This window comes from Neoarius graeffei, chromosome 18 (genome assembly GCF_027579695.1).
Source record: "Neoarius graeffei isolate fNeoGra1 chromosome 18, fNeoGra1.pri, whole genome shotgun sequence".
NCBI lineage: Eukaryota > Metazoa > Chordata > Actinopteri > Siluriformes > Ariidae > Neoarius > Neoarius graeffei.
This window is the reverse complement of record NC_083586.1, coordinates 67,669,450-67,791,345: the sequence shown is the minus strand read 5'-3', so window position 1 is coordinate 67,791,345 and position 121,896 is coordinate 67,669,450. Positions and strand designations below refer to the sequence as shown.

The 121,896-nt window shown below is 43.0% G+C and overlaps 5 protein-coding genes across 11 annotated transcripts; 4 read left to right on the top strand and 1 right to left on the bottom strand.

Moving 5' to 3' along the window:
- The first annotated feature begins 219 nt into the window (after positions 1 to 219).
- Positions 220 to 16,630, top strand: mvb12a (multivesicular body subunit 12A). Of its 2 annotated transcripts, none has more exons than XM_060899322.1 (10): positions 220 to 315; positions 1,308 to 1,391; positions 1,534 to 1,617; positions 9,445 to 9,544; positions 9,635 to 9,764; positions 11,624 to 11,761; positions 13,472 to 13,572; positions 13,898 to 13,956; positions 14,061 to 14,120; positions 14,313 to 16,630. In XM_060899322.1, the coding sequence occupies exons 2-10, from the start codon at positions 1,308 to 1,310 to the stop codon at positions 14,364 to 14,366; spliced, it is 810 nt and encodes a 269-aa protein (XP_060755305.1). In that variant the 5' UTR covers positions 220 to 315; the 3' UTR covers positions 14,367 to 16,630. The 2 variants fall into 2 exon arrangements, with proteins under 2 accessions (XP_060755305.1, XP_060755304.1); XM_060899321.1 differs by having other exon boundaries at positions 13,472 to 13,581.
- Positions 16,631 to 17,566: 936 nt separating this feature from the next.
- On the top strand, positions 17,567 to 29,652 carry akap8l (A kinase (PRKA) anchor protein 8-like). 2 transcript variants are annotated; one of them, XM_060899320.1, is made up of 13 exons: positions 17,567 to 17,713; positions 18,901 to 18,936; positions 21,981 to 22,179; positions 23,844 to 24,357; positions 25,057 to 25,183; positions 26,849 to 26,898; positions 27,341 to 27,374; positions 27,462 to 27,567; positions 27,650 to 27,806; positions 28,042 to 28,147; positions 28,223 to 28,353; positions 28,471 to 28,566; positions 28,701 to 29,652. In XM_060899320.1, exons 1-13 carry the CDS (start codon positions 17,689 to 17,691, stop codon positions 29,139 to 29,141), a joined length of 2,022 nt encoding a protein of 673 aa, XP_060755303.1. In that variant the 5' UTR covers positions 17,567 to 17,688; the 3' UTR covers positions 29,142 to 29,652. The 2 variants fall into 2 exon arrangements, with proteins under 2 accessions (XP_060755303.1, XP_060755302.1); XM_060899319.1 differs by having other exon boundaries at positions 27,338 to 27,374.
- Positions 29,653 to 41,267: 11,615 nt separating this feature from the next.
- lpar2b (lysophosphatidic acid receptor 2b) lies at positions 41,268 to 71,979 on the top strand. Of its 3 annotated transcripts, none has more exons than XM_060899317.1 (5): positions 41,268 to 41,475; positions 51,163 to 51,710; positions 52,242 to 52,677; positions 64,907 to 65,163; positions 66,188 to 68,359. In XM_060899317.1, the coding sequence occupies exons 2-5, from the start codon at positions 51,369 to 51,371 to the stop codon at positions 66,275 to 66,277; spliced, it is 1,125 nt and encodes a 374-aa protein (XP_060755300.1). In that variant the 5' UTR covers positions 41,268 to 41,475; positions 51,163 to 51,368; the 3' UTR covers positions 66,278 to 68,359. The 3 variants fall into 3 exon arrangements, with proteins under 3 accessions (XP_060755300.1, XP_060755301.1, XP_060755299.1); XM_060899318.1 differs by lacking the exons at positions 41,268 to 41,475; positions 66,188 to 68,359 and adding exons at positions 41,482 to 41,594; positions 71,577 to 71,979; XM_060899316.1 differs by lacking the exon at positions 41,268 to 41,475 and adding an exon at positions 41,482 to 41,594.
- A 10,314-nt stretch (positions 71,980 to 82,293) lies between these two features.
- LOC132866505 (calmodulin-regulated spectrin-associated protein 3) lies at positions 82,294 to 112,721 on the top strand. 3 transcript variants are annotated; one of them, XM_060899315.1, is made up of 19 exons: positions 82,294 to 82,490; positions 86,432 to 86,700; positions 86,790 to 86,930; positions 87,196 to 87,282; positions 90,501 to 90,533; positions 97,510 to 97,648; positions 103,645 to 103,784; positions 103,884 to 103,977; positions 104,406 to 104,448; positions 104,547 to 104,614; positions 104,726 to 104,756; positions 104,902 to 106,508; positions 106,608 to 106,810; positions 107,155 to 107,273; positions 107,381 to 107,670; positions 108,083 to 108,140; positions 108,229 to 108,344; positions 109,854 to 109,972; positions 110,966 to 112,721. In XM_060899315.1, the coding sequence occupies exons 1-19, from the start codon at positions 82,382 to 82,384 to the stop codon at positions 111,266 to 111,268; spliced, it is 3,969 nt and encodes a 1,322-aa protein (XP_060755298.1). In that variant the 5' UTR covers positions 82,294 to 82,381; the 3' UTR covers positions 111,269 to 112,721. The 3 variants fall into 3 exon arrangements, with proteins under 3 accessions (XP_060755298.1, XP_060755297.1, XP_060755296.1); XM_060899314.1 differs by having other exon boundaries at positions 104,544 to 104,614; positions 108,086 to 108,140; XM_060899313.1 differs by having other exon boundaries at positions 104,544 to 104,614.
- A 2,188-nt stretch (positions 112,722 to 114,909) lies between these two features.
- soul5l (heme-binding protein soul5, like) lies at positions 114,910 to 121,226 on the bottom strand. The gene is made up of 8 exons (XM_060898336.1): positions 121,174 to 121,226; positions 121,004 to 121,063; positions 120,810 to 120,894; positions 118,486 to 118,606; positions 118,204 to 118,346; positions 117,788 to 117,951; positions 117,355 to 117,524; positions 114,910 to 115,451 (listed from the first exon to the last, which is right to left on the bottom strand). Exons 1-7 carry the CDS (start codon positions 121,224 to 121,226, stop codon positions 117,359 to 117,361), a joined length of 792 nt encoding a protein of 263 aa, XP_060754319.1. The 3' UTR covers positions 114,910 to 115,451; positions 117,355 to 117,358.
- Positions 121,227 to 121,896: the final 670 nt, after the last annotated feature.

The following is a 121,896-nucleotide window of genomic DNA, read 5'->3' as shown; positions in this document are numbered from 1 at the left end:
TGTGAACATATTAAAAAATAAAAGGTTATAAATTATTATTATTATTATTATTATTGATACTACACTACAGTACTCTCACAGTATTTATTTATTTATTGTACTCCAGTTGGTTGTGGGTTCTTGTCTCACTCCATCTGAATGTTAATTATAACACTCTGGCAACCCGGCCTGCCCCTCCCTGTGCCGCGGTGCATGCTGGGATGTGCAGTACAGGGCGGACTTCACTTCCTCTTTATTGAGCAGGAAGGAAAGTTAGTGTGGAGGAGAAGAGAAGTTCTGGTGTCGGTTCTGAGTCTCTCAGGCGGTGAAGCTGCAGTAAGTAAAGAGAGGGGCTGCGACCACACACCCTCCTGGGGGAGCTGGGGGGAAGGGGTGTTGTTGTTGTTGTGGTGAGAGGTGTTTTGTTTTGTGTTGTGTTTAAAGTGGTCAGTTGTGAATAAATATGGACTAATGTGTGTATTATTGTATTTTTCTTATTAACTGGCAGCTGATTATTAATTGAGTAATGAACAGGTATACTGGAGACGTTCTTTCACACCTGAATGACGTCACTGACTTAATTAATTGCAGTAAAAACAGCAGGGTTTTCCCTTTCCCAGGGCAGTGCACTGTTACAGCACTTTATTAAGGCTGAAGGGTTTAAGAGGGTTATAAAGGTGATGATGGTGTATGACGGAGTGTAACTGAGGACGAGGTGTTCCTGCTGACCTGCTCCAGGGAAACAGTGCAGGATGAAGAACATCCATCACAGGCCCAGGAAACATTTCTCTAATAGATGTTCACATCACTGCGCTCTTCTGCTGGAGATCATTGGGGTTCGAGTCTCGTTTCCTCTCAGCATCTCTTTTTATTAGAAAAGCAGGACTTGGGTGGTTAACATGACCTGAAGGTGATTTATTTTTCTTTAACAGCATGTCCCTAAGTGTTTTTTTCCTTTTATACCACGGCAATTTGCTAATTACTATTTTAATTAGTAAAGAACAAGGTATAGTTTTTATCTATTTAAAGATACATCTTTATCTCGGACCGTTCCAACGTACCAACTCGGGAGATTCCTCCAGAAACGTTACAGAAACCTGCAACGTGCAGCTGCCCTACTGTCAGAGCTGCTGTTCTATAAAATTAATCACCACCATCTGACCAATCAGAGTCCAGAACTCAGCAGCGCTGTGGTGTAAACAGTGTAGTCTGAGGTTTGATATACGGCACCACAAAAAAAAAAAAGGATGATAAATCCAGATATTTCTTCAGCTCAAGATGTACAGCATCCCTAACTGTCTGTCTGTCTGTCTGTCTGTCTGTGATAGATGTCTTCCTCTATCGTTGGTAAGCCGATCTCAGCAATAGCCTGGGCCTCCAACAACTCCACATGTCCTGCCCATTTTACCATGGTAACCATAGCAACACCATCCATTAGAGTTCCTAGAGCTAAAATATAGTAGAGCAGCTTTAATGTATTATGATCACGATGACTTATTGTTAATGTATTAAATTATTAATATAATAATGGTGTGTGTGTGTGTGTGTGTTCAGATTGCTATGACTGAAGATGGAGCCATTGCCAACTTCACCCGAGGCTTCGGTCTGAAATCTGGATACTTTCTGTGTTACAGCAAGGTGTTTTACCACACACACACACACACACACACACGCGCGTGTTCTGCTTTCCTGATTGTGCTTCACAGCTGATCTAAAACACATGAAGCTTGAGTTTGGCCAGTCATTGGCTTCACACACTGCAAACTCCACCCACGATACTTCCTGCTCTGGAATTCTTCGTGTGCAACCACGTGACAAAACAGTGTGACATACACACACACACCCGCCGCCATGTTGGATGATCTACAAATCTAAAATGCCGTCTCGTACAAACAATAACTGTGATGCATCTCCGACTTTCTCAAAACATTCTGATCCTCTGGAGTCCTCTGACACGTCGAGATTCAGAGAAAATGTTGAAATGTGTGGTTTTGAGCCGTATATGTTAAAGCTGTCCGATTATACGGAGGACTGAGCCTCATTACCACCGATTTGATTATTCTGATCTGTGTGAATTATCTCCTTCTACAAAAAAAAAGTGCATAAGTAAACCAAAGTTACTGGAACAGCGTCGTTAATCTCTCACCTGGCAAAGTTGACCCACACTGTTCTCGTTGTGTATCCAAACTCCCTCAGGTTTCTCGCGCTGCTTCTAATCTGGATTTCTTGGCAGCTCTTTTATTTATCCTGGTGCTTCTCGATCCTGCGAGATGAGTTTTCGTCTTGATCTTATCGTGTCCTAATGTGAGCGTTGAAGCCCAATCTGGATTTGTTTTATCGCGTCGATTTGCCGGAGCTCCTGCGAGGTGAGAAACAGTGTTCACGCTAAAGCTCAATTTAATCAGCAGAAAACGGCTTTAATTAGCAACGAACTCTTACCAGATATAAAGTGGTCACCACACACGTGCAGGTGTAATTGGCTTTTTCCTCAGTTAAGTCCTTATGGTGTAGGTTTTTGAACCACAGTGTACACACAGCATTCTCTGGACAGCTCTTCATCTGTTTTGTTGCCGTTTTTAATTATTTTGGGAATTCTTTCTGAGGAACCGTTTCTCTTTTGTTACGAGTAGCGTTTATTACTGCAAGTCTATCCTGCACACACAAAGTAGGCACTGTCTTTCTTCAAAGCCAAAGAAATCAAAAGAAAATCACAAAGCATTGCAGCAGCTCACACGTGAAGCGCCACTATCTTGGTTGATGTTTATCATCCAACATGGCCGACTTCCGGGTTGGAAAATAAGTGTGACGTCACTTGCGCATGATGGATTGCTGACCACCTTATCAGACACACAGCGTAACCTGCCAGTCAGGTAACTGACAATCCAGGACACGAGGGAGGCCTCCACATTCTTCACCATCAGCTTCTCACTCAGACACACTGGCTGTATGGTGGTGAAAGCACTGGAGAAGTCAAAGAACATTACTCTCACAGTGCTCACCGATTTGTCCAGGTGGGAGTTGGTGTGGTCTAGCAGGTAGATTATGTCCTCAACTCCGAGTCCGGTCTAATGCCGCTTTTCCACTACCAACGCGGCTGAGTCGGGCTGAGCCGTGCCATGCTGAGTTGGGCTGAGTCAAGCTGAGTGGGGCTGTCGGAGTTGCATTTCGACTACAACCGTGCTGGCTGGAAGTGGGTGGACACATTGGGTGGAGTTAGCGAAAGTGGGTGGACGTCACGTGATGTCGTTAGGCGGCGCAAACAGTGACATCAGTGAGCTTTTAAGCGGTAGTCTCACGACCCGGATAGGAAACAATAAACATGAAGGACATGGAGTCGTTAGTGTTGCTGGTCTTGGTGCTGTGGTTTGTTGTCACCGACAACGCCAACAGATACTGGCAAGAGCGTATAGATGAGGCGAGGCGCATAAGGCTTCAGAAATTCTCATAATTCGTAATTATTCTTCCGGGTTTACAGTGTTGACAGATCCCAGCGTGCTCGCGGGGCGTGTGTGGGCATGTGAGGACACTCCTCCTTACCAATCAGTGCGCAGGGGAGTGTCTCCTCATGCCCCTAGCCCCACTCGGCTCGGTTTGGCTCGCTTCAGCCCCACTCCAAAACCGTGCGAGTTTTGGGTGCTGAGTAGGGCTGAAGCGAGCTGAGTCGTGCTGTTCTGAGGTAGTCGAAACACGAGCCGTGTCGGGCTGAAGTGAGCTGAAAAAGGGTAGTGGAAAAGGGCCATTTAAGAATGAGCCGGCCATGGGCTGGAGCTGCTCCAGAAAGTCTCTCCACGGTCTTCATAAAGTGAGACGTCAAAGCCATCAGCCTGTAGTCTGTGGCGTCTTCAGCACTGGGATGAGGCATGATGTCTTCCACATCATGGGGATTTTCTGAAGTCTCATGTTGAAGACATGATGCAGTGCTCCACATAGCTGGGGGTCACAGGCTTTGAGCACCCTGGGGCTGACAGCCTTGTGTGAGTGGAGACACTTCAACTGTCTTCTCTTCATGGAGGTTTCAGGTGGGGGAGGAGTGGTGGTGTCAGTTTGTCGAGGACAGATGCTCCAGGAGATGTGGGTGGGTGGATGGATAATGCAATCACTTGACAATGGTGAGTCATTAGGAAGTTGAAGGAGGGGTGGAGGTGTTGATGGTGGACTTGATGGTGCTCCTGAGCAGATAACAGATGGATTGGGGGGGATGGGCAGTGGACATCAAATCTATTGAAAAACATATTTAATTCATTGGCTTGAGCCACTCTGTTACCCATCGGTCTGAAGCCTGCGATAGTCTACCTGCCATTCCACACTTCTCATGTTATTCTACTGGAGTTTCTGCTCTAGTTTCCTCCTGTACTTCAACTTAGTCTCCTGATCTTCACTTTCAACTCCACCTGGATGGTCCTCCACTCCTCCCTACTGCCAGCTCTAAAAGCCCTCCTCTTGACATTGAGAAGGACCTTCGTGTCCGTTATTACCAATGGCTTGTTATTTGAATAACAAATTAGTCTTTTCTTGGACAATGCAATCCACACAGAAGGTGATGTGATCTGTAATGTACTCTTTGAGCCCATCAGTGTCCTGTCCGTGTGGGTCACATGGTGCCTGCTTGTCTGTAGCCTCAAACCAACCCTGAAGTGTCTCAGAGGCCTCCTGTGAACACCTCCTCACTGTCCTTGTGGTTGCAGGTTGTCTCTTCACTAGGGGCACATAGCAGGGGTTAAAGATCATAGGCAACAATTTTCAATTTATGCACATTTGAAACTTTATGTTAAAAACCCTCTGTAATTTTCTTCTGGTCCCAAGAAGTATTGTTAATAATGAAAATAAGTTAGCGCGGATCGCGGCGAATTTCTCTTCGGCTATTTTGGTGACCACTTGGCGCGTGACGTCATTTCAAGGCAAGGCAAGTTTATTTCTATAGCGCATTTCATACCCAGTGGCAGTTCAATGTGCTTTACAGAGGTAAAAGCAAAACAGTAAACAATAGAAAATAAAATTACATAAAATAAAGGGGGAAGAAGAGAGAAAAAAAAAGAATCAAACAATAGTAGAAATAAAATAATAAAATGAAGTAAAAGTTCAGTAAAAAACAGCAGAATAGAATAAAAGTTAAGTAAAGTTTAAAACATGTAAAGATGATGATACTTATCGGTTAGCAGAAAGCATCTGAGAACAGCTTGGTCTTTAGTCTAGATTTGAAGCTGCCAACAGCAGGAGCATTTTTGATGTCCTCTGGCAGTTGGTTCCATAGCTGTACTGCATAGTAGCTAAAAGCTGCTTCACCACACTTTGTTTTAACAACAGGTTTTAACAGTAAATTTTGCTGCTGCGATCTGGTAGATCTGATTGGGTTAGGCCGCTGCAACATATCAGAGAGGGAATTGGGCCCTGTACCATTTAGAGATTTGTACACCAACAGCAATTCTGTAGCTTACTGGAAGCCAGTGAAGGGACCTTAGAATTGGAGTAATGTGCTCTGTTCTTTTTGTTCGTGTGAGAACCCTCGCCGCTGCATTTTGAACCAGCTGAAGATTTGATTTCAAGACAAACAAACCGCTTGAGTTGAGTCCACTTCCGTTTACTTACATTGCCGTTCAGCTTGAGTGCAGACGTGCGTTCGGGAATTTCCAAAGAAAACCCCCATGCCTTATTGTTGTGCAGTGAACTGTAACAACGGGACCGGTTCAGGAAGAAGCTTTTACCTTTTACCGAGAGAGGAGAAGAGGCGGAGAGAGTGGATTGTGCACGTGAAGCGAGAGGGTTGGCTTTTTGGGTCGTTCTTCTAGAAAATCAAGTTGATATTCTATGTTCCACCTCTGACCCTTGCCTATGACCTTTAAAGTCATCTAGATTATGGCCCGACCTACCCGGAGGGGGGAGGGGGAGGACCTGTATGCATCCTTAAAGGAGATGCGCAGAACCTTTTATTTTTAAATAAATTTGAGTGGATAGTATCTCCATCCTTGACTCTTGTATGCTGCATAATTGGGAATAAAATGTATATTTTTGAGAGTTAAAATCGACTGCAAAGTTGGCATTCGAGCTGGCTGGCTCAGCTGGGCAGCCAGCTTTGAGTGTGTAACGTCACAACGGGAACCGGTGCTATAGACCAAAGCCAGACTCGGCAGGCGAGAGCGGTTGCAATGGCCTCTTCGTTCGGATTTATTGGAGATCCTTCGGATTCCTCAGATAGCAATACATCTGACTGTGATAGTCCTGAAATTGGAGTGTGTATAGATGCTACTGCTATACACGTAGAACCGTATCAGTTCAAACCATCAGAAAGTGAATCTGATGGTAACACGCCGGCCACGGAGGCCCCCGCCTTACGAAATAAAGCCAGAGAACAAAGTTGTCTAGAGAATTAGATGGAATTGAACTGACATGACTTTTTTTAAGTATACAGTATTTATACATATTGTACCACTGGACAGTTATTTATCTTCATACTGCCACCTTGCACACTGTCAATTTTTATGTTTAATGTTTATTATTGATAATAATAATAATAATAATAATGTGTTTAATTGTACTTCTCTGCGTGCCTTTAAATTGCCCCTAGGGAACAAATAGTGTTTTGAATTTGAATTAAAACAGGATGGGCATTATAACTTATGCAACATGCATGCATTCAAGGCCGGATTAACTATATGGGCCTGCAGCACAGTGCCCAGGGGCACTAACCACTCACAGCCAGTGGGGGGGCACCACATGACAGAAACTTTTAAAAATATTTTTCCGTGAATGTTTGTACACTTAAAAACACTTGACATTGTTAAATAGTCATATATAATTCATTATGAACACTAATTTCATAAGAACAACAACAATAATCATAATTCTGAGCAAGAGTGCCCTATGTGACCATTAACCCCCCTTTCCTCAACCTGTCAGTTGAGCCAGTCCACCTACGGTGAAATGCATCAATTTTTTAAAAACCGCGGTAGAAATGAAAAATGGACAGACATCAATTGAGTGGTTGTGCGAAGAGAAAATTAAAAAAGAGACTCCAGGCGTGTAGCTGCAATTAAAAATGTTCCAGTGTTAGATCTTTTTTTTTTTATAAAAACATCAACTGCTGTCACTACCAGCGCTGAAGCCGAAGCTAGTGAAATCAGCGATGCTAGTGAGGGAGATGGCCCTGCTAGCACTAGCCGGGGAGATGCTACAACCACAGCCAGCGTTAGCCGAGGGGTCGGCGACGACGAGGATCCCCTTGAGGAAGATGGGAGTGAGGGAGACCCCGGGGAGGAGGATATGTGCGAAGCCACTTTAAGCCAGGTAGAGATCAGTTCACACCATGGTGATGAGAAGGAAGACGAGGGTGTTATGGATGTCAACCCAGCGCAGCCGACGCCAGTAGAACACTTCTCTATTTCAACTGATCCTGCGCTATGGGGAGATCTAACGGAGTTGAAAAAAGAACTGGCTGTTGCTAATGGTCCCGCCACCTACCACAACCGGGCGGCTAAATATGCAGTATCCGCACGGCACGACGGTAAGAAATATCCATTTTAATATGGATAGAATAGAGTATGGATGCTTTGAAGGTTTTTGAGACATACAAATATATGCTGCTCATTTTTGAATAAGACATTTCAATATGCCTACATGGATATCGTTGGTTGTTTTCAGTGAATTTGATGGGCTGATGTAGCCTACTGTACTGAATACATTTTCAATGAGGAAGAATGACCTTGTTTATGTGTACTATTGTTTATGTATATGCTACTATTTTTGACAGCAAAGGGCAAGGTTTGAGAGTGTGTGCAGGAGGTTACTGAACGTGTGCACGCGGGGTGGGGGGGGGGGGCACTTGAGGTATAGTGCCCAGGGGCACTGCATTGAGATGAACTGAGACAATCACATTCTGAAGCAAATTAAATAATCTTATACCGCTAACTTAAACACACAATACGAGTTACATGGATTAATCTAAATGCAGGTAAACAACGAGTGGTGTTGTGATGTAGCCAAATGAGAGTCGGAGCTTACCCGTCTGTGTTCTCACTTCTTGAAGGCTGATGTTGTGGCTGATTGTTTTGAAACAATCTGACTTTCAGTTCTTCGTTCATTCACTTCTTACATGTAAGGGTGAGATATTGCTGCTGAGGCGAGCATATCCAGCTAAGAAATCAGACGGCTGCTCCACTCATTCTCCATTTTCTCCAGACTGAGTACTCCACCATTACTGCTTGGCTCACACTCCAGGAGAACTGGTGCAATTGAACTTACTTTCTTTTCCTTTAATTGTTGGTACTGCACCCTCTTTCAATATGGACTTGTAGCCAACGTTGCTCAACAGATCAGAGGTTTCGTTTGAGTCCTCAGTAAAATGTGCAGAGCAGAGGAGAGACCGCTTCGTAGGCGCCCAATGTGCCCGTGAACTTCTTGCAAAGCACACCTAAATCTTTGCAGTTTGAACATTCTTGGGCCATGAATGCAACGTAAATCCACCTTCTGTCATGTTGCTGCACCGGCCAGCAGCACATCTACATGGCATGGCGATAAATTAGCTCAAAATGGAGGCTCGGAGTTGCAGTCAGCTCTGTGTTTTAGTATAGCGGAAATGGCGATGAGACCGATAGACTTCCTGCTGTGATGTCATGGATGTCAAGGTCATTCACTCAGACCGCTACCTATATAAATCACTTTAATCATAAAAATTACTATTTTAGATTTCATAGCTCTCCTATGATCAACTAAAATTTTATTGTATATTTGTGCAGTGACGACAAAAGCATTCCATTCTATTTTATTCTTATTGTTAACGCTTAAAACTATTCCTGTGCCATTCTTGAGGTCTCAAGGCATTTATAAACAAAAAGTGAGGCCATGGTTCTGCGTATGTGCTTTAACTTTAGCATACAACAAGTCCAAGGTCTTCTCCTCTGTAGTGGGACAGTTTCCATACTGGGTGAAGTTGGACAATGTTTTTTGTCCATGTTGATGTGGGTAAAGTCCCCCAAAATGATGGCATTCTGGTATTTAATTTGGAGTCCACCCGTGGTGATATGAATGGCATGACGTTGGGTGGGGCATAAACAGCCACAACGATAGCATGAGACATTTCCACAGCATGTTTGATTCACTTCTATAAGTGAGTCGATTCAGTGTCAGATTGCTTTCTGACTAATTCCATTCCAACCCAATAAACACTGTGGATATGAAACCACTCGAGAGAAGCACGCCAGGGTTCCGGGGTTGTTAGATTTTGTGTTCTGTGGTCAGATTAGTCTGGTTGAGGGTAAAGTAAACCCTGTACTCAAATGCTGGTAGGATGAGGAGAACGTGTCCAGGTCCTCATAGCAGCACTTCATGGAAAATAAGTGTGTTGTAGTTGACTAACTTGAAGCTGTTGACCATGTTGAAACAATAAACGATGGCATTTCTGCTTCCAGAACTTTATATATAAATATCACACACACCACTGTGAAAATTCAGGTTTGTCTCTGTGTGTGTCAGGATCTGTCAGGTGGAATGGTGGTGTCTGATGTTCAGATGATCTCTGAGAAGGATGTGATTCCTCACGGTTACTGCTACATCCCTGAGTTCATGGAGTCCAGTAAGACCTTACACACACGCATGCGCGTGCACACACACGACAATCTCACTGCAAACTAAACTCACATTTTTTTTTTTGTGTGTGTGTTAGGGTCCTCTGTGTGGAAGAAGAAGCGAGTGTGTGTGCGTATCGTTCCTGTGGACAGTGTAACAACTGCCGTTCTGGACATCCGAGTGACAGCCAAGAGCAAGATGATGCTTCCGCAGTACACCTGCCTGGGGTGAGGGGTGTGTGTGTGTGTGTGTGTGTGTGTGTGTGTGTGTGTGTGTAAAAGTAAAGGCTTGGTGTGCATACGTACTCTGACGATCCTAGGGTTATTAGCTCATCCGGCCGATAGGTGATGAGTTTATGACGACGTCTGTCTGTTGTCCACGTTTCACAAAGTGTCACTACTTCTCTCAATTCTTCACTGATCTTTTTGGCAGGAAGGTAGGTCTGCGTATAGTTTCTACCCAAATTTGCATACTTGCAATTAATAATGAAGATATGTTGTAATTAATCAATCCCTAATGAGCAGTTTCCACACATCACTTATTCTCTCTCAATTCTTCACCGATTTTGGTTCTTTCTGGCAAATATGTCGGTATTCCTCGGGTGGATATAACTTCTATCGATCGATTGATTGTGAATACAGCTGATATATACACACACACCCCCAGAGCAGTGGGCAGCCATACTACAGCACCCGGGGAGCAGTTGGGGGTTCGGTACCCTACTCAAGGGCACTTCAGCCCAAGGCCGCCCCATGTTAATCTACTGCATGTCTTTGGACTGTGGGGGAAACCAGAGCACCCGGAGGAAACCCACACAGAGAACATGCAAACTCCACACAGAAAGGCCCTCGCCAGCTGCTGGGCTCGAACCCAGAACCTTCTTGCTGTGAGGCGACAGTGCTAACCACTACACCACCGTGCTGCCCTGGGTGTTTTAAATTGAAAGAGTGTATAGAGCTTGCAACATTCCTTACATAAGGTGGCCCACTGTAGATCATTCCTTCTGGACTAGACGGGGCCGGAGTGAGCTACGCCGTTCTGTTGTGATGCCATGTTAGCTTGTGGTGGAATCTCCCACCGTTCCAGGCTCATGGGTCTACAACCTTCTGAGGACCTGAAACCTCTCTTGAAGGATCACTGCTCACTTCCTGGATGGGATTCTATTCTGTTTCTTCAAAAACCACAACTTCACCTGAATGATGAATCCTTCTCATATTGGATGGTTAGAGATTCCGGAAAATTCTGAAATAACAAAAAGCTGATCTAAACATGTAAAGTAGGCGTGACCCTGTCAGGTTCTCAGTTTGATTTTGTTTCTGCAGCCAAATCGCACGCTGTAAAAGAATTCTTTGGTCATAACATGATTTATGACGGTGTGATTTTCTGATGAAAACCTTGGCGTGAGCGCTGCCACAGAGCTCCTCTAAAATCCATCAGTAGGAGGATGGTGAACTCACAGGACTGATAATGGAGAGGACAGAAAGTCTTCTTATGACTTCACGCCCACTGTTGATTTTCTTGAATCCCACACGTTCTCTCATGGTGTGTTGGAGAACTCGGCTCAGAGGTTACTGCAGTCCCGGTGAAGACCTCAGTGCTCTGCTGAGATCAGTGTGTAAAACAGTCAGACCTGAACGTGTTGGTGCTCTGGTTACTGCTCGTGATCTTCAGAAGAACCCGTTCGGATACTCCGGCCCTCTGTGGATACGGATACGATTAAAGAACCCGATCTGTCCAGGCGCCGCTGTAAAGCTTCAGGAGCATAATGTCACGCTGAATGTTTCTCTTCGCTCCTTCTGCTCCACTGCACTCGTTTTATGCGCAGGTTTTAACGTCCATCTTTCTTCACCTGTGTTAAAATGTGTTCATGAAATTTGATGTATAACTTAATATTTTGAAGTGAATATGTGATGATGGATAAACAGGAAAAAACCCAGACACTGTTTATTCACCGTCTCAGTCTCGGGTTTTTAGTTGACTTGTAATTAAAGCTTCATCACTTCCACTGTCTCCGCCCATCATGTTTATTCACATGGTGGTACATGAGGCTTTTAGCTTTCTTGAGTGTGTGTGTTTTTGTTTGCAGGGACATTTTGGGCTATGTGCTGTGGTGTCAGAAAGGCTTGTTCTCGTCTCCGGTTCCTCAGGCGAAGCCTCGCAGTCTAAGCATCGACATGCGGCATCTCTCTCTGGAAGCCACCGCACCGCTGCCCCTCAAACCCAAGTGTGTGTCTCGAAATTCACAAAAAGTTTCACTGAGTGACATTTCCTTTTTATCACCTGATCAGCAGGATGTTAATGGGACAAAAATCATTTTCTTGTGTGAAAGACAGAATTGTATTTCCTGCATATTGGACACCAAAGTTATTCAGCTTTTTAATCTCTTTATTTTTTTTAATGATTTTACTGTGGCTCGAGAGCTTAGTCAGTCAGTGTGATCAGATATCAGTGTTGTCATGGTTATATTACAGTGGTGGTTGAAAGTTTGTGAACCCTTTAGAATTTTCTATATTTCTGCATAAATATGACCTAAAACATCATCAGATTTTCACACAAGTCTGAAAAGTAGGTAAAGAGAACCCAGTTAAACAAATGAGACAAAAATATTGTACTTGGTCATTTATTTATTGAGGAAAATGATCCAATATTACATATCTGTGAGTGGCAAAAGTATGTGAACCTCTAGGATTAGCAGTTAATCTGAAGGTGAAATTAGAGTCAGGTGTTTTCAATCAATGGGATGACAATCAGGTGTGAGTGGGCACCCTGTTTTATTTAAAGAACAGGGATCTATCAAAGTCTGATCTTCACAACACATGTTTGTGGAAGTGTATCATGGCACGAACAAAGGAGATTTCTGAGGACCTCAGAAAAAGCGTTGTTGATGCTCATCAGGCTGGAAAAGGTTACAAAATCATCTCTAAAGAGTTTGGACTCCACCAATCCACAGTCAGACAGATTGTGTACAAATGGAGGAAATTCAAGACCATTGTTACCCTCCCCAGGAGTGGTCGACCAACAAAGATCACTCCAAGAGCAAGGAGTGTAATAGTCGGCGAGGTCACAAAGGACCCCAGGGTAACTTCTAAGCAACTGAAGGCCTCTCTCACATTGGCTAATGTTCATGAGTCCACCATCAGGAGAACACTGAACAACAAATGGTGTGCATGGCAGGGTTGCAAGGAGAAAGCCACTGCTCTCCAAAAAGAACATTGCTGCTTGTCTGCAGCTTGCTAAAGATCACGTGGACAAGCCAGAAGGCTCTTGGAAAAATGTTTCTAATTTCAAATTCTAAAGGAAAATGTCAGGACATCTGTCCATGAACTGAATCTCAAGAGAAGGTGGGTCATGCAGCAAGACAACGACCCTAAGCACACAAGTCGTTCTACCAAAGAATGGTTAAAGAGGGATAAAGTTCATGTTTTGGAATGGCCAAGTCAAAGTCCTGACCTTAATCCAATGGAAATGTTGTGGAAGGACCTGAAGCGAGCAGTTCATGTGAGGAAACCCACCAACATCCCAGAGTTGAAGCTGTTCTGTACGGAGGAACGGGCTAAAATTCCTCCAAGCCGGTGTGCAGGACTGATCAACAGTTACCACAAACGTTTAGTTGCAGTTATTGCTGCACAAGGGGGTCACACCAGATACTGAAAGCAAAGGTTCACATACTTTTGCCACTCACAGATATGTAAAATTGGATAATTTTCCTCAATAAATAAATGACCAAGTATAATATTTTTGTCTCATTTGTTTAACTGGGTTCTCTTTATCTACTTTTAGGGCTTGTGTGAAAATCTGATGATGTTTTAGGTCATATTTATGCAGAAACATAAATTCTAAAGGGTTCACAAACTTTCAAGCACCACTGTATATGTGGGTGTGGCCTTACTCTTTTCCCAAACGCTAAACTTTACCCTCTTTTCACTCTCCATAGCAACCAGCTGTCTCAACCCCCACCCAAGGTCAGCCGTCGCCGTAACACCCTGGGGAATCCGCAAACCACTGAGAAGGCGTCGGAGAGCAGCAACATTTATGGTATTACAGGTAACAAACACACACGAAAGTCCAAGTCCACACACAGACAAGGTTGAGATCCCTTTTTTTTTTTTTTTTTTTTTAAATTAACTTCCACCAAAACTAACTTGTTCCTAAATTAATTTTTATCCACGGGTAATTCTGAGGTTACAATGACAGTAAGTGTGTGAGTGAGACACGGTGCAGTGAAAGAATTCAGAGGAAAGAAGAAAAAAGGTCCCAGGTCTGAACCCTGAGGTGCACCAAGGGAGCTGTGATCCAGCTGCACACACTAAACTTTATTCAGTTTAACACTTTTTTTTTTTTTTTTCTTTTCACCACTCAGCGATGGATGGAGTTCCTTTTGCTCTTCACCCCAAATTTGAAACTCAAGCTGCCGAGAAGGTAAAACAAAAACTTGAAAAATCACAATAAATCTTTCATTCACTTTCAAAGAAACAAAACTTCTCATACTGGACTGTTATACATGCGCTCTCTCTCTTTCTCAGATGTCCATCTCTGCTCTGGATAATATTCGTATTAAATCACTCCAGGACATAGAGCACGAGGTGAGATGCTGTTAGATCCCCCCCCCCCCCCCCCCCCAGTTAATTTTTTGGCTTGTCATTTAAGAATCGCCTGATTTTTAATCAGTCTTTGCACTTTTAAAGACATTACCACATTTGCATGCTGGAAGCTGATTGGTTTTTGTATGTGATGATGTAAATTCAGTCCTCGGTTGGCTTGTTCTCTCTCCGCAGTATAAATACACGTTCGCAGTCGAGGAACAGGCTGCCACGAGACCCCGCTCCTAGGTGACCTCACTCCTGTAAACCCTGCCCACCAATTATACTCGACTCTGGCTTTTTATTTATATTTTTGTGACACAAACTTTCTCACAAACATTGCTAATGATGACCAAAGGATTTTTTTTTTTTTTTAAACGTGTCCTGTGCATGTCCTGTCTGATTGTTAGTCCTCGTTTACTCTCATTAACACAACACTGAATTTCTCCATTTAAAGGGGAAATTTCTCACCGAGTCCTGAGTGAACGTGAGCACGGCTCCTTCAGTGTTTATCAAAATCATTCCTCACAGAGCGATGGTTTGATTTTATTTGCCATGTTCATAAAGTGAAGTAAAGGATGAAAAAATACGGCCTTTTGAACGAGACAGACTTTATTAATGCTGCCTGTGTAGGTGCTGTTAAACTTAACGCTAAAGATTCCAATATTACAACATAACACATTTTATTATTATTATTATTAGTAGTAGTAGTAGTATTATACTGTTGCCAGATTGGGAATTTCCAATCCAAAAGGTTTATATTTATCCACACTATGGGAAAACTCTTTGGGAGGGGGGAAGCTTTATTGAAATGATCCAATCACGTGACCCCACAGGGTCGTGACCCCACTCAGCTCTGTGTTTTTCATAATTCTATCAACAATTAACAAATATTTCATTAGTGAAGCAGAAGTCTGTTTTTATGTGCTAAGCTGTAATTTGTTGTTATTGTCATGGGTACATTTACTTTATTACATTAGTCATTTCAGTGTGACAGTCATGCACAACCGCCAGCCAATCACAGATGAGTATTTTCAGGGCCTGTGGCGTGTTCCGGAATAAACTCCTCCACAGTACCGAGGGCACTGATGCTCTGTACTCTTTCACTTGTTTCGCACTGATTGACCCAACTGTTAATCTGACACTACATTTTAAATGAAAAACTGCGATATAAACACTAATAAATCAGTTTAGCTGTGTGACGTTTGCACCATCATTCACCTTTTCTCCAGAAAGAGGCGGAGTAGCTGCAGGACTTCATTCCAGCCAATCAGAAGCTTAAACAGCTGGAATGCGGTGTGGCTCCTGCTGGATTGGAACAAAAGCCTGCAGCCACTCCAGCCCTTCGTGGACGAGATCAGACACCCTTCCATATATGGTCAGGTGAGGTGAGGTTAATGACCATCTCTGCCTCAATTGGCCAATCAGAATCCAGGATTCCCCATACCTGTGTAATCCCTCCCCCATACCGTGATGCCTGCCCCGTTCTCCAGAATCGCACTCTGAAGTGTGTACTTGTTTGTACTATGTATGTCGTAAGTGAAGGAAAAAATAAATGCCCCCCATGGTCATGGTTTTTGCTGCCTGATGGAACATTCTAATATCATGATGCAAAGTTTCTGGTCGTTTTGTTATCTGTAATGTTGTGATATGTAAATATGTGTCTGTTTTAATTAACCAGATCTGTGGAATGGAGATGTAGTGAGTTACAGGTTTACTCTGAAATAATAACTAATAATTTCTACTGGTGTAGGAAACAAGCAATAAACTTAAACACACCCCATCTGGGTACCAGACTGCAGCCACACTTCCTTTAGGGTTTTTTTTTTTTTAAAGAAATGAGTGAAAGGACTTTTAATTTCCAAGTATTTAAAAACCTGTATCTTTTCATTTATTGTAATTTTTAATATGACACGATATATGAAGGTGAAATGTAGAGTAAATGCAGAAAACAAAAAGATCTCCTCCTCCTCCCCCCCAAAAAAAAAAAAGTTGGTGTAATTGAAAAGTAATTCACATCAAGCTGTCTATCAAAAAGCAAAAGTTTTACAAAGCTTATGATGTATTTCATGTGATTCTCAGCTATATATTTTTTTGTAAAGTTGTGGTTATCAGTTAAGACCATAAATTATTTTAATTGTGTTTTTTTTGTTGCCAAAATACAGAAACATCCTGTCAGTGTTTGTTTTCTAGAACACTCTGGTCTTGTTGTGGGCTCTGGAGGCTTCAGGTAGTTTAACACTATTGAAAGCTTCTTTATATTGCTTTTGGTTTATAATCACATTATTGATTTAAACATTTGTATTTATTTAACTTTTTTTTAAATGTTAGAAGCAAAGTTTAAAGGGTGAGTTTGTTCATGTCTGTAATAAATGTCTGTATTAAATGTACTTTTGTGCTTTGGAACAATTAGGGTTTTTTGGAGAACCTGGTTCAGTGCAGAGATGCACCTGGTTCTGTTACGAGTTGTAAAGTCAAATCATAAAGTATGAAATAAAGTGTGTTAATGATGATTTTAAAGAATTTATCTAATTTTTTACTTTAAACAGGGAATGTTCAACTGGGAGTATTATAACAGATGGATGCTTGGAAAGATGGATGGATGGATAGTTCAATGGATGGACAGAGGGCTGCATGGATGCTCATATTGATGAGTGGATGGCCAGATTGGATGGATGGTCCGATAGATGAATTGGTGGATAGATGCTCATAGATGGGATGGTCAGATGAACCAGTGGATGGATGGATGGATGCTCATAGATTGGATGGATGGATGGATGCATGCTCATAGATTGGATGGATGGATACTCATAGATTGATTGATTGGCTGGAATAGATGGATGGTCCAATAGATGAATTGGTGGATGGATGGTCAGATGGATGGATGCGCATAGATAAATTGGATGGAATAGATGGATGCTCATAGATAGGAAGGATGGATGGATGCTCATAGAGAGATTGGATGGAATGGATGCTCATAGATTGGATAGACTGGATGGAATGGGTGGGTGCTCAGATGAATTGGATGGATGGATGGATGTCTGAATGAAACCTTCATGATGTCAAATCAAAAGAATCTTCAGCAACAAATATGTCTGGACTAAGTAAAGCAACAAAATAAACACACGACTAAAAAAAAAAATCATCAATCGAAAATTATTTTAGTCCCAAGATACAAAATGGAGAGACAGTAAACCAGTAACTAAAGCTGAGGAAGTCAATGGCGCCCTTCCTCTCCAACCAAGAACCCCCTCCCCCACTAAAAGAGAGCGCGTTGCTGATTGGTTGACCACTCTCTTATGTAAATATATCCAGTGCTACAATTGGGCCATCGGTGGTCACTCAAAAATTCTATCCAATAGGATTCGTCTCCCTGAACGCGAGCGCTGCATACCAAATAGAGTCTTCCTTCCCTATATAAAGCCACTGTGTCACTTACAAACCGGAGTCTTATGCACCCTTTGTAGTGCACTAGATAATACAACAGCACGGTATTTGAGGGTTAACCGCTAAGCCTTGTGTCTGTCTGGTCGGGCATTTCGGAGTCGCAGCTGAATTTCTTTCTGTGAAAATGGACGGTCGCGGATATGGATCAGGTAACGGGTTTGTGATTTATTTCTAGAAGGTGTTTATAAGACGCGGTTTGAGATGGCTGTATTTGGAGCGAGTGTGTGTGTGAGAGAATGAGATGACGACTGGCTAGTAAGCCAACTAACTAGCGGAGTGTGTTCATGCTAGCTGGTGAAAATGTTCCAGCCGGCGCCATTTTGTTTCGCAGAGGTCTGCTTCTCTATTCAGGTCGCATTTAGTACCTTTTTTTTTTATATTGAATTTTTATTTTGTTATTTAATCGTTTCTAGTGAGGCTGAATTGCTGGGCTTGAATCAGACGAACAAAGAGCGGCTAGTCAGGATGGTCCAGTTTTACTAGCTAGCATTAGCATGACTAGCATCTTCCCTTGTGTCGACGTAGTGCACTAAATAATAATAAATAAAAAAAAAAAAACAGGATAGAGACTTGTATAATTGCACTACATGTTATATTTATAATATTTTATGACCTGTATAGTCCGCCACAGACCACTGCATTATTACTGCATTAACGCCTTGTACACTTCATCTAGTGCACTTGAACAGGAAGCAGACTTCCAGATGGTTCTCTGCTCTGTGTGTTCTCCCAGGCTGGGTTTGACCCGGTTCTCCCAGGCTGGGTTTGACCCGGTTCTCCCAGACATACAGGGTGTTCATTATGTTCTACGTAGTGCACTGCAGGCCTTAGGGAGCCGTTTGGATCTACTTCCTGGTTAAGTGCACTACATAGGGCGCTCTCCACTGCTCAGTGTGCCAGGTTAAATTCTCTACAATTCTAATACTGTTATCGAGTTAAGTTCTCTGTATGACCGGGTAATGTTAGTGAGTGATCAGAAGAACCTCATGGAAGCACAGTGAGACATTACTGGCCACCATAACCTTAATCAAACCGAGATGCCCGAGTGGAGAGAAGTTTCTGGTATTTAACTAGAACCAGCCACCATTTTCACGCATGCCAAATCTGTCTCGCTTTTGCGCCCTATTTAGTGCACTACGATGGCTTACCCCTCGTCCTGTATGCTTGCAGATGATCCTGTATTAGCCAGAGGACGAGCCACCCGTCAGCTGGGTGACGGTTAATCAGTCCACGTGTTTTAGAAACAAAGACTCCAACAGCACACGCTATGTTGTGGTCCAGCAGGACATTTGCTGTGTATCACTGAGAATCCTAACAGTATCTTCTCTTTGGACAGGTTTCTCCAGCTGGGGTGGAGGATCTTCTAGCAGAGGTCAGTCACTTTGGGTTTCTGAATGAACCAGTGTTCGGTTAATGCACGCACGCGCACACACTCCTCAGAGAAACGGCAGCATAATGGTTACTGTTCCGTTCACTATCGGTACCAGTGCTTCTGTAATATATGGGGAGGTGGAACACAGCAGGAGCAGAGACGAGAACATGGTCGAGCTCTTGAGTAATTACTGTGCATAGATGCTTGCTGTCATGTAATAAAGTCTTTTGATATCTAGTGTTTTAGCCCCCGGTGTTTGAATGAACTTGATCAAACATGTGTCTGATTTCTTCTTCTAGATTTAAAGAGAACAGCGGTGGGTTTCCCAAAAGCCTCTTAATGCTGAGAGCATCTTAACTAGGAGAGAGCATGTTCACTGTACTGCTCGCTCTACCATTTAACCCTGATTTTTGTGCTGCAATGCTTTTGGGAAACTCCATCCAGCTCTTTTTTTAAAAAGGAAGTTTTTGACTGGATTTTTCATTTGACTTCTGTAAACTAAAGTCAAGTAGATGAGGAAACTCTTGACTAGGGATGGCGAAAACTAAAAAAAAATCTTGACCGGCCACTGAGCCTCATAAGTCGGTTAACCTATGAGTTTAAACAGGGATGCAAACGGCACGCCATTTTCACGGCTCATGCAGATCTGAATTTTTTTTGGGGGGGGGGCGTTGGAGTGTCTGAATAATTTCATCAGAGTAAATTCTGTATTAAAATTACTACATGAGCAAATGCCGTTATGGTCCATGAAAAAGTCGGCATCTGCGCCTTTTAGTTTGTGGCGAGATATGATCTGCAATAACATGCATTGTTGGCTACAGACCGAAACATACTTTCAGAATGCGCTGGCCAAGGCAGGACTAAACTCCATGTGCCTTCTAATAATAATTTAAAAAAAAAAACAGTGGTAATTTGTAAGCTAAAAAGCCTGTCTCTACACTTTTTTTTTTTTTCTTTCGCCGAGTGGCAGCTGTGTTCAACTGGGGCGGGACATGACTGAATGGGTGTTTCTGATTTGTCAGCTGTCTTTAACTGGGGCGGGAGGGCGGGACATGACTGAATGGGTGTTTCTGATTTGTCAGCTGTCGTCCTTACACCCATGGCATGCCCCAAGCGTTTACAAACACAGAATTCCAGGTTCTCCGCTCCAAAATCGGCAGCTTCAAAATGATTTTTTTTTTTTTTCCACCGACAACCAAAAAAAATTAACCGGTTGACATTGATTCGGTCAACCACCAGTCAAACGGTCATCGGTTAACATCCCTACTCTTGACTAGCTCACTGAATCAAATCGAGGGTTTAAATCTATGCTTGCTCAACAGAACAGTTTCACAGGATATTCTTCAACTTAAATTCTAAGAATTTCTAAAGATCCGATTGTCGTTCTAAGACCATTCGGGTTCTTGCCAACGGTAATAATTCTGCGTGATGTCGAAGTCAGGGTAAACTTTATTATCCCACAGGGGGAAACTCGTGGTCAATATTGCACATCTCACAAAACATAGTATACAACAGATAAGACAGACAGTAAACATGCCACATAGCAGACATACAGAGACATCATAAAAAGTCAACGGAATAAATAGAGAAAAAATGGAAAAGACAAAGAGAACTTTTTTTTCTCATCTTTAGTACCGTTTGATGTGAATAATTACAGCAATTTTTGAATTCCTCTTGTCTTAAAGGGTAATTGAAGTCATTTTTAAACTTGCTTTATTTCTTAACATGTTATTCAATTATGTTTTCGGTTTTATCATGACTCGTATTGGCATATTATATTACGCTTATCGGCCTTTTCGGTTTTTAGCCATGTTGAATGTAGTTTGTTTGGTCCACGGCAGGCGTCACTTACCCGTGCGATCTTCACAAGACTTGTGAGACTTCAAACGTGAACTGTCAGCACCGCCATTTTGAAGACAGTTTACACGGCAGCCAGATTGCCATATCATTCCAGTTTAGATTAATTTCGAGATTTGCCAGCTTCATCAGTGATTGAGATCATTCCACACGACTTCGAACCAACTGAGAAGAGTTGGAAAGACGACAGGATAAGGACGAGTCCGTCGCGCTGGTATTTACATTACTGTCTCTCAATTAAAACGTGCCAGATCAGGCAGCTGGTGGGTTTTCAAAATAATAAATACATGTGTATTTTTGTGATTATTATACTGGGTGCATTTCCACATAATCCTCACTAAGGTATCTGACAGCGCTACAAAATGGCGTCCCCACTATACAGTGCCCTATATAGTGAGTAGGGCGCGATTTCGGGCACGGAAAACTTCAGGCTTGATTACATCAGCGTTTGAAAGAGGGCGCGCACGTCTTTTGACAATGTCGGTCACTTTGATTTGCGCTGTACGCTTTACTTCCGTCCTATGATGTCTCGCACAGGTCTCAGCGATGGCTGTAAACGAGATTCGCTTTGACATATGGACTGATTTATATTACATAGATTTCAAACACTCATAACTTGCTATAGTTGTGACAAAATAGCTCTTAGAAATGCATTCCTACATTTTATAAAATGAGAGAAATAGAATTTTGATGATAACTTTGTCTTCAGTTCCCCTTTAAGTGTGTTCAGTTGTCACACATCCGATGTTAAGCACGTGAGCAATAATCCTTCCTCCAACGGGCAATGAAAAGCTGAACTGAAGCGCTTCACATCAGGATTTTGTTGCTGACAGTGTTGATGTCTACGTGCATGTAAACAACAGAACTTGTATTTTGTAGCAAATTACAAAAACGGGTTTCCTTTCTTCTGCTTGGGATTATTTCAGCTTTTGCTGATCTTAGAAGGCAAAGTTACGATCAAACTTGGTTCAGTTCAATGATGGGGTTAAACCACTGTAACCTGTAGCTCTCGGTGTGTGTGTTTTGGATGGTGAGTATCACTGTGCCTCTTGGGCAGATGTTCGTCTGCTGCTCTGATTGGATACAAGGAAGCACAACTCTAATTACACTCCATTAACTGTGGGGGAGCTGTAGATTGACTGTGGAGTGAAGTGTTGGCCAACTTGCTTGCCATTTTTCCCTTTCAGGATCTGGCGGCTACGACTTGTACGGCTATAAAGACTCCATGTCTGGAGGATATGGTGGAGGACAGATGAAGAGAGGTCTGTCTGGGTCGCTCCTCTCCGGTGGGGGCAGTGCAGATGACGTGATTGCCAAGATCAACCAGCGACTCGACATGCTAACACAGTTAGAGGGAGGGATGAAAGGAGGGGGTCGGAATGAGCGGTAAGACGGATTTATTTCCCTCCTGAACCTGACAAACCGTGTATGAATATTTACTGAGTCTTAAATTATAAAGCCTGTAATGGACCGAACAGAACCAGAGCCTGTAACGAAGGTTCGTCTTCCAGCTCGACGCACTTGTGTACAATTAGAGAACCAGATCTTGGTGAGAACGGGTCGTTACTCAAACAGTGGCGTCTATTCGAGAGGGTTAACGTCGAGCTCTTTGGTGATTGTCCTGGAGTTAGTTTAAATCCTGAGCTCAACTTTCCAAATTACCATCATGGTGCTGTATTGGTTTTCCTTTTCACCTTTTGGACCTCATTTATCAATCTTTTGGTAAAGTTGTGTGGAAATGAGTTGCACCTTTTGCTGAGGTTCTTTGGACTTGCATGCCCGTGTTGTTGAATCATGATTACGGTATGAACCCGATGGCGTAATCCATCTCTAAAACTGCAGGAGCTACCAGCCAGTGACACGATTTGGACCTAATCCATCAAAGTTCTTATTAGTGACTCTCCTTGTACATAAACTTGCACACATTCCTAGGGTTTAAACATCATTTTCTGTGAACCCCCCATTCCTTGTGTAAATGCTCCTGCAGTTGAGTTTACGACTGAGTTTTTCATGCAGTTTGATAAATGAGGCCTGAAGTACGGATTTAAATGTACTTTAAAGTTCTTTAGCACGAGCATTTGCATGCAGTTTGACTAGACAGGAACACAAGGTCAGGAGATGAGTTGTTTTGATAGCAAAGGCACCAACATGGGGGGTGGGTGGGTTTTTTGTTTTCTTTCTTCCCCTCCTCTCCTCCTTAAATAGATAGGCTGAGGTCCTGAACAGTACGTTTTAAGCAACTTGCATGTCAAAACATGGCACCTGGCAAACAAGTGGTCAATTCAGAGTACACGTCTGTAGATGGGAAATTTGCCCCCAGTGCTCTTGGTCTGTGTCCCCATTCTTAACTTTTCTTCTTTGGCTGTGGATTGTGAAATACCATTAGTTGCCAAAGGATGTTCTGAAAATTACTTTCTGACCCCCTCTAGAGATTGTTTCTGAAAAACTGATCCACTGTCTCCTCAGATTCAGTTTCCTGAAGCTTGCCCAAGGGCAAAGGGAAGTCTGTTGCCTGATGATCCACTGTATTGACCTTTATACGCTAGTGCTGCTCATGCTTTAATGACTAAATCCCCATCACTGAAGCCATTCCTTCACCTATATACCTGTAGTATGAATACTTTTATCGAGTCAAACTTCACATTTAGTGCTTGATTCAGACAATAACTCAGTCACGTCATTTCACCAGTTTGTCTCGGCCATCATTTTGGAGGCTCTTCTTGATCAAAACTTGGCAACTTCCTCCTCATTCCAAATTGTAAAGGCTCCAGTGGGACTGCATGGGTTCACAGACCCTTCACGGCCCATCCAAAGCGCTGTCCAGTTGGATATCGGTGTAGGGAATGGCTTGGATGAATGACAACTTGCAGAATGCAACTTGTCATCCAAAGGACAGTGTGGGGTTCTTTGGGGTACTTCAAGCTGAGTTAAATAAATTTACTAGTAGTAAAACATTTTAAGGGAGAGTAAATGAATCAAAGGGAAAGTGAAAGTCTGAAATTAGAGGTGCCAATACTTCATCTCTACTTGCTCTGCACCTCCTTCTGCAGGTTTGACCAGTACGAGTCTTTCGACTCGCGCTCCTCTGCCCTCGGCCCCCGCGATCTCTACAGATCTGGTAACCTTGTATTTGGTGACTCCCGGGGCGACATGATGGCCCAGCGTGGAGGCATGGGCTTTGGGGCGATGGGTGGAGCTGGAGGGGGTGGTGGCTTTGGCGGCTCTGCCTCCCATGGAAACGCCAAAATGCGGCATGTTCGAGATGCTTTCTCAGTCTCCGGCTGGGGTGCGGGACAGAGGTCCCAGCACAGGGGCGGAGGGCCAGGCGGGCGCGGCTTTGGCCGTAGGCAGGATTCCTCAATGATGGTTGGAGGTGGGCGGAGTGGGGGGCAAGGCCACTCCCCTTCAGGGCGAGGCAAGCTGCCGTCGCTCCTGAGCCACCGCATGTACCCCGAAAGTGGGGGGTTCCAGCCTCATCATGGCTCCCAGGACTATCCTGTGCGGCACTTCGGAGGGGGCAAAAACCTCAACCGACAACGCACCCGCAAGAGACCCCTCAACCGAGTAAGTACCTCCAGCAAAGCACTGGACTTGAACCATCAACCCACCCAAAAAAAAACCAAACAAAATTACCCCTCCTAGTCCAGCCTGCCCAGCCTGTCGAGTGGAGATCCATGTGGAAATTACACTAGTTCACTCCACCTGCCACTCTAAACATGTCCAACAGGTCACGTGTGCTGTAGTGTCCCCATAACACCCCACAGACAGACAGACTCCAGTACATGTAACAGGCCAACTCCCCACATCCAGTCAGAGAGTATTGTTAATGGACAGCCCTGATTTCTTCACTCTGATTTGTTTGTCCTCTGAGAGATCTACACTTTGGTTCAGTTCTGTAATAGTGTTAGCTCAGGCAGAACTATTCTCAATCTGTCATCCCCATGTAGAAACACCCCTTAAACACATTAACTCCCTTCCTGAGACTAAATGTTAAAGATTCGGTTACCATGGCTGGGTCTCAACAGGTTAATGCAGTGTCTTAAGCTGTGTGTGAAGGTAAGTGCATGTGACATTTCACTTCATAATGTGTAATATTGTCCCGTTTGTCCTGTGTCCACTGTGTGTTAGCCGTCTGGTGTGGGATCTTCCCATGTGTTAAGATTGTGGTCATGTCATAAGGTGTGTGTGTGAGAGAGAGAGAGATTTCTATTAGCCTGATCGTCTGAGACATTACGGTAACGTCTTCTGTGGCTGTTACTGTAGCAGCCGGTAAAACCTCAGCGTGATGGACAGAAGAAGAGGAAGCAGACCCCAACTACAGCTGATGAGCCCGAGTCGAAAATGGGCAAGACCGAGTCTGAAGGAGACAAAGCCGACAAAGCTGATACGGGTACTCCTTTCCTTATTTCACTGCGACATGTCTGCAGCTAGTCTTAGACAATCCAGCATCAGAGTCGCAATGCTGAGCACGTTCCATCGGTCCTGACTGAAGTCTTGTAGCCAAACTTGTAATTTTATTATGAAGTTAAACTGAAGTCTCGTTCGGGCCAGCTCCAATTGGCTGACACTCGGGTAAGCTTTTCTAACGGATGCAGAAGTGTAAGTTTCGTACGAGCTGCCCGCTAACACGTTTAATCTTGCTGAAAGCGGTCGTATCGCTGACGCTCGCTTCACCAACCCCAGTCACAGGCAGTCGTCTAGTTTTAGCGTTGGGGTTTGTTAGCACTGAAATGAAATGTGCTTTATACAGGTAATACACTTTAGCAAGTACAGCCAAGTTAATAAATGTTCTGTTCAGACATCGAGGGGAACCTCTCGATCTGTCAGAACATGTTTGGATTTCAGTGTCCTGTAGAGCAGGCGTTTTCAAAGTCAGCCCCCCCCCGAGAGCAAATAAACAGCCCCCCCTTACAATTTTTGTTGTTGCTATACTTAATGTTCCACTTGTATTTAACAAAAGTGGTTGTTGTACACAATTTTTTTTTTTCTTTTACACATTTTAAATATCTGTGCTTTTTGAAAACATCTTTTTTTTACACATTTAAAACATCTTTTTTACACATTTTAAACATCTGCCTTTTTAAAACCTATTTTTTTTTTACACATTTTAAACTTTTTTTTAAAACATCTTGTTTTACACATTTTAAACCTCCCTGAAGAACTCTGGCGCCCCCTATGGGAGGCGCGCCCCACACTTTGAAAATTCCTGCTGTAGAGTATGACATCACACAGGAAAAATAAAAGCCAAGGTGCATAGTTTGTCCATCAGAGGGCGCTCTTCAACTCCACTGTGGGGAACATGGAATCAGATTCAATAATTTTATTTATTTTTTTTGTTTAAAGTTGACGAGTTTATTTTTAATCTGTATTGTCATATCTTGGTGATGCCTCTTAAATAATAATACAACAAAACAATGTGAGGGAAAATCTGTGTGTTTTGAGGAGGAGGAGGAATACCAGCTGACTTGTCTCAGATTTTTAAATCCCCACATATCTAACTCGCCAATTGTCTGTCTTAAGTTCTAGATCGGTCCAGCTCTTATAGCTGCCACATGGAAGAATGGAAAGTGTTTTTTTTTTTTTTTTTTTTTTTTCTTCCCCCCCACAGAAGTACCAGGGCAATTCTTCAGTACAGAGGCTGAAACTATGACGTTATTAAGAGTGCTTTAATGTGTCGGCTCAGTGATGTTGCTAAAGTGTGAAATCCAAGGCTGAAAACCATATTTGAAAATCACCCTGAGTATAGTAATTCCACTTCAGAGAAATCTTGGTTTGAATTTTAAGAACTGAAAGTTTTCAGTTTTTTCTGACGCATTTCCGTTACTGACTTCTTTCCTCATAAGACTTTGCGTTCAGAGTTAAACACCAGAAATTAAGGTCAAAAGACTCCCCATACAGTGTGAAATTATTGAATGCCATTATCTTGAGTACTGCAACTTAACAAAACCATTTTTCTTTGAATGTAATTCCATTATTGAACTGTCCAGGAATGGAGCTGTCTTTACTCAGTGTGTAATTAACAACTTCTTTATTTTTTGTTTGACTGGTCGTCTAGCTAAAGCAGCAGAGCCAAAAGAGAAGAGCGATGATGCAACTCCAGCCACTGTAAGTTTCAGTGTTTTTAAATGACCAGTCCCCCACCTCATCAAAAAACCCACTCTTGCAGCCATTAACTCATGTCTGCTTTGTTACTCATCCACGCTATTTCTAGACTGCAGGTGCCATTAATTGTGTCTGTGTAGACGTGAACATGGGGCTAAACCGAAACCGAGAGATTCATATGAAAGTGTCTGTGGTTGTGTGAACTTGTTATTTTGAGACCAAAGGAAACATTTACCTGAAAATAATCCTGCTGCCGTGTCTCTAAAGAGCTCTAAACTTCAGTCACTCTGAAGATATCTAAACATCTTATCGTTCTGAACAGGAACGAACACTTGGGATGGGGGTTTAAAGTGCTAGTGAGTGGGTTTGGGGTCTTTAGAACAGAAGAGAAAGCTAAAGAACCAGTTGGGTGGTTGTGTGAAATGGTGTCCTGTTTGTTCAGCAGGAGTCTGAAGCCGCGGCTGAAGGAGAGAGCGCGGGTGAGTCTCGGATGGCTTTAAATCATGAGGTCCGTACAGTCGGCTGGTCCACGCCTCGATTTTTATCTTTCCGTTTCCTTTCCATAGATCCAGCTGTTAAAGGAGAAACCTCTCAGTCAGTGGCAAAGCAGCAGGGGAAACAGACTCCTCCCTCTGCTTCGAAACTTAGAAAGAGGCGGGGCTTCTTTGAAAGGTCAGATGAAAGAAAATACCCAAACTTGAGCATTGGAATAATAATGGGCTGTGATGTACTGATGGGTCGTTTCTCCCTGCAGTCGTGCAATTTCCAGAGTGACGTTCGCGTGCTCCGTCTGCAAGTTCCGCTCGTTCTACAGCGAGGACTTGACCGCTCATCTGGAGAGCAAATTCCACAAAGATCACTTCAGGTTCCTCTCCAGCCAGCTCTCCAAACCAACCACCGAGTTCCTGCAGGTATGACGGCACAGCCCCACAGCTGCCTTTATTCGTCCACAGTGTAAATACGGACCAGGAACCAGATGGGTTTAATTACTCAGTGCTAAAGTTCCTCAGTGAGCTCTTCACTGTACTGCTTGGGTTCGAGACGTGGTATGCAAGATTATGGGCCAAGAGGGGGATCGAATACGTCTGCATTTATTTAATGGTTATAGACATTAATCTGTGTGTGTGTGTGTGTGTGTGTGTGTAGGAATATATCAATGATAAACATAAGAAGACGGATCAGAGAATCAGTCAGCTGGAGAACCACAGCGCCACCATCTGTCAGGTGTTGAGAGAGCAGGACCTGACCAGAGGTGAGTGACCTTCAGGGTCACACTTCTTTTAAATATGTGGATTGTTTGATGCTGAGTGTGTGTGTGTGTGATCAGAGATCGGTATGGAGCACTTCATGAAGAAGGTCGAGGCTGCGTACTGCTCAGCATGTGATCTCTACATCCCCATGCAGTTCATACTCATCCAGAAACACCTCAAATCTCCTGAGCACAACTATAACCGCAAGGTACGCGCTCTCTCTCTCTCTCTCTCTCTCTCTCTCTCTCTCTCTCTCTGCCACACACACTCCATCGATCCTCCACTTGCTGTTGTGACCTTTGACCCTCATCCCTCTTGGCTGTAGGGGATGATGGAGCAGTCAAAGAGGTCGAGTCTGTCTGTGGCCAGGAGCATCCTCAACCACAAGGTCATTGGCAAGAAGCTGGAGCGCTACCTGAAGGTGAGCTCATGTTTATGCAGATTTATATTCATTAACTAACTAAAAAAATTATGTGCACCTGGAAATTAAAAAAAAAACTTCACTTGTGAGCCCATTCCTACATTTGCTCACTGTGTGTGCGTGCGCTTTACCAGGGTGAAAACCCCTTCACTGACACCCAAGATGATCAGGACCCTGAGGACTCGATGATGGAGGTGGCCGATGGGGATGCAGAGCAAAAACGGGAAGAGAAACAGGAAGAGGCGGAGCTTACGGATGTAGTCGGGGAGCCTGACGTGTTAGGAAACGGTGATGGACACGAAGAGGAAATGAAGATGGAAGAAGGTGGGGGAGGGGAGGAGGAAAGAGGTGAGGAAGGTGAGGAAGAGGGAGGGGAAAAGGAAGGTGAAGGAAGACAGGAGGAAGGTGAGGGAGAGGAGGATGAGGAGGATGGCGTGGAAGTGAAGGAGGAGGAGGAAGAGGAAGATGGTGTGGAAGCAAAGGAGGAAGAGGAGGAGGAGGAGGTTGATGGTGTGGTGGAGAACCTCCTGCAGGAGGCAGATGATGACTGTGGGATACCTGTGATTGAGGATTAGACCTCTTCAGCGTGCTGATGCTCCTCCATGACTGATCCAGGATCAGCTGTTAGTGTTGTCGTTACACTGATCTGAGAACAGTTTTAGATGTGTAGTTGTTTGGGTAGATGAATCCACATGCTGATCCTGGAACAGCCCTGTTGAGAAATTTGTGTATCTGAAATGAATTTATTAAAAAAAAAAAAACTGCACCAATCCGGTCACACTGCTTTCTCTATCTGGACCAATTAAATCAAAGCGCGCTCTCCTTTAGCCAATCAGATATGATTCTTATTCTCTCTCTCTCTCGTCTGTAAATCCACTGGGCATGTTCTGTGTTCTGCAGGACCGCTTCCCCACACGTCACATTTACAATGATGAGTTTGTTTTATTTGTTGTGAAGACATTTAAGATGTCAAATTTTTCTTTTTTTTATTTAGTTTGTGTACATGTGATGCTGAAGAGGGAAACTCTCTCAAATATCTAAAACATTGTTTTGCCTTCAGTTGATGATAATAAATGTTTAAAATTATTGTGTCTCTTGAGTTATTTGTGCTGATGGATAGGGCTATGACCCAGTTCCATCAGGTGCTTCTGGACCAGATGGGTTCTTGGGACTTTATTGAGAGGAACCGGCCCCTGGGAGCTCTCCTGACAACTCCACAGCTCCCAGGGCTTTAGTTTCCGTTCACCCGGCCAGCAGGAACACTGATGCTCACCAGCTTGCGAGCGCGACGATCACAGGAGATGTCAATCTTGCGGTATTTCTTCTGTCGTGTCTCCATGCTCAATAAAGCCTGGACTTCACTGTTTGTCCATGGTGTGTGTACCTCATCCCCCTTTCTTGCATTAAAGATGAAAGCTGTTTTACAGATTTTTGGTCACTAGAAACTACTGCATTAACTCGTGTCACTCACAGTTCCTCTTGTGTGGGGAGGAACCTGAACTAGGCCCTAAACATCCCTCAAAATGGGGTCTTAAACTAAGCTCTTTCTCAGTTCCGAAAAAACAATTTTGTTCATTTAAGAATTAAGAAACTTTTAATTTTGCCACCCAGGGATGAATTTACATGTTCCAGCAGCTCTGATAGTTAGGAATGGACAGTAACAAAAAAGGGTGCAATAAATATTTTAAAAAAAAACCCCACGTGGCATGTATAATGTACTATACAACAAAATAAGAATGGAGCTTCAGTCAGTCGTACTTCACCTGCAGTTGAATTATGGGTAAAAGCCAATCCAGTCTGCTAAGTGCCTCTTGTTTCTCTTCTTGGCTCTCGAAGCGCTCTTTAGTTTTCTTACCAGCCACTTCTCTTTTCTTGGGTGTGGTGGTTGTGGGTTTTTTGTTTTGGCACTACTTTTAACTTCTTGTTCTTTATTTTCCCACAGTTGTCTTTTTTTTAGTAACTCTCATCTGCTGGTTCTCAGGGTTCCTCGTGGCTCCAGTTCTTTTAGTTTGCCCAGTCTTGGTTCCTCTGGTTTTCAAAGTTGCCCAGAGTTTCAATATTTCTCTACCATCAACACTCCTGCTGTAATAAAACACAGGCCGAGTGTGATCTCAACAGGACACGCCCCCTACATCCCTAACACTCTCTCACCACCTGCACTGCTGACATCTCGTCAAAGATGATCAGATACACACTCGAGCACAGTGAAATTCCTCCTCTGTGTTTAACCAATTTGAAGCAGTGAACACACACACACGCCCCAGGGCAGTGGGCAGCTGTGCTACAGCGCCCACGGAGCGGTTGGGGGTTCGGTGCGTCGCTCAAGCAGAGGGAGGGGAAAGTGCTGTTCATTCACTCACTCAACTCCCTCACGGTTTTCCTGCTGATCCTGGGAATTGAACTGGTGACCCTTTAGACCCGAGGCTGCTTCTCTAACCCGGGTAATCAAAAAGTATCCAGCAGCAGGCGATAATGTTCATCACTGGAAAATGGTAAAAGTAGCTCCTGAGGAAAACTAGCCAAGAAGTTAAATATATATAAATTATTTCTATTATTTTCCCCTCAGTTATTCTCTAAGGTGTTACAGGTTTTATCTGATCTCATTATCTGTAGCCGCTTTATCCTGTTCTACAGGGTCGCAGGCGAGCTGGATCCTATCCCAGCTGACTACGGGCGAAAGGCGGGGTACACCCTGGACAAGTCGCCAGGTCATCACAGGGCTGACACATAGACACAGACAACCATTCACACTCACATTCACACCTACGCTCAATTTAGAGTCACCAGTTAACCTAACCTGCATGTCTTTGGACTGTGGGGGAAACCGGAGCACCCGGAGGAAACCCACGCGGACACGGGGAGAACATGCAAACTCCACACAGAAAGGCCCTCGCTGGCCACGGGGCTCGAACCCGGACCTTCTTGCTGTGAGGCGACAGTACTAACGACTACACCACCGTGCCGCCGTTACAGGTTTTATTTATGACCAAAATGATTTCGGGCTAGTTTGTGATCTGCCAGAAAGATTGTTACAATAAATGCAAGCTGTGTCTTTTTGTGTAATCAGTTCCTGTTTCTATCATGATTGAGGACTGTTAGATGAGATTTATTTTAAACACTGTAATGACTTTTTATAATCGACGCTAATGCAAGCGGCAGTGACGCGGGCCTCAGACACGCTGGTCACAGAGCACCAGCTGCTCACACCCAGGCTAATGTTCGCTGATCTGCTGCCAAGAGCTGCATGTTTTAGGCCAAGTTTACATTAGACCGTATCTATCTCGTTTTCTTCGCGGATGCACTGTCCGTTTACATTAAACCGCCTGGAAACGCCGGGAAACAGGAATCCGCCAGCGTCCACGTATTCAATCCAGATCGTGTCTGGTCCGGTGCTGTGTAAACATTGAGAATACGCGGATACGCTGTGCTGAGCTCTAGCTGGCGTCTCATTGGACAACGTCACTGTGACATCCACCTTCCTGATTTGCTGGCGTTGGTCATGTGACGCGACTGCTGAAAAACGGCGCGGACTTCCGCCTTGTATCACCTTTCATTAAAGAGTATAAAAGTATGAAAATACTGCAAATACTGATGCAAATACTGCCCATTGTGTAGTTATGATTGTCTTTAGGCTTGCCATCCTTCCACTTGCAAGTGGTAAGTGATATGCGCTGGGATCACACACACAGCGGCTCAGTCCCGAATCACTGCTCGTGCGCTTCACTCGCGCGCTGTGTGAGCTGCGCAGGGCCGGAGTGCGCACCCTCCAGAGGGCACTCGCTGTTCAGGGCGGAGTGATTTGGAGCGCAGGATGCCTGCGGAGCCGAGCGTATCCGTGTATTGGTGTTGCTGTGTGCACGCGAATCGTTTTAAAAACGTTAATCTGATGATCCGCTGATACGGTCTAATGTAAACCCCACCTTAGTGAAAGAAAAACATCAAAACATCAGAGTGTGAAGTGAAGTGATGCGATGTTGGTCGATCTGTGGTGACGGCGAGGGACTGAACATGGAGATTTCTGTTCTATTCCCAATTCACTCCTCTGTAGCAGCTTGAGCTTCATCTCTCAGGCCATTTCTGGAAAAGCAGCATTGGATAAAATAGAATAGAAATTATTATAAAAGATATCATTTAATGTTATGTTAACGTTTAGAGAGATTACAGATGGCAGAAATAATTATTTGGACAACTTTCTTACCACAAACATCAGCTTTGTGTTTCCTCTGACGAGATCAAAACTCGGTCGCTGTGCATCATCGGATCTTTGTGTCGATGTTTTTCAGTGAACGTCAGAGCCGACTCGTCGTCAGAACAGTCATTTTTGTGATCAAACACTGCAGAAATAAGTTCATTATCAACATCAGGGAGAATTTGGCAGGATTTTAGGTAAAAAATGGACAGAAGTGAAATCTAAGTGCAGCGATTTACACTCGAATAGAACAGGAAGATTCTCGTTTATCTGTTAATGTAAACACGAGCCATCAACAAGTCTGTCCTGTATAGTTTAATGCTTGTAGGTGTGCACACTTTAATTCTGATGATGAAAGTCAGTAGCTAAATAAATCTAGCATAAATTAAATAATTAGCAATCCATATGGAAACTTTTTGTGACATCACCCGGGACGGAGTCCACCAGGGGGCGAGGTATTGTTTTCGGTGGGGTTTCTTTCTTTGTTTTTTTTGTTCATGATGTTACGGGAAAATGGCTGGAGCAATCTTCATGCAACTTTCAGGACAGATGGGCACTGGTCTCAAATAGAACCTGCAACATTTTGGGGGTCATCCGGTCAAGGTTTTTGTGGCTACTGCTTCATATAGAGGCGCTAGCTGCTACGTCATCGTGCTGTAAGAGGGTAACAATCGTGCAGTGTGTTCTGACTGGCTGAGAGCAGCAGAGAATCAGAATCTGAACCATGTTTATTGGCCAACTATATTCACACACAAGGTCAAAATCGTTTTTTCACGAGATCTTCCTTCATATTCATCATAAGTGCTACCGGACGAGGTTTATTTTGTCTGGCAACACTTTTTTAAATGTTATAGGTGGGCGGCACGGTGGTGTAGTGGTTAGCGCTGTCGCCTCACAGCAAGAAGGTCCGGGTTCGAGCCCCGGGGCCGGCGAGGGCCTTTCTGTGTGGAGTTTGCATGTTCTCCCCGTGTCCGCGTGGGTTTCCTCTGGGTGCTCCGGTTTCCCCCACAGTCCAAAGACATGCAGGTTAGGTTAACTGGTGACTCTAAATTGAGCGTAGGTGTGAATGTGAGTGTGAATGGTTGTCTGTGTCTATGTGTCAGCCCTGTGATGACCTGGCGACTTGTCCAGGGTGAACCCCGCCTTTCGCCCGTAGTCAGCTGGGATAGGCTCCAGCTCGCCTGCGACCCTGTAGAACAGGATAAAGCAGCTAGAGATGATGGATGGATGGATGGATGGATGGATGGATGGATGGATGTTATGGGCTCAGCTTTGCTCTCAGATTAGATTAGCTAAGAAGAGTGAGCTTGGTGTATGAGCTCTGTATAAGGTAAGATTGAAAAGTTCCAGAACTGTTCCTGTTGTGAAAGAACAGAGCGCACTGTGATCGTGTGAAATGGTGAGAGGAGAACTGAACAAACATTGGACCACACATCAGGCTTCACTGGCCCAAGGACTCATCTGAGCCAGTTGTTTGGTTGAGTAGCTTTACTGTTCCGTACTGTATTTATAAAGACTAGATTGAATTCCAGTTGAGTGCTGGGTGAAATCGCAGAGTTGTGAACGAGCTCGCGAGTGTGAATGCCGTGTTACATTTCTGTGAAATTACTCACTGCTTCTGACGTTCACTCCTGAGAAATGTCACTCTGCTCTTTCAAACATTTCCTGTGCTCTCATCACACACACACACACACACACACACACACACACACACACACACACACACACTCTAATCAGTGCCAGATGACAGTCAGCAAAATTTGCCACACTTCAAAAAATCCACATGGAGAAAATGAACTACAGTCTGTCTCTCGCTCGTCAGCGTCTTTATCAAACTGCACATTATTCAGATCAATGTGGCCATATTTCTGTAGAAATTCAGCTTTGTTAATGTTAAACCACACACACACACACACACTGCATCTCATAATAGTTTGAGTGACGGTGTGTGTGTGTGTGTGTGTGTGTGTGTGAGAGAGAGAGAGCGAGCGAGCAAGGACAAGATAAGATCAGCAACCCAAACTACGTCCATAAACTGTGTGTGTGTGTGTGCGCGCACAGAATATTTTCTGTGTATTTTCATCAGAAGTCCCACTGTATCTCATAAACCGGATGAGACACCCACCCACACACACACCCACACACAATAGTGCTCAGTCTGAAAACGGAAACACTGTCTGTTGATTCTCATCATCTTCTGTGTAGTGTGACACTGAACACGGCACCCACATACTCACTTTCTGTTCTATTCTCTCCAACCACATGCCACACACACACACACACACTACATTTTGTCTCAGACTGTTTCTGAAGGAGAAAGTTCCTTCACCGTCACTAATCCACCGTTAATCCTGGGTCTCCTCAGCTTTATCAGATTTATTTATGGATCTGAGGCTCATCTCTGAAAGTCACTGCCAGATTCATAACGCAGAGCCACAATGGAAATAAGCGCACATACTCTCTCGTGTCATCCATATATTATTGTGTTAAGACACTAACATTTTAATATCGAATAAACAAATCAGAAACGAAGCGTCAGCGTCAGAAGGCAGGGGCTCTCTGTAATTCTCTCAGGTTATGCTGCTCCTTTCTACAAGTTCACTTGTTAATGTGGTGATGAATAACGTCACAGTGTGCACTCAGAGTCTCGTCTCGATCCTTCACTACAAAAACCCACATTTAAATTTGCTGCATTGAAATTAAGAAAAAATATTGAACATGATTAAAACCTTGTGAAGAGAGCTGAATAGCATTTAAGATGGAAATCATGTTTTTGTTCTGCTGCAGCTGGGGTGTGTGTGTGTGTGTGTGTGTCCTTCAGTTCAGCACATTGTTTCACTGTTTGACTCCACCGAGTCCAGCTAGCTGTAAACTAAGATAAAAGATGGTCATGTGACCTCGAATTTCGCACAATAACACACCCCTTTATTTTGTTTTGTATTCTCTCCGAGACGCTGCTTCACTTGTGCGAAGCTCTCACACTAACCTGGACCGGTGTGTGTCCATCAAGCGAATATCATTTGTCCACATGTCTTTATTGGAAATGCGGTTGCAGTGCACCTTTAACATGATTGAATGTACATAATTACACTACCGTTCAAAAGTTTGGGGTCACTCTGAAATGTCCTTATTTTTGAAAGAAAAGCACTGTTCTTTTCAATGAAGATCACTTTAAACTAATCAGAAATCCACTCTATACATTGCTAATGTGCTAAATGACTATTCTAGCTGCAAATGTGTGGTTTTTGGTGCAATATCTCCATAGGTGTATAGAGGCCCATTTCCAGCAACTCTCACTCCAGTGTTCTAATGGTACAATGTGTTTGCTCATTGCCTCAGAAGGCTAATGGATGATTAGAAAACCCTTGTACAATCATGTTAGCACAGCTGAAAACAGTTGAGCTCTTTAGAGAAGCTATAAAACTGACCTTCCTTTGAGCAGATTGAGTTTCTGGAGCATCTCATTTGTGGGGTCGATTAAATGCTCAAAATGGCCAGAAAAATGTCTCGACTATATTTTCTATTCATTTTACAACTTATGGTGGGAAATAAAAGTGTGACTTTTCATGGGAAACACAAAATTGCCTGTCTGGGTGACCCCAAACTTTTGAACGGTAGTGTAGATGTGAATGATCTTGGTTGTTGCTCACTCTGTGAGGTGCTCGTGAGAAACAGACGTCGCTACAGAGAGCTTGTAAAGATAACGAGTTAAACCCAAATTAAATAACACGTCCCTGTTGAACGTCTCATTGGAGATTTATTCCCCTTTACTGTTCTAATCAGTTCCACTCTTCTCTTCTCTTCTGCAAAGGCTTTCCACTCGATTTTGGGGCGTGGTTGTGGGGATTAATGCTCATTCGTGAGATCAGACCCTGATGTTGGGATGTTGAGGCTCCAGTTCATCCAAGAGGTCTTCAGTGGGATTGACTTCAGGCAGGGTTTCACTTCATGTCTTCATGGAGCTCGGTGTGTGTACAGGGGCGTGGTCACGCTGGAACATCACCTGTTGCTCGTCAGTGTGAACGCAGGGTTAAAATAATGTTTTAGAGAGACACTACAGGAGCCATCATAAGTAAAAGGTACTCTTTTCACAGAGGTTTTTTTATTGTTCTTATTTTTCTGTGTAAAATAAAGTTTAATTATTTCATAAACAGAGTGATTGACGAGACTGGATTTTCAGAAGGTTAATAGCCAGTTTAGCTCACATTAATCTTACACTGGGCCTTCTATCTATCCAGGCTTGGTGCCGGCGCTGAGTACGTATTGCCTTGTATAACCCCAGTGGCTGGGTATTTTACCGAATCTGCATGTCTTTGAAAATTTTGTCTTTTCCTTCTTATTCTTACTAACGGGAGGATTACATGCTGTGCTACATTTCTGTGAAATTAGTCATTGTTTCTGAAGTTTCTGAGAAATGAGGTCAACATTTTCTGTGATCTCATCTCACACACACACACACACACAATGTGTGAGCGAAGGGGTTTTCACCTCTGGATGGTTTTAAGTACAGAGTAAATCTCTGGTGCCGTACTGTTAGAATAATTCACACGAGGTGCTGTGATGAAATGAACTTACTGTTATTACACAAAAGTTAATTATTTTCCCATAACAGCACGTCCCAAAGTGTTTCACTCCTCTGTCCTGAAGATGGTAGAAAACTAAAGTTCCAGCTTCACCTCTGACTGTTACACAGTGCTCACACTGGAGACTCCTTACAGAGATGACACATAAACACACATATTACATGCACACGAGTGTTTTAGTGTGAAATACACCACTGGTGTTTTTCATCTGAGCTCCATCCGGGACATGGAGAACCAAAACTGTGACATAAATCTCTATCTGTCACTCGTGAGGAAATCGATGAATTGTTTTGATAAATTTGGGGCCTTTTTGTTTGTGAATGTGTCGATATAATAAAAAGAAAATCACAAATTGGATTGAAGATATGAAGTTTACCGTCTCGTGTTGAAAAACTCATATTTTTCATATGAAACACATCACGGATCCGAGTGACACATTTCCCGCCAAAAACATCACCCTCAGCGTTCTCCTGCTCACTTGACGCGCCTTGTCAAAACGGTGAACCGGTTCAAAATTAAAATTATTTTGATTAACTTGTGTATTTTTTTGCGGATGTGTCCATATAATATAAAGAACATTACATGGTGGTGTGAAGATATGAAGTTTATCTTCTTGTGCTGAAAATATTTTTACTTGTGATGTATACATTCACCACTCAGAATCACTTTATTAATTCCTGGAGGGAAATTCAAATTTGCTACCAAGCTCCTGAATCACTCGAAGATAAACTTCATATCTTCATGCGATTGTGTAACATCCTATTTCTCCTTACTTTAAGAAAATGTCACCATATAAACAATTACACATTTTTAATCTATCTGATCTACAAGTCAGCAGCACGGTGGTGTAGTGGTTATCGCTGTCGCCTCACAGCAAGAAGGTCCGGGTTTGAGCCCCGTGGCCGGCGAGGGTCTTTCTGTGCGGAGTTTGCATGTTCTCCCCGTGTTCGCGTGGGTTTCCTCCGGGTGCTCCGGTTTCCCCCACAGTCCAAAGACATGCAGGTTAGGTTAACTGGTGATTAACTTGTCCAGGGTGTACCCCGCCTTTCGCCTGTAGTCAGCTGGGATAGGCTCCAGCCCGCCCGCAACCCTGCACAGGATAAGCAGCTACAGATAATGGATGGATGGATGATCTACAAGTCACTGTGAATGAACTGTTACTATAGAAATGGTATGTGTATTTGAGTTTGTAGTTATCCAACAGCTGTATGTAAGTCTTGGGGTGTTTTTCTGTCACTGAGTAAATCAATAACTGATTTTCTAAATAAATTGTGTAATTTAATCATATTTAAAGATGTTGGAATGTGCCGATTCAGCACAACTAACAGTTTCTGTCCTGTAGTATCACTGATTCTTGGGATTTTGGATAAAACAGGTTTTAATTTTGAAAATAAAAAGTTACTTAAATTACAAAATATAAAGGTATATCATTATAGGACAAGGCCTTGGCTGTTCAACAATGTACCGGTGCAAGCTCCTCATTTTGTATTTTTTTCCATAAAACAGACATTTTTTCAGCTATTACTTTGTTTTTGTCAACACCGTCAGACACAATAAAAAGCAAATTATTTTGTATATATTTGGTCTAATAGGTATTTAGAGTTTTTAAATTTATCTGGCATTCTTAGCACACATATACACTGTTAAAAGTTGAATATTCACTTTGTCAATTTTTATACAGTTTCATGTGTACTCCTTTAAAGATCTAATATTATACAATATTTACTTTCAGCCTAAGGAGACAAAGTAATGTTTTTTTATTTAACAAACTTATTTTTGCATTAAAAGAGACTATTACTTTCATAACTCAACAGCACTGAAGAAACATGTTGTAAGCATATTCATTTAAAACAAGTAAAACTCCCTGTGACGGTGGTGACTTTAGAACTGACGGTGGTGACAGTGGCCTTATTACAACATATAATTCCAAATTTCAATTCCAAAGTCAATGGCTTTTTGCTTAACAACTTTAACTATTTGGTCCAAAAAAATAATAATCCCGAGCAATGTAATACAATTTTTTCAAGGAATATAGGCCTAAGGTACAATTAAGCAATATTTTTAAAAGTACTCCATCCCCATATCATCAAATATCAAATCATCATAGTAAGAAATAATGTTATTACCAGTGGGAATAATGTACAATGCATCACTAACAACTTAAACTGTCATCTAGTGCCCCCTACTCATAAAACAATACATTAGATTCTTCTGTAAACTGGACTGTAAACTGTATTGGATGTGAACAGATAAAAACTATATCTGTTATTAACTAAAAACTAACTAAATTATTGTGAGCAAACATTCAATAAGAAATTCTGTGTAAATACCACAAAACACATCTGGCACAATAATAAAAATAATAATTCATATGTGAACTCCTTTGAGTATTCCCTGATAGCTGCTGCCTAGCCATAACTTCCTAAAATACATAAAGTCAAAGTTGAGTGTAATGACTGAAATTGAGGGAGATGTTATGAATGTTGGATTTGGTTAAAGGTCATTCCATTTCCTTTTGGCTTTAGTCATTGGAGAAGGGACACTGTATACTATGTGCTATACAGGTGGGTAGTAAGGACCCTATGTGCATCCCAAATGACAAAAGCCAAATGAACATGGCATAATAGTGAACTGAGAGAGAGAGAGAGAGAGAGAGAGAGAGAGGAAAGGCACTACATCCTCTAAGGGTTGATAGGGAAGAAATATAGGAGGAATTACATAAATATAAAAGAGGTTAATGAAACCTCACATGTCATACTGGTATTTATTGTGATCAACAATTATGTTCTAGCCTCTGTTGAGGGCCATTTGGAGGTTTTTGTCACCACCGTCAGACAGAAAAACCCGACGGTGGTGACAAAACCTACTTTTTCACATGATATGCAGGAGTTGTTCACATTAGCCATCTTGTTTTCCCTCTGTTGCGAGCTACTTCAGACCTCTTCTTAAAAAGTATATATTTATGTCATAATCTAATATTTTTTATACAAAAGTGACGGTGTTGACATGCTATGGTTGTGACTGTAGCAGTGTCCAAAAACATGAACAAGTTTAAGAGAAAATAGCAAATTTACAGGAGCTTGAGTAATCTAATCTGGAAGCTTGCAGTAGAGCTGAAGGGTTGAAAAGAGGGTCCTCAGGAATATAGTTGACCTTGTAGGTGCCTGATTTTATTGCTGTTTGTAAATATCTGACGGTGGTGACGAATATGTGGGACACATCTTGAGCAGCCACAAAGTAATAGTAAACATCATTCAAAACTCACTGTTTGCAGTTTTAAATACATATAACGGTGTATTATTTCATGTAGTAAAGGTATTATTCAATTAAATTATTACTTTTTGTTTTTTTAATCCAGTTGAAGTGATTAGCTCCTATCCGAGGACAACTGATTCTGTAGGCAGTGGCCAGCATATAACCATTAAATTAATAAAAAATAAAAACAATCCGATAAAAGAACCTTACATATGTGCAAAGGACCCCCTGATTATAAGTTTAATTTTTTTATTTATGAAAATGTTATTAATGTCCAAAGTTTCCAGAATCAGTGAGAATCTCCAACTCCATCACCCACAATTTACAACATTTAATCATAAACTTTACTTTGTGTGTGTGTGCGTGTTAATGTCTTTTTCTTTCAATCCAAAACCAGATAGTTTGCATCCTCCAACCTACTTTTTTTTTTAAAATGTCGAACACATTCAAATCCCTCACAACAACAACAACCTGCAAAATGGCGCCGGAGGAGCGACGAAGGAAGCTGCTGCGCATGCGTCACAGGCTACCTGCTGCACGCGAGAGCAGGGAACCCCCCCCACGCGCTGACTGATTGGCGCACGGAATTTCAATTTGTGTCCAATCAGATGACTGTGTGGGCGGGGCTTTGAGCGCGTTGCCAGGTCAGTGATTTAATTTAAACTGAATTAAAGTTTAAATCCCGCAGTGTAGAGTGTCGGGTCTGAGACACACACACACACAGCTGGAGAGGCTGGTTTACATAAACACACACTTCCGGAGTGAAATAGTGAATAGAGAAGCGGAAGTGGTGAAGAGTGCACGAGCGCCTGTTCTGAAGGTAATGAAGAAAGAGAAGAGCCCCACCCTGCACGCGCTCACTGCTCACTTCCGGGATCCCAGGTAATCTCACACACACTCTGTCTCTCTCTCACACACACTGAGCAGAGAGAGAAAGGTGAGAAAGGGAAGTTGGTTCTGTGGGTGATGATGAGTGTGAGCAGGACAGGTGAAGCACACAGGTGAGTGGCTCAGGGCTTCATTAATCCCTCTCTCACTGGACAGGTGTGTGTGTGAGTGAGAGTGTGAGTGTGTGAGAAAGTGTGAACCTTCAGACTCAGTTCAGTTGAAAAAAAGTGACTTATTTGCTGTAATTGTGACCTTCACATGAAACATGAAGAGCATTTATAATAATAATAATAATAATAATAATTTTTGCTGTTTGTAGTAGAGCACAGTGAAGTGAGATTTTATTTCAGTATAAAGTGAAAGTTGTGAGGTTCCTGTATAAAGAGTGTAAAAGGTGACTCTTACAGCAGGAGATTAAATCCAAACTCCAGCACACGTCTCAAACACCATGTTTTTGTCTGTTTTGTCCAAACTGTTTCTTCCTGATCTGACTTTTTAAAAGATGAACAGAACACACACACACACACCGTCCTCACACTAAAGACAAGGAAACCGTGCGACACTACATCCAATAAACTAGGACAAGAAGAAAAGAAAAAGAGCTGGGCTTTTAAAATAAAGAAATAAACAAGAACGTGCACTGTTCTGCACTGCAGGGTTTCTCCAGGCTGAGCGAGCCGGTGAGGTCTGGCAGCTCAACTCTCGGTGTTCGCCGTGTACTGGAGGTTTCAGTCCAAACTTTTTTTTTTTTATATAGATTTAAAAAAAAAAGTTTCTTACTTCTCCATTATCAAGTCAGTGCAGGGGGAAAAACCTGCACTGTTTTCCAGCAGGAAACTAAATTTCACTAAACATCATGAAGACTGCTGGGTTTTACTGCCTGAATAAGAAGCATGAGAGAGTGTCCAGAAGAACTGTATGGTTCTGATTCTGGTTCTGTCAGATTGTCAGTAAAACTTCCAGCTTGGTGCTTTTATAAAACTGCACGTTGTATTTCAGGTGAATTCTCTCTCTCTCTCTCTCTCTCTCTCTCTCTCTCTCACACACACACACACACACATCATCCTTGTTTAATTTATTAGTTTACGGCTCTTTATCTCTTCTTTTTAACATTGAAACCTTTTTAATTTCATTATTTTTAAACCTGTTTTTGCTCTCCAGCGTTTCTTGGCACGACTTTTCCGCAGTCCTGTGTGTGAATGAATTCGGATGGTGAGCGTCGTGCTGTTTCTGTTGAACACTAATTGCAGAGATCGGATCTGTGACCATCAGTCCGAGTTCTTCCTGAATTACAGCGCAGATAAAACACCGAGAGAGAGCCTGAGGAAAATCCCCTCAGCACTCGTTTTATTCTGCACCCCGTCTAATAAAAATAAGAGTTATTTACACATTATGAATAAATTGACGTTTGTGTGTAGGGCTGAAATGTGGCGCGTTCTCCTCGCTCGGCTGATGAACATCTGACTCTGAGGGGTTTAGTTAATGATCTGACTTCAGATCTCTCTCTCTTCTAATGAGGACTGGAAGTGTGTTCACTCGGTGTGAGCAACCAGGAGGGTTTAATTTACACCAGACTTTATTGCAGAAGAGCTATTGAGTTGGAGTGAAAAACAACTGGGTTTATTCCACAAAACGCACAGTGACTGTCCTCCTTCAGCTCTCTTTTTATATATTTTTTTAATTTGTTCTCCGTTTATCTGTTCTCTACTCCGTACTCGAGCTGCTGCAGCACCGGAGTTTCTTCTCATGGGGATCAGTAAAGGAATATCTGATTTATCTCGAGCCTTGGGTGTGGGACATGCGGGAGTGAGAACCCACCCAGAACTCACTCTGTCTCCCCCTGAAGCTCTTTGAAATGTAGAGTGACCGCGTGACCCAACAGAAGACCCCCTGCGCCTCCCTGATGGCTGAGCCCCCAGCAGGTTGTGAGGTCGTCTGTTAACGTTCTGTGTAACAATGAGGAGATGTCTCCAGCGTAGACTCTCTGTCTCTCCCTGGAGTGGAAATCCTGAAAATGTCCTGTCCTCGACTTTCTACAGGAGTGATGCCACCACTTTGTTCACCGTGAAGCGTGGATTAGCCCGCTATCAGATGCCCTGAGGAATATTTTACTGAAACGCAGTTTAGTTTAACTGTAAATAAAGGACTGCCATGTTTTATAAATCTGCTCCATGTTCTGTTTTTAATGAACTGCCTGATTTACCTGCGTAATGAAGACGGATTAATTGAGTACTTCCTGCGTCTGTGTGGTTCTTCCTGGAACCCCATGGTGAGGACCAGATGAGCTGATTACTTGGCTGATAATGTACTTAAGTATAGAAGGTGAGATACACACAGATGGATGGGTGGAAAGACAGATTGAGTGAGTGATAAAGGAATAAATGTGTACATGACGGGATGGAAAGTTCAGTGTGCGGAACACTAAACAGACTGTCAGGTTCCTAAAGAGAAGGAGGGATGGAGAGGTGAAGTGGTCGATGGACCTGGAGGACAGATGGAGAAACTCTTCAAACTCAAAGTATTTCAGTAATTTTTTTTTTTTTAGTGGAAATCCGTTCTCAAAAGAGAATTTTCTACTTGGAGCCTTTTCTCCTCACTGGTTTCAGAGGAACTCTGTGTGCGTGAGATTCTTCAGCATCAAAAGTGGAACCTCCTTTATCTCAGCATGCATCTCTCTCTCTCTCTCTCTCTCTCTCTCTCTCTGTCTGTCTCTCTCTGCACACATTGCAAAAGACTTGTGAAAAATTCTTTCGTGTCAAAGGTGGGACGTTTCTCAGGATGCATCTCTCTCAAACACACTGCAGAAGGTGTGTGTGCACGTCTTCCTTCACACAAGGTTTTTGGTTGACACTATAAAATGTTATCCAGGGTTTGAGTGTCTCAGATTTGCTGTTAGAGGAGGATCTGTCTGTCTGTCTCGAGTGACTTATATGTGAGTGGTTTTTCTTTCTGTGCTCACGGACAGGAAGTGATCAATTGAGGTGTGTGTGTGTGACTCCTAAGCTCTAAACAATTCGTGTGTGGCTTAATGTGTTTGTTTATTCCTCTACATTATTTATCAGACGTGTTCTCTTCAGCTGTGTTTAATCCTGCAGACGTTCTCAGTCGGTGTTTCGTGTGGAGAGACACACGGAGAGAAACATGAGCAGGTGGTTTCACAGCACATTGTGACTCCATGTTCACTTTAGTGTAACTCTGACCCTATTTTCTGTTTCCAACCCTGCTCATCCCACCACAGCTGGATTCGGAACTGCGAGCTTTAAAGGTCATAGGCAAGGGTCGGAGGTGAAGGGTAGAATATCAACTTTATTGTCTAGAAGAACGACCCAAAAAGCGAATTCAACCTTCCTGGTGTCTAATTTGCACCCTGACATTGAATAAAATGGTTAAAATATACCGTTTTACCCAATTTCCGAAGGTTTGTTTACATCTCACTGATGCGCACTTTCACCGCCAGGGGCCCGTCGTCATGACGTCATTTAAGCCAAACAGATTGGGAGCAGCTCTGTGTTTACCTGTGAACCGAGCACACGTGTACGGACTTTGGTCGTGAGAGGTTGCGTAAAATGTCTGAAAGCGAGAGCGATTTTGAAGTAGGAACTCTCCAAATTGAATACTGAGAGGTGAAACCGTATCTGTATGACCCTATGGTCGTTGCGAAGCAATCGGTGAATGTGGCTCACTGGTTTGACCGTGCGGCCTCGGAATCGGACAGCGACTCGGCCGACTCTGATCGCGGCGACCCCGGACCTCAACAACACTCGCGCCCAAACGATTTATCCTGGTAGTTATGATCAATTCCCACTTTCGCCGTAATACTAAATAAGAGCCCTTTTGAAGAATAATTAAACCGCCTCCCTAGTGGATATAGGGAACGATTACTGGACAGCGCGCCGGTGGGCCACATTAGCCTGCTATCCGCGGCATTATACTATTTATAGCCGACTCTAAGCGAGGAAATCTCCCTCTGTCTCATTTCCACAGTGATTGTACAGGATCCCTCAGGATTCTTGACTTGTCAATTGCAAGCAAAATTAAAAATGTTTCCCTCCAATCTTCTTTTTGCTTGAGCGTTGCTGCTCCGTTTCTTCTTTGACTGCTTGATTTTGTTTCACGCCCACAATCCACTTGCTCCGCCTCTTCTCCTTTTTTGGAAAAAGCCAACCCTCTCGCTCTGCCTCTCCTCCTCTCTCGGTAAAAGGTAAAAGCTTCTTCCTGAACCGGTCCCGTTGTTACAGTTCACTGCACAGCAATAAGGCATGGGGGTTTTCTTTGGAAATTCCTGAACGCACGTCTGCACTCAAGCTGAACGGCAATGTAAGTAAACGGAAGTGGACTCAACTCAACTCAAGCGGCCTGTTTGTCTTAAATGACGTCACGCGCCGAGTGGTCACAAAAATAGCCGAAGAGAAATTCACCACGATCCGCGCTAACTTATTTTAATTATTACTTATTAACAATACTTCTTGGGACCAGAAGAAAATTAGAGGGTTTTTTAACATATAAAGTTTCAAATGTGCATAAAATTAACGCCGTTGCCGATGAGCTTTGAGGGGGGAGACGACGGTTTCTTTATAGCTGCTATAGTGTAAGTGAGAACCTGTTTCACCAACACACTCAAATTAAATATCAGTATAAACCTACAACCTGTCCTTCGTGAATGAATGGCTGTTGGTAAATTGCTGTGGTGTAAGAGGAATAAAATCGGGGACGGCTCGACACGCGTCCTCTCACTAACTAAAAACACACCAGCTGAGTGATGTAAACACTCTCTTGGGCGTGGCCCTCTCACACACACAGCCAGCCCCGTTTGAATCAATATGATGATCTTCACAAAAACACTGACTGACTGTCCTTGATGTGCATCATGAGGTCATTAAAATGCATGATGTTTGGCGAGCACAGCACCATCGTGCTCTGTTCCAGGTTCAGTCCAGCGTTTAGAAAACTTCTGGCTTTATACAAAGAAAAGTGCAGAAAATTAAACCCTGGATTCAAAACAGATCTTTTATTGGTGTGTGTGTGTGTGTGTGTGTGTGTGTGTGTGTGTGTGTGTGTGTGTAAGTAATTTGCAGTGTATTGTGTGGGTGGAGTTAATGGTGAAAACTGGGTTCGAGGGCCTTTCTGTGCGGAGTTTGCATGTTCTCCCCGTGTCTGTGTGGGTTTCCTCCGGGTGCTCCGGTTTCCCCCACAGTCCAAAGACGTGCAGGTTAGGTTAATATGGGACGGCCTTGAGTGAGAGACCCTGCTCCCTGGGTGCTGTTAGCATGGCTGCCCACTGCTCTGGGTGTGTGTGTGTGTGTGTGGGTGGGTTAAATGCAGAGAGGAAATTCACAAGTGTGTGGTGAATCAAGTTGCACTTTTTTTTTTTTTTTTTTCCCCTCCATTTCTTTCTTTGTGATTTACTCTAACCCTGACGTTCATGCAGCAGTGAGGTTTGATGTAACGGAACACGAGTGGGTTTTGTTCAGGCCCTGGGGGCTGCTCTCAACGCAGCGGTGTTGGGAACCTCAGTCACAGCCAAATCAGCGAATACGCCTTCCTGGCTTATCAAACAATTTGCACGTGTTTTACCCAGCAGTCGGTTCTGGTCCGAGTGGAGTTCTGAGTGCTCTGATGTTTACTCTCTCAGCACTGTGTCGCTCCACTCGTCTGTGCTCACAACATGAAATCATAGCGATAGTTCGTCACACTGGAACTGTTAGTAGGTTTACTGCAGGCTGTCCGTTAGTCTGTGTGTTGCCATGGCAACATGGAGCACTCAATCCAGCTGTGGCTTTTATAAGAGCCGTTTTTATAGTTGGAACAAAAATTAATTCATCCTGTGTGTGTGTGTGTGTGTGTGTGTGTGGGGAAATATTTGGTGTCATGTCGTCATGCTAATGAACACCTCTGGGCTAAACCAGATAAACCTGCTAACCCGGTGGGTGTGTTGTGGGCGTGTCCTCTCGATCCCTGATGCAGAATTGCAGCTCAATAGAAAATGAACCGTCGCTTGTTAGCATGAATGCCAGATTAGCATTACTGCGGTCTGTCACCATATTCTTTCACATTTGAATCTAAATGTGGTTGTCATGGTGATGAAATGACTGTGCACTCAAACTGCTGGCATTGCAGGTTCATGGTTCCACCATCAGTTACAGTGGAATTGTGGGTGCGGACTGTGGTCTGATAGGATAAGATCATCTGATTGGGTACTGCAGCACAGACAGAGAGAGAGAGAGAGAGAGATATATACCCTTTTTCCACCAAATCAGTTCCAGTGCTGGTTCACAACTCGTTCAACTTGCGAGCCAGCTGAGAACCAGTTTGCTTTTCCATCGCTCGCGGTGCTAACGGAAGACGCGTCATTACGTCGCTGTATACGTCAGTTACGCCGCTACGTTTGCATAAACCTTGGCGCAAATATCAAAGCAAAAACAACACAGAAGAAGCAGCAGCAACAATAATGATAATGGATGACTTCATGTTTGTACAGCTGCTGCTTCTCGCCGCTTAAAAATAGCAACCTTTTGCGGTCTTGTTATTGTTGTTGGTCTTAACAACTCTGCCCCCCCGCTGATGTAAGCGGTTCTTTCCTCTGGCCCAGCAGAGAGTTGGTGCTAGCCTGGAACCGGTTTTTCTGGCCCCAGAGCCAGTTCTTTGTCAGTGGAAACAGAAAACCCGGTTCCAAACTAAGCACTGGCCCCGAACCAGCCCTGGAACTGCTTTGGTGGAAAAGGGGCAAGAGACTGGAAGGGGGGAGAAAGATGGAGGGGGAGAGAGGGGAAAATGATTCTACTTGGCTATAAAGTGAGCCCTTGAGGGGTGAGTGGTGGGTAAGACCTGGGCTGGGGGATGTGCGGTGTGTGTGGAGGTGGACAGGAGGGTGTGTGAATGGGGATGTGTGGGTGGAGGGTTCTTTGTCGTCGTCCTCGTCCCCCACCACCCCGTGTGAGAGAGATATTGACCGTGACCTCGTTGTGCTGCTGTTAGTGGTGTTTCTCTGCCCATCAGTGTCCCAGATCACGCCGGGGGGCAGTGAACTGTGTTTAGGAGGAATTTCTGAGGAAGTGCTTTTGTTGTCTCAAACAGCATCAACCCAATGAATAACATTAACACATCAGAAACCTTCAGGGCTTTCACACAGGAGGCAAAATGTATATCTCTCCTCACCTGTCTCTCTGCTGTTTATCGTGTGTTATTCCAGCGGAGTGTAATCGTATCCATGTGAGTTGAGTTTCAGTGGAAGCAGCGGTGATGAGCAGATTTGCTCAATATGTCGATGGGAAAAAATGTGATGTTTAGGATTTTTATTACAGTGGTATGCAGAAGTTTGTGCACCCCTGGTCAAAATCGCTGTTACTGTGAACAGTTAAGCAAGTTGAAGACGAAATGATCTCCAAAAGGCATAAAGTTAAAGACGACTCATTCCCTTTATATTTTAAGCAAAAACAACTTTTCATCTTTTACATTTTCAAAATGGCAAAAAAAGAAAAGGACCTGAAGCAAAAGTTTGGGCACCCTGCATGGTTAGTACCTAGTAACACCCCCTTTAGCAAGTATCACAGCTTGTAAACACTTTTTGTAGCCGGCTAATAATCTTTCAGTTCTTACCTGGGGGATTTTTGCACATTCGTCCTTGCAAAAGGCTTCCAGTTCTACAAGTTTCCTGGGCTGTCTTGCATGCACTGCTCTTTTGAGATCTATCCACAGATTTTCAATGATGTTTACCGTAGGTCAGGGGACTGTGAGGGCCCGGGCAAAACCTTCAGCTTGGGCTGCTTGAGGTATTCCATTGTAGATTTTGAGGTGTGTTTTGGATCATCGTCTTATTGTAGGACCCGTCCTCTTTATAACTTCAACTTTTTTACAGATGGTGTGATGTTTGCTTCCAGAGTTTGCTGGTATTTATTCGAATCCATGCTTCCCTCGACCAGTGAAATGTGCCCTGTGCCACTGGCTGCAACACAACCCCAAAGCATGATCGATCCACACCCATGCTTCAGAGTTGGAGAGGTGTTCTTTTCCTGGGATTTGGCACCCTTTTTTCTCCAAAAGTTCTATTGTGATTTCATCAGTCCACGGGACTTGTTTCCAAAATGTTTTTTTTTTTTTTTTTTTTTTTAAACCTTTGTCACATGCACACTTCAAGCACAGTGAAATTCATCCTCTGCATTTGACCCATCTGAAGCAGTGAACACACACACACACACACACACACACACACTCTCTCTGAGCACTGGGCAGTCATACTACAGCGCCCGGGGAGCAGTCAGGGGTTCGGTACCTCGCTCAAGGGGACTTCAGCCCAAGGCCGCCACCCCACGTCAACCTAACTGCATGTCTTTGGACTGTGGGGGAAACCAGAGCACCCGGAGGAAACCCACACAGACACGGGGAGAACATGCAAATTCCACACAGAAAGGCCCTCGCCGGCCACTGGGTTTGAACCCAGAACCTTCTTGCTGTGAGGCGACAGTGCTGACCACTACACCACCGTGCCACCCACACAGATTGTGGAGATGCCGGGGATTGAACCTGGGGTGGCTAGGACGCAGGAACGGTTTTCTTCTGATGACTCTTGCATGAAGGTCATATTTGTTCAGGTGTCGCTGCATAGTAGAACAGTGCACCACCACTCCAGGGTCTGCTAAATCTTTCTGAAGGTCTTTTGCAGTTAAACAGGTTTTTTTTTTTTTTTTGCCTTTCTAGCAATCCAACGAGCAGTTCTTTCAGAAAGTTTTCTTCATCTTCCAGACCTCACCTTGATCTCCACTGTTTCTGTTAACTGCCATTTCTTAATAACATTACGATCTGAGGAAACAGCTACCTGAAAACACTTTGCTACGTTCTTGTAGCCTTCTCCTGCTTTGTGAGCATCAATTATTTTGTTATTCCGAATGCGAGGGAGTTGCTTAGAGGAGCCCATGGCTGTTGATTTTAGGGACAAGTTTGAGGAGTCAGAGAATTTATACAGCTTTGAAATCTGCATCATCTGACCTTTCCTAACGAAGAATTTGAACAAGCCACAGCTCAATAAGCTAATTAAGGTCTGGAACCTTGGGAAAAGTTACCTAAGAACTCAAATGTATTGGGGTGCCCAAACTTTTGCATGGTGTTCCTTTTCTTTTTTCACTCTCCAATTGTACAAAAATAATACACATCCTGCAGAAAACGCTGAAAAGAAATGTCTTTTATGCCTTTTGCTGATCAGTTCATCTTCTGCTCACTTAACTATTCACAGTAACAGACATTTTCAGTAAGGGTGCCCAAACTTTTGCATGCCACTGTATGTTGCACAAGCTTGTGTGAGTGAGAGATGAAGGTGAAATATAATCTGTGAATGTTTGTGTGTAGTATAAACCACATGATCGTGTAAATCCTGATTTTATTCCTTGATTAATCATGGCTCCAAAGGAGAACTCGCGCCCACTAACACAACCTCCTGCTTTCACAGCTGCTTCTCATTACTTTCCGTTATCTTTTCTTGATTAAGTCCCATAACTTGAGTACTCCTAGTTTTAATTTGGTTACATAGATTTAAGTTCCAAACTCCATTTCCAGAAAAAAGTTGGGATATTTTTCCAAAATGCAATAAAAATGAAAAATCTGTGATTTGTCAATTAATGTGAACTCTTCTTTACCTAACAAGAGTATAAAGAAAATATTTAAGTTCTCATTTTGTTTTTTTCTGTCCAGGCTAGAAGAGTGTCTGCTTTGTTTGGTTTGATCAGAGGAGAACTGTTTGACCCGAAGCCCCATGCCTCTCACCAGTCCGTTACCCATCATCCCTTTCAACTAACTGGCGTTCAAATCCACACACCACAAACCTCACACTCAATCACACACCACCTTCCCTCCTCGATCCCTGCCTCAGCCTGTCCTCTGGGAGAGTGAGATCCAACATGGCCACTTCCACCATGACAGGGGGTTTCAGTGAAACATGCCCTAATTATACAGTTGACTATTACTACAACCAGTCCAACAAGGTTATCGCCACCTACTGGCGTAAAAGGGATTATGCCGTAGTGACTCTGGGACTGACTGTGTGCTGCTTCATCATTTTGGCGAACATCCTGGTTATAACAGCCATCATTATAAACCGACGCTTCCATTACCCCATCTACTACCTGCTGGGGAACTTGGCGGCAGCTGACCTGTTTGCTGGGATCTCCTACCTGAACCTGATGTTCCACACTGGGCCCTGGACCAGTAAACTCACTGTGCCCCAGTGGTTCCTCAGACAGGTACGTGCGCGTGCACACAAACTCTCCATTCACCCCAGTCATCACCACATGTGCTTTTAAAGTTATAGCTTCCTGAAGAGTTCACTTCCAAACTTCACCATATCAGTCCACTTAATGAATCTCGAGTCAATCAGAGACTAGTTTAAACCTATGTCCAGTCAGAGACCAGTCTAATTAATTGTCTAACCAGTAAGAGACCAATCTGATCAGGGTTGTTGACCACTGAACACCCAGATGCTCTTCTGCTTAACCATGACCATCACGTGAAAAGTACCTTCACCCGAGCAGATTTCCGAGACTTTGAGCGCTGGATAGTAGCAGAGATGACCCAGTAACAGGAGATAAAACTCCCATGCTGTTTTGTACTTGTCTTAAGGAAACCTGATGCTTTCTGTCCTTGTAGCTCCATGCAGAACTGACCAACCACAGACCACTGTGCTCCAACAAAACTCTCAGGAAAAAACAAACAGATCCAGATTATCCTGATATCAGAATGTAACCCTGGTGGTCTATGTTCACTTCCTCCTGCAGGGTCTGATCGATACAAGTTTGACTGCATCGGTCATTAACCTGATGGCCATCGCTCTGGAGAGACACCAGACCATCTTCACCATGCAGCTCCACAGTCAGATGACCAACGTACGGGTGATCTTGCTGATTATGGGCATCTGGACAATCGCTGTGATCATGGGTCTGATCCCCACCATGGGCTGGAATTGCCTGTGTGAAACGGGGCAGTGCCCGTGTAACACAGTGCCCTGCTCTACGATGGCGCCCATGTACAGCCGCAGCTACTTGGTGTTCTGGGCCGTGCTCAACCTGCTGTCCTTCAGTATCACGGTGCTAGTCTATACCCGAATCTTCCTCTACGTCCGGCACAAGTGCCAGCGCATGAGCCAGTATGCGTCACAGAACAAGCACAAAGAGACCGTGGAGAACCTGATGAGGACGGTTTTTCTCATTCTGGGTAACGTACACGCATACAAAGGCACTTGCACTCTACACCACATGAGTCTGCAGTCTGGGGTTGGGGGGGAAAAGGGTTCTTGAGGGTTTTTTTTTTTAAGGAGTTGTTGTACAAGTAAGGGTTCTTGGTTTACTAAATGGGGTTCTGTTTGCAACCCTTTTTGTTAGGGAAATGCTGGCCTTGGGTTTCTAATGCGTCTTGGGTGAGCAGATCACTAGTGCACAGCCAAGACACATCACCGTTTTATGCTTGTGCCAGCTGTGCGTCTCCAAGGTGTCCGGCTGATCACTTGTGTTCAGATTTCATTACTGCCTGTGCCACTTTTGCTGGAAGGTCAAAGGACCGTTATTAGCGTTGTTATTTCTAGTGCTCCAACCACATACATCAGTGCTCCTGTCCATTTTTTTCGAGCGTTGGCGCACGCTCACCAAAACAACCCCGATGTCCTGCATTGATGTATTTTCCTGTTACGTCCTTGTCGGGGACACAGCAGCACTGGCACTACAAAAGATCTGTGTTCAAGTGCGACCCATGACCACCTCGGCAAATGGTTTAGTGATTTTGATCACAATGCGTCTTCGTGGTCGTTAATCCCCCTTTGGGTATTTCGGGGGAATATGTCGTGGCGATGTCAGTCCATCCGTCCCAGGAAGGGTACACACCTTCTGAAATCAACTCCTCTCTCAATTTTTGGAGGAATTTCACGAAACAGGATTTTTCTTGTGTCGGTAATATACGTATTGCAATTTTCGTTCAATTCAGTCTCATTTTACCAGTTATGGCATAGTTGCCAGCACTCTTGTTTACACTTGTATTTAGCTTGGTCTGCTTGTGATCCAGTCACCCAAAATGCCAAGCATAAACAGGTCAGAATCGGTCTTCTGTTGGTATACAGATCAATCCTGGCTTGGTTTTTCTCGGCTTATGGAATGGCGTGCCTTTTTTTTTTTTTTTTTTTTTTTTTAATAATTGTTCTTCTCTTCCTGATGCCCTGCAGCAACAGAGATGTGTAGTGTGTTCTGTTTACCGTCCTTTATTGTGGGGATTCAGGGAGACCTTTCTGCTCGTTCACCTGGACCATGTTTACAGTGGAGTTGCACTGAGGCACGCCCACCCACCCCCAATCCATCCATAAAGGCAGGTGTGCTGAGCAACGTTGGACTTGTCCTGACTCGCTTATCCATCCATTTGCCGTTTCTGCATTTCATTCCTGTGCGTGCACACTTCTGCATTCCTCTGTGTGTGTAAATTTGTGCACTCCTGATCACATGGATACATGTTCTGACAGAACACACCCTACCTGAAATTCTTGTATGTTTACATGTTCGGTCGTTTCCTTGCTCAGTAATCTGTTCATTCCTCTGTACTGTCAGTAATCTGTGATAAAACTCCGCCTCCAGTCTGTGTTCATGTCTCGTTACATGAATGGTCAAACTGAAATGCCAGTAAACCACCAACGGAGAAGGGCACAACATGGAATTTACACTTCCGACCACATTTTAAACATGTGCTTTTACAGGAAAATGATCAACAGGGTGGTATGGTGACACGGAGTTACTGTTACAAACCTGAAGTGGCGTATTTTCCTAGAGCAGCAATTCCTCGAGTGGTTTATTCCGCTCATACCACAACAATTTCAATTAGTGTCCTCCATTTATAGTTGCATTTACTGTTGTGCATCGAGTTGGTTCCTCTTCACACTTGCGTTATAGCAGCTATAAACAGTCGCTCTCAGATGACTGTTCTTTTGTTGGACTTGTCAGTGGCTTTTGATATTGTTGGCCACGCTTTCCTAACTCAGTCTCCATAAGAAGTATTGCATTGCTAGTTCAGCTCTTAAGTGGTTTTGCTCGTATCTTTGACAGAATGCAGTTTGTTAGTATTGAAGGAACATCTCCCAGCAAACTGGAATGTGGTATTCCTCAAGGATCCGTGTTGGGACCTGTACTATACTCTTCGTATACCTTTCCTCTTGGAGACATGGTTCATCTGGTGGTCATGTGCAGTCACATGTATGCTGATGACGCAGCTGCAAGTCTCCTTTAGAACGTCATCTGTATATAACATGGAATCTTCTAAACAATGAATTGAAGGACGCATGTGTGATATTGATTACTGGATGTTCTATAACAAGTTGAACAGTGACAAAGCGAAGGTACTTGTAATATCTTCACACTGTGCAAGGCCACCTCTGTAATCTATATCCGTTTGCAATGAACCGGTATTCTCCTCATTGAAAACATTGCAAAGATCAGAAAGTATCTTACACTTGATGCGACCAAGATTGTTCTGTCTGTCTCATTCATGTGCTAGTTACCTCAAAGCTTGATTACTGCAGTGCTCTGTTGTATGGCCTTCCTTCACTCTAATTAGAAGCTGCTGCACGTCTTGTCTCGTTGCCTTTGAAATTTGACCATGTAACGCCAATCCTTAAGGAGCTTCACTGGCTCCCTGTGGACTATCGTGTAAAGTTTAAAATTCTGATCCTGACCTACAAGGTGGCACGGTGGTATAGTGGTTTAGCCCTGTCGCCTCACAGCAAGAAGGTCCTGGGTTCGAGCCCAGCGGTTGGCAGGGCCCTTTCTGTGTGGAGTTTGCATGTTCTCCCCGTGTCTGTGTGGGTTTCCTCCAGTTTCCCCCACAGTTCAAAAGACATGCAGTTAGGTTAACATGGGGTGGCAAGGTATCCTGATGAAGACCCTTCATGACATGGCTCCTGACTACGTCAAGAATCTAGAGGGGGATGACTTCAAAGTCAAACCTGTCCCATATAATAGAGGCGGGTGATTTAGAGAGGTAGTTTGAGGATGAGGAAACATCAGGATGGGTTTGTTCAAATAAATCCCCTGCTTTTTAATGAAATGCTTATTAAATAAATTAACAATAGTGTGTTTGAAATTTGCTGAGTAGCGATATGCTGTGGTAGAGTAGTGCCACTAAGAGGATGTGCTTGATTTTATAGTTTTCCAGAATTTAAAAGGGTTATTCAGATTACTAGATACTGAGTTTTAAATGTAAATGAGTTTTACATTTGCATCAGATTTACATTTCCTGATAGCATATGTGCACTTGTTCCTGAGATGCTTGAAGTGAACCCAGTCAGATTGAGAGGCTGTTTCTTGCTAAGGCCCAGGCAGCATTTCTCTCGTGAATAAGGGTGGCCAGCTCGGGGGGGAAACCAGGGGTTGTCACGCCCTTTGATTCTGTAACAAGTCAAGGGGGCATGCTTATCAGTGACGGATAGAAAAAAGTGATCTGAAATGATTCCATGCAGTATTGACTTCAGGAATAAGACTTTATTCTAGAGAAATCACAATGATTTAAGTCATGTAGAAAGGCTTGATCATCAAACCTTTCTCATTTCTCTTAATGAGAATACGGGGCTTGGATTTTGGAAGCCTGGTGTCCCTAATACATGCTATTGCACAATGTTCACTGTCATTTGAAAACACCCCTACAGATGAATATTTTTGGGGAGCATTGGTGAGTATTAGATCTATTAAAGTTGACTTGTCTGGATATTTTAAATTTGGATGAGTGGGGGAAGGAATAAGCTGTGTAAGATTTAATTCAACGCATGAGTGTTTCAGGGACTCAGAATGAGCAGAAAGCCAATCTCAGTTGAGCTCTCCCATAAGCACAACTTCATGATCCTGAAACTCAGCTAACGTATCTGCTAGTACATTAACAGCTTCCTTAGAAGCGGATGGGGCCTTGTAACAGCCTGCGACAGATAAATGAGATGTAGTGGCCAGAGATATCTATTGATAACTCAGAGCTTGGGTAGTGCAAAAGATTTTGTTACCCTGCAAGTAAACCTGGTTTTAACATAAATGGCAACGCCACCACCCTTACTTAATCGATCACTACGGAAGATGTTATAACCATTTATCTGAATAGTAGAATCCAAAACCGATTTCTTCAACCATGTCTCAGATAAAACCAAAATATCTGGATCAGAGGCGGACACCCAAACTTTAAGTCTAGTTTAGGAACAAGACTCCTGATATTTGTGAAGTAAACTGAGACCATTTCGTTCTTTGAAGTCAGATGGAGTAGATAGATTAGTACCAGGGGGTAGGCCCAGGATTAGATTTAACATTGCCTGACATTAAAAGGAACCAAATTTATTAAAATTGGCAATGGATTCAGGTGACTCCGATACAATTTCTTATCGTTTAGGCCTGGCGTCCACACGGCACCGGCGTTTTGGGTGCCCAAAACGCAATCTTTTTGAGAACGGGTTCCAGAGTGGAAAGATCTGGCAACGTTGCCGTTGTGAAGTCGTCTGGATGAGTAGAATGGATTTGTTTACGATGACATCACAACCACATGACTGTGAGTGCTTCACGCCGGGTAGAAGTGTAACGAACTCGATGCGAGTTGTCAACAAATCCTATAACTTGGTTCATGAAACGCGCTTACAAAATATTTTCACTGTGAATATTTGTGTAATGGTGCAAAGTGAGAGAGAGAGAGAGAATAGCCCTTAGGGCAGAGTCAATCCCGTCAGCAAAAATAGGGAAAAAAAGGAGCGATCTCACCTCTTCAGATGTTGGTTTAAGTCCTACAATACATTCCTCAAAAAGGGCGTAGAAGAGCAAATTAATCCATCAACGTGTAGCATTCAATTTATTCCGGACCATTAAAGACGCCGCCTTCCGCGTAGAATCATACGTCATCCTCGCCACCATATTGGATGGGTCAAAGCGGAGAATAAAGATTAGCTGCGTTTAACTCTACCAACAGGTTTGCCGTTCAAACGAGATCACATGGGATTACCTTTCACAGGTGAGACTGGAAAAATACTTTTCATTGTATTTGGTCATTATAATGTAATTTTACGAACAGATTTTCCTGACTTTGTGGCTAATATGAAGTCTTGCGCATAATAGTTTATGCGCATGCGTCCTTACTACTTCTATTGTTCTGGTGTCTCCGAAGGGACCGTCTTACAGCGCCCCTAGAGGTGTGGCATGTGTATTGCATCATTTTCAGCAAGCGTTGCGTTGCCATATGGACCTGATATTTTACTGATCGTTGCCCATTTGGACGCGATATATCTTTAAATAATATCTCGTTGCCGTTGTCGTGTGGATGTAGCCTTAGACCCCCACCTCTGTTCAGTGATGGCCGTTCCAGGTTGACAGAAATGGCTTCTTTAACTCCTCGCTCATACCAATGATCCTCTCTGGCTAAAATGCGTACGTTGCAATCCTGAAATGAGTGTCCTTTGTTAAGATGAAGGTAGACAGCAGAGTCCTGGGCTGAAGAACTGGCTGTCCTGTGTTGAGCCATATGCCTGCGAAGCAGTTGTTTCGTTTCCCCAATATGAGTCTGTGCATTCCTCACTGCATTGAATTGCATACACTATGTTGTCCTGTTTGTGTCTGGATATTCTGTCCTTAGGGTGGACCACTTTCTGCTTCAGGGTGTTGCTGGGGCTGAAACGTACCGGAATGTTGTGTTTGTAGAAGATCCTCCTTAGTTTCTCAGATTGTCATTCCCTACATTTCTGGACTATGTTCTTGCGTTTGTTTCTGTTATCCTCCTTGTCCGTTCTGTTCCTTTTTCTGCTCTTAAGGAAAGACCAGTTGGGATACCCACAGTTCTGAAGTGCTTTCTTGATGTGATTCTGCTCCTTCTCTTTTCCCTCTACTGTTGTAGGGATGTTCTGAGCCCTATGTTGCAAGGTCCTAATGACCCCCAATTTCTGTTCCAGTGGGTGGTGAGAGTCGAAGAGCAGGTACTGGTCTGTGTGTGTGGGTTTCCGGTAGACCTTGATGCTAAGGCTTCTGTCTTGTCTAATGTGTACATCACAATCCAAGAAGGCTAGATTATTCCCACCAGTGGCTGGGAGCAACTCCTGAAAAAGTGGTCAAAGCTTTATGTTCCACTTCCTCCATGTAAAGATTGGCCACAATAGGGGACGCCGGTGAGCCCATGGCGCATCCATGCTTCTGTCTGTAGAAACTTTCATTAAACTGGAAATAAGTGGTAGTCAGGCAGAGGTCAAGTAGGGTGCAAATCTGGTCCGTGGTGAGGTTTGTTCGATCCAGTAAGGTGCTGTCTTGAAGGAGTCGTTTTCTAACAGATTCGACTGCTTCTGTGGTGGGAATGCAGGTGAAAAGAGAAGTGACATCGTAAGAAACCATGGTTTCATCTGAGTCTAGTTTGAGGTCTGCAACTTTTAGTAGCAAAATCTTGGGAGTTTTTGATGTGATGTAGCGTATTCCCAACAAGAGGAGCCAGGATGGTGGCTAGGTGTTTGGCAATGTTATAGGTGACAGAGTTTATACTGCTGATGATGGGTCTGAGTGGAGCTCCTTCCTTGTGAATCTTGGGGAGTCCGTATATGAGAGGAACGGAACAACAGGAACAAATGCAAGAACGTTGTCATTCCCTACATTTCTGGTCTGTCTGAGAAACTCAGGAGGATCTTCTACAAACACAACATTCCGGTACATTTCAGACCCAGTAACACCCTGAAGCAGAAACTGGTCCACCCTAAGGACAGAATAGCCAGACACAAACAGGACAACGTAGTGTATGCAGTGAGGACTGCATGGACTCGTATATTGGGGAAACGAAACAACCGCTTCGCAGGCGCATGGCTCAACACAGGAGAGCCAGTTCCTCAGGCCAGGAATCTGCTGTCTGTCTTCATCTTAACAACAAAGGACACTCATTTCAGGATTGCAACATACACATTTTAGCCAGAGAGGATCGTTGGTATGAGCGAGGAGTTAAAGAAGCCATTTTTGTCAACCTGGAACGGCCATCACTGAACAGAGGTGGGGGTCTTAGACATCATTTATCAACCATCTACAATGCAGTCCTTGACACACTTCCCATGCCCCTTTTCCACCAAAGCAGTTCCAGGGCTGGTTCGGGGCCAGTGCTTAGTTTGGAACCGGGCTTTCTGTTTCCACTGACAAAGAACTGGTTCTGGGGCCAGAAAAACCGGTTCCAGGTTAGCACCAACTCTGCTGGGCCAGAGGAAAGAACCGCTTACATCAGTGGGGGGCGGAGTTGTTAAGACCGACAACAATAACAAGACCGCGAAAGATTGCCATTTTTAAGCGACGAGAAGCAGCAGCTGTACAAACTCGAAGTCATTTATTATTGTTGCTCCTGCTGCTTCTTCCATGTTTTTGCTTTGATATTCGCGCCAAGGTTTATGCAAACGCAGCGATGTAATGATGTATACGACGATGTAACTGATGTATACAGCAATGTAATGACGTGTCTTCTCTTAGCACCGCAAGCGATGGAAAAGCAAGCTGGTTCTCAGCTGGCTCGCAAGTTGAACGAGTTGTGAACCAGCACCAGCACTGGCCCCGAACCAGCCCTGGAACTGATTTGGTGGAAAAGGGGTACCAGACAACTGAATGCACACCAAAACCCAGCTGTTTTCGGTGACTCACAGGAGGACAGAGAGAACCGGCAATCCACTGATCATCCTAACGACTTTCGAGGCCGTTCACACCCAGCCCCCAGTGATCCACACCAACAGGATGACTCAACGACATCTTAGATGAGCTTTTCATCCATGAGAGGATAAAGACCTGATACTCCCTATTAGGCCAAGTTTACATTAGACCGTATCTGTCTCGTTTTCTTCGCGGATGCACTGTCCGTTTACATTAAAACGCCGGGAAACCGTCAGGGTCCACGTATTCAAGCCAGATCGTGTCTGGTCCGGTGCTGTGTAAACATTGAGAATACGCGGATACGCTGTGCTGAGCTCTAGCTGGCGTCGTCATTGGACGACGTCACTGTGACATCCACCTTCCTGATTCGCTGGCGTTGGTCATGTGACGCGACTGCTGAAAAACGGCGCGGACTTCCGCCTTGTATCACCTTTCATTAAAGAGTATAAAAGTATGAAAATACTGCAAATACTGATGCAAATACTGCCCATTGTGTAGTTATGATTGTCTTTAGGCTTGCCATCCTTCCACTTGCAAGTGGTAAGTGACGCGCACGCCCGACATGCACTGAGATCTCACACACACACACACACACACACACACACACACACACACACACACACAGCGGCTCAGTCCCGAATCACTGCTCGTGCGCTTCACTCGCGCGCTCTGTGAGCTGCGCAAGGCCGGAGTGCGCACCCTCCAGAGGGCACTCGCTGTTCAGGGCGGAGTGATTTGGAGCGCAGGATGCCTGCGGAGCCGAGCGTATCCGTGTATTGGCGTTGCTGTGTGCACACTAATCGTTTTAAAAATGTTAATCTGATGATCCGCTGATACGGTCTAATGTAAACCCCACCTTAGTCAGACAGAACTGAAGAAGCCTTTCGGATGAGAGGTGAAACGTCTTCAAGAATCTTCAAGCAAGTCCAGTTGCTCTCTTTTACCACCCACATTTTCCAGGAGATTCCAGAGAAATGCCAGTCATTCTCGCGAGGCTCTGTCCCCAACCGCAGATGAAGTCTCACACTGTGGTCTACAGTTTTAACACACTGTTTACTACACGGTTTCAGACATGTGTTAATGTGACTCGGGTCAATGTGCTGGTTCAGGAGTTTAATCCCCTCCCCTTTCTGAATTGCTTGAGCCAGTACCCATCCCCATAGCTGGTATGTATCGTCTTGTTTCAATACATTTCGTTTCCTAACGCTGGGCGTCCTAACCACGTGTTTAGTCTGTTTAAAACCGCTCGGCAGCCAGTTTGGAAAAGTCACGTGAGGTCGTGTGCGGGTCAGAGGTTGTGACCGCGGAGCCACAGCAAACATGGCAGATCGCCCAGATCGAATGAAGACTCCTAAATCGAGACACCTTTGAAATATTCCAAATCTAAACGTACCTGTGAGGTTGAAGGCTCTTGAGCTCTTGCTTCGGTGTCGGAGGCAGTGGATTCTGCCATGTCACAACTTCATTCATATTATAATGAGGATAAACTTTGTTTCCGTACCCGAGTGGGCGCTGTTAGCATGACTGCCCACTGGGGTGTGTGTGTGTGTGTGTTTTTTCACTGCTTCAGATGGGTTAAATGCAGAGAGGAATTTCACAAGTGTGTGGTGAATAAAGTTGTGCGTGCGTTCATTCATTCAGCATTAGCATGCTGTGTTTTTCCAGCTCGTTCTCCTTCACAGGTATGAGGCAGTGGGCAATACAGTGTGAGTCAAGTGTCCAGGGGTTATTCTAACTCCACAGGGTGCGATTCATCTTTTTACTACATCGCCCTGTCTCCCCAACCCGTCATCTGAATTTTGAAAAATGGACGATCAGCAAGCACAGTCTGAAGCTGTGTAAAAATAAAACTAGAATTAGAAAGTTATCTGGTTCGAGGCTAACAAATTCTGTCAATGCCAAAAAAATACTTCCTTATTTTCTGTAATAAAAATAAAACCTACAATAGAAATGACGCAAAAATCTTACTAAAAAGTAGACCCCTTTCTCAAGAATGTCAAGCTAAATTCTTAGGCGTAATAATAGATGACAAACTGACCTGGAAACCACATATAGCCATGTTATGTAATAAAATATCCAAAACTATTGGACTTGTGGGAAAAATCAAACATCTTCTCACTCAATAAACCATCATCACCATATATAATCGCTTAATATACCCATATCTAACCTACGGAAATATTATATGGGGATGTGCCTACAAAACTACACTACAGCCCCTAATACTACTCCAAAAAAAGATTTGTTCGTATGGCCACTGGATCCAGTTTTTATGCCCATTCTTTACCTCTATTTACGAAGCTTACGATTTTAAATATTATTGAAATCAATAAACTTCTGCTAAATATCTTCACTTTCCAATTTCTTAGAAATTCTCTTCCAGACACGTTTGATAGGGTTTTTTTGTTTTTTAAAATCTTAATTCCCAATTTCATGCTTACCAAACTCGACAAAGCGACCAACTACAACCCCGATTCCAAAAAAGTTGGGACAAAGTACAAATTGTAAATAAAAACAGAATGCAATGATGTGGAAGTTTCAAAATTCCATATTTTATTCAGATTAGAACATAGATTACATATCAAATGTTTAAACTGAGAAAATGTATCATTTTAAAGAGAAAAATTAGGTGATTTTTAAATTTCATGACCACACATCTCAAAGTTGGGACAAGGCCATGTTTCCCACTGTGAGACATCCCCTTTTCTCTTTACAACAGTCTGTAAACGTCTGGGGACTGAGGAGACAAGTTGCTCAAGTTTAGGGATAGGAATGTTAACCCATTCTTGTCTAATGTAGGATTCTAGTTGCTCAACTGTCTTAGGTCTTTTTTTGTCGTATCTTCCGTTTTATGATGCGCCAAATGTTTTCTATGGGTGAAAGATCTGGACTGCAGGCTGGCCAGTTCAGTACCCGGACCCTTCTTCTACGCAGCCATGATGCTGTAATTGATGCAGTATGTGGTTTGGCATTGTCATGTTGGAAAATGCAAGGTCTTCCCTGAAAGAGACGTCGTCTGGATGGGAGCATATGTTGCTCTAGAACCTGGATATACCTTTCAGCATTGATGGTGTCTTTCCAGATGTGTAAGCTGCCCATGCCACACGCGCTAATGCAACCCCATACCATCAGAGATGCAGGCTTCTGAACTGAGCGCTGATAACAACTCGGGTCGTCCTTCTCCTCTTTAGTCCGAATGACACGGCGTCCCTGATTTCCATAAAGAACTTCAAATTTTGATTCGTCTGACCACAGAACAGTTTTCCACTTTGCCACAGTCCATTTTAAATGAGCCTTGGCCCAGAGAAGACGTCTGCGCTTCTGGATCATGTTTAGATACGGCTTCTTCTTTGAACTATAGAGTTTTAGCTGGCAGCGGCGGATGGCACGGTGAATTGTGTTCACAGATAATGTTCTCTGGAAATATTCCTGAGCCCATTTTGTGATTTCCAATACAGAAGCATGCCTGTATGTGATGCAGTGCCGTCTAAGGGCCCGAAGATCACGGGCACCCAGTATGGTTTTCCGGCCTTGACCCTTACGCACAGAGATTCTTCCAGATTCTCTGAATCTTTTGATGATATTATGCACTGTAGATGATGATGTGTTCAAACTCTTTGCAATTTTACACTGTCGAACTCCTTTCTGATATTGCTCCACTATTTGTCGGTGCAGAATTAGGGGGATTGGTGATCCTCTTCCCATCTTTACTTCTGAGAGCCGCTGCCACTCCAAGATGCTCTTTTTATACCCAGTCATGTTAATGACCTATTGCCAGTTGACCTAATGAGTTGCAATTTGGTCCTCCAGCTGTTCCTTTTTTGTACCTTTAACTTTTCCAGCCTCTTATTGCCCCTGTCCCAACTTTTTTGAGATGTGTTGCTGTCATGAAATTTCAAATGAGCCAATATTTGGCATGAAATTTCAAAATGTCTCACTTACGACATTTGATATGTTGTCTATGTTCTATTGTGAATACAATATCAGTTTTTGAGATTCGTAAATTATTGCATTCCGTTTTTATTTACAATTTGTACTTTGTCCCAACTTTTTTGGAATCGGGGTTGTACATATCCCCCTAGTGCAAACATCCCTAGGACAAAAGAGTGTTCAATACAAATGTGTAATTGAATGGAATAACCTTCCCCTCCACCTTAAGTTTTACATCCATGATTAGTTTTAAACGTAATGTCAAACCACCTATTTTCATTCCCCAGCCACACCTGACCTTTATCTTTAAATATAGTTCAGTCTTGGATCAAATTGTAAAATATTACACTACACCGTGCAACAGGCTTCTGTTATTAGTTCAATATTTATTCACCATTCGAAATCAATCAATTATACTTTTTTTACTTTATGTATCGATCCTAGGTTACATTTTATTCGTTTATTTTCACTCGTTAACTTATTTTATCTGCCATTGACATTGTTTATATTTATTTCAGTTATGATACCTGTTAGTTTAAGGTGTAATTTTGTTACCAATTATTTATTTACTATTGTTAATATAGTTATTCTCTAATTTGTATTAATTACTTGTTAATTTAAATGGGGGAAGACTTAGAACAAGCCATTGTGCTTTTTTTTTTTTCCCCAGCACCTTTTATGTTTTCTTGTAAATCTCTTGTGTGCAAATTAAAAAAAAAGCTCCGCCCACTTGAAAGAAGGGAACTAGCTGCCTTTTTTTTTTTTTTAAAAACACTTTGACGTCCTCAGTAATGGGACTGTGGGGGTGCGGGACTGTGTGAGGTGTAAATCCATGATGTTAATCTCTCGCTTCTTGTGTGTCTCAGGGTGTTTTGTGGTGTGTTGGACTCCGGGTCTGGTGCTGCTGCTGCTTGACGGTGTGGACTGTGACTGCCAGGTGCTCCGAATGGAGAAGTTCTTCTTGGTCCTGGCTGAGGTCAATTCCCTGATAAACCCCATCATCTACTCGTACCGTGATCAGGACATGCGGCGCACGTTTAAGCGCATCCTGTGCTATGTGTGTTTCCGGCATGGACAGGGAGGCCAGCACACCGACGTCCACTTCAACGCGCTCAACCAAGAGGTACTGACTGACTCCGTCGGATCTGAAATCACGCACCACGCAGACCCCAGACCCAACTCGCCCCTTTAGCACTTCAAGCTCTAATCACATAGCGGTGTGCTTTATCATAAACACCACTACCACCTTTAAAACACAAACCACCTTTTTTTAAAACAATGCAAAGAGAACTTGTAAATAACCGTAGCCAGGGTTTAGTCACGTTAACATTTCAGCTGTACTCGCTGTTCCAGATTTCACTGTACCTGAACAGGTCCTTCAAAAACGGTGCTAATATTTAAAACAATTAATATTGGCTTTATAAAGTGTTCTGAATAACATCCTGATGGCACAAAACCAGGCACCGCTTCAGACACGTAACAAGAAGTTAATCTCGCTGCACCACGGCATCGTACTGTAAACCGCGTGAGGAACCTGTCCTCCTGCTAACGGCTCTCACCGGTGCACGTTCACACCAAACGAGTTCAACACGCATTTCTATTGCTTTCCCTGTGGTCCTGTTATGATTTCCAGCGACTCCAAAAAGCTAGAATGCTTTATAGGTGCTAAAAAAAAAAATATATACTTTCATTACCCTTATGGTGGCACAGCGGGAAGAGATTTAGCCGTGTTGGTGTTTTGTCTGTTTTTGTTGTTGGCTCAGCACTGTAGCGTCAAAATGACCTTCACTGCATCATCAGGAAGCGAATCGAACATTTCAAAAGTTTTAGGACAGTAAACTGAAAGTGCCGAATGGTCAAGTGTGTTTTTAAAAAAAAAAAACGGCCGCCATTCTGAACAGTCACTGATTGTGGAAAACCTCAACCAAAAACTAGACTTTTATATTAAACGAGCTGAAACAATTAAACACTAACGAGTGTGTGCAGTTCAGATTTCTTCCCTAGTAATATAAAAATATTATATATTAATCTCACTACAGTTAACCCTTTTCATTCACTCTACTCTTCTATAATCACTCCTGAATAACTGTGTAATATTTTTCCTTTTCTTTATTTTATTTTTATTTTTTTACCATCTTGCGATCCAGAGAAGGCCACCAGAGTTGGAGGACTCGTGGGTCACGTGTAAATTAACCTGTGTTTCATCCTCTTCTGTGGGTGAAAATCAGACTGATTGAACTTTTGATGATCAGATTTATACATGTGTATATTTTGGTTGTTTTTCTGTGTGCTTTTTTTTTTTTTTTTTCCCCTGTAGTCCTTTGAGTGTACACGTGTTGGTTTGCTGTTTATTATCCATAAAACCAAAAATGCTAAATAATTAAAACCAACTTGATTTAAAAAGCACATTAGCGTTAAATAAGTGTAATCCTCAGTCCAGGTTTGGCGTAACGTAGCGTCTGTCCACGTTCTGATGATGGTCATGTGCAGATAACTGTCTTTATGATTTATTCATTTCGGCGTTGATGCTCGATGTGTGAATGTGACTTGATGCTAGAATAGATTTAACTTGTTGAATATCATCAGCTGCTGTTGCGTTTAACTCCATTATTACAGTAACTGGAAATGACGACTATTTAAATCACATTTCCCCCTCTATTTCTCATTGGTGAGTTTGTTCCTTTTTTAAACTTGGTTCCTCGGTTTTCTCTGCTCATATAGTCATGGCCAGTTCCCACCCACCTGCTGCAGGTCCTCGTTAGATGACCGCGCCCACCCCGGGAGGGTGAAGGGCATTGTGTGCTTCCTCTGAGATGCGTGAAGCCACCCGTATGTTTACGAACTGCTGCATCACAGGGTGGCGTAACACACTTAAAGGAATGTGCGATCCATCCTCTTCCACATGTGCAAACTCTGAGACTCCTCCGATTGGCTAGTGTAGTTGTGATTGACGGGGGGAGAGAGAGAGCGAGAGAGAGAGAATGCCCCTTCTACATCAAGATTAGTGCGTTTGAGAGAATTTTGCTGAACTCACTAATGTAAACATTGAACATTTTTTCATCATTTTTACAGTTTTGGGTCTTTTCTTTGCAAATCCTCTGAAACGAAACATCGATGCACATCGTATAAATGCCAGAGTCTCGCGATATCCCCTGAGCAATCCCATAACGTTATGATGAACCTAATGTTTGCTGTGCAGTCAGTTTCAGACCACAACATCGTGAAAAGATTGTAAACTCTGATTTCACTCGTGATGCCTTCAGGTCCCCATAATGTAGGTATTTTGTTCTGGTCCTCATAACGCAATAAAAACGAAAAGGCACAAATCTCCCGCTGTTAAACAGTCAGATTTATTTCACTAATCAATAAGTTAACAAATGAAAGTTAACACACCCCTGAAGATTCCTGCAGGTCTTTATTCTGCAAAATAATCTCGAGCTGATGAGCGTGTTTAACTTTTGGTTGCTTTTTAATTTTTATAACGTACCAACTACCCCACCCTCCCATATTCATTTGCAATATTATATGAGCGCCACATTGTTTACATTTCCGTGCTCATATTGATGGAATTTCCTCGACCTGAACTCTCACTCTGTATTTCTTCAAGATGACTTTTAGAAGAAGTGGACACGCAAACTAATATCGCGGCACTATTCGATTGTTGAACCAGTTATCAGCACATGGCTATGATATGAATGTAGCAGGAGGACTGTGTGCGCGCAGCTAGCTGACTCTTGGCGTAGCACTGTTTAGAATACGTGTAGCCTCTGTTCTCAGTTCTCTGGTTGTATTGAACAGATGTGTGTCGGTCCCGGAGTGTGTGATGTGTGTTGCACGGTGGTCGCTATGTGACTCAGGTGTGTGTACATTAATCACTTAAATATTTACACAGCCTTCCTTCAGTGCACGGGTGGAAGCATTCAGTGTCACACAAACCGGGGGTGAATTATTGTTGTTTTGCTGACTAGCCACTGTTTGTTTCTCTCTCTCTCTCTCTCTCTCACACACACACACACACACACACACACACACACACACACACACACACACACCGTTGCACTACTGCATCAGCTTCCTGCATCAGTGTTTTTGCTTCCTGTTTCCTGTCGGATTTGTGTGTTTGTGATCCCTCAGTGTGTCTTCCTGAGCAGCCACCATCTTGCGTACACAGCTATATTATGAATGCTTTATATTTTTACTCCTGTGTGTTCTGTTTGTTTTCCTGGAGCTTTTATTGGATTATTTTTGTATTTTGATGGATTTTTCTGCTCCAGATATATTTTTATGATTTATTGTCAGAAATAAACTCACTGGAACCAGCTGCTTCTCTGTGTCTTTGCTTGATGTGTGTTTGTTTGTGGGCGGATTGTTCTGAGATCGGACCCGGTTCGATCGTGTCTGTCTCAGTCCCACGCTGGCTTTAACGTGCCCTCGTCACTTCCACTCGGTCCAAGAACTCTAAAACTCACAGCAGTCTGGTTGGATGAGATTCACTCTCAGTTGTATAAACTTTACCCAGAAGCCTCTGCTCCTGTATGACTGTTTCCTTTTCAAAATGGCTGACAAATATTTTTGTAATTTATAAACAGGAGCTCAACATTTCTAAAATATCATTTTGGTTTTGTTCATTCTGCTGAAACGGTGTTCACGCAATTAGCTGGCCAGATTCCAAACCGGTTATAATTACTAGTTCACAGAGCTGGATTTTTTGTGTATCCCATCTAATCACTTAGCATATTTAAATATTCATGAATATTTATCAATGTAGTGATTGTACGGTGTCTAATATTACTGTCATTACTTGGGTAATGAAATAACTGACTAGCTAATTATAAAAATGGCAGACTAGTAACCAGTAAACCCCCCCCCCCCCCAAGTTGGTTAACCAGTGTATATGAAGTTAAATTTCTGATCAAGCCGTTAGTTTGTGAATTTGCTAATCAGTGTGTGTGAGATAATCAGTCAAACTTTTTTTTTATTTATTTATGGCTAGTCAGCTAGTTAGCCAGATGCTGCGACTGTATGGAGTGTGAATCTGAGGAAACTCGCCAGCTGTGCTGTTTGTGTGCGTTTGGTGAATGGTATGTTTAATGAGGCCACTTTGGAAACCACATCAGAACACGTGGGTGTGTGTGGGTTGTTTTTTAAGTCACAGCTGCACTTTTATGCTGATATAAATACATTAACCAGAATAAGTTATATTGTCTTTTTAATATTTCTAATCTGACGGAAATTTTATCAGCATAAAAGTGCAGCTGTGATTTTAATAAAAAAATCTTTCTTGTTTGGTTTAAGTAACTCGGATCTCAGTACGATTTCTACACCATCAGGCCCAGTGTCATGACGCGGAGTCTCTGTCCCACCCTGCAGGCGATTAGTTTCCTCCATGTGTTTTATTCCTCTTGTGCCACAGTGTCCTGTTACTGAGGGACTGTGTGAAGTGTGAGCTCCTCTCACCGTTCCAAAGCGAGGACCTCGGAGACGTTTATTAGACGGTTGCTGATGAGAGACTCTGCGTTACTCAAACTGTTTTTTGTGCTTTTGTTGGTGTTTTGCTGTGAGCTCGAGCTGTACAACTTTAAAGTCATTAAAAACCTTGTGTTTCTGTGTTTGAGTCACGGCAATATTTATTTACACTCACCTGCACATCATTTGCTCGAAGGTTTGGCTTTGAATGTGTGTTACTGTGTGTTCTGTTTTGCAACCCCACATCATCCTCTACATTTTTATATAAAAAGATGCCAGATGTGGTTTCCTGGGGGAAATAATTGAGGGTGAATTCGGTTTAAATGCTGATTACGTGTTCAGACACCAAACTCTCCGGTCTCTAACGTTCTGGTGTGTGAATCTGCTCCGTTCAGCTGTGGTGCGATCTGCCGGACTGGATCAATCTAGTTTTGTGATTTTAAAAGCTGATAAAGCACGCACAGTTTATACTGTTATCTACAGACACTCTGGTCCGTAACGTCACGTCTGTTCATCACCACAACGGATTAAACCCTGAAACACATCCGAGCTGATTTGGTGGCAATATATTTTCCCCTCCTTTAAATAAAAGCCCACATGGTGCAGTGACCAGTAATTAATAACCTGGACAGTCAGGGTTTGGTGTTCCAGCCTTTGGCCTTTAAATAAACGAGTCTCTGGTCCACTGTGTGCAGTTTTATGAAGTTTACTGCTGAGTTTCAGTGTTGTGAGAACCTGCTGTGGTTCCTCTGGAGACTCTCGCAGGGTGTTTAGTCACTTTTGTAGAAAAATCAGCCTTCATTGTGGAGTTTTTGGTGTTTAATGTTAGTTTCTTTACAGACAAACACTTTTTTTTTCTCCCCCCCCCCCCCTTTTTGTTGCAAAAATGTTTGGAAATCTGGAATGGGTTTTTGATATGGACTCCATGTAGAAGCTGTAAAATCTAGAACAAATCTGGCACTACAGTGTTTTAGTAAATAATAAATGGTACTTTGTGGCAAAATGATGCTTAATTCCATTTTCAACCATTCAGCTGTGCAGTAGGTCGACATTAAAGATCAATATTACAATTAAAATTCTTGGATTTCATTCTGTTTTTACTCTTCAGGAGTTCGTGAGATTTTGTGATCAGTAATGATGGAGAATATGTTTAAATTTATTCTATCCATATTCACTGGATATGAGCAATCGCACACTGATAGTCTAGTAGTAGAGTAGCCAGTCAGCTCGTATACCATGAGTAGAGAGAAACAAAATGGTGGGGCGTGTTACTGAACCAACTGAGAAAGAAATAAAAACTCTACTCGAAAACAAATCCCCCCAAAATTATCAAGTATTTAAAAGAAAAATCGCTAAAAGAAATACTGCTCTCTTGCTCCCCCCCCCCCCCCCCCCCATATTATTTCCTGTTCTGCACTCCAGCCCAGTTGGTGGCAGTAATACACCTTTGCCAACTGCCAAAAAAAATACATGCACAAAAAAGCAGTAAAATATGGAATAAAAGTATTTTGATAACATCACTTTTATTTTTCAAGAATTATTGCATTTTTTCACATTGTTCCTGTCATTTCACTGATTTGTTTACATTCTAAGTGGAAATGATTGTCAGATGTTTTTGTATAGTTTTTATTTAGAGTTTGCTAAAAATTCTGTTTCTCAAAATACAGTGAATGTGGATAGAATAAAAGTTTTATTCCACTCGATCTTGGTGCTACGCGTCTCGTCGCCTGTCGGCTCATGTATGACTCGATTTCATGGAATAACTGTTTTATATTTAACAGAAAATCTAATCATAAGAACAGAATGAATTTGCTCCAATAGAAAGATCCGACAGTGGTGGTGATTTTCCTGATTTTTACGGTTTGTCGGATTTCCTGGTTGAACGCGTGAGTGTAAAAATCACGAAGGAGAAAAACTGTCAAAGAACGTGAGCTTCAGCATGTGAATATTTTTATTAGAAATTTCTGCATGTCTGCTTTAGTGAATTAGATTATAATCTAAGTGACAGGAAGATCAAAAGATGTCAACAATACCCTGTGTGTGTGTGTGTGTGTGTGTGTGTGTGTGTAGGGGGAAAGGAGTAATGATGCAGATAACACCACCACGATGCTTCAAGTTTCAAGAAAAACTAATAACTCAGCTGAACCTCAGTAAACCCTTCAGCAGTGCAACACCACTGACAACCTGCACAGCGCCACCCAGTGGACACAGCTGTGCTGCCTTTAGAGTTAAACTTGATTTTTTTTTTTAAACTGTTGCAAAGTTTTGTTATGCAGTGGTTATATTTATTGTGCGAGTGTGAAAGAGACTTTTAATAGCTGTTTTATTCATAATAAACATGTAGATGAAATATAAATTCACTCAACCATCAAAAATAAAATGTAAAGATCCTCAGGATGTGGTTTTTTACTTTTGTCTGGATGATTTGACTTTAAATCCAGGTCCTAAGTAAACATACCGTTAACTGTGTGAACACTTCTTGTTTGTGTGTTTTTATTTTGAATAATTCATGCACACTTCCTTATCTCACACACATTATTCTGAATGGCCAATAAATCTTGCGAAGGCTATTACATGCTGAAGTGTGTTATAGATGCACTATTGCCCCCCTGTGGTAAAGAACACGCACTACAGGCCATTTCATTTAAACACGAAGTTTAACAGTGAAATAATGTTTATACACGCTGGTATCATCATCCCTCATGTCTCAGCAGCACAGTTCATTGTGTGGTGCAGAAACAGACCAAGAGCTTCAGTTCAGGAGGAATCTGATCTCCAGTTCTGAGTTTTTTTTTCTTTCTATAATTCTTTTATTACATTACATGCATGTAGGAGATGCTCTTAGCCAGAGTGACAACAAGGGGGTACATGACACAGTGCTCCTGGAGCAGAGAGAGTTAAAGAAGTCCCAGCATTTTTCTGTCTACCTAGAAGACCCACATAGGGGCCATTTGGCCCGACCGCATTTCCCTAATACACTAATCACTCATTTTGTTATGGTAATGAGGCTGTTAGTGGCAGTGTGTGGGGTGAGGGGGTCACACTTCAATGGTGAAGTCATGTTGGCTACTTCTGTGTGAATGTGAGAATGAGGAATAAAAACATTCTATTCTAAAATGTGAACATGTGAATGTCCCATGTGACCATAACGACTCATGTGACTGCAACCAGACAATTGTTTGATGGATAAATACCTCAGTGCACATGGACTATCGCTTCAGTTCCCTCAAGAATTTTGTGGTGAAAGAAGCTCCTCTCCAAGGAACGAAGATGCAGAGATTCAACATTCAACAGGCATTGGAAATGATCCTGGATGGAGCAAACCCTTGCGACTCGGATGGAGAAGACATCAACCTTCAGGTGGATTCAGACTCACACTAACAGCCACATTTCCATAACAAAATGAGTGTCCATAGGAGGGACTTGGGGCTAACATTTCCATAACAAAATGAGTGTCCACAGGAGGGACTTGGGGCCAATTGGCCCTCTTGTGGGTTTTCTAGGTAAAAAGGCCAAATGGCCCCTCTCTGGGACTTCTTAAGGGCCCAACAGTGGTAGCTTGTCAATGCTGGGCCTTGAACCCATGACCTTCAGTGCTATACCCCAGCACCTTAACCATTGAACCACCACTGTTATATCTCATGGGTTCAGTCCTGAGCTCAGATCACTGTGGGTGGAGTTTCACATGTTTTCCCTTTGTTTGTTTGCTCTGGGTTCTCCGGTTTCCTCCTGCCTTCCAAGAACATACAGGTAGGTGAATCAGCTATGTTAAATTGCCATTGTTTGTGTGTGTCTGTCTGAGGGGGGGACTGGTGCCATATCCAATTAAATTCTTCCACCTTTGTATCCAGTGTTCTGATTGGCTCTGGCTCCACCTGTGTGTGACCAGGATGAAGCATTTACTTCACATACATGGATGAAGAGAAATGCCTTCAGCTTCTGTAGAGGGTCTCTGGTGGCCTTTCCTGAGAACAGAAAGGGTTTACACAGAGGTTCACAAATGCGGGGTTGGGAGTGGGATCTCACAAATCAAATAAGGTACTTACTGAGGTACTGATGAGGTGATCACCTGAACCAAATCTTATTTAATGAGGAAAAGTATAAAAAACCACTGCTGTGGTCATTACTATCCTCTTGCAATAGGACCAGTTTGGATGGCAAAAACAGTGCTAGTAATAAATTTAACTGGAATACAAAAATATCTATACATCATCCAAAAAAGAGTTAAAAAGAAAAATTTTGAGTGAGAAAAAGAAGGGTTCAATCCTGGCTTTACTAGCAGAGGGACACAGTGAGTACCAGGTTGCTTCCATCCTCAAATTTCAAAGACAGCAGTTCATCAGAACAAGGTCAAGCAGCAGACATTGGGGACAACAAAGTTACAGGCTGGCAGAGGGTGAAAACGACTCTCCACTGACTGAGATGGTCATCAACTCCTTCGGATATCACTCAACAACCGTCAGATGACATTGAGTGACCTACAAAAAGAATGACAAATGGCAGCTGGGGTTAAGTGCACAGCAAGGATGGTTTGAAACAGGCTCCACCAGGTGGGGTTGAAGTCATGCAAAGCTAGAAAAAAGCCCTTCATCAATGATAAGCAAAGAAGAGCCAGGCCGAGGTTTGCTAAAGACTATAAGGATTGGGCCATAGAGGACTGGAGTAAGACCATCTTCTCTAATGAGTCCAATTTTCAGCTTTTCCCATCACCTGGTCATCTAATAGTTAAACAGAGACCTGGAGAGGTGATGATCTGATGGTGCTTCAGTAAGGCTGGAATGGGGCAGATTTTTTTGTGAAGGACACATGAATCAAGCCATGTAGAAGGTTATCCTGGAAGAAAACTTGCTTCTTTCTGCTCTGACAATGTTCCCTGACTCTGGGGATTGGGTTTTCCAGCAGGACAATGCTTCCTACCACACAGCCAGGGCAATCAAGGTGTGGATGGAGGACCACAAGATCAAGACCCTGTCATGGCCAGCTCAGTCTCCAGACCTGAACCCCAGTGAAAACCTCTGGAATGTGATCAAGAGGAAGATGGATGGTCACAAGCCATCAAAGAAATTAGCCATAAAATTAAAACCACTGACAGGTGAAGTGAATAACATTGATTATCTCATTACAGTGACACCTGTCGAGGGCGGTGGGGTATATCAGGTAGCAAGAAAGAGAACAGTCAGTTCTTGAAGTTGATGTGTTGGAAGCAGGAAAAATGGGTGAGCGTAAGGATCTGAGCGACTTTAACAAGGGCCAGATTGTGATGGTGAAATGACTGGGTCTGAGGGTCTCCAAAATGGCACATCCTGTGGGGTGTTCCCAGTATGCAGTGGTTAGTACCGAACAAAAGTGCGCCAAGGATCCAAAGGACAACCGGTGAACCGGTGACAGGGTCATGGGTGTCGAAGGCTCATTGATTTGCATGGGGCAGGAAGGCTAGTGCATATGGTCCAATCCAGAAGAACAGAAGAGCTCCTGGAGCACAAATTGCTGAAAAAGTAAATGCTGACACCTTTCAGTTTTCATCAGCATTAACTTTTTCAGCAGTTTGTGCTCCAGTAGAACAACAGCAGCACATTAACGACACAAATATACTTTATATGAGGAAAATATAAGGAAATTATAAGAGACAATTACACAAAAATAAAACAAGGGGAGCACACACACAAATATAAACATATTTAATCAGAGGATTCAGGGGAAAGTTCCATAACGTTTCAATAGATTATTACTCTTTTTTTAAATAAACTGAGTGATTTTAAGAAGAGAACTCAGTTCTTGGAGAAAAGGTAAGAATTTAGTGATTTTAGAAAATGTCTGTGTGGATAAAAACCTTTGCTGAATAATAATAATAATAATAATAATAATGAAGTGAATCAGATATTCCAGAGCATCAACATCGGGATTACCACAGGAACAGATTATAATCCCTCAGATTAAAAGAGGATAGATAGAGTTCAAAATCTTATTCTGATTTAGTTTCAGTTCTACTTCATCTGTATTTTTAAAAGATTTTTAATGTTTCAAATGGGTTTTAATTCCATAAACAAAATGAAATATGAATAGTAGATTATTCCATTAGATATCTGCTGAAATGAAATTATGGAGAAAAAAAAAGACAGGTAATGTTTTTTGTTTTTAATTTTATTTATTTATTTATTTATTTACTGTTTGTGTTTCATCAGAACTCTGTGTTCAGTCTTTGACCAGACTGAGTCACCAGCATGCAGGAAGACGCACGCTGGTACCTTTGCCTAAATTCAAACTAAAACTGCCAACAGTTTGTTTAATATAATATGGGGCAGCACAGTGGTGTAGTGGTTAGCGCTGTCGCCTCACAGCAAGAAGGTCCTGGGTTCGAGCCCCGTGGCCGGCGAGGGCCTTTCTGTGTGGAGTTTGCATGTTCTCCCCGTGTCCGCGTGGGTTTCCTCCGGGTGCTCCGGTTTCCCCCACAGTCCAAAGACATGCAGGTTAGGTTAACTGGTGACTCTAAATTGAGCGTAGGTGTGAATGTGAGTGTGAATGGTTGTCTGTGTCTATGTGTCAGCCCTGTGATGACCTGGCGACTTGTCCAGGGTGAACCCCGCCTTTCACCCGTAGTCAGCTGGGATAGGCTCCAGCTCGCCTGCGACACTGTACAGGATGGATGTTCATTTCTAACAGCTAACAGACAGACAGTGGAGAGTGAATGAGTGTGTGTGGGAGATGAGGACAGTAAGAATAAAACGATCACTGACTCAGTTCTGGCCCTCAGCTCAACAACCACTCAGATAAAACCTACTCAATTCTGGGACAAATTCCACTGATGCAGAGGGGGACAATACTTTATACAGATTTATCTGATACACAAACCTGTCTTATCCTGAGGATCCACTAGAGGGCGACCATGATCCAGAGCTTCCTCCCTCAAACAGGAACCAGTTACATTTTTGTAAGAAAAAATAAAATAAAAATAGGAATAATGCTGAAGGTGTGAGAGGTCTGGTCTCTCACTCTCCCCTCACTGTCTCACAAAAACATGTCAGATTGCAAATAGATTCCTTTTAGAAGAAGAAACCTTTATTTGTCACATGCACACTTCAAGCACAGTGAGATTCATCCTCTGCATTTAACCCATCTGAAGCAGTGAACACACACACACACACACACACACACACTCAGAGCAGTGGGCAGCCACACCAGAGCGCCTGGGGAGCAGTCAAGGGTTCGGTACCTTGCTCAAGGGCACCTCAGCCCAAGGTCACCCCACAGCAACCTAACCTGCATGTCTTTGGACTGTGGGGGAAACCAGAGCACCCGGAGGAAACCCACGCAGACACGGGGAGAACATGCAAACTCCGCACAGAAAGGCCCTCGCCACTACACCACTGTGCCATCCAGGTCCATATGAATTTTCAAGAGTGTATCTGATCATAAAACATCAATGAGACTGGGGATGAGAGTGTAGTGAAGATGCAAGGAGTAGATGTAAAGAAAGTTGGTGAATTCAAGTCCCTGGGGTCGACTGTGCAGGAAAATGGGGGCTGCGATAATGAGGTGAGAAAGAGAGTGCAGGCAGGGTGGAGCAGTTGGAGAAGGATTTCGGGAGTCATTTGTGATCGGAAAGTCCCAGCAGAAGTGAAAGGTAAGATGTATAAGACAGTAGCGAGGCCAGCTGTGATGTATGGATTGGAGACCGTACCCTTAACGAAGAGACAGGAGGCAAAGTTGGAGGTGGCGGAGTTGAGGATGTTAAAGTTTGTGATGGGAGTGACAAGGTTGGACAGGATAAGGAACGAGCACATCAGAGGGACGGCACATGTGGAGAGCTTGGGAATGAAGCTAAGAGAGATGAGACTGACATGGTTTGGGCACATCCTGAGAAGAGATGCAGAGCATGTGGGAAGGAGAATGCTGAGGATGGAGCTGCCAGGCAAACGAAAATGAGGAAGGCCAAAGAGGAGATACATGGATGTGGTGAGAGAGGACATGAAAGTGGCAGGTGTGGTAGATAAGGATGTGGAAGACAGGGAGCAATGGAGACGAAAGATCCGCTGTGGCGACCCCTAATCAGGAGCAGCCAAAAGAAGAAGAAGATCTGATCATAAAACACAGAAAAATTATATGATTTAATACGAAATGAAAATGCATTATTAAAGTCAAATTTAGAATAAATGCTTAAATAATAAAAATTATGTAAACAAGATTAAGCTTGAAATTATTATCTCATCTCATCTCATTATCTGTTGCCGCTTTATCCTGTTCTACAGTGTCGCAGGCGAGCTGGATCCTATCCCAGCTGACTACGGGCGAAAGGCGGGGTTCACCCTGGACAAGTCGCCAGGTCATCACAGGGCTGACACATAGACACAGACAACCATTCACACTCACATTCACACCTACGCTCAATTTAGAGTCACCAGTTAACCTAACCTGCATGTCTTTGGACTGTGGGGGAAACCGGAGCACCCGGAGGAAACCCACGCGGACACGGGGAGAACATGCAAACTCCGCACAGAAAGGCCCTCGCCGGCCACGGGGCTCGAACCCGGACCTTCTTGCTGTGAGGCGACAGCGCTAACCACTACACCACCGTGCCACCTGAAATTATTATTTATATAAATAATAATACATAATAATATTATTATTATGAGTAATAAATGTGTAAAAAATTGTACATTTTATTATTATTATTATTCTTTTGGCTGCTCCTGATTAGGGGTCGCCACAGCAGGTCTTTCGTCTCCATTGCTCCGTGTCTTCCGCATGCTTCTCTACCACACCTGCCACTTTCATGTCCTCTCTCACCACATCCATGTATCTCCTCTTTGGCCTTCCTCATTTTCGCTTGCCTGGCAGCTCCATCCTCAACATTCTCCTTCCCACATGCTCTGCATCTCTTCTCAGGATGTGCCCGTACCATCTCAGTCTCATCTCATCTCTCTTAGCTTAATCCCCAAGCTCTCCACATGTGCTGTCCCTCTGATGTGCTCGTTCCTTATCCTGTCCAACCTCCCATCGCAGACCTTAACATCCTCAACTCCGCCACCTCCAACTTTGCCTCCTGTCTCTTCGTTAAGGGTACGGTCTCCAATCCATACATCACAGCTGGTCTCACTACTGTCTTATACATCTTACCTTTCACTTTTGCTGGGACTTTCCGATCACAAATGACTCCCGAAATCCTTCTCCAACTGCTCCACCCTGCCTGCACTCTCTTTCTCACCTCACTATCGCAGCCCCCATTTTCCTGCACAGTTGACCCCAGGTACTTGAATTCACCAACTTTCTTTACGTCTGCTCCTTGCATCTTCACTACACTCTCATCCCCATTCTCATTGATGCACATGTATTCTGTTTTGCTACTGCTCACCTTCATTCCTCTTCGTTCCAATGCATCTCTCCATCTCTCCAAACCCAACTCAACCTCCTTTCTACTTTCACCACATATCACAGTATCATCCACAAACATCATGTTCCATGGTAACTCTTGCCTCACTTTGTCTGTCAAGCTATCCATCACTATGGCAAATAAAAAAGGACTCAAAGCAGATCCTTGATGGAGTCCCACCTTCACCTTAAACCATTCAGTCGTTCCAACTGCACACCTCACTGCTGTTTCACTGTTCTCATACATGTCTTGCACCACTCTGATATACTTCTCATTCACTCCACTCTTTCTCATACAATACCATAACTCATCTCTCGGCACTCTATCGTATGCCTTCTCCAGGTCTACAAACACACAATGTAGCTTTCTCTGGCCTTCTCTGTACTTCTCCATTAACATTCTTAAAGCAAAAATTGCATCCGACGTGCTCTTCCTTGGCATAAACCCGTACTGCTGTTCACAGATTGCTACCTCTCTTCTCACTCTCGCCTCCAATACCCTTTCCCATAGCTTCATGGTGTGGCTCATCAGTTTTACTCCTCTGTAATTACTGCAGCTCTGTACATCTCCCTTATTCTTGTATATTGGGACGAGCACACTCTTTCTTCATTCATTTGGCATTTTCTCATTCTTTAGGATCTTATTAAACAATCTCGTTAGGAACTCCACAGCCATCTCACCCAAACATCTCCAACCCTCAATCGGGATACCATCTGGTCCGACTGCTTTCCCAGTCTTCATTCTTTTCATGGCTGCCCTCACCTCATCCTTACTAATCAACTCTGCTTCCTGATTTGCTGTCTCCAATGAATCTGACCTTTTCTCTCTTCGATTCTCCTCATTTAATAAATCCTCAAAGTACTCTTTCCACCTTCTTAATACACTCTCTTTGTTTGTCAGCACATTTCCATCTTTCATCACTCTTACCTGCTGTACATCCCTCGCTTCCCTGTTTCTCTGCCTAGCTAGTCTGTACAGGTCTTTCTCTCCTTCTTTGGTCTCCAGTCTTTCGTACAACTCCTGGTATGCATCTGCTTTCGCCTTCGCTACCGCTCTTTTTGCCTTCTGTCTCATCTCTCTGTATAACCTCCTGCTTTCCTCGTCTCTCTGATCATCCCAATTCTTCTTTGCTAGCTTCTTCTCTTTTATAATTTCCTGGACTTCTTTGTTCCACCACCATGTCTCCTTGTCTTCCTTCCTCCTTCCCGATGACCACCCTAGCACCTTCCTTGCTGCCTCTCTTAGTACAGCAGTAGTATTCCAATCTTCTAGCAGACTTCCATGACCACTCAATGCTTGTCTCATTTCTTCCCTAAACTCCTTCTGATGTTCAACCTCTTTTAGTTTCCACCACTTAATCTTCGGCTCCACTATTTCACGCTTCCTCTTTTTCACTTTCAAGCTCATCCTGCACACGACCACTTGATGTTGTCTAGCTACACTCTCCCCTGCCATCACTTTACAGTCTCCAATCTCCTTCAGGTTACCCCTTCTGCAGAGTATGTAGTCCATCTGTGTAGATCTTCCTCCACTCTTAAATGTCACCCTGTGCTGCTCTTTCTTCTTGAAGTATGTATTGACTATTGCCAAATTCATCCTCTTTGAAAAATCAACCACTATTTGCCCTTCCACATTTCTCTCTCTTACACCATATCTGCCCATCACGTCCTCATCTCCTCTGTTTCCCTCGCCAACATGTCCGTTGAAATCTGCTCCTATCAGCACACGCTCCTCCCTCGGTATACTTTCTACCACTTCATCCATCTTTTCCCAGAAAGACTCTTTCTCTTCATTCTCACATCCAACCTGTGGGGCGTATGCACACAACATTGATTACCACTTCTTGAATCTCCAACTTCATGCCTATCACTCTATCTGACACCCTCTTCACATCAATCACACTGTTGACCAACTCTCCCCTCAGAACAATACCAACACCATTTCTCTTTCCATCCACTCCATAATAAAACAACTTGCATCCATCTCCAATGTTCTTGGCCTTGCTTCCTTTCCACCTCGTCTCCTGCACACACAAAATGTCCAACTTCCTTCTTTCCATCATACCTGCTAACTCTCTCGCTCTGCCAGTCAATGTTCCCACATTCAGTGTTCCTACCCTCAATTCTAAGCTCCTTCCCTTCCATCTTTCACACTATCTCCTAACACGCCTCCCCCCCTTCTCCTCCTCTGTTTTGGCGCAACAGTAGCACACTTTCCACCGGCGCCCTGTTGATCAACAGTACCAGAGGCGGTTGTTGTTAACCCGGGCCCCGACCGATCCGGTATGGTATTTCTCTTTTCATTCCACATGTTAGATTTGGCACAGTTTTACGCCGGATGCCCTTCCTGATGCAGCCCTCTCCAATTTATCCTGGCTTGGGACCAGCACCAAGAGTACGCTTATAGAATAGAATAGAATAGAATAGAATAGAATGCCCTTTATTGTCATTTTACAATCAATTGTATAACAAGATTAGAAGCTTCTCCCTTTCCAGTGCAAAAAAGTAAGTATATAAAAAAATAACTTAAATCCTAACACATAAACATTACAAAAATTGAAATACGTATAAAAGTGTCTTATATTCAAGTATGAATATGAATATGGATGGGCTATGTACAGAATAAATGATAAATTATTTGTATTGCACGGAATGTGCGAGCGACAGTGACAGATGTTTTGCATAATGTCGACATTATATTTGTTATGCACCCCCAGTGGCTGGATTTTATTATTATTATTATTATTATTATTATTAATAATAAAATGTACACATTTTTGCCTGAAATTCTTTAAAATAAATCTGAATGTTTATTTGATGTCTTGTACTTTCTGTTATTTGGGATCAGGAGGTAATTCTGTTTAATATTTCTTTCCTTAGTTAATTTATACGAACACACACAGGTTAGGTTAACTGGTGACTCTAAATTGAGCGTAGGTGTGAATGTGAGTGTGAATGGTTGTCTGTGTCTATGTGTCAGCCCTGTGATGACCTGGCGACTTGTCCAGGGTGTACCCCGCCTTTCGCCCGTAGTCAGCTGGGATAGGCTCCAGCTCGCCTGCGACCCTGTAGAACAGGATAAAGCGGCTACAGATGATGAGATGAGATGAGATGAGATGAGATGAGGAATATGAGGGTCAGTGGGGGAACAGTGTGAAGCTGCTCAGTAAAATCACTGCACTGCTTTACTTTCATTTGGTCTGAGGATGCTGCGAGGCCGCGCCCACTGCCACACCATTGGACTAGGATGCTTGATTGACGTGTGTGTGTGTGTGTGTGTGTGTGTGTGTGTGTGTGTGTGTGTGTGTGTGTGTGTGTGAGAGAGAGAGAGAGAGAGAGAGAGAGACAGCTTCCTCTCCGCTCAGCAGGGTGAAGGATGGAGAGAACAGAGGAACAATGAGATGAAATGGCTGGGACTCAGTGATGCAGAGGAAAAACTGAAGACTGGAATGAGATTATAAGAATTTTTCCAGGTGATTTTTGTCCGTTTCGGGGTGCGTTTATCTGCCATGGTGGACTCGGTGCCGGAGATCCGGCCTCTGGAGCGCTACGAGCCGAACCGAGCCCGAACCGGCGCCAGTCTCCGCTGGATCCTGAACAAAGCGTTCGGTTCCTCAGGTCAGAGTCAGTTCTCTCATCGCTGCTGTGATCAGGAAAAACATCTGGATTTTAAAACGGCATCATTTCTGCACCGCGGGGGGCGGGGCCTGCTTATTTATTTATTTATTAAATTCCTAATGCAGGCGCGCGCGGGTCGCTTGGTAACTCCGGCTGCTCGAGTCGACTCAGCTCCGATTCAAAGAGTCGAGTCGATTCAACAGAATCATTTCTCAACCGAATCCAAAAACATAGATAGATAGATAGATAGATAGATAGATAGATAGATAGATAGAAGGGGTACTCAACTGTATCTCTTGTTGTTGCTTGGGTGGTACACCTTTAGTACCTTTAGTCTGAAATGTTATTATGATGTAAACCATTTTTTAAAGGTACACTACATCTACATTTCCTGAGAATAGCATCTGAAGGAAAAGTACACTTTAGTACCCTTTTTCTGAGAGACTACAGTACAATATTAATTACCTCCACAACGCCCCAACACATCCACTGTTTATTATAAACAATATCCTGGAGTCGAGGTGCCTCTTTAGCTATAAACTACACTCTGAGGAATAAAGGGACCAAAATGTGGCCCATGGTTCCTTGTTGCTGTGGTGAGGTGGTACGGTACCGTCAAGGGAAATGTTTTGTATCTTAATAATGGCTCTTTATTCCTTTACTGGCTCTTCAGGAGCACTGATGTGCATTCAGTGTTTTATTTTAAAAGCGAATGAAAGCGACACCACATGAAGCGTCCCGGTTAAACACAGGTACCTTTGGCCCCAGCGACAGCAAGAAGGGAAACTACAGTGTGGTACCCTGAGGTCTGGAGGGTATCTGGAGAGCTTTGACTCCACACTGCATTGTTCAGCTGGTGGAACCCTGGAGGTTCATGTTCTTATCATTCCTTGACACTAAAAATGATTATTATTATTATTATTATTATTATTATTATTATTAATAATAAACTCTGTGTAGCTCCTGCTGTCTGTAATGTAGAACTTTAAGAGATTTCTGATCAGCTTTTCTGATGCATTTTGCGAAATTACTCCAAAGCTTCGGAGTCGGCTCCTGATTCATGATTCCTGGAACTGGAGAATCGACTCCAGGACCTCTGGGTTAGAACCAGCACAAGCCGAATGAGAGCAGATGTGGGTTTGTGTTGTGATTTACAGACAGTGCGGTGAATTTATTCAGCTCTGCGTTAATGAGCGGATGTTGAACAGGAAACCGGAAATAGTGTTCGGTATTTAATGATGGTGAGGAGTCTGATTGTCCCTCTGTGGGCAGGACAGGCTGGAGACTGGCCTCACACTGGGCCTGATGGTGTTCAGGTGGACACATTAAACCCTGTGTGTGATGGAGATCAGGAGAAGATCCGCTGAGGAAACCCGTCTCTCTCTCTCTCTCTCTCTCTCTCTCTCTTCATGACATGGACACACGTTCATGAAACAGGCCAGATGTGGAAATGTTCCCAGATGCGGAAATGTTCCCAGATGCGGCCTTACAGAGGGAATAGACATTTAAAATGGGACCAGAACGAACCGAATCCTGAACACAAACATGATCGCAAGCGACCCGTCCATTGTAGTGAGCAGAACACAGGCTTTTCTCCTTCACATCTCCAGGCCCGAGCCCAAATCTCTCCTCACTCACTACACACTAGGGTATGACGTCATGCTGTAACTCACCCTACTTAGTGCACTACATGAAGAGCAGTGGGCGGTTCGGGACAGGGTGCGAAGGGCGGTGCCGGTGCGGGTTCGGGGCTCTAACTCAACACACTCAGGAGATTTTATCAGATTCTTCACCATTTATATATCAGCTACAGATAAAGAGACACGGATATAAATAAAATCATATGGATTTAAAAATAAAAGAGAAGCTGCATCAGGAAAAAAAATGAAGCAAATGAATTAAAATTCCACGAATTTACATTATTTGCATCATTACATAATGTGTCTCAACATATTTTCTGCTAATTAATAAAATAAACCAAATGAACAGCTGCTTTATAATTTAGCATCATAATGATAACCATAAATGGGTAAAAACACACAACGTTTGATATAATTAGGTCATCTAAGTCACCTAATATTACATGATGTGATCAAATTTTAGTTCATTCACAAGAACTTATTTTAGCTGCTTTATGCATGAAATAAACATGATTAAAGCGAGACGGCCTTTTCATTTCATAAAACCAGTGAAATTTAGTTCCGTCTGAAATGTGGTGATTGTGATATCTGTTTATTTCTGTAATATCTCACAAAATATCAGGCCATTCTGTGGCTGGGAAGTTATTTAATTTGAGGGGATTAAAGCAAATAATGTGCATGAAATCGCTCGCTTGGCGCAGTCAAGCAGACAGAGGAAGTCCGTGTGCGCATGCGCAGGTTTACCTTCTTCTTCTTCTTCTTCTTTTGGGTTTTACAGCAGCTGGCATCCACAGTGTTGCATTACTGCCATCTACAGGTTTCCCTTTGAGCGTGCACTGACAGTTCCATCATTCTGTCGCTAAACGAACAGCTGATCACACCGAGGTGCTCGCTGAGCGCCCATATTTATTAGTTTGGTCCTGCGTTTCCTTTCCTTCATATATAACATAACGTCTTTTCTTCTCGCTTTCTTTCCGTTACTGTAGTCGGTCTTTCACGTTTCATTCGCACACTCACGTCCTCCATTTTTCTCTCCTGTTTCAAATTTGTATCCCACAATGCCTTGCGTGAACGGGGAAAGCCCACCACGTGATGTGATGCATGATGTAGTGTCTGGTATTGGGTCATGGTGAAGCAGGAAAAAATAGTGGAGAATTTAGGGCCACGTGGAGATAAATTCATTAATTGTTCTATTAGAAAAAATAATAATAAAACTGGAATTCTGTGATTCGAATTCAGTAGCTTTCAGTCACTAAACAAAAATAACTGGGTGTCGGGAAAATTATTTTTATGACCTACACTTGAAAAATCTGAAAGGCAGTACTGCTTTTAACATTTAAACATCATCTATTGCACATCGTTAATGTTAATTGCTTCAATGCAATAATTACAAATAAGAGACCTTATCAGAACACTGTCCTTCTATTGCAGACTTTATCTCATGGCTCCGACATGCTGCTCATCTCAGGATGGGAATTAGAGACTGTGTTTTACTGCACTTCCTGTTTGAACATGTCATTATAGTAGACCTGATCTGTTTGTTCACCTAAACACAGTCGAGAGAGTTTATATTTATATTCAAACTACTCTGCTGTAGAATTCTGGACTCTGATTGGTCAGAAGGTGTTGATTAATTCTCTATAACAGCAGCTGTGACAGTCGCGCAGGTTTATATTAATGCACTCGTTCTGATATGTTATGGTTATAATAACAGCTCATCAAAGGGGCGTGTCCAGCCGACGCTCCACTGATGATAAATGGATTAAAAATGTGTGTAATCACCGATGCGGTGAAGTTTTCTTAAAGTAAGGAGTGACGTTTCTGGAAGGAGTCTCCAGTGTCAGTGCTTCGTATCAGTCAGAGGTGAAGCTGGAACTTTAACTTTTCAGCAGTTGTGACATAAAATTGCCTCAGTTTGGTCGCTCATTAGAGGATGAGCTAATGAAGGTAGTCACGTACAGCTATTCTAACGGGTCTGAACCATGAACAAACAGCTAACTTAGCAAATATATTAGCACTGTGAGTAATGCTAAACAGTTAGTTACCTTTATAAGCTAACGTGAGTCAAGTGTTTTTTCCGTATTTCGACTCGTGTTCATATCGCTGATCCTGAGGAGTTTCACAGAACAGTTTATGATGTACTAGTGCCATCAACTGAGCTCCATTCATTCATCCATCCATTCATTCTCTCTCTCTTCTCTCTCTCTGTCTCTCTCTCTCTGTCTGTCTCTCTCTTTCTGTCTCTCTCTCTTTCTATCTCTCTCTCTCTCTCTCCCTGTCTCTCTCTCTCTCTCTCTCTAGATGATGTTCCAGCAGATCTGAGTGAATGTGTACCTGGTGATCAGGATGGAGATGCAGTGGGCGTGGCTCTGGAGGACCTCATGCTGTCCTGTGAGCTGTACTCTCGTGCATATCCAGCTCTCCTGCAGCGACACACACACTCACAAACACACTCACAAACACACTCACACAGAGACCTGCTGCAGCTCCTCCAGCAACATAACGTGACACCGACACACACTCACACACCAGTCACTGACACCGAGCTGACGAGCAAACCCATCAACATGGTGAGTGAGTGTGTGTGTGTGTTTTCATCAAATTTCTCCATACGCTCCTAAAGGGTTCTTCATGGGTTCTGTCTTCTGATTGGTTGCAGGAAGCTCATTTGGCCCTGATAGATTCCCTGATGTCATTGGCTACCATGGAGACAGTAGGCATGGTCAAGATGGCCAAGGAGGCGGAGCAGTTTGGAGATGGAGCCATCTGGGAAAACTCCCTCCTGTTCTGGATCAACAAGGTTAATCTGGAGCCTGAGACTCTAGAACACTTGATCCTGTATCACTGGGTGGTGATGGGGTTGTGCTCTAAATTGCACTCCGTGCACTTTTCCCTACATCGGAAATTCACTATGTAGTGCACTAGTGTAGGGATGTGCTCTGTGGGTGTGTCACGAACCACATACACTGTTCACTGTAGTTTATGAGCTTTAGCTTTAAAATGACAGAGTGCATTAGTGCATTATGATGTATGTGTGTGTGTGTGTGTGTGTGTGTGTGAGACAGTTGATTCAGAAGTTGAGAGAGGACACAGAGTCGGAAGACGGTAAGAAGATGCAGCGCAGCGCAGACCTACAACCTGTTCAACCGTCTGTGAGTAACACACACACACACACACACACACAGTATTATTGTATCTACTTTCGTGTCATACCTGTCTTTCAATTCAGTTTATTTAGCCCTTTGGTAGTGATAACACTAAATTACAAGGGAGGCCAAATACAAATACTAATACAATACAATAACACACACAAAAAAACATATTTAGTCCCTACTGAACTTATAGGTCACAAAGTTGCTAAGTCGGTTGGTCCTTGTTACACGATAGTCAGCGCGGAACAGGCCAGACCTCAAACCATAGCCATGAGCGACCCTCACGGCCTGTGGTAGCATGTGTGCTAGGAAACCAGACTCCCTGATGTTAGCAATAAATTTCCTGCAAGCCCCATCACGGCACGCTGCCAACGTAAACAAACCACAACCCGCGAGTGCCGACTCATATGATCGCTCGGGAAATATAATTTTAAGTGCAGCCCTCTGAATGCCCTCCACCAGCTGACCTTGACAAGCTGGTAGCCCAGCCCACACAGGAGATGCATATTCTAGGATGGGCCTAACCAGGCTACAATAAACTTGAATAAGGTCAGATGACGAAACACCAGATTTCTTCAACACGCGCAAAGCATATAGGCGTTTCCGAGCTCTCTTTACAATAAAATCACAGTGGGTAGACCATGACAAATTGTCTGAAATGTATACACCAAGCAACTTATAAGAAGATACTTGCTCAATAACTTGACCTGACATTTGCAAGGGAGGTAAATAAGAGGGCTTATACTGTAAAAAGTCTATACACAGTTCTTTACATTTGATAGGGTTCAACCTCATTCCATGACTACAAGCATATGTACAGATATCCCTTGCAACCAAGGGCAGCAAGCTGGTCGAACATCTAGGAATAATTTCAAATATGGAAAGGTCATCTACATATTTTACCCTTGTTTTCCAGTCACTAACCAGATTGTTAACTAGGACTGCAAACAACAGGGGGGCCAGCTTTGTCCCCTGAGGAATACCTCCCCTTGGGACAACACAACTCGATAGAGTGTTACCAATTTTGACCTGCTGAGACCTTTCAGTCAGAAAGGCCCCAATCCATCTAATTAAGATCTCATGTACTCCCAAATTGCGAAGCTCAGATACTAAAACAGAATGATCCACCAGATCAAATCCTTTACTAAAATCAGTAAACAGTATACGCGCATAGCAATGACCACTGTCCAGAGCCTCGAGAATACAATGTAGCAAATATACAAGCGCATGTGTGGTTGATCTACCTGGTAGTGCAAACTGCTTTAGATCAATTTTATTGGAGACCTGTCTAAAAAGTGACTCTAAAGTAAAACCCTCCAGTATTTTTGCTATTTGGGAGGTCAAGGTAATTGGCCTTAAATCGTTTTTAATACACTTAGGTGGAGAACATTTGGGCAAAGGTGTAACTATAGATTCCTTGATCTGGACAAGGATGAACCCTTGCTTAAGTGAAGCATTATAAATATCTGTAACTATAGGGGCAAGTTCACAAGCAAACTCTTTCCAGATCTTGTTGGGCACCACTGAGGGCCCAGGCGACTTATTGTTCTTAACTTGATGCAAGGCTTTATAGCAAGACACGACATCAACAAGAAACTCCCTTGGGACATCCAGGTTAGGGTCAAGAGCAGCGGGTATAATGTCAAGGGGGGTGAAGTGTGATGTAAGATCAGCTAAAAAAGAGTTGAATTTCTCCCCTAGAGCAGTTGGTGTTGGAGTATCCTCATCGAGTAGCTGGGTCACCCAGTCTGTTTTAGTTCTCTGTCCAGTAAGACCCTTTACCTCACGCCACCAACGGCTGATGTTACTTTCTTTAAGAGCGGCCACCTTGCCCTCATAGAACTTTTGTTTACATTCTACACACACCCTTTGCACCTTATTCCGCAGTTCTTTATAGTGCTGTGAGTTTTTCCCATAAACTGCGAGAGCTCTTTGATGTTTAATAATAAGAGCTTTTAACTTGTGAGTGATCCAGGGTTTCTCTGATGTGCAGCACTTGGTACGCTGTAAGGGCAGGTAGTAGTTAACTGCCTCTGTCAAGGTGGAAATAAACAAGTCATATTTTTCCTGGACATATGTATGGCTCAGTACACCAGACCAGTCATACTGTGTAATCCAGTGGCCAAAATCATGGACCCTACTGGGCCGAAGGTCCCTTTTAACGATAGTATTGACAGAAGAGACTAGATTGGGAACAATAGTCTTCGGCTTGATCAATACAGTAAAATGATCGCTCGTACCAAGTTTTGGCAACTGAAGAGATGGAGCAAACAATTTAGGCCTGTTAGACAAACACCATTCTAGAGTCCCTGTATCTCTAGTTAAGATCTTAATTGTGTTAGGCCAGTTGCATTCTTAGTTTGCTGTTCTGTAATACCTGTGCTAGTAGGGTTGAAATCCCCACATACCACAGGTAACCCATCAGGATGTCGAGACAGAAATGAGTCAACATTATTATGAATCTGCTCCAATAAAACTAAATTTTCTGCAGCTCCATTTTTGGGAGGATGGTAAACAGCACCCAATAAGATACAAGATACAGCCCCAGGAAGGCGAAACGGACGTAGCTCAAGCCACAGTGATTCAATCTCTGATGATTCATATGATAAGATTCTATTACAGCGAATCTGAGAGTTTACATATACACAAATACCACCCCAGCCATCAGATCTGTCACGTCTATAAGAGCAATACCCACTGAGAGAAATAAGCGAGTCACTGATAGATGAATTCAGCCAGGTCTCAACCAAGCAAACAATGCCTGGAAGGTTTACATCAACAACGGCTTGAAGTTCGTCCATCTTTTGGCGAATAGAACGAATATTTGCCAATAATATACTGGGAAACCACAGCACATGCGACTTGCTTGGTTGGCTAGAAACTACATTTAATACAAGTTCATCAGTGATGAATGAGGAACTTGCTTCACTCGATTGTAGGCTTTATACAACTATTTCTTTTTAATTTCTTGTTTTTTTTTTCTTTTTTCTTCCTTCCTTTCCTCTTTTCCCCTCTGATCTTTTTTCTATAATTTCCTGCTTCACCTTTCTTTTGTTTTTGTCTCGTTCTTTTATTTTTTTCTTTTGACCTTTTCTGGTTTCCCGTTGCTTTCCCCTTTTCTTGTCTCTTGATTGTTTTTCTCTTCCCCTTTCTTTTCTGTTTGAATTCCTTTTTTGTTTTTCACTAAACTCTCTCTCTCCTCTGTGTCTCTCTAACAGTGTCCATCACGATGGTACTGGAAGCTGGTTCCAGTGAGTACTCTCTCTCTCTCTCTCTCTCTCTCTCACACACACACACACACACACACACTGGGTTGTAGTATGTAAAGAATGTGATGACAGTCTCGTCTTTGAGACGAGGTTAATTGATAACGTATGAAGTATTTGATATAAGAGAATAATGAGTGAAGAGGAGGTGAAGCACAATGTCAACTCTCTCTCTCTCTCTTTCTGTCTCTCTCTCTCTCTCTCTCTCTCTCACGCACACACACAACCTCATAAATGAACAAATCAAAATATAATATGTTCCACTTACAAGTTTGTTTACACTTTATATCTCATTTATCTCAGCCCTGTGATGACCTGGCGACTTGTCCAGGGTGAACCCCGCCTTTCGCCCGTAGTCAGCTGGGATAGGCTCCAGCTCGCCTGCGACCCTGTAGAACAGGATAAAGCGGCTACAGATAATGAGATGAGATGAGATGAGATGAGATGAGATGAGATCTCGTTTATCAATTTCAACTTATCAACTTGTTATTAATTTCAATATCAACTTCGCTCCAGTTTCATCTTTACACACAGTTTACTCTTTAGTTTAGATGCCAGTTAACACACATCACCCAGTGTGTCTGAGTGTATGTCTACTCCATGTGATGAGTGATTGTACTCAGTGTAATGAGTGTGTGTCGACGGTGTGTGATGAGTGTGTGTCTACATTGCATGATGAGTGTGTCTATACTGTGTGATGTGTGTCTACAGTGTAATGTGTGTGTCTAATCTGTGTGATGAGTGTGTGTCTAATCTGTGTGATGAGTGTGTGTCTAATCTGTGTGATGAGTGTGTGTCTAATCTGTGTGATGAGTGTGTGTCTACACAGTGTAACGTGTGTGTCTACACTGTGTGATGAGTGTGTGTCTAATCTGTGTGATGAGTGTGTGTCTAATCTGTGTGATGAGTGTGTGTCTACACCGTGTAACGTGTGTGTCTACACTATGTGATGAGTGTATGTCTATACCGTGTGATGAGTGTGTCTATACTGTGTGATGAGTGTGTCTACACTGTGTGATGAGTGTGTGCCTACACTGTGTGATGAGTGTGTGTCTATACTGTGTGATGAGTGTGTGTCCAATATGTGCGATGTGTGTGTCTACACAGTGTGATGTGTCTAATCTGTGATGGGTGTCTACACTGTGTGATGAGTGTGTCTAATCTGTGATGAGTGTGTGTCTACACCGTGTGATGAGTGTGTCCAATATGTGTGATGAGTGTGTGTCTACATCGTGTGATGAGTGTGTGTCTAAACCATGTGGTGAGTGTGTGTCTATACTGTGTGATGAGTGTGCCTAATCTGTGTGATGAGTGTGTGTCCAATATGTGTGGTGAGTGTGTGTCTACACCTTGTGATGAGTGTGTGTCCAATATGTGTGATGAGTGTGTGTCTACACCATGTGATGAGTGTGTGTCTAAACCATGTGGTGAGTGTGTGTCTATACTGTGTGATGAGTGTGCCTAATCTGTGTGATGAGTGTGTGTCCAATATGTGTGGTGAGTGTGTGTCTACACCTTGTGATGAGTGTGTGTCTATACTGTGTAATGAGTGTGTGTCTACACCATGTGATGAGTGTGTGTCTATACTGTGTAATGAGTGTGTGTCTAATCTGTGTGATGAGTGTGTCTAATCTATGTGATGTGTGTGTCTAATCTATGTGATGTGTGTGTCTAATCTATGTGATGTGTGTGTCTAATCTGTGTGATGAGTGTGTGTCTAGAACGAGTTATGTGTGTCAACATCACATGATGAGTATATTTTTATACCGCATGATGAGTGTGTTTTTATACCATGTTATGAGTGTGTGTCTAAAACAAGTGATGTGTGTTTACTCTGCATGATGAATGTGCTTTTATACCGCATGATGAGTGTGTGTCTAAACCGAGTGATGTGTGTTTGTGTGTAGACTCTGTCTACTCTGCATGATGAGTGTGTTTATACCAGGGGTGGGGAATCTTTTCCCTATCAAGGGCCATTTCGAGTTTTATAACATCCTATGGGGACCAAACTACATTTTTTAACCCATAACCTCTGCTGAAAATTTTAAGATGCAGCCCATTTATTTTAGCTTTCTTTCATGCTATTCAAATAAAAATGCAACTTTATTGGTGTAACTTTCAGTTTTATCCCTTTTTAATCTTCCCATTTTCTTTTTAAATTTTATCCACCTCTTATTATTTTAATGCTCTGTTTTTAGTCTTGTGTTCTTATTGATTTTATATGGACTGATGTAAAGCACGTTGAGCATTTTATGTAATGAAGATGCTACAATATAATAATATTTTACCAATTTTTATATTATATCTGGCCGACCTAATGTGAAGGCTGGAACTGCTTCTCTTTGGCGAGGTGTCTGATGTCAGATGGTACAGATGATGATGCTACTCGCAGCTGGTTTTCCAGGTTTGGGTCAGTCAGTCTTGAGTGGAACCGATTCTTTGCAAGGGTCAGTTTTGAGAAGAACTGCTCACAGCAGTTGGTTGTCCCAAACAGTGATGCAAACTTCAGTGCATGTCTCCTCAGAGTGGGAAAATCCTCCGGACACATATACAGTTTGTAGAACTCAAGCAGAGGAAGGTTGTTGTATCTAGCTTTGAGCTCATTGTTGCTTTGCAGCTCAAACAAATCCTCACCTTTGGTAGTGCCATGCATGGCTTGCAAAGACAGCATTTCCTCCTGCGTATCAAACTCGGCTGTAATCCCACGCACTAAAATGGTGAGTTGGGCGGTATTTGTGATGTCTGTTGTCTCGTCGCAGGCTAAAGAGAAAAACTGAAAATTGCTCGCAGTATCCTTCAGTGTTTTCTCAATGTTTTGTGCCATGTCAGTAATCCTATTGGAGACGGTTCTTTGAGACAAACTGACACTTTGGAAACGTTTCACTGTGTCCGGTGCGAGCAGTTCCGTAGCAGTGACAAGGCACTCCTTCGCAAACTCCCTTTCTGAATGTGGTTTCAGTTTCTTGGTGATTAGCTCAGGTACCACAAAACTAGCCTGTGTAACATTTTCTTGGTTACCTTGAGGTCTTGTGAATGTTGCTTGTTGGGCGCCCAAACTCCACCGAAGAGCTTTAATTTTATCCACACGCACTTGTCCTTTCAGCTCGTCCAGTTTGGCGTGTTTGGTCCTGTAATGATGCTCCAGATTAGCCTTTTTCATCACTGCAAGGGCGTCCCCACAAACTAAGCAAACTGGCTTGCTTTTTACTTCTATGAAAAAATAATCATTTGTCCATTTTTCCTGAAAAGTGCGACATTCCGCATCTACCTTTCTCTTCTTCATACTTGCCATGGTGCGTTTTTGTGAAATAGTTAAACAGTCTGTCTATGCCCGCTAAATGACGCGACGTGACCGCGCATGACCACACTCTGCTCGTGTGGGGTTCAGGACCCTGACCTTGGCCCGGAAAGACAACCACTCACCTGTTTTATTAATTGGAGTCTCATTTTTTTCTGATTTAATTTTTTTTTTGTGTGTATGTGAGTAATTATGAATCATCTTGCGGGCCAGATCAAACGGTCTCGTGGGCCGTATATAGCCCGGAGGCTGGACGTTCCCCACTCCTGGTTTATACTGTGTGATGAGTGTGTGTTTATACCATATGATGAGTGTGTGTTTATGCTGTGTGATGAGTGTGCTTAGACCATGTGATGAGTGTGTGTTTATACCATGTGATGAGTGTGTTTATACCATGTGATGAGTGTGTTTATACCATGTGATGAGTGTGTGTTTATGCTGTGTGATAAGTGTGTTTAGACCATGTGATGAGTGTGTTTATACCATGTGATGAGTGTGTTTATACCATGTGATGATTGTGTTTATATACCATGTGATGAGTGTGTGTTTGTGCTGTGTGATAAGTGTGTTTAGACCATGTGATGAGTGTGTTTATACCATGTGATGAGTGTGTTTATATACCATGTGATGATTGTGTTTATATACCATGTGATGAATGTGTGTTTGTGCTGTGTGATAAGTGTGTTTATACCGTGTGATGAGTGTGTTTATAATGTATGATGGTTGTGTATCTACATTGAACACTGTTGGTTTTTACTGTATACTGAGTTTATACTGAATAATAAATTATTGTTTTATTTATATGTGGGCGGAGCAGGGCGGAGTTTCACACATGTGCCTTACCAGAACCATTCTGATTGGTTACTGGCTTTTCACAGTAAAGTTACCTTAGTGATTTTCATCATTGTGATTTTTCCTTCATCCTTAAACCTTCATCTTTGTGTTTACTGTTCAAAAAGAGAAAAAAATTCCTCTCTAATCAATCAGACCACTTCCATTTCTCCCCTCAGCCAGTGAAATCAAAGACATCCCCTGTAATGCCACCTTAAACTGAATTTTTAAGTATGACTTATGGCAGCTGGAATAGCATGCGGAATCTCTCCTAAGACTCCGCCCCTTCCTGTTTTTTTTTTTTTGCTCCTTCTCTTCCTGGTCTAACTGTGTGTGTGTGTGAGACTCTGGTCGCCTTGGCGACGGTTGCTGTGGCATTTACGCCTGTCCTCCTCTCTCTGCCATCCTGCATTCAGCATGCCATCGCTTTTTGTTTGAAGGAGTCGGGAAAAAAGCCTCCTGTGGTAATGTATACACGCCAGCCTGCTGTCTCCATGGCAACACACACACACACACACACACACACACACACACACACACACACACACACACACACACACACACACACACACACCATTCCATTTCCACTCCAAAAGGTGCCAATACAAAATAAATCAATTAGATTCATTATTAAATAATTAAAATGTTAAAGAATAATTTTAATGGTTATATGTATAAAATCCATTTTTAATATTACAATGTTAACATTTTATTAATGTTTATTTCTTTATTATAAAGTTTATTTAACATTTTAATTAATTAATTATCCATTAATTTTTCCCAGTTAGCAGCCTCAGCCCCTTATTGGATAGAAATCCTACATTTTTTTCTTTCTCTCTTTTTTTCTCCTAATAATTTCATATTTTTTAATCCACATGAGTTTCCATAATCATATTTTTTCCATCTTGTTGTGTGATTACTTCATTATTTCAATTCATTGGTGTTTTGTTGCCTGCACATTTTAAAGTCTTTTGCTTTGTTTTTCTTTATCATTTAACAGCTTTCAGTGGAGAAAAGCTGTGATTTTAGTTAAGTTGGTTTTTGTCACATTTTAAAATTCCTTTTTTCCCTTTGTAATTGATTTATTGTGAAAGATTACATTTCTGTTTTCTAAGACATTCTACATGATCACTCATCCACTAGCTCACAGTAGTGATGGGCATCAGAGTCGATTCAGTGATTCAACACTTTTGAACGACTCATTTCAGTGAATCAGAATCAAATTAGTTGCACTTTGATTCGTTTGATTCACCCCTCAGAGTGCCGTCCACAAATACTGAGCAGATTGAGTGTGTATATGACCCAAAATCCATGTGAAACTATGTGGAGAGATGTTATTAATCCTGTTAAATGTTGAATCACTGATGTTATTGTTTGCATGTGTTAAAATCGTCTTCTAATAATTATTATAAAATGATTATTACCTAAATTAGGCTGTGCTTTATCATGCTTGTTTTAGTGTCACTTGCAAAAGAGTTTGCGCCATTAACTTAAACAGTGAGTTGATTAAAATGAACCACTTGTTTGTGATTCACGCCGCTCGCTTAAAGGAATCGTTTAAAATGAATCACTCATTTACGATGTGCCCATCTCTGTGACTCACTCAGTGTCGTTCCCGCTGCCTGTGTTTATTTTCACAGCTTGGCCCCTGAACTTGACTGCACACATTTCCACAGCACACATTAATTCCACTCGCTTTTCTTTTCACCCCTGTAGCTGCAGCCCTGTCTTGCTGCTGTGTGTGTGTAAAGGATAAAAACACAACCTGTAGGCTGGCTTCAGAGATTGTGTTGCTTTGCTTTGACATGTGATGTGAATCTATGAGTGTGTAATGTACTGCTGTATTAACGTGTGTGTGTGTGTGTGTGTGTGTAAGGGCAAAATGGCTTCAATTCACAGTACCTTACACTAAATCCAATGCAAACTCTCCACCACAGGAGCGATTCCAATTGCCCTTGCATTACTGAACAGTCGTTTCTTCTGAACAGGTCGAATTGACTCACGTGGTCAGTCACAGCTGCGTCCCAAAAGCTAGTTTAATTCTAAACAATAACCATAAAAGGATGGTGTGTGTAGGTACTGCATCATGAGTCTCTAGAAAAGAAAACAGCTGACACAGGACTGACATAAGAACACTAAACACATAGGATCTCTACAGCGGTATGTCCCAGAGAATGCAGCTTTAACTTTACACTTCATTTACATTTGTAAACAGAGTCGACCACGACTCGGATACATTAGTAACACTGATAGCAGCCACCTCTCAAACTTGACATGCAGTATGGGTAACACTACATTACGTTACATTACATTACAGGCATTTAGCAGACGCTTTTATCCAGAGCTACATACAACAGGACCCTGACACGCTCACAACAGCAGCAGCAGCCTGGGGAGCAGTAGGGGGTTAGGTGCCTTACTCAAGGGTACTTCAGCCATTCCTGCTGGTCCAGGGAATCAAACCAGCCACCTTTTGGTCCCAATGCTGCTTCTTTAATCTTTTGACCTTTGCCTTCCCTGAATATGCACCATCCACCAAGAATCTCATAATATAAACACTCAAATGTTTGTGACATTCATTAAAATTAAGTCTATTCCTCAGCATGAATTCTAGCTTTTGGGGCCGAGCCTAGATATCGACTCACAAGAGTGACTCATTCTCATGAGTGACTCTTTAAAAGGACTCAGTAAATCAGGTTCAAACAGAGTCAAAATGAATCTGATTCACTGGAGTGATTCACTGAGCTGATGCCTGGTTCAGCACCCCAGTAAACCCCTTATCCAAATATTTTCTGTTTCTGTCCATCTCTCTTTCTTCCACCCTAAACCCAGATCCGCTACAGAAAAGACAAGGTGCGGTCTAAACAGACTCCCACCTTCTCGGTTGTGTCTGGTGTGAAAGATTTGTCCAACGGCTGTGCCATCGCTGCCACCATACACTTCTACTGCCCCCAGATTTTGCCCTTAGAGGGTAAGAAATTAGTCACAATCAGCTGTACATCACAACAGGTCACTGTACACTTATACTCATGTACTGTATATTTTTCACAACTGCTTGAGTTTCAAAAACTGCTTTTAATGTGTCCTGAGGACATGGACCTACTTTTCTCATAGTAGCTACTCAAATCATGGTGGTCATTTTGTTATTACCCTTGCTCCAGTGAATAAATTCACGTTAATCCTGTAGATTTGAAACCAAGAGCCGCTTCTATAATCATGACGACTCTCCTTTGCTCATCCCAGTACTGTTTATAATCAGCCATATTCAGTGTTGGGGTTTAAGTCTAAGTATTTATGTGGGAAAATCAGTGTTCAAATTCAGTTTTGCAGGTATTTAAGATGGTTTTCTTGGATTCCTGTGTATAGATTATGGAAATTATCTGCATGCATTTGAGGTTCATATGTGGCTCAGGGAGGAATCCAGCCACTGGGGGTGCATAAGCGTACTCTTGGTGCCGGTCCCAAGCCAGGATAAATTGGAGAGGGCTGCGTCAGGAAGGGCATCCGGCATAAAACTGTGCCAAATCTAACATGCGGAATGAAAAGAGAAATACCATACCGGATCGGTCGGGGGCCAGGTTAACAACAACCGCCTCTGGTACTGTTGGTCAACAGGGTGCCGGTGGAAAGTGTGCTACTGTTGCACCAAAACAGAGGAGGAGAAAGGGGGGGAGGCATGTTAGGAGAGAGTGTGAAAGATGGAAGGGAAGGAGCTTAGAATTGAGGGTAGGAACACTGAATGTGGGAACATTGACTGGCAGAGCGAGAGAGTTAGCAGGTATGATGGAAAGAAGGAAGTTGGACATTTTGTGTGTGCAGGAGATGAGGTGGAAAGGAAGCAAGGCCAAGAACATTGGAGATGGATGCAAGTTGTTTTATTATGGAGTGGATGGAAAGAGAAATGGTGTTGGTATTGTTCTGAGGGGAGAGTTGGTCAACAGTGTGATTGATGTGAAGAGGGTGTCAGAGTGATAGGCATGAAGTTGGAGATTCAAGGAGTGATAATCAATGTTGTGTGTGTGTGTATGGCCCACAGGTTGGATGTGAGAATGAAGAGAAAGAGTCTTTCTGGGAAAAGATGGATGAAGTGGTAGAAAGTATACCGAGGGAGGAGCGCGTGCTGATAGGAGCAGATTTCAATGGACATGTTGATGAGGTAAACAGAGGAGATGAGGACGTGATGGGCAGATATGGTGTAAGAGAGAGAAATGTGGAAGGGCAAATGGTGGTTGATTTTTCAAAGAGGATGAATTTGGCAATAGTCAATACATACTTCAAGAAGAAAGAGCAGCACAGGGTGACGTTTAAGAGTGGAGGAAGATCTACTGTACACAGGTGGACTACATACTCTGCAGAAGGGGTAACCTGAAGGAGATTGGAGACTGTAAAGTGATGGCAGGGGAGAGTGTAGCTAGACAACATCGAGTGGTCGTGTGCAGGATGAGCTTGAAAGTGAAAAAGAGGAAGCGTGAAATAGTGGAGCCGAAAATTAAGTGGTGGAAACTAAAAGAGGTTGAACATCAGAAGGAGTTTAGGGAAGAAATGAGACAAGCATTAAGTGGTCATGGAAGTCTGCTAGAAGATTGGAATACTACTGCTGTACTAGTAAGAGAGGCAGCAAGGAAGGTGCTAGGGTGGTCATCGGGAAGGAGGAAGGAAGACAAGGAGACATGGTGGTGGAACAAAGAAGTGCAGGAAATTATAAAAGAGAAGAGGCTAGCAAAGAAGAATTGGGACAATCAGAGAGACGAGGAAAGCAGGCGGTTATACAGAGAGACAAGACAGAAGGCAAAAAGAGCGGTAGCGAAGGTGAAAGCAGATGCATACCAGGAGTTGTACGAAAGACTGGAGACCAAAGAAGGAGAGAAAGACCTGTACAGACTAGCTAGGCAGAGAAACAGGGAAGCGAGGGATGTACAGCAGGTAAGAGTGATGAAAGATGGAAATGTGCTGACAAACAAAGAGAGTGTATTAAGAAGGTGGAAAGAGTACTTTGAGGATTTATTAAATGAGGAGAATCGAAGAGAGAAAAGGTCAGATTCATTGGAGACAGCAAATCAGGAAGCAGAGTTGGTTAGTAAGGATGAGGTGAGGGCAGCCATGAAAAGAATGAAGACTGGGAAAGCAGTCGGACCAGATGGCATCCCGACTGAGGCTTGGAGATGTTTGGGTGAGACGGCTGTGGAGTTCCTTACGAGGTTGTTTAATAAGATCCTAGAGAATGAGAAAATGCCAAATGAATGAAGAAAGAGTGTGCTAGTCCCAATATACAAGAATAAGGGAGATGTACAGAGCTGCAGTAATTACAGAGGGATAAAATTGATGAGCCACACCATGAAGCTATGGGAAAGGGTATTGGAGGCGAGATTGAGAAGAGAGGTAGCAATCTGTGAACAGCAGTACGGGTTTATGCCAAGGAAGAGCACGTCGGATGCAATTTTTGCTTTAAGAATGTTAATGGAGAAGTACAGGGAAGGCCAGAGAAAGCTACATTGTGTGTTTGTAGACCTGGAGAAGGCATACGATAGAGTGCCGAGAGATGAGTTATGGTACTGTATGAGAAAGTGTGGGGTGAATGAGAAGTATATTAGAGTGGTGCAAGACATGTATGAGAACAGTGAAACAGCAGTGAGGTGTACAGTTGGAACGACTGAATGGTTTAAGGTGAAGGTGGGACTCCATCAAGGATCTGCTTTGAGTCCTTTTTTATTTGCCATAGTGATGGATAGCTTGACGGACGAAGTGAGGCAAGAGTCACCATGGAACATGATGTTTGTGGATGATACTGTGATATGTGGTGAAAGTAGAAAGGAGGTTGAGTTGGGTTTGGAGAGATGGAGGTATGCATTGGAACGAAGAGGAATGAAGGTGAGCAGGAGCAAAACAGAATACATGTGCATCAATGAGAATGGGGATGAGAGTGTAGTGAAGATGCAAGGAGTAGACATAAAGAAAGTTGGTGAATTCAAGTACCTGGGGTCAACTGTGCAGGAAAATGGGGGCTGCGATAGTGAGCTGAGAAAGAGAGTGCAGGAAGGGTGGAGCAGTTGGAGAAGGATTTCGGGAGTCATTTGTGATCGGAAAGTTCCAGCAAAAGTGAAAGGTAAGATGTATAAGACAGTAGTGAGGCCAGCTGTGATGTATGGATTGGAGACCATACCCTTAACGAAGAGACAGGAGGCAAAGTTGGAGGTGGCGGAGTTGAGGATGTTAAAGTTTGTGATGGGAGTGACAAGGTTGGACAGGATAAGGAACGAGCACATCAGAGGGACAGCACATGTGGAGAGCTTGGGAATTAAGCTAAGAGAGATGAGACTGAGATGGTACGGGCACATCCTGAGAAGAGATGCAGAGCATGTTGGAAGGAGAATGCTGAGGATGGAGCTGCCAGGCAAACGAAAATGAGGAAGGCCAAAGAGGAGATACATGGATGTGGTGAGAAAGGACATGAAAGTGGCAGGTGTGGATATGAGCAATCACGTGCTCTGATTGGCTACTCTATTACTAGGATATCAGCTCATATACTGTCAGTAGAGAAAAACAAAATGGTGGAGCACATCAAGTCAGATATATCACTTTATCAAGCATTTAAAAGAAACAGAAATAGCTAAAAGAATATAGTGCCTGCCCCCCCAATATATCCTGTTCCACACTCCAGCCCAGTCGGTGGCAGTAATGCACCTTTAAGTTGGTTTGCCAACCACCAAAAAAACCCCTAAAGAATAAGAAGAAAATGGCAGCACGGGTAACCGGACCAACTGAGGACAAAATAAAACCTCTATTCGAAAACAAAACCCCCCAAAATACAAAAAAAAGCAACAAAATATGGAATTTGATGGTATGAACATATCTTTAAAAAAAATTCAAGAATTATTATCATCACATTTTTCACAAATTGCTCCTGTCATTTCATCGGCTTGTTTACATTCTAAGCGGAAATGATTTTGTCAGATGTTTTTTTTCATCAAATTTTTAAAAAATAAAAATAAAAATGTTCTGTTTCTCAAAATCCAGTGAATGTGGATAGAATAAAAGAGTTATTCCACTCAATCTCGTCGTACATGGATTATAGACAACTCAGTGCTATGTGTCCCGTTGGCTATCAGCTCATGTATGACTCGATTTTGTGGAGTAACTGTTAATTATATACAGAGCCTGATTTATTTTTGCAATCATATGGTGGCAAAGTAGCGCGCAAAAGGAAAAAACCCACACATCTTCTAGAACCCATTAAAGGAATGCACCAAGTCTAACTTGGAATGAAGTGAAACAAGGCACGGAGACAGTCATAAAGAAATAAAGGTGAGCACAATTTTGTAAAACTACCCTGTCAGTCCCAGCGTACTACTCTGGTTATGTAGTCAAGTCAAGTTTATTTGTAAAGTGCTTTTAACAATAAACATTGTCGCAAAGCAGCTTTACAGAATTTTAGTGACTTTAAACATGAGCTAATTCCATTCTACAGGCACTGGAGGTCAGGTACAGTGCCTGTAGAATGGCAGACCAGGGTGGTGGTTCCTCTTTTTAAAAAGGGGGACCAGAGAGTCTGCTCCAATTATAGGAGTATCACACTGTCAAGTCAAGTCAAATTTGTTTGTATAGCACTTTTAACAATAGACATTGTCCCAAAGCAGCTTTACAGAATCTGAATGACCCAAGACATGAGCCAATTTTATCCCTAATCTATCCCCAATGAGCAAGCCTGTGGCGATGGTGACAAGGAAAAACTCCCTCAGACGACATGAAGAAGAAACCTCGAGAGGAACCAGACCCAAAAAGGAACCCATTCTCACCTGGACAACAACAGACAACATGACTATAACATTAACAGTTTTAACATGAAGTCAGTTTTGTTGATGTTATAACTCTTCATTAATGGAAACTTGAGTGCAAAACTGTTCATGACAACTGCAGTCCTAAAGTTAGCAAGTCAACTGTAGTCCTCAGCCATAAAAGCATTACTGTAAGAGTCCAGAGCGTCCTCCAGGTGTGACTTTCAATTGTCCATATGGGGCCGTCCTCCATAGGAGCAATGCGGTGAGACTCCAACCAGACGTAGGGCATCAGGATGGATCAGGCAGGTCTGATGTAGTTCAGTCATATAACATTATTCAAAGTATCACATTATTTGGAGAGCAAAAGGATCCAGTGTCAGTCATATTAGATTCTTTTTCTCTCCAAATAACATGACTGTGTCCTTGTAACAGATCAGTTGTTTCCTCCCCGGTAAAGTGGCCTAGAACCTCTACTGCTCTTCTCATCTCAGAGAGGTTTTCCTCATCTGGCTTTCTTTCAAGCTGCTTTGGGACAATGGTCCCTGTTAAAAGAACTGCATAAATTCATGTGAATTTAATTATTGGCACAAGTGATGATTTGAAGTTCCTTTTGGAGGCTGGAGGGATTGAGCTTGGGCATTGCTGAGGACATCAGAAGTACCATTTTACCCAGAAGACACTTTCTATTCCAGACATCTGAAGAAGCATTGAAATAAAAGCCTGCTTGAAATTCTCCACCTCTTGTATGTGTACATAACCGCTGGTGTATCTTTACAAATCAGGACATAGCAGTTGTTCCTGCTTTGGTGTTTAAATGTGTTTCTATAATGTTACATTATGTTAATGGAATTTAGCAGATGCTCTTATCCAGAGTGACGTACAACATCACCAGAGCAGCTTGGGGAGCAGTTAGGGGTTCAGTACCTTGCTTAAGGGCACTTCAGCCATTCCTGCTGGTCCAGGGAATCAAACCAGCAACCTTTTGGTCCCAAAGCTCCTCTAAACACTAGGCCATGTCATCTCCCATTACACAAAAAATTTCCTGCAATACACTCCTTCACTGAAAATAATGCAAGTGGCCACTCATGAGAAATAGGCATTATACACTTTACAAGCAAAAGCCATTAAAAGTTTGTTAAAACTCAGTTTTATGCCTGAAATCGAGCATTTACTTGTTATCTTTACTTGGTAGAGGTTTGTTTGAAGGACACCATGTCAGTAGCAGACAGCTTGTATAATCTGCAGCTGATCAGAGAGTTTTGCAATGACCATCTTCAAGGCTGCTGCCCCCTAGTGTTGGAGGACCTACTGTACGCCCCACCCATATTACGGGTGAGACACAAAAAATAAATACTGCTCTCACAAAACTGACCTGCCGATTGCTTTTTTAAACTGTATTTCTTAATGACAGAGATTATGTTTAACACTTAGGTAAATATCATGTGCTTCCTGGCTGAGCTACTGGCTGTGTTTGAAGTGCAGAAGCCTGACATCATCAAGCCAGTGCACACCCTGGACCTGACAGGTACATGCATGTTTCTCTTATTATATTTGCAAAGATGAAACATAGACCTGATTTTTAGTGACCTACGTAAGCCCTGAAACATTTATATAGTAGGTTCTTAGATATTTGCTGGCTATCCAACAAACAAGGAAAAAAGTATACCAATGAAGTAAAAAATCAAGTCCCACCCCTTTCCTTGGTCAATACTGGCCAATCACAGCAAAAGTGGATGGTGAGCCTTAACCACAGAGACACCAGTCTCCCAGGATCTCTTGACTTAGAAGGATAAAAGCTTAGACAGTTGTACCACTCAAGAACATAAAACAAGCTAAATCTTTGTATTCAAAGGCTGACTGAACATAATCGTGGCCAAATGCCGAATCCTAACTCAAACCGAGTACATAAATATGGCCCCACACTCAGATTTTTGCATCTCTTTTGTTCTCTAGATGCCTCTGGTTTAGACTGCACCAGCCCTGTCAATGGCAACAGGTAATGCAAAATTAATGGTATCTGCCAATGTATCAACTAATGTCACATTTATTTATTTCATAATTTGCATTATGGGACTTGTTGCTTTGTGGCAGCAGATCACCGTTCCTGCTGAAGCAACCCCTCTTGTCATTGTCATCCCCTGTATCTTCTGGTGGAGGAACAGGTGAGATGGCAAAGCACTCTGCATAATAAGGTAAGGTGATTTGTAGCTCATGTGGTTCTGCATGCTTGAATAATACTTGCTGGTTTCTGGTTTGTTTTCTGGTGCGTTCAGAGGGCCGGGGCTGGAGTAAAAAACAGATCAGGTAGGCCGCTTCTTATTTTCTGTGTAAAATAGGCACGTAAAAGATGCTTATCTGGTTTGAGCTTATTGAGATTATGCATTAATGCATGAGGACAAGTTTCCAAATTTGTCATTCTATCCTGTCTATCTCTATCTCTTTCTGTTAGTCGTCCTCTCTCTGCTGTGGCTTTTAGCATTCCTTTTCCTCTGGACAGTGATGTGGATGTTGTCATGGGTAATCCTCTGTTCCGCTCAGTTAGCACTGACAGCCTCACCATGACAACAAACCCTGCTTTGTACACTCCTCCTGAGGATCTGAGTAAGTTGATTGGTCAGGCTCCGCTGGGGGAATTGCCCGCCATTGAAGAGGCACTGCAAGTCATTCACACAGTGCAGAATGAACCACGACAGCGACCAGAGGGGGCACCAGCAGGTTTTTTCCTCCACTCCCCCGATAAGGACAAGACCAGGCTGAGCAGCTCTGCTCCGTGCCGTTCTGGGATGATGTACAGACCAATCGGTGGGGAAGGAATTAGTGCCAGACGGCCAACAGGTTGTTCCAGAGATTCTGACACATCAGAAGATGCTGGAACGCCAACCAATGGACCAAGAGGAGGCCAAATGACAAGTTTCGCTGAGCGCAGGAAAAGGCTTCCAGAGTCTCCAGGGACTTCCAGGGTTCTGGGATCAGAGGAACCATCAAGCCCAGGAATGATGAGTCCTGCTGGCACAGCAGAAGCTCAAGAGCTAGGGGCACAATTGGAGGAAAAACGCAAAGCCATTGAAGCACAGAAGAGACGGATCGAGGCAATCTTTACCAAGCATAGACAGAGACTTGGCAAAAGCGCCTTCCTCCAACTGCAACGAGAACAAGGGGAAGGAGGAAACGGAGTCAAAGAGGAGGAGGATTCACTTACTCTAGATGAAAGGCTGACTCAAATGGAGGAAGCACTACAGAAAGAAGAAGAGCAGGAGAAGGAGGAGGAGGAGAGGAAGAAAGATGAGAAAAAAGAGGAGGAAATGAAAAAGAAGGATGGGGAACAAGATGTCAAATCTCTGCCCAAATTGGAGAAGCAGGTGACATTCTCAGTGGAGCCAAAGAAGTTGCCAGAGAAAGAACCACCACTGGTCGAATACAATGAGGCGGTGTCCAAACTAAACTCTGCCTTGCAGGCACTACAGAAGGACATGCAGCGTCTCACAGAACAGCAGCAGAAGCTGATGGGAAAGAAAACCTCCACACCGTCATCATCCAAAACCACAGCATCTAAAACAACCCCATCTCCAAGCAAAGCATGGGTCATACCAGCAAGTCCAAAAATGTCAGCTACGCCCCCTCGTCTCTCACGTGAATCCACCCGTGACCTTTCACCCTCAGGGTCACAATCACGTCAAAGTGACCTTAAATCACCCAAAACATCCAAAACCTCCACTCGTAAGCTTTATAACAACTCCCCCCCTCCTAAGAGCCCCAAACGGCAGCACTCCAGCCGTCCATGTGACCTCAGTTTCCAACCCCTCACCCGAGTCCTGTCACCTCTTCAGAACGTCGACACGCTACCCCACCTTCGCCGTGTCTCCCCCAGTCAGTGTCAGGTGCAGACCAACTCCTCCCTTCGAATTGGAGGCCCACGCACACCCCAGGAGCCTGAAACTCAACTCCAACCTCAATCAGCCCAAGAAAGTGCAGAATCTGAGTCTGGGTCCAGTGATGAGCAGACTCCACTGTTCAGCTTAGAGCTGGAGCCCACTGATCCTGCACCGCCTCCTGCTGGTAAATATCTACACCTGTGATTATAGCATTGTATATTTTGGAAAAAGTTATTCTTGTAATACAAGCTCACTCAGTAAGCTTTTATCCCTCACCCTCCAGTGGAGTGTGCTGTAAGCGTCTGTGGCGGCAGTAGCTCTGGAGCACCCTCCGAGTGCTCGTTTCTCAGTGACATGCTCATCAGCACCTCTCAGAGGCAGGAGGAGGGAGAGACTGATCAGGACCAGCTTGACATCTTCTCCTCTGACTCAATGAGTGACCACATGGAGACGGAGAGCAAAGCAGGGGTCAGCTTCTACTTTAAGGTACGTGTGTGTGTGTGTGTGTGTGTGTGTGTGTGTGTGTGTGTGTGTGTGTGTGTGTGTGTGTGTGCAGATTTGTCTAGAAGGCATGGGCCAATATCAATTTTCACTTTATATTTTTATCATGGTTTTATGATTCTTCCCAAATAAAACACAAATGGTGGTCATTTGAAGTTTCAACGATAAAAGCTGTATAAAATATTGAAATTTAGTGTACAACTCATGGGAAAGAAAGAATTCCGGACAGAAAAAAATTGATAAAAATTATTTACACACACAGAAGTGATTGAGTACTTGCTACAATAAAGTGTGTGTGTGTGTGTGTGTGTGTGTGTGTGTGTGTGTAGGAGGTGGGTCTGTCAGAGGAAGAGATGGCTCTGAAGAGAGCACTGCTGCTAGAGCGACAGCAGAGACGAGCAGACGAGATCAAGAGACGGAGAGAGAGACAAGAGCAGGAGAACCCAAGGTCTCTCTCTCAACACACACACACACACACACACACACACACACACACACAAACACAAACATTCTAAATACTACACACTCTCTAAACCTCTCCTCTTCATCCCGCAGCCATCTGTCTTCCACAGACAGTCTTCTCCGTCCTGTGACTCCACCCCTTTCCCAGTCTTTGCCCACCACATCTGGCCCTGTCTTGCCACCCCAGACTGCACACGCCCCTCGGACACCTCAGGCCACACCCCCTGGGACACCACAAAGGCGTGGTGGGTTCACAAAGGCAGAGTATGAGCGAAGGCAGCAGCTGAAGATAATGGCCGACCTGGAAAGAGTGCTGAAGCAGAAACCGGCCCATCGCAGCAACAAGAAACAACACGCCCACTCGCCACGCAAGGAGAAAAAAGGTACACACATACACACGCACACACACACGATGATAAAACATGCAGTGTTTTGAATAATTTTTTTGACCTTTGCATCTGAAGAACCAGGGATCATTTCAGCTTCTTGCTTATGGCTCCATGAACCTCTTTATTTTCTGCAGCAGGTGGTAATTTTTGTGGATCAGTTTTAAGGAACTTTGTAGTTCCTTAAAATGTTCTAGAATCAGTGGAAGCGTGGGTTGCTACGGTTGAGAGTGTTGCCATCTTTGGTTCTGTAGTAGTGAATCAAGGACTGTCATGGTTCTGGGGCAACCATTAAGCATTCTACAAACTGAGAGTTGCCATTTGAGAAAAGGTTTAGATTCATCTGAAGAACCCAACTGCTACCTTTAAACTGACACGTTTAATGTTTTTTTTTTTTTTTGCTCTGTAGCAGAACAGCAGAAACCTGTCCAGCCCAATGGCCCCCTGCCTCCAGACAAACCCACCAGGTACCAGGCTCATCCTCTTCCTCTGAGGTGTACATGCCTTCCTTCATGTTCTATCCCTTTCAAACTGTCTGTTTTTTATTTCATCCAGCACCTCTGACTCCATCTCTAAACTGATGTCACCTGGCTTCCTGTCCAATCAGAATGGAGAGGACTGGGAAAATGGATCTAATGCTTCTTCTCCAGCGTCAGGGACTGAATATACTGGTGAGGACTGGGACATACAGTATATTAGCTGCAGATATACAGTATTTTGAGCATATATTTATATAGAGAGAGTTCTTCATCAGATCCTGATCTAAAGCATGTTTCACAGTTTGGCCTTGTGCAAAATCTTTCTGTGTCCAAGATGAAATCAGGAGATGTGGTAGATTTTTGCAGCAGAACATGGAATAACAAGTAGCATCTAAACATGAGGAATTGTACAATTGTAGTCTGAGATACCACCACAACAAACATCAATTCAAAAAGGCAACTTCTTGGAAGCAGATCCATGTTCCCATTTCAGTTTTAATAAGCTAGGCATTAGCCTTTAGAATAGTATTGCAAAAACTAGCTCCAATTAACCAGTATACAATATAATTGCTACTTCCTTTGTGTAAAAACAGATTAACAGACCTGATTCAGATAATACTGACCAAACCTACCTTGTTGGTCCCCCTTGTAAGTGTTGATTTGTGGTTTCTCAAACCTGCAGTGATGGTAAAGTGAGAATTCCAAATCATATCTGCTCAGTGGTGTGCCTTTTCCATTTATAGATGGGAGAGTGGGTGCCAAAATTTTATACACTGCACTACATTACATTACCTTACAGGCATTTAGCAGACACTCTTATCCAGAGTGTCATGCAACATTCCCAGAGCAGCCTGGGGAGCAGTTGGGGGTTAGGTGCCTTGCTCAAGGGCATATCAGCCATTCCCTGCTGGTTCCTGCTGATCCAGGGACTCAAACCAGTGACCTTTTGGTCAAAGCCACTTCTCTAACCATTAGGCCATGGCTTCCCTCATACAAAACAATAAATGAGCTACAGTCAGTAATTTTACAACGACTAAGTGACCAATATGGCACCTGGACTTGATAAAGTAGCAAAAATCCATCCATCCATTATCTGTAGCCGCTTATCCTGTTCTACAGGGTCGCAGCCAAACTGGAGCCTATCCCAGCTAACTATCGGCAAGAGGCAGGGTACACCCTGGACAAGGGGCCAGATCATCACAGGGCTGACACACAGAGACAAACAATCATTCACACTCACGTTCACACCTACGGTCAATTTAGAGCCACCAGTTAACCTAACCTGCATGTCTTTGGACTGTGGGGGAAATTGGAGCACCCAGAGGAAACCCACACAGACACGGGGAGAACATGCAAACTCCACACAGAAAGGCCCCTGTTGGCCACTGGGCTCGAACCCAGAACCTTCTTGCTGTGAGAGGACAGTACTAACCACTACACCACCGTGCCGCTCTGTGACAAACACCATTACAAGTATTCATTTTCAAGGTACTTTTTTCCTGCACAGTGAGTTCCAGTTCAGACCACAGCACTGAAGGTCAGGAGCTTTGCTTATTTGCAGCAGATCCTTTTCTCAGAACTGCTGAGCCACCACTCCTCAATTACATCACTGTCATTTGAACAGATGTAAACAGGAAATGTCTGTACTACACTGCACTAAACACTTCGTTTTTTGTATTTTAATTGTTTTTCCATCTTCAGGACCAAAATTGTTCAAAGAGCCAAGTTTCAAATCCAACAAGTTCATCATCCACAATGCTCTCTCACGCTGCTGCCTCGCAGGAAAGGTCAATGAGAGTCAGAAGAAGAAGATTGTTGAGGTACAGCAATGACCTTCAGTGCATCACACATTACATTACATGGCATTAGCAATCGCTTTTATCCAGAGTGCAAAAGTCAAAAAGAAGTGCTGAACTTCTAGACAAGAAAGTTCTAGCGCCATCTGAACCAGTGACAGTAATACCTCGTGTAAAATGCTGTTGAAGTACCAAAACTCAAACAGCCAAGAAAACAAACCAATCATATAAAGTACAGCTAAATAGAGAACTCAACCGTCTAACCCCAGGCTTGACCAGACACAGCCTGGGTTGGTCTAAACTGATACACAGTGACACAGTAGGCAAGGAAGCAAGGGAGAGGTGCAGCCTGAAGAGGTGAGTCTTCAGTCTATGCTTGAAAGTGGTCAAGGAGTCATCAGTTCTGACCTCAATGGGAAGGTCATTCTACCAATGAGGAACCAGGACAGATAGCAGTCTTGAGTGGGCAGGGCAGGAGCGGAGAGGAGGAGGAGGGGCCAGGCGACCAGTAGTAGTGGAGCGTAGGGATCTGGTTGGTGTGTAAGGGTGGATCAGTCTCTGGAGGTCCAACTCTTCCATGTTACCATTCACACTGGATCACACAGATCTGACTCTCCTGTGTTAGCATTCGTTTTCACAGATAAACTCTAACTTATTCACCAACGCACAATCACTGACCATCAGACTGTGTGGATTCGTGTCTCAGTTATGCCTGATTCTGAACTTGAATTTTTAAACATTTTCTTACGATTTCTTTAAGTTGTGTGCACAGATTAACTTGTAGAGCATGATATAAACAAGTAAACAATCAATGTAATAGGATGTGTTGGATCAAATGCTATTTTAAAGGCTGCTGAATAGTGTGTGTGGAAGCCATATTGTTAAATTCAACCAATTTTGCAGTAAACCATGTGATAATTACAACTCGGACACATCGAAGTACACACCTCATGCACACACACATTTCGTCTTATCTCCGTCTTCTTTATCCTGACCACCCCCACTCCTGTTTCCTAGGAAATGGAGAAAAGCTCAGCCAACCACTTCCTCATCCTCCTTCGTGACTCCAACTGTCAGTTCCGTGCGATCTACACACTAGATGGCCAGTCGGATGAGATGCAAAGGCTGTGTGGTGTCGGCCCCCGAGCAATTCCCTGCTCTTCAGTGGAGGCCATTTACAAGTACAACTCTGACAGGAAGCAGTTCAGTGCGCTGCCGTCTCGCACTGTCAGCATGAGTGTGGACGCCTTCACCATTCCTGCCCACTTATGGCAAACCAAGAAACAGAGCACACCCAAAAAAACAGCCACTCCTCAGTAGTGGCCTTTACTGCAGGAGACTGCTTGGTCTTGGATGTACTGTTCTGGTTCTGCCATTACTGGATTGTTAAGGAGTACCAATCTGTGTGACAATTTATCCCCAAATGTTTGTGACTAACAATGGACCATGACCAGTAACCAACTGGAATTTTGGCTACTGGAGCTTTTATCATCTCACATGTTTGGGTGAAGAGTTTCCTGAACATCATCCAAACCATAAAGTGGAAAAAAAAAACCTAAGAAAATTTATGATGAGATGAGATTATGGTATTTCTTATAAAATAAAAATCTTCCCTAATTGCATGTAAATGATTGGAGCAAAGCATGAGCACGTAGAAAGCACCAGACTAGTTTAGATTTTTTGAGACACTTTTTTGAGACGCTACGTTCACATTACCAGGCTGAATTGACTCAAATCTGATTTTTTGCCTTAATGTGACACAGATCTGATGTTTCCAGGGCTGTGTCCTCCTCCTTCTCTTCCTCCTCCACCTCCTAAACCTCATGCCAGCATGGTGTTGAGCCCTCCAGTGCCACCAAACTCCGCCATCTCTCACGGTCTTGGCTGAGTGCCGGGACATTCTCCAGTCTCAAATTAATCTGCTGGAGGTCTTGACGAATGAAATTGTTCCAACGGGCGTGCGGTCGGCCATGAGGGCATCTCCATCCCATGGCTGGCAAATCAAATGTGTAAATAGCTCTTGTGGGGTGGTCGTCTGTGCAGTGCAGGACGTGTCCGAGCCAATGAACATGGCGCTGTGTGATGGTGTGGAGGATATTTAGTTGGTTAGTCCTCTGGTGGAGCTCCTCATTGGAGACACAGTTGTACCAATGCACCCCCTCAATGCTCCTGAGGGCTGTGTGGACACAGAAATCTGATCTTTTCAAATCAGATTTGAGTCACTTTCGTAAGTGGTTCTAAATTGGATACGTATTCAATTTGTGGCCATGTGACATGAATGAGAACGCTCAGATCAGAATTCATGTGGCTTTTTGTCTATACGCATGTGCTGAGTTCCGTCTTCAGCAGCAGCACCAGCAACACAACAATGGAGGAGAGACACAGGCTTCCCAACCTGATCATATGCAGCTGATGACCTGTTTGTCCTCCAGAACAAAATGCAGTGCATACATTAGCTACTATCGTGTCTGTTAATTTGGTTTTAGTTCCACGAGTCTCTCACAAATACAATGTTATTTGTTGTTGGTGACAAATGACTTGTCGAAAAATGTATCGCTGTGTTCATGTGTGTTGTTTCGGAGAACAGATGTGTTCACATTACAGTGAGATCCAGATCACATGGAATTAAGAACATGAACTGTCAAGATAGGCAAATCCGATCTGACCAAAAAGATGGCTCATCAGAACTGAACAATGAGGCTTGTGATGTGAACATAGCTTAATAATAATAATAATAATAATAATAATAATAATAATAATAATAATAATATTCTCCTAACACTCACATTTGGCCTTAAATCCAGGTGTTGATTGGACAAGACACTTTAGGATTTCAGTGCCAAATTGTTAGAAAAGTTATATAATAGTTAATAATTATGGATCTTAAAACATCTGCATGGTGATTGGCTTGTAGACTGAGGCACAAAAATCAGATTCCTCAAATGTTCATAATTATCTAAGTTACAAAAATGGATGTGAGGTCTACACTCCAAGTTTTAAATGTTTTGTGTTTGTTGCGAATGTATTTATACTTGTATTTGGACATTTTTTTAATCTCCTGGTTAGACTGGAAGAGTTTAAACTCTCGAGTAATTTAATATGTTTGTTAATTTATTCTCTGATGAACTTGTGGGAACTTTTATACCATCAAACATCAAAACACAATGTTTAGTTTTTAGTATTTTTATGGAACACTGTTAGAGGATCTCCCCAGAGACAGAAGACAACCTTAAGAACCTCATGATATGAAATGTAAAACATGGGGTCAGGGTTGCTCCAGGAGTTGGGAACTTGGTATAGAATTAGAAATGAAGAGCCAGCTATGGAAACATTAAATGGACACAATGAACACCATTTTGCAATCTTGCAAAAAAAAAAAAGAGTAAATAACTAGAACTCCATAGTCATCAGTTTTCATGACACACATGAGAGAAAGATGTGTTTTAGCATATGACAGAGTTGGAGGTGCATGGCTATCCTGAAACTTAAGGCTTGGATAACTTGAAAAGAGCTTGATTTTTGGAAGAAGTCTGAAGAGAGTGGAATTTTTTTTTTTTGCTATAAAGGTCAGCTTGGTAAATTTGTCTCCAGTAGCCAGTAAGCGCTTCCACTTTACATGCTATCTACATATTAGCATCTGTGTCCTATGTTCACAATATTGGAAATTGTACTATTATTCCCTTTTCATGACCGTAAGCTTCAAATAAATCAAACCATTTCATTGTGCCATGGACTTGAGGGAGCTTCTCAGCTGAAGGAACTTCTCAGCCCTTCTGTTCTTGCCAAGCCGACTTCCTTTGTTTCAATGCTAATGGTTAATGTGTTAGCCTGAAAGTCTGTACTGGGGATTTGGATCATTTATGACTTCAGTAATTTTCTTTCATTCATCGCAGGTCAATCATTATAGGATCTTTATCAGATATTCATCTTTTAATCATCATATATAGGATAGTTTAGGTCTATATGTTGGAACCATCTTTCTGGAACTCATGAGAATCAGAAACCTGATTAACCACCAAAACAAAAGCAAGAGTTTTGAAGGTGTAACCTAAACATATGAAAATGAATAAAAAGAAATATCTGAGAGCAGCCATTTGTAGATGTGATATTGTTTTATTACTGAATGCAGCACGGAGCTCAATGGTATTAAATCACAGTTACATCAGCTAGAAACATCTCTACAGCTTGAACTGATCACATCAAGGGTTCTGTATGAGATCATATCAATCCTGATTCCTGAAGCAGCAAAAGTCATGACATTGACGTGTAAACATACAGAAAATTAAAACAAACTTGTGGACAGTCCTCAGCAACATAATATAAATAACAAATAACATAAATACATATGACACTATTAAAAAGATAGCTTCATCTGGCATCCTGAAGGGTTTGTTGGTTTGTACACTGTAGCGATCGTGGAGTCGAGCTCAAAAACAGACTTCCCTTTCCAAAAGGTTCCAAGAAAAACTGTCTTAAAGCTGGACTGCCTTTCAGATTTTTCAAGTGTAGGTCACAAAAATAATTTTCCCAACACCCAGTTATTTTTGTTTTGTGGACTGAAAGCTACTGAATTCAAATCACAGACTTCCAATTTTATTAGGTGTTTTTTTTAAATAGAACAATTAATTAATTTATCTCCACGTGGCTCTAAATTCTCCGCTATTTTTTCCTGCTTCACCATGACCCAATTCAAGATACTACGTCATGCATCACGTGGTGGGCTTTCCCCGTTCATGCAAGGCATTGTGGGATACAAATTTGAAACAGGAGAGAAAAATGGAGGATGTGAGTGTGCGAATGAAACGTCAAAGAGCGACTACAGTAATGGAAAGAAAGTGAGAAGAAAAGACGTTATGTTATATACGAAGGAAAGGAAACGCAGGACCAAACTAATAAATATGGGCGCTCAGCGAGCACCTCGGTGTGATCAGCTGTTCGTTTAGCGACAGAATGATGGAACTGTCAGTGCACGCTCAAAGGGAAACCTGTAGATGGCAGTAATGCAACACTGTGGATGCCAGCTGCCGTAAAACCCAAAAGAAGAAGAAGAAGAAGGTAAACCTGTGCATGCGCACACGGACTTCCTCTGTCTGCTTGACTGCGCCAAGCGAGCGATTTCATGCACATTATTTGCTTTAATTCCCTCAAATTAAATAACTTCCCAGCCACAGAATGGCCTGATATTTTGTGAGATATTACAGAAATAAACAGATATCACAATCAGCACATTTCAGACGAAACTAAATTTCACTGATTTTATGAAATTGAAAGGCCGTCTAGCTTTAAACACTCAAAGTGCATGGAATGAACAACAGCAAACTGAGACACTGAGCTGAAGCTGAAGATTTTCTCACCCTGTTAGCTGGATGTTTGAGAAAAAGATTCTTGTGCAAATATAGCCACGATTTTGATAAACGAGTTGGCTTATGGAGGTCCCAGTTTGGCTGCTTACAGAATCTGTGAAACACTTACAGAATCACACAGCCAGTTCCACTGGTGCCTCCTGAGAAGAATAAGAGAGAAACAGCATAAAAGACAGAGTTCATGTGGAAAAATACAACTAATATAATAAGAGATGGAGCGGCACGGTGGTGTAGTGGTTAGCGCTGTCGCCTCACAGCAAGAAGGTCCTGGGTTCGAGCCCCGGGGCCGGCGAGGGCCTTTCTGTGTGGAGTTTGCATGTTCTCCCCGTGTCCGCGTGGGTTTCCTCCGGGTGCTCCGGTTTCCCCCACAGTCCAAAGACATGCAGGTTAGGTTAACTGGTGACTCTAAATTGAGCGTAGGTGTGAGTGTGAATGGTTGTCTGTGTCTATGTGTCAGCCCTGCGATGACCTGGCGACTTGTCCAGGGTGAACCCCGCCTTTCACCCGTAGTCAGCTGGGATAGGCTCCAGCTCGCCTGCGACCCTGTAGAAGGATAAAGCGGCTAGAGATAATGAGATGAGATAATAAGAGATGCACTCTCTCACTGCAGTAGGAAAAGCTCGACTGTAAAGGTGATGATACACAGGGCAACTTTTTGGGCAATTGCGCTTCGACACTTTCCCCTTGAGATTGGACAACATAATTTCTATCTGAATGATTTTGATCGTTTTGGGCAACTTTTTATTATTAAGATCATCCAGTCACAGTGCTAGCAGTGAATCACATGACTATCTGAGAGCTTCTGAAATTTTCAACAAAGATGGTGGTGTTTCGGGCAGTGGAGCGAAAAAAAAAGAGAGACAACCTGTATCTTTCTATGGCGGTAAGTTGTTGTGTGTAAACCCAAAGTGGTGAATTTACCTCATCAAACACTTAGAAAACCATCAGACATCTGTTTTTATGCTCATGTTGTAATTAAGACATTGATTTTTTTTAATCTAAGTGTAAACTGCCGTTAGCCATTAGCTAACCACAGCTCCACAGAGATCAAATGGTATTTAGCTAACTAGCAGTAGGTTTTGCTAACATAGCTGAACGCTATCGCTAGCTATGTAGGGATAAGATTAGCTCTCTTGTGTCAAGTTAAAAGTGACAGGCAGCTCATGATTTTTTTGTTTTTGTGAGTTGTAATAGAGATTGTAGAACTTATCGTCTGATCTAATTCACATACGGAGCACAACTACTTGTGGAACCCGAGGGTGAAACAGTACCAACTTCAGGATCTAAAAAAGAAAGAAAGCCTTTCAGGAGCTCTGCCACGCCCTTTTCCTCCTCAGCAGCATCTCCTGCTCCATGTCCTTTTGTCTTTTTTGCTGAGATGAGAATTAAACGATGATGTTTTTGTGACGTATGTGTCATTAGTTACAGCATATGTGATTGAGGTGAGCAGCATTTTTAAAGAGATTTTTATTAGAAAGTGTTTATTACAGAATAATGTGGTTATTTTGATTTATAAATGTTAAAATAATGGCAAATTATCTTTTGACCAGAGGATCTATTCAGTTTTGTTCCAGAAGTGGTACTTACTTGAGCGAAATAAAGGCTGAAGCCGAGACAAAAGTGACGCTGTAAATGTTTCAGTGTCCATCTTTGCGGTGTCTGTCTCCATGGCAACAGATTTGCTCTTATCTGATTGGTTGTTGCCAATTGTCTGTTGTCCTAATTAGTTGCCTTGTGTCTCACCTGGTTGCCCGTTGCTGGCAATATTGCCCAAAACGTTGCCCTGTGTATCATCACCCGAAGACGTAAGTATAATAGTAGTAGTCGACTTGTACGTTTCTGTTTTTGTGTGTTTTATAAACCTTGTAGAGGCCCGACAGTACAGGAGAGGGTTCTGTCTCTGAACACTAGAAAGCAGTGTGACACGAACCGAACCAGAATGACAAACGAACAAACTTTAGTGTAGAACATTTCTGTGTATGTTTTCAAGTTGGTCAGATAAAAGCATTAGACTGTCAGGATGTTTTGTGTCCCGGGGTTTACCTGGTTATTCAGTAGCAGTAGGATCAGTAGTATCAGGAGAATTAGCGCTGATGGCATTAGCAGTATTAGCAGTGGTGATCTGAGTGGGTTTATCCATCGTTCCGTTGCACACTGGCTCACCGTTCACCACGTACCACACCTCATTATGTCTGTGTAAGAGTTTCAGAGGACTACACACACACACACACACACACACACACACACACACACACACACACACACACTTACTTCTTGGTACATTTCTATTTTCAATAGCAGGAGCCTGCTGCTAAGACTATTGACTGTAATTACACACACATTATAATTACAGACTAATTTGAGTGTCATTTTTTATGTTGGTGTAATTACCATTGTTTGTACAGTTACAGCGCATATTTGGCATTTATTCTATGTGTGTGTGTGTGTGTGTGTGTGTGTGTGTGTGTGTGTGTACCTGTCATAGCCTACAGCGTAGTGGTGTGTGCGGTTGTAGTTAGCATTAACTCTCTGTAGCTCTTTGGTCAGAAGGTGTGTGTGGAGTCGAGACGAGACAGAGAGCATCCATCCACCATAACTCCTCACATACACATCCATCTCAGGCATCTCTGTAAAATACAGCTGACACACACACACACATAGGCTCAGAATTACACATTTCATTAGCTTAAAATATTCCATATGCGAGTTCATTTAATTATATTAATGTTATATTCATGAATATTAATGAATATCTAATGAATATCAAGAAACATTAATCTGAATATTAATGAGCACATAATCTTACAGAGTGAACAGAATAGTGTTGTGAAACCGGACCTTACTTTAGTTCTGTCGTTTGACTGGTTATTTTACACGTGTCAGGATTCTGACCTTGTCGTTGGTCGGGGCAGGTGGATGCTCACGTTGGAACACTGAAGGGAGCAGGAAGCTCAGGGTGTAGAGAGCCGGCTCCCATGTGTGGGTCTCTTCTGGTACTTCAACTAGAACTGGAGCGGCCATCTCCATCTGAATACCTGTCTCACACACACACACACACACACACACACACACACACACACACACACACACACAGAGCCTCATCTGATACTTAACAGCTTAATGAAGATGATGTCTGGATTTCAGTATCTATAAAGCGCACACACACACACACACCTGCTTGGTTAGTTCCAGTGATGTACTGGTAAAGGCGTCTGAAGGCCATTGCTGCTCCAACGCCCATGAGATAAGCTTCAGCATCAGTCGACACCCACCGAGTCGGAGAGTAGTGTCGCACCTACACACACATACACACACACGCTTTCAACACTTCTCCTACCAAGCACACACACACTTGGCCTATATGATTTTCTGATGCTGCAATATGGAGTTGTTTTGCTGTCAAAATGTCATGTCAAAGTCCCTCCTGTGCCAGGACCTGGTCTTCCCCAGTCTCCCGTCCTTGTACTAACCAGGCCCTTAAAGCACATTGGGTGGCACCAATCTCTGTTTCCATAGCCCTCTGCCTCTTACCTATTGTACAGCTAGGGTTACAGTGGGAGGCGGTTCCTCTGGTAACCGCGTGAGTTTGACTCCCCACTCGGATCTGTATTGCAGCGTGCCTTGCCAGACAGCAGTAGATACCATTTTTATGATGGTCTTTGGTACGACCCGACTGCGAGTGGAACACGCAATCTCCTGATCAAGAAGCGGACATGCTAACCACTAGGCCAGCTCATGGTCAAAATGTCATGAACAGACTCTAATTTTAGAGGGCACATCTTGGGTATATTCAGGAGTAAGATCAATGTAATTCTCTTATTTTATATTAAACTTGGGTCAAATATCTGTCACATTTTGCATTTTGTGCAATTTTTTTACCTTGCGCAATACTAGAAAAATTCAGTTGAAATCAAGCCATTTGAGGCAAATTGGTCCACCTCTGAAAAAACTTGGCATTTGGATTTCCCGGCAAACATTGATTTTCGTGACGTCACATGCGGGACGCCTCCTTCTGAATCCTACGTCAGTGCTGGTTTGTTTATGAAAAAACGACCTGGTGGTTTTCTGCAAATTTCTTCAACGTTATCATGTAATTATTAAAATGGTTAACAGATGTATCGTAGGACGGTGTAGCAACACCAATCATGATGGGATTAGTACTCATCGTTTCCCAAAAGACCGGACAATGAGAGAGAAATGGGAGTGCTTCATGCGAGGCACCCAGAAAAACTGGCAACATGCAACAGACCACAGCATCATATGCGGGGCTCGCTTCATAAAGCCCGACGACTTTGAGAACTATTTGCAGTGGGAAATGAGCTTCAAGAAGCAACTTGATCTGAAAAAAAGACGCAGTTCCATCTGTTAGAATGCCCAAAGCAACACCGTCTCCATCTGTGTCAGCGTCACCAAAGGAGCCAGTCGTGTTCGTCTCCCCTGACCAAAGGCAAAGTGCCGCATCCACTGAGGCCCTCGAAGCCGAGGACCAAGCAGAGTCGAGAAAAAGACCAAGAAAATCGGCAATTCACAAGTTGACTGTTGCCAGGGTAAGAAATAAGAGAGACTATACTCTAAATTAGGTGTTCCTGTGTTTGTGTGGTACACGGATAATGTTATTTATTGACACACACACAAAAGTAAACAACACGAAAGCGCTGGGCGATAATACACTTACTTCACATGTATCGAGGGATATACGGCGTGTCAGGGCTTGAGATCTTGGGCCCTGTCAAACACATTAAATGTACTGTATATACAACCCTGCTAAGCCGGTTCCATGTGTGTAGCTTATGAACTCTTTCTCCTACAGTAGCCAGTACTCTTCTGAATGAAGAAATACAGAAATACATAATAGTAATTAGAAAAAATATGATTTATGTAACAATAGATAGATGAGCATTTATACATGAATCCATGGGTTTAGAAGCTGAAGCTTTTAACTATCATCATTTAAATGCAAAATCGCTAGCTGCTAAACTTGGTCTACACAGGCTGTGCACTGAAACCGTGCAAGCTCGCGCAGCCTGCTGGCGCTTCCGCAGGTGACGTCACGAATCTGGCTCCAGACTCCCTTGGGATTTTTCCAGACGTGTTTTGTTATTTTATTTTTTTCTGCTGTAGACAGATGGCCTTGTGCAAAATTACCCTTCTGGATGAGTGTGTAAAGGGACAGACTTTCATATAAAAAACCACTAAATTGGTCCAGGATATGCATTTTAAAACTACAATTTCATTCCAAGATGGAAAACTCTGGAGAGTGTCAATCTATTATCATGGAACTTGTGAAATTTTAACAGTGCCATCTACAGGACTGGAGAACTTGCAGAGGTTATAGAAACTTGTAAGGTGTTATACTGAGGCCTGAAGGAGAGCCTCCGCAAACTGAGATGTACAGTATGACCTCAGTTTATAATCTGCAATCATTTACATCTACATTATACAGAAAACACACTCCATACTGTTTCATGAAGAAAAGCAGAAACAGAGATAGACTTTACTTCATACTCCTCCGTCTGGCAGACCAGCTGAAACTGCAGGCACTCTTTAGACTCGGTACAGTAACTGCTCAGGAAATCACTCGGGCTGGGAACACACACACACACACACACACACACACACACACACACTTAGCATGAACACATGAACAGACTTTTGGGAAAACATTTGTAAAGCAGAATCTTATGAATCTTACCCCACTTCACTCTCAGCCAGCAGCAGAAGAACGAAAGAGACGATACAGCGGAGAAGAAACCTGGGGGGGGGAGGAGCGAAAGAGCGAAAGCACGAGAGAGAGATTGCATCATCACAGAGCTCAGTACTTAGAGGTCAGGATTCTGCAGTGTCTTTCTGAGGAGTCAGAACCTCGAGTCTCTGTTCTTCAGCAGCACAATCTGTCTCTTCTCACACACGAACATTAGTTAGCTAGTTAGCTTAGCATACAGGTTCTGTGGCATTTTCTCATAATTTGCATATTAGGGCCAAGATATTGATTTTGTGACATAATCAACTGAACTCGTACAGTGGTGCTTGAAAGTTTGTGAACCCTTTAGAATTTTCTATATTTCTGCATAAATATGAACAAAAACATCATGAGATTTTCACACAAGTCCTAAAAGTAGATAAAGAGAACCCAGTTAAACAAATGAGACAAAAATATTATACTTGGTCATTTATTTATTGAGGAAAATGATCCAATATTACATATCTGTGAGTGGCAAAAGTATGTGAACCTTTGCTTTCAGTATCTGGTGTGACCCCCTTGTGCAGCAATAACTGCAACTAAACGTTTGCGGTAACTGTTGATCAGTCCTGCACACCGGCTTGGAGGAATTTTAGCCCGTTCCTCCGTACAGAACAGCTTCAACTCTGGGATGTTGGTGGGCTTCCTCACATGAACTGCTCGCTTCAGGTCCTTCCACAACATTTCGATTGGATTAAGGTCAGGACTTTGACTTGGCCATTCCAGAACATTCACTTTATTCTTCTTTAACCATTCTTTGGTAGAACGACTTGTGTGCTTACGGTCATTGTCTTGCTGCATGACCCACCTTCCCTTGAGATTCAGTTCATGGACAGATGTCCTGA

Excerpts from the sequence above, each read along its gene's own strand:
- lpar2b (XM_060899317.1), top strand. The coding sequence starts at position 51,369 with ATGGCCACTTCCACCATGACAGGGGGTTTCAGTGAAACATGCCCTAAT. Across the intron at positions 51,711-52,241 it reads CCCAGTGGTTCCTCAGACAG|GGTCTGATCGATACAAGTTT; the intron begins GTACGTGCGCGT and ends TTCCTCCTGCAG. Across the intron at positions 52,678-64,906 it reads GACGGTTTTTCTCATTCTGG|GGTGTTTTGTGGTGTGTTGG; the intron begins GTAACGTACACG and ends TGTGTGTCTCAG.
- LOC132866505 (XM_060899313.1), top strand. The coding sequence starts at position 82,382 with ATGGTGGACTCGGTGCCGGAGATCCGGCCTCTGGAGCGCTACGAGCCG. Across the intron at positions 86,931-87,195 it reads TCCTGTTCTGGATCAACAAG|TTGATTCAGAAGTTGAGAGA; the intron begins GTTAATCTGGAG and ends TGTGTGAGACAG. Across the intron at positions 108,345-109,853 it reads GTCAGGGACTGAATATACTG|GACCAAAATTGTTCAAAGAG; the intron begins GTGAGGACTGGG and ends TTCCATCTTCAG.
- soul5l (XM_060898336.1), bottom strand. The coding sequence starts at position 121,226 with ATGTTCGTGTGTGAGAAGAGACAGATTGTGCTGCTGAAGAACAGAGAC. Across the intron at positions 121,064-121,173 it reads CTGAAGAACAGAGACTCGAG|GTTTCTTCTCCGCTGTATCG; the intron begins GTTCTGACTCCT and ends TCCCCCCCCCAG. Across the intron at positions 117,952-118,203 it reads CTGCCCCGACCAACGACAAG|CTGTATTTTACAGAGATGCC; the intron begins GTCAGAATCCTG and ends TGTGTGTGTCAG.
- akap8l (XM_060899319.1), top strand. The coding sequence starts at position 17,689 with ATGGACGGTCGCGGATATGGATCAG. Across the intron at positions 25,184-26,848 it reads AGCCGACAAAGCTGATACGG|CTAAAGCAGCAGAGCCAAAA; the intron begins GTACTCCTTTCC and ends CTGGTCGTCTAG. Across the intron at positions 26,899-27,337 it reads ATGATGCAACTCCAGCCACT|CAGGAGTCTGAAGCCGCGGC; the intron begins GTAAGTTTCAGT and ends CTGTTTGTTCAG.
- mvb12a (XM_060899321.1), top strand. The coding sequence starts at position 1,308 with ATGTCTTCCTCTATCGTTGGTAAGCCGATCTCAGCAATAGCCTGGGCC. Across the intron at positions 9,765-11,623 it reads CCGCAGTACACCTGCCTGGG|GGACATTTTGGGCTATGTGC; the intron begins GTGAGGGGTGTG and ends TTTTGTTTGCAG. Across the intron at positions 13,957-14,060 it reads AAACTCAAGCTGCCGAGAAG|ATGTCCATCTCTGCTCTGGA; the intron begins GTAAAACAAAAA and ends TCTCTTTCTCAG.